At 37.7% G+C, this 134184-nt stretch overlaps 10 protein-coding genes, 2 long non-coding RNA genes and 2 pseudogenes across 16 annotated transcripts; 4 read left to right on the top strand and 10 right to left on the bottom strand.

Annotated features, from left to right (window-relative positions):
- Positions 1-24458: 24458 nt before the first annotated feature.
- LOC110697840 lies at positions 24459-35595 on the top strand. Of its 4 annotated transcripts, XR_002506583.1 has the most exons (6): positions 24459-24903; positions 25016-25185; positions 25434-25522; positions 26530-26700; positions 26787-27439; positions 35159-35595. It is a non-coding gene; the product is annotated as an uncharacterized LOC110697840 (long non-coding RNA). The 4 variants fall into 4 exon arrangements; XR_002506584.1 differs by lacking the exon at positions 35159-35595 and having other exon boundaries at positions 24472-24815; positions 26787-31521; XR_002506582.1 differs by lacking the exon at positions 35159-35595 and having other exon boundaries at positions 24473-24903; positions 27209-31522.
- A 741-nt stretch (positions 35596-36336) lies between these two features.
- LOC110697927 (probable purine permease 5) lies at positions 36337-36888 on the bottom strand. Its single transcript, XM_021875331.1, has one exon. It carries the CDS (start codon positions 36886-36888, stop codon positions 36337-36339), a length of 552 nt encoding a protein of 183 aa, XP_021731023.1.
- Positions 36889-37011: 123 nt separating this feature from the next.
- Positions 37012-39916, top strand: LOC110697839 (annotated as a pseudogene).
- A 1865-nt stretch (positions 39917-41781) lies between these two features.
- On the bottom strand, positions 41782-42919 carry LOC110697879 (monothiol glutaredoxin-S1-like). The gene has a single exon (XM_021875286.1). The coding sequence runs from the start codon at positions 42822-42824 to the stop codon at positions 42501-42503; it is 324 nt and encodes a 107-aa protein (XP_021730978.1). The 5' UTR covers positions 42825-42919; the 3' UTR covers positions 41782-42500.
- A 3524-nt stretch (positions 42920-46443) lies between these two features.
- Positions 46444-47366, bottom strand: LOC110697878 (monothiol glutaredoxin-S1-like). Its single transcript, XM_021875285.1, has one exon. It carries the CDS (start codon positions 46750-46752, stop codon positions 46444-46446), a length of 309 nt encoding a protein of 102 aa, XP_021730977.1. The 5' UTR covers positions 46753-47366.
- A 4360-nt stretch (positions 47367-51726) lies between these two features.
- On the bottom strand, positions 51727-53214 carry LOC110697877 (monothiol glutaredoxin-S1-like). The gene has a single exon (XM_021875284.1). The coding sequence runs from the start codon at positions 52386-52388 to the stop codon at positions 52080-52082; it is 309 nt and encodes a 102-aa protein (XP_021730976.1). The 5' UTR covers positions 52389-53214; the 3' UTR covers positions 51727-52079.
- A 3084-nt stretch (positions 53215-56298) lies between these two features.
- On the bottom strand, positions 56299-57311 carry LOC110697876 (monothiol glutaredoxin-S1-like). Its single transcript, XM_021875282.1, has one exon. The coding sequence runs from the start codon at positions 57011-57013 to the stop codon at positions 56705-56707; it is 309 nt and encodes a 102-aa protein (XP_021730974.1). The 5' UTR covers positions 57014-57311; the 3' UTR covers positions 56299-56704.
- A 3076-nt stretch (positions 57312-60387) lies between these two features.
- LOC110697875 (monothiol glutaredoxin-S1-like) lies at positions 60388-61184 on the bottom strand. The gene has a single exon (XM_021875281.1). It carries the CDS (start codon positions 61047-61049, stop codon positions 60741-60743), a length of 309 nt encoding a protein of 102 aa, XP_021730973.1. The 5' UTR covers positions 61050-61184; the 3' UTR covers positions 60388-60740.
- Positions 61185-81711: 20527 nt separating this feature from the next.
- LOC110697874 lies at positions 81712-83680 on the bottom strand. The gene is made up of 3 exons (XR_002506599.1): positions 83530-83680; positions 83243-83373; positions 81712-82087 (listed from the first exon to the last, which is right to left on the bottom strand). It is a non-coding gene; the product is annotated as an uncharacterized LOC110697874 (long non-coding RNA).
- Positions 83681-86521: 2841 nt separating this feature from the next.
- On the bottom strand, positions 86522-96098 carry LOC110697838 (E3 ubiquitin-protein ligase MIEL1-like). Of its 2 annotated transcripts, XM_021875237.1 has the most exons (12): positions 95826-96098; positions 95649-95736; positions 95499-95555; positions 95380-95412; positions 94823-94900; positions 94658-94701; positions 94500-94540; positions 91759-91841; positions 91581-91672; positions 90420-90489; positions 88208-88246; positions 86522-86966 (listed from the first exon to the last, which is right to left on the bottom strand). In XM_021875237.1, exons 1-12 carry the CDS (start codon positions 95909-95911, stop codon positions 86823-86825), a joined length of 855 nt encoding a protein of 284 aa, XP_021730929.1. In that variant the 5' UTR covers positions 95912-96098; the 3' UTR covers positions 86522-86822. The 2 variants fall into 2 exon arrangements, with proteins under 2 accessions (XP_021730929.1, XP_021730931.1); XM_021875239.1 differs by lacking the exons at positions 94500-94540; positions 94658-94701 and having other exon boundaries at positions 94864-94900.
- A 2331-nt stretch (positions 96099-98429) lies between these two features.
- On the bottom strand, positions 98430-99134 carry LOC110697872 (annotated as a pseudogene).
- Positions 99135-103469: 4335 nt separating this feature from the next.
- On the bottom strand, positions 103470-104390 carry LOC110697871 (glutaredoxin-C11-like). Its single transcript, XM_021875280.1, has one exon. The coding sequence runs from the start codon at positions 104330-104332 to the stop codon at positions 104024-104026; it is 309 nt and encodes a 102-aa protein (XP_021730972.1). The 5' UTR covers positions 104333-104390; the 3' UTR covers positions 103470-104023.
- Positions 104391-119156: 14766 nt separating this feature from the next.
- LOC110697926 lies at positions 119157-120200 on the top strand. Its single transcript, XM_021875330.1, has one exon. The coding sequence runs from the start codon at positions 119157-119159 to the stop codon at positions 120198-120200; it is 1044 nt and encodes a 347-aa protein (XP_021731022.1).
- A 246-nt stretch (positions 120201-120446) lies between these two features.
- LOC110697925 lies at positions 120447-121508 on the top strand. The gene has a single exon (XM_021875329.1). It carries the CDS (start codon positions 120447-120449, stop codon positions 121506-121508), a length of 1062 nt encoding a protein of 353 aa, XP_021731021.1.
- The last annotated feature ends 12676 nt before the right edge of the window (positions 121509-134184 follow it).

The following is a 134184-nucleotide window of genomic DNA, read 5'->3' as shown; positions in this document are numbered from 1 at the left end:
ATGCTTAGAGGGAGTTTTAGACATTTCATAACATGAGCAGACATGCTTATTAGCACCGTGTTGATAAGAATTAATTTTGCTGATTGAGAGATTCTTAAGGAAGCCTAAGAGATGATTTTCTCCGTGACCTTTTCAACCAAAAATTGGAAGTGAGTACTCTTTTTCCCCTGAATGTCAATTGGGGCTCCAAGATGAATCCCCATATTATCAGTTTCCGGCATAGAAAGTATTTGTTTTATAGCAACTTTCATATCATTATCGACATCCGGCGAGAACTTAATAAGAGACTTTTGGAGATTCAACTTTTGGCCAGAAGCTTTACCAAACCTTAAGAGGATGTCAGAAATACACATACATGCCTCCTTGCTTGCCTTGAAGAAGAGCATAGCATCATCTGCAAAGAAGAGATGAGAGATCGAGGGAGACCGACGTGAAACCTTTAAACCTTGGAATTGATTGATATCCTCTACCAGATTTAACATTCTCGACAGAATGTCCATGCAAATAATGAAAAGATACGGAGAGAGAGGGTCTCCCTGCCTCAGACCACACTTGGGGGCGAAATGGTTAGTAGTTTTCCTGTTGATAATTGCCTTAAAACTTACCGTTGAGATACACTGAGATATCATCCTTATCCAGTGACTTGAAAACCCCTGAGCTTGTAAAACTTTCAGAAGAAAAAGCCAATCCACTCTATCATAAGCCTTGGACATATCAATCTTAACAGCTGTGAAACTAGAGCCTTTTCTCGAGTTTATAAGGTGCATAAGTTCATGACTTAGGAGGATGTTGTCCTCCATATACCTTCTTGGGATGAAGGCATGCTGATTTTCCGTAACCAGACTTGGAAGGACCAACTTTAGCCTATTCACCAAACATTTAGAAATGCATTTGTAAATAGTGTTGCACAGACTGATTGGTCTAAAATGATTAGCAAGCTCTGGAATTTTCACCTTTGGTATCAACACTAGCAAAGACTGGTTCCATTCCTTGAGCATATTCCCTGTCCTCAGGAATTGCATAACACTATTAGTCACCAACTGTCCCACCTTATTCCAATAAACTTTGAAGAAATCCACCGTAAATTCGTCTGGATCGGGAGATTTAGAGCAATGCATATCAAACATAGCCTTCTTGATCTCCTCTTCCGAGAAGTCCCTGTCAAGCCAACCCCGCTCCTCTTCTGAAAGACAAGGTATGGCAAGTTGCTGAAGCAAGAGATCTATATATTCCCTGTGATTATCATTCGTAATCGGATTGTAAATGTCCTTGATTGAGGATAAAATCACATCTTTTACCCCTCTTTCCCCTTCCACCCACATATCCTCCTCATTCCTTAATGTAAGAATCGAATTTTGTAACTGCCTTTGCTTCACCTTCCTATACATTGTAGGTGTTGGGCAGTCCCCATACCTAATCCAATTTGCCTTCATTCTTTGCTTCCAAAAACTAAACCCCAATTGACTCTCCGGAATAAAAAGGTTAATATGCTGAATGTATCCCTCCCTTTCATGAAGAGTGCTTACATTCATCCCTGAACTTCGGAGATCCTTTGTAAGTTTCCTCCAGTTGATCCCCCAAACCTTCTTGTTGTCTAAGCACCAATATTGCATTTTTGACCTTAGCTTATCTAGCTTCCTTGACAGCTGGAACATGAAAGACCCCCGAACCTCTTCCTTCCACAGATTCCCCACTATTTCTTTGATTTCTGGGAAGGCCAAGCACCAATTTTCAATTTGGTATGGTCTATTTGAAGTCGAAGCTTTAGGTTGCTCATGATAAGTTATTGTCGCATGGTCAGAGCAAACTATCGGTTCATGATTAATTTTTCCATCCAGAGAGTGATCAAACCATTCCTCTGTTATATAGGCCCGATCTAGTCTTTCTAGAATAAGGTCGTCCCCTTCCCGTTTGTTGCTCCAAGTGAATTTCGGACCCGAGAACGGAACTTCTGTCACATTACTGCTAAACCTCCAATCCAGAAACGCCTCAATTCCTCTAATCCGATTCGAGCCCCATAGTTTGTCACTTCCCCTTTCAACTTGATTAAAATCCCCTATAACAAGTACTTTTTGAATTCTTCTAAAAACCATTGCAATTGTTCCCAAACAATTCTTCTCTTACCTACTTGAGGTTCACCATAAAAAAAACAAAACATACTTCAAACTGCCATTTGATTCATTTATCTTACACAAAATAAAGTTTTTTGAGGAATACAAGCAAACAACTTCAGCATTAGACCATCATAATACAAGAAGACCACCACTACTACCTTCCGAATCCCACCCAAAAGTAATAGTAGGGGCAAGAGAACCTAATCTAGCTGCCGCTAAGGCAAAATCCATTTTGGTTTCTAATACAAATAAAAACATAGGTAATTTATACTGATAGAGGCACACTAGATATGGGATTGCAAGGGTGTGTGGATCATTTAACCCCCTGCAATTCCAAGCCACAATATTCATAATTCCTTCGGGGGCTGAGTTAGAGCAGCCTCCTCACCTCCGCTATTAGCTTGATTGAGTCAAAGATAGATCACTGTAGATCGATGTCCATATCATCTCGTATTTCCCTAAGTGCCGATGTTACCTCCTCACTTTTCTGCCTTTTAGGGGACCCGGAAGAAGAAGATGAACAATTTTAAGGCCTCCTATTTTTTCCCCTCATACGGAGGTCCCCATCGTTATCTACTCCAAATTCCCTAGCCATGTCGGGATCAGAAATCTCCTTTGATGCAAACCTACATGCTCCTTTTCCGTCTTTGAGCCATATTGTAGAACCACCCTTTTCAGACCACCTGTGAAGCCTCTTGAGTCTCTTCCGCTCAACCCACTCATAATCTGATTCACTGTATCGGATCGAATCCCCATCACATGAATGTGGTAAATGACCAACTGCCTCCCGAATTCTCTTCTTGTTATTTGCACTGTCATCATAATTAAACAAATCTGTAAAATTGAAAGAACTAAAATGCGATACCGGAGTGTTAGGAGGATCAAACTCCGAGAGTGGAAGGTTTGGCAGTCCCGCCAAGTCTGTTGCGGACAGCCGTAGAAATGGCGACGTTGATGCTCTTGCACTTATATGAATTTCCTGGATTTCAGTCCTCCTTGCATTTCGTATTCCCAAAGACAAGATGGTGCTTGCCTCAATAATGCTTGCATACTCATCATCAACCCGCTGCTCCTCCACCTCAATTCTTCTAGTTGTCATTCTTGATGGACTTTCTAGCCACCCATAAGCAGGCGAATCAAAAGTAGCAGCCATAGCCGTGCTCCTTGCACCTACATTCCCATATATCACTCCGTTGTTTCGTTCGAATTCGATAGGCGAGGTTGCCCAATCAGTAATCCCCAAAGTGTGAAAGATAGTCCCTGGCCCCCCTCCTTGTTGTTGCCCTTGTCTCATTGAGGATGGTTCACCCACCTCAAACATTGAACCCGCAAATAAAGACCGAGTCGGAATTGGAGGATTTGTGGTTTCGTCCCCCACCGAACCCCGTATTCCTATGGGTCTGCTTAGGCTTAACGCCTCCCTTCTTCTTGGAAAATCTCCTTGAGCAACAACCATTCGATTCCCCTCACTGAAGTTTCTCATGTTTCCTTCCTCATGCCCTACTGTATTTGGAACAGACCATTGGTGATGCACGAATTCAGCATATGGGTCTCCAGATAGACCCAGACGTCTCCCCGGAGATAGGGTGAGATCCGGTTCCATCCTTTCCGCCTCTCGTTCAATCAGTTCCAACTCGTCAATCGACCATTCATCCCTACCCGAGTGAAAATGTTCACTCTCATCACTTTCCTGAGAAGCCAAAGAATCCTCATACGGGAGCCCTTCTTCAAAACCCTTCTCCTCCCTTTGCCCTCCCCCATATAAGGGATTTTCCTCTGGATTTTCCACTGGTCGAAGTTCCAACTCGTTGTTGCGAAACATATACCAGTCCGGAAGCCCTCGAATAAGGTTCGAATAGAATGGGTATTCAGCTGGTCCATATAATACTCTTAACCTATCCTATTCCACTTCGTTCAATCTACGTCTGACCCTTCTTCTTTCGACAGCACAGTGAGGCAACACCGCAACAGAAATACCTTTTATGTAGATGAAGCACTTTCGACTTCCATCTCTTTACCAATAAGGAGAATGTCTTCCTCAACATACCCTTCATAACCAAGTCACCAATTTTGGGTGGTAACCAATGCCTCAACATTCTTTGGCAAAAGCTTACCCCTATACTTGTTCAGAATACGACCGCCCATGCTACAAGAAGATTCGAACGCCACTGATGTAATAGGAATGGCCAAAACATCCCTTGCCATATTAGCTAAAACACGAAACGAAGAAGCTTCATATTCCCAATACTTAAGAACATCAAAATTTTGCCCTTCACTTATTCGCGTACGAGGTCCATTCAAATATGATTTAAGATCAGCCAAAGCGCATCTTGTTAGATCACCATCTTCGTCATCATCACTCTCACATAACTGAAACAGTTTTTTTAAAAAAAAAGTTCAATTATAACATTAAAAATAAAAGAAAAATAATATTGGCATTAATATTATACAACATAATTACCTTGAAAACATTTCCATAATCCAAGAAATGATTAGCATTTTCAGATTGAGCTGTAACGAAAAGGGCAGTAATTCTGCAGCTTGAATTAGAATTAGAAGCAGAATAAAATTTATAAAGCTCACAAAGTTCATCCTTAATCATCTTAACCTTTTCATCACATGCCTCACCAACATACAACAAGTTTACCATTTTTCTCACTTGATAAAGCTTATAACGAGGATCAAGAGCAACAACAATTGAAAGAATCAAAAAATAATCCTCCCAATAGCCCTCAAACATTTCAAGCATAGCTGCTGCCATGGGTGCAAGTTTAAGGTCTTTATGGGCTTGATAAATAACGTACTCAATTCTTAAAACACTAACAAAATACAAATTAGTACTGGCATATTCAACACTAGAAAATAACACAGTAATATCATAAAATGGCTGAAGGAAATAACAAATATTTTGATGGTATCCCATTCATTAGCATCAAGTCTATAATCAATACCCAAATACCTGGCTCCCTTAGCTTCTAAAGCTTTTCAGAGCATTGTATAAGTGGAATTCCAACGAGTCACAATATCAAGGCATAACTTACCATTAAAAGCACATTGTACCTTAGACAAAACATGCTCAAATTGAGTTAATCTAGAATCAGAAGCATCAGTATATTTAACAACTTCACGCAATTTTACAACACTTTCATTAACTTCTTTTAAACCTCTTTGAACAATGATATTCAAAACATGAGCAGAACATCTAACATGAAAGAATTTACCATTACAAAGGAGAGGAGAAATTTGCATTAATTCTTTTTTCAAATATTCAACCATAACATCTGATTAGGGGATTTTGCTCCCACCAATCGGAATGCGCCACGTGGACCAATCAGGTCCTGCCAAGTGTCCCCTAGTTGGAACTGTCAGGGCTTGCCACGTGGCACGCGCTTATTCGTCCACCTTGGACCTGTTATGTCACGACATGTGGCATACTCCATGCCTAATGGAGAAACCGGCCACCCAGGCCCAATTTCCGAGGGAAGCCCAATCGGCCCTAGGTTTACCTAAACCTAGGATGGGCACGTTTCCCAAGGTTATAAATACCTCCCTTAATCCTCATTAAGGGGGATTACGAAAAACATTACGGAACAAACACATTAATTACACACAGTAATAACCGGCTGATCTCGCTAACAAAGCAGATTACCTACATTAAACACTCTCACCTAGAGAGACCCTATTACTTTAATTTCCGCATTAATTACTCCTTAATCAGGTACTAACTTGACCGTTGGAGGCGGAGCTCATAGGAGTCTCCGTTATTTTGCAGGTACAGGCGTCCGGTTCCAGTCTCGGAATTGTAACTCTCCCGCAGGACATCAGAAAACCCCGAAACATTTGGCGCCGTCTGTGGGGAGAGTACTTCAGAGATGGCATCCAAGTCTGTACCGACTCCTGAGGAGAGGCGTCCCCTAGACAACCCTCAAGTTCAGTCGGACCATGATACCGAAAGTGAATTTGAAGTTGAAGCTCATATAGCTTCAGACGGGACCCTAAGGGCCCAACGTACCCGTCATACCGAAAGGAGGGAACGGGAGCATCTTCAAACAGGAAGCGAGCCAGCAGGCGCACCGCCTGTTCGGCAACAGCCGACTGATGGGTCTGCTCCCATCACAAGGAACGAACTCATGACCTTCATGAGGGACTTCAAGGGAGAGATTCAAGAGTTGATCAACAAGAAGTCGACTGCTCCAGTCAAGGAGCAGTCGGCCAAGAAACCCTCCACTTCACTGAAGAGGAAGCCAGTTCAAGGGCGAGAGGCGACTCCTCATCCTAAATCTAGGAAGCGGGAGCCACCTGCCCTTGATTTCACAAAATTCTGTTATCCTACAGGAAATAGGAAACCTGATCGTCATATTCAGGCGGACGGGTCGAAGCAAACATTCACAGATGCTCGGCTACTGCTAGAGCAGAAGAAGAGTGACCGATTGTCAGAGTCGGCCTCTACTTCAAACTTTCAAGACAGTTTGCGAAATGCCTCGATGAGGCATACTCAGTCGTACCATGAGAGTCAGTCAGGCGGCACCTCCCGTCAGTCCGGCTTTCATAGTGCCCAGGCGGTACCAAACTTACCATTTGTGCCGCAACAACAATATTTTTTGCAGCCACCTCCATTTGGTGGACCTGCAGCAAAAAACGTCCAACCTATGGACTGGCAGCTACGGTTGCTTAGACTTGGTGAACAGCCGTCGGCCTTCTCCAAGGAAATTACTGAAGCCGCTCAGCCGGCCAAAGTGAAAAATGTACTAGTAGGCGCCTATGACGGCACTACTAACCCAGAAGACCATCTGATGGCATTCACCAACCTGATGTACCTTCAAGGGTTGGATGATCCCACTTGGTGCAAGTGTTTCCCAGCGACTCTCAAAGGAATCGCACAGCAATGGTTCGGCAACCTGCCGACTGGTTGTGTAAATAGCTTCAGGACGCTTGCTTACTTATTTGCCTCCAACTTCGCCATGAACATCCCTGCGAAGAAAACGACCCTTGATTTGGGAACAATTCAGCAGGGCGAGAAGGAGGGGCTTCGTTCTTACATCAGGCGGTTTAACCTGATGAGAATACAGATTCAAGGGTTACCGGATGAGGTAGCTTATACTGACTTTTTCAGAGGTCTCAAAGACGGGTCTACCTTCAAATTTGATTTGGTTCGAAAAAGGGTGGCGACTCTTCAAGAGGCCTTGATTGAAGCAGAAGCCTATATACAGGCGACTGATCTTTGTACGATAAAACAGTCGGACGGGAAAAGGTTCGACAAAAGAGAAGGACGACAGAAACAGTCGTCAAACAAAGATGAGAAAAGAAAAGAGGTCTGGGCGGCTGATTCCTCTAAACAGCCGGCCCATAAAAAGAAAAAAGAATTCAAACCATACTCCCCAAAGTATGCGTTTAACAAGGATAACCAGTTTATCCTAAAAGAAATCAAGGGACGGATCTCAATTGAGAAGCCGGTCCCCATGAAGGGTTCTGCAAACAACCGGAACCAAGATAAAATCTGTGCTTATCATGATGACGTTGGTCATCACACCAATGACTGCATCAGTCTTATGCGGTACCTAGACCGCCTGGCTGAGCAAAGTGATCTTGACACTTATGTCAAGAAATCTACGGGGAACACTTCCTCAAAAAAGCAGTCGGCCAAAAAGAATCAACAGGCCGACAGCTCCAATACAGATGATGCAGTCGTCTACACCATTGCAGGCGGCTTCTCAGGAGGCGGCCCCACTATTAGGGGCAACAAAGATAATATAAGGCGGTTAGATGTAAATTCCGTTCACTAAGAACGGCCGTCCAAATATACATTTCCTGAGATTGTCATCACTGAAGAAGATCTAGGAGGGGTAAGGGCGCCGCATGACGACCCTCTCGTTATTGAATGTAAAGTGGCCAACCAGAAAGTTGGCCGAATCCTCATAGATACCGGGAGCTCCTCAGATCTCATCAGCAGCAAATGTCTGTCGAAACTGAAATATCAGACTGACTGCATACATCCGGCCTCCCACCCTTTAGTAGGGTTTGGAGGAGGAGTCGTCCACCCACTGGGACGAGTAGATTTACCCATTCGCCTGGGCGAAAAAGGGGAAGGACGACACATGGTAGTCCGGTTCCTAGTAGTAGAGGAACTCTCGGCCTACAACATGATTCTGGGTCGACCAACCCTGAATAATTCCAATGCTGTTATAATCCCGTCTCTTATGTTGCTCAAGTTTGAGAGGGATAATGGAACAGTCGGCTCCCTAAGGGGAGATCAGAGGATGGCCTGAGAGTGCTATCTCTCGGATGTCAAGCCCACTGTTATGGCCACTGGGTTAAGCGGTGAAAAAACAGACCTTGACAATGTCAAGGAGAGTGCGCCTGTTCAAGAAGCAGGCGGAAAAAAGAGAAAGGCATCCCAGACAGGGGCCGCAAGAAAAGCAAGAAAATAGCAATCATTGGCAGAGGAGCGGCCGGATGAGTTCCGCCCTCAGCCGGCTGGTGAGCATGCGGACCTGATCTTAGACGACTCACGTCCTGACCGAACAGTCAAAGTTGGGACGACTGCTCTGAGAAACCTTGGTGACGACTTTCACAACCTATTGAAAGAATACAAGGACATCTTTGCATTCGAAGTCCATGAAATGCCAGGCATTAGTCCTGATCTGGCGGTACATAAACTCGCCGTGGATCCGAAAAAGAAGTCGGTACGGAAAAAGAAGCGGAACCATGGCGAAGAAAGAAGTCAGGCGGCAGCCGCCGAAGTTAAAAAATTACTTGATGCAGGGTTCATTCGGCAATGTTACTTCCCAGACTGGGTTGCAAATGTGGTGCTTGTTAAAAAGCCGAATGGCACCTGGCGAATGTGTGTAGACTACACAGACTTAAACAAGGCGTGCCCCAAAGACAGTTACCCTCTGCCTAAAATTGATAACCTGGTCGACTCAACAGCCGGCCATGCCTTGATGAGTTTTATGGACGCCTATTCTGGTTTCCATCAAATTCCTTTATGGAAGAAAGATCAGGAGAAGACGGCCTTCGTCACTGATCAGGGGTTATACTGTTACACGGTCATGCCGTTTGGTCTTAAGAATGCCCCGGCTACCTTCCAACGAATGATAAACACTGTGTTCTTTGATCAGATTGGGAGAAACGTCGAGGCATATATTGATGATATGATTGTCAAGACTAAACTTCAGAAAGATCATCTGTCGGACCTCCGAGAAACTTTCGCCACACTCAGGCGGCACCATGTCATGCTCAATCCCAAGAAATGTGTATTTGGAGTTGAGTCTGGGAAATTTCTCGGATTCCTTATCAATCAGAGAGGAATAGAGGCGAACCCTAAGAAGGTGCAGGCGGTCATTGACATGCAGTCGCCTCGTACCATCCGAGAGGTTCAGAAGTTAACAGGTTGTCTGGCGGCCTTGGGAAGATTTCTAAGCCGATCAGGCGACAAATGCCTATACTTTTTCCAGGCAATTAAGAAAAAGGCAAGGTTTGAATGGGGGCCGGATGCTGAGGCCGCCTTCCAGAAATTAAAAGTTCACTTGCATTCCTTGCCGAGGCTGGTCAGCCCTTTGCCCAAAGAGGTTCTCTACATGTACCTGGCCGTCTCTGATCATGCGTTAAGCGCTGTTCTCCTTGCTGAAAGGGACGGCTGTCAGCTCCCGGTCTACTTTGTCAGTCACGTACTGAAAAATGCCGAGTTGAGGTATCCCCTAGTGGAGAAATTTGGTCTTGCACTCTTCATGGCTGTTAAAAAATTGAAGCCCTACTTTTTGGCACATGCAGTCGTCGTGTATACAGACCAACCTATCAAGCGGCCACTGACCATCATGGAGTCGTCAGGCCGAATGATCAAATGGGCCATAGAAATACAGAGCCTCGAAGTTACTTTCGAGCCTAGAAAAGCAGTGAAGGGGCAAGCCTTTGCTGATTTTATTGTAGAAATGACTCGTCCTCCTAACTCTCAAGTTCCAAACCAAGTATGGAAGGTATATGTGGACGGAAGCTCTACTTCAAATGGTTGTGGAGCAGGCGTCATATGTCAGTCGCCAGAAGGCGACAGGTACGAGTATGCTCTACGCTTCAGTTTTCAGGCTTCAAACAATGAGGCAGAATATGAAGCTTTACTAGCCGGGATCCGCATGTGCAAGGCGGCAGGGGCACGAAAGATAGACCCCTGTTCCGATTCACAATTGATAGTGAGTCAGTATAATGACGAATACGAAGCAACCCGTCCGGCCATGATCAAGTATTTACAGGCGGTCCGAAAAGCAGTCGGCTCCCTTGAGGATTTCCATCTGATCCAAGTGCCGAGATCAGAAAACAACCAGGCGGATGCACTGTCAAAATTAGCATCATCCGCCTCCTCTGATACTCCTCGAACTGTTTTTTGGGAAGTAATGGAGAAGAGAAGCATCGAGGAAAACCCTATTGGAATCCTAGACAGAAGCTCAACCTGGATGGATTCAATCAGGGCATATCTGACAAACGGTACACTGCCGGATGATCCTCAACAGGCGGCAGCACTGAAAAAATGAGCCACCTGTTTTGAAATGATAAAGGGAGAACTTCACAAGAGAGGGTACCTTCAACCCTTCTTAAAGTGTGTTACTCCAGAAAAGGGACGAGAGATACTAGATGATCTTCACTCTGGTTACTGTGCTTCTCATATAGGTGGTAGGATGCTTGCTCAAAGGGCAAGGCGGCAGGGCTACTTTTGGCCTACTTTGGAAGCAGATGCAATGGAGATAGTGAAAAAATGTGACAAGTGCCAAAGGTTTGGCAAACTAATTCACCGTCCGGCTACTGACCTCACTACCATTCACAGCCCACTACCGTTTGCTAAGTGGGGCATGGACATTCTGGGTCCATCTACGCCTGCTACAGGCGGCAGGAGGTACATACTTGTTGTCGTCGACTACTTCACTAAATGGGTAGAGGCGGAGGCTGTAAAGGGAATCAAGACGAAGGATGTAATTTCATTCATTTGGAAAAATGTCATCACTCGGTTCGGGGTTCCCATGTCTATGGTTTTTGATAATGGTCCCCAATTTGAGACGCATGTTCTCAAAAGCTGGTTGGGTGACCAAGGAATTGCAAACTACTTTGCATCTGTCGGCCGTCCACAAGCAAACGGCCAGGTAGAAGCCTTTAATAAAATCATCTCAGACGGTCTCAAGAAAAAGATTGAACGAGCAGGCGGCCTATGGGCGGATGAACTACCACATGTTCTCTGGGCCATTAGGACGACTGAAAAAGGGGCGACTGGAGAAACTCCATTCCTCCTAACTTACGGTGCGGAAGCTGTTCTTCCAATAGAACACAACGAGCCGACTCTTCGAGTAATGCTATATGACGAAGGGGCAAACTAGGAAGCCATGCGCTTGGCATTAGACTCACTTCCTGAAAAAAGGGGCAATGCTGTCTTGCGCCATGAGATCTATCGCCTGAGAATGACTAGATCATACAACAAAAAAGTACACAGGCGTCCACTCAAAGTAGGGGACTTTGTACTTAGAAAAATGGAAGCAGTTGGTAGGGCTAAGGAGTCTGGCAAACTAACTCCCAACTGGGAAGGACCCTACCGAATCTATGAGGAAGTCAGGGACGGTACCTACCGTCTGGAAACACCAGACGGACAACCGTTGCCTCGAACTTGGAATGTAGATAATCTTAAGAAATATTTCTTTTGAATGATGTAAAGTAAAGGGCTACTTAATAAAAGTCTGCACTTACTATTCAATTTTGTACTACGAGGGGCATGCCGTCTGTACCTTTACAGTCGGCTACTCTCCATTGAGTTTTTCACTCTATCTTCAGAGGGGCATGCCGTCTGTACCTTTACAGTCGGCTACTCTCCATTGAGTATTTTACTCACAATAGGGCCTAATACTTAGCTAAAAAGATTAGGGTCTGGCCGACCCTGTGCCTAACAGGCGGCTACCCTCCTTTTACTTAGCACCTACGTTCACCAAGAACTTACCAAGGCCACAGGCCGAATGATCAGACCAGGCGCCAAGCCAACTGATCAAATCAACAAAACTAATACGACCTGTCCCAACATCATAGCAGGCGTCCGACGGCATCCATCCGGATGAAATTCGTCGCAGAGAGCAGCTCCCTTTTGGGTGGAACATTGTTCTATAAACTAATTACACGGCACCTATACGACTGTCCCCAAGGTCAACCACGTAGCCGTTTTTGAGACAAGGATAACTCTATCACTAAACCAGTGGTAGCAGTTGACATCTGAGTCAGATGACCGCCTGTATTACTTGGGATAAATACAGGGGGTACCTATTGAGTTAATAGCCAACAAACATTGGCGAATCAAGGGGTCTAGCCGGCCTTCGCCGCCTGGTACCTCTACTTCTCAAACAAAAGTGACGGCGACTGAGTAACTCCAACGTTAACTCATAAGTAACTCCCTCAAATTTGGTATGGAACCTAAAAGGTTTGAGTCGTCCGCCTGTTTTTAACAAACAGGGGCACTCAAACCCCTATTCCTACTAGGTAACCTATTGAGTTAATAGCCAACAAACATTGGCAAATCAAGGGGATCAGCCGGCCACCGCCGCCTGGTGCCTCTACTACTCAATCTAGATTGTGACGAAGACTAAGTAACTCCTATGTTAACTTAATAGTCACTCAAACTTAGTATGGAGACTAAAAGGTATGAGTCGTCCGCCTGTTTTTAACAAACAGGGGCCCTCAATTACTACTCTTGCTAGGTTAAAAAAATTATGAGTTAAAAGCCAACAACATTGGCAATAAAGGGAAACAACCGGTACCCGCCGCTTGTTTTCTCTACTACTCAAATCCTTGGCGACTAGGTAATACTCTATTTACTTGGTCAGACCACTTTCCTACTTGGTTAAATTTACAAATTACAGGACCGCCTGCCTAAAAAGGATCCAGACAAAATAGTTCGAATACTGATTGGATAAATGGCCGACTGATCGTCTATCCTGGAAACAAACAACCAGTCGTCCAGGGGCATAGGCGGCGTACTAACTCTCCGTACCTGTCTGCAACGTTCGGCCATGTAAAACAGTCGGTCTAGTGAACAATTGGATATTAGATATGGAATACTTAGACAAATTTGAAGCAAAACAAAAATTCATTAAAAAATAAGCCGGTCATTAAAGACCAGCAAAATATTCAAAGCCCCGGCCCCCTGGCCGGGTAAATACAAAGCAAACGGCACGCAGGCCGTGGAAAGAATACATAAAGCTTAAGAAGGGGGCAGTTCAGTATTAGCAGCTGCCGCCTGGTCAGCACTCTTCTTGCTGGACTCGGCTTCAGCTGCATCCTTTTTTGATGCCTTACCCCCAAGCGGCACAAGCGCCACTACCGGATCCTCCTCCTCCTCCTCCAACTCTTCCCCCAACGCCTCTTCTTCAGCAGCCGCCAGGATCTGTTGATTATATGCATCCGAGCACTGGCGGTACGTTCTTTCCCAAGAGGCAAAGTCGGCACTGGGGAAGAGGCGGCCCCAGGTCATGCGTTGGATTTGAGCGGAGTCTTCCATCATCTCCCGGACCAGCTCTTTCTTCTCTTGCTCGGCCTTTTCCGAGAGCTCTTGGGTAAGACTCTTCTCCTGGGTCACCAGGCGTTTCTTTACGCTGGCCAAGGATTTCTCCATGGCTTCGTAAGAGTACATTTTCAGGCGAAGAGGTTTCAGCTCGGCCTTGAGATTTGTGATGGTCGCCTCCAGCTCGTCATTCTTCTTCTGGGCCGCCTCTAACTGAGCCCGAACAGCGGCGGTAGCCTGCGCCTGATAATAAAGAATATCAATGGTCAGTACTTCATTTTGGGCAATTTGAAACATTTCCTTATCACAGTCAGAGGCGGCCATAGCTTTTGCAGCCTTTACCTCTTTGTTCTTTCGATCAAGCGGCTTGCGAAGGCCGTTAACTCGGAGCAGGGCCTAAGTACAAAAAAAAAAACAGGCGTCAGTTTCCAAACAAAAAAGAAAACAGGCGTCCAGAAATTCAAATACTCAAAAATATGCTAAGTATACCTCAGTAAGGACCCCTGCAATCCCGTCAAGGTCAAGGGTGCCGACACCCCTGACCGCCTCCCTTTCAGCTGGAGGAACTGCCCTGATCATAGACTTGGCCATCTCTACCAAGTCAGGCTCCTAGGGGCCGGCTGCATCAAGCATAAATAAACGGTTTAGACTTAGTAACAAAGGGAGCAAGTCTAAAATTTACAAGAACAACTTCATACCTCTAGGCGTCCCAGTTGGAGCTTTAGAAGAAGTGGTCGGCTGTTTCTCAGCCGCTACCTGTTTCCTGGCAGAACCAGGAGAGCTCCTAACAGTCGTCTTCCAGGCCTTGGGGTCCGGCTGTTGGGAAGATGAAGCTTTTGGAGCACCCGTCTAAAAAAAAAAACAAAAAAAAAAAAAAAAGAAAGAAAAAAGTCAGTATATGCATAAACACTCCAAAAAGAGGGTGAAAGGTTCGGAGCTCACCAAGGGTGCCCCTTCTTGGGGGAGTCGGTTGAAGATTTTTGCATAATAGAGGCCCGCAACATGGCCGCCGCAGTCTTGGAGGCGGTGATTTTGCTCATGGCGTCAGCTGCAAAAACAAACAGCAAAGTTAATAAAAGATAAACAACAAATGTATGAAACAACAAAGTATTCGACAGGCCGACTACCTCTTGAGCACCGACTTCTGAGGCCGCAAGCGGCCAAAAAGTACTCGTCATAGAGCCACTTGAAGCTCGGGACGCAGTGCAGGGGTACTTGCTCTCGTACCCCTGAAGTAGAGTCGACCCTCGACTCTACTTTAAAGAGTCCTTTATCAAGGATCTCTTTCTTAGCCTTGGGGGGAACAGGCGGCATGCTACGGCCGCCTGCAAGAAGGGGCGGATTCCTGTTCCACCTATTGAAGCGCTTGTTCTGCTCAATGTCAGAACTCTCAATGATGAGGAAGGTGCTCCGCCAGTCCTTCCACTTGTTTGCTTTACCTCTCGTCATGAGGTAGCCCCTGTGGCTTGTCAATTGATACCAGCCGGTACCGCCTGTCTTAGGGGTCCGGCTGAGATAGTTCATATGGGCGAAAGCCTCGAAGCTCGGCTCCACCCCGTGCAGTTCGCACCTGGCCACATAGCCGAGTACGTTGACCCAAGAGTTTGGGGCTAACTGCCATAACCCCAACTCATACCCATCCAAAATCCGCTGAACAGCCGGATGTAATGGGAAGCGAAGCCCTGCCTTGATGGCCGCCTCGTAGCAGCCAAAGCAAGAGCTTTCATAACTGGAACCAGCCGGCCAGACGACTGTGTCTTCTGGATCCGGCACAAACACTAGAAAATCGGGGCCCATGGTGTGGTTTGCAATAAAGCTCTCCACTTTCTCTTGCATGGCTGTGATTCGGCCCGAGGTACCGTGCAGTAGTAGGGGGTATTTAGCTCTCGGTAAGAGGCGGATGGCTCCGCCCAATTGTCCCCCTTCTCAACTGCGTGAGAAAGTCTCGCCTCTTGCAGGCGGCTGTTTTTCTCTTCTGTACCCAAAGAAGCCTGGCCAGAAGAGCTTGACTCGGAATCGTCCTCCGACGAGTCCGAAGAGGACGACTCCTCCCCTCTCCCGGAGGGGCCCGCCTCCTCTCTTTGAAAAGGAGTAGATTTGTTAACTGTTAAATTGGAAGGGGTCACTATGACTCCCCCCACAGAATTGCCGGCATCCAGGCCGCCTTGTCTCACTTCCACATCTGGCGCCTGGTCAGATGTTTCACTAATCGGCACCCTGTGGGAGGAGCCGTCTGAATTTGAGATCCTAGCTGTCTTTTTCGTTCTGGCCATCCTGCTCTGCATAGACACAGATACAGTCGGACTTTGTATAAAGGGCAAAGATGGGTCCGGAAATGGGCAGGCGGCACTCCTAGTCCTAGATTCAGCCGTCCCCGGTGACCGGCTGATCACTAACCTAGGTCGTGTCGTGTGCTTCCGTGGTGCCATTTCAGAAAATAAAAAGAAAATTAAGAGTAAGAGAACTGAGTTACCTGAACGAGTGACGGTTGATGAAGTTCTGAAAATCCTGTGCAGTCGGCTTGTCAGAACAGGCGGTAGGCAGAAAAAGTCCAAAATGTCAGAGCAAGTTCAGGGGTCCGAATGTTCTCAAATAGTTCTCAAAGTGTGAAAATGACTCAAGGCAACTCTCCCTTATATAGGCGAAGTGAGAAGGCGAAGGGTCACTTTCAGAATTCAAAATTTGGGCGGGAAAAACTCTCGTCCTTTCTCCGACTGACACCTGTAGCAGGCCGTCGCCCGTTACAGTGCGACACCTGTCACAGGTAACATGTGACCAGTCACGTGCCACCTGTGAGGGGCAAATGATTAGGGGATTTTGCTCCCACCAATCGGAATGCGCCACGTGGACCAATCAGGTCCTGCCAAGTGTCCCCTAGTTGGAACTGTCAGGGCTTGCCACGTGGCACGCGCTTATTCGTCCACCTTGGACCTGTTATGTCACGACATGTGGCATACTCCATGCCTAATGGAGAAACCGGCCACCCAGGCCCAATTTCCGAGGGAAGCCCAATCGGCCCTAGGTTTACCTAAACCTAGGATGGGCACGTTTCCCAAGGTTATAAATACCTCCCTTAATCCTCATTAAGGGGGATTACGAAAAACATTACGGAACAAACACATTAATTACACACAGTAATAACCGGCTGATCTCGCTAACAAAGCAGATTACCTACATTAAACACTCTCACCTAGAGAGACCCTATTACTTTAATTTCCGCATTAATTACTCCTTAATCAGGTACTAACTTGACCGTTGGAGGCGGAGCTCATAGGAGTCTCCGTTATTTTGCAGGTACAGGCGTCCGGTTCCAGTCTCGGAATTGTAACTCTCCCGCAGGACATCAGAAAACCCCGAAACAACATCCATTAACCGAGAATTACCAACGGTCATTGAAAAAGCCTTACCTTGAAGGTTCCACTCTGTGATGAATTTGAACACAAACTTTCCAACATCAACACCAGTATGAGGAGGGCCACAATATCTAAAATTTAAAATTTTAGACCTAAGAAACCAACTGTCATCAACATAATGAGCAGTCAAAGTGAGATAGCCACGGTTATTACATGCAGTCCACAAGTCACATGTAAAGCTAACTCTACTAGAAACATTAGCCAAAGACACATATAACAAGGATTTATACTTTTCATACTCACGTACACAATACTTTAAAATAGTATTTCTACAAACATGCTTCACATTAGGATTCAAATATACAAGAAGTTCCCTAAGATATTTATGCTCTACCATACGTAAAGGATATGCATGGCAGATTATAGCTTTAGCAAACATATGTAAATAAGTTTTTTGATCAAATGGTGATTCTACACCTTGGTGAAGACCATGGTTTAGCAAGCATGCATTAATATGAGTTCTACAAGTTGAAATACTTGATCTACCGGGTGTTTTATATTCTTTGCCACACAAATTACAACGAGCATATTCTACTTTTTCCGTACCTACCGTCTTAAAAAAAAATGTGTAATGCTTCCATATATCTGAGGTTCGTGGACGTTTATTACCAACACTAGTGATAATGCTTGGATTCTGAGCACCTTCATCCGGGGCAGAGTTAGCTTGAGAGTTTACAGTTTCAAAATACGATTGCCTCTCAAAGTCACATTCATCATACTCTTGAGCTGTAATACCCCGTACTTTTATACATATTTTAATTTAAATAAGTATTTCTTAAAGTATTTAAATAATTCGAAATGAATTATTTATGGTTTTTATTAATTTAAAAAGAATTATTTTAATTAAAAAGTTTATTTTTAATTATTTAATAATCTCGAAAAATATTTTATTTTATGATTTGGAAATATTGGGGCATATTATTTTATAAAAAAATAATTTTTAAAGTCAATGGTATTTAAGGAAAGTCAAAATACTAGTTTGATTAGCAAAGGGATCATTAAGGGTAGTAAAGGAATTTTAAGGAGGGATATTGAGAGGGGGTATAAATACCCATCATATGCCTAAGGTGGAGTGCACCCATAGGTAAACTCCCTCTCTCCTCTTTTTTTTATCCCCTTAATTTTTCCCCTTCCCCTTTAATTTATTTGAGCTTCAATCACCACCCACACCACCACACGCTGCTGGCCACCACCACATGCCGCCGGACCACCGTCGCAGCCACCAGTAGGCACCGGCGATAGCAGCGGCACCACCAGCAAGCACGGAAACAGCCGCAGTTGTGCTATCGATGCTGCGGTTTTGCGGAAAAAAAATTAATTATTATTTTTGTTTTAATTTAATATAGCATTAATCTAATTATTGTTTTTGGGTTTTAGGATGATTTTATGATGTTTGATGATAAGTATTTTGTATATAAATTTTCAGATTTGGTTTTGAATTAAAAAGCCCCAAATTGAAAAACCTAGGTTTCTAAATTTATGTTTAAAGATGGAATTTGATTGTGGTTGATTAAAACTATGAAAATTAATGTTTTTGAACTAAGTTACAACAAGTTTATAAGTTTTAATAATGCTGGAATTTTTATATACAAGCTATAATTATGTTTCTGAAAGGATTTTTAATTACCCATTAATTGGGAATAAAAGTAAGGGTTTTAAATTAAATTTCAGTTTGTTTTAGAGGGTTTATGAGTGATTTAAAGAGTGTATATATTGCTGGAAATTTGTGTGGAAGAGGTATTAATACTTCTTTGTAATTTTGGTTTGTAGGAGACTTTCAAGTGAGTGATTTTATTTAGTGGTGGTGATTTTGAGATCATATTCAAGGTACGTTCGCGTACTTAGTAATTATTTGAATATGTAGAAGCATGCTAGGCTTTGCTTAATTAATTCCAAGTAGTATCATGATAGGTGATGGTTGTAATTTGTTGATTGGATTGATGTTGGTGAATGATGTGTGATGTATGAATTATTTATGGTGAATGGGTGATTGGAAATAATTATGCTGGCATGTTGGTTATGAACCACACTTTTATTATTGGTATGTTAGAAAGCATGTTTAATTAAACTAAATGTTTAATTTGAATATGAAAAGGAAATTTTATTATGGTTCATATAATTTTTATTGATGCTTTAAGCATGGGAATTGAGCTATTTAAGTGTCTTAGTACACAAGAATAAATTATATTGCGGTGCTTATATGCATTTAAGGTGTTTCTAACACCGAGGGATAGGATTTGCGACGCATTATGCGTTTAAGGTGTCTTTGACACCGAGTTAGATTAAAAAGGGTTCAATTGTTAAATTTATGTGGACACTAATTACTCAAGAATTAAATTGGTATGTTGGATTGCTTGAATGATTTACAATGTTTGATTGTGCTATGGTTTGAGAGTCATAACCAAGTATAATAATATGTAAACAACGTAAAGTGAAAGAAATTACACACCAAAACTCTTGGAACGTATATACCTTGAGTATGAACATATGGGGGGAGTTATGGGGTTTTATATTTAACCATAACTTCTACTGGGAGTACAGGACGCTGTATTTTCCTTTTTATTTATCTTATGCGCAGGACGTTCAGTCACTTCATGTGACATTTGCCTACCCGGTTAGCCCCCAGTATAGTTTACCTCAATTTATTTGAGGCAGGGATTTGGTTGGAAACCCGTTCGATGTGTAATCAAAATTAAATGAACATTGGTATTTGTCTAGTTAGGTGTTGAATGTTTTGTTTGCGTGTAAATAGGTGCAACACGGTAAGTTGTGTGATGATAGGATGAAAGCATGTTAGTGTGTTTTTATTTCGCTTATGTACTCAGCATTGCTGATTGTGTGTTTGTTTGGCCTTGTCTTTACCTTGGCCCTACGACGACCCATTTTTAATGGCGAGTAGTGGGACAAATAGAGAGAAGCTTTTCAGGTGATGAAGCATTTTCATGAAGGGCATGAGTGAAGAGTGAATCATGCTTAGTTCTCATAGGAATATGATGTGTTTTATTTGCTTTGAACATTATTTATTTTATTTTGCTCATGAGACTAACACAAAGGGTTTTAATATCGTTTGGTTTAAAGGGCCTACAATGGTTTCGAGTTGTAGGTTGACTTTGTTTGACTTTTAAAGTAGACTTGTTTTAAATGGTTTTTTTTTTAAAGATAGTCTTCCGCTGTGTGTGAGTCTTTGATATTTGTCTTAGCCGCTTTCACGGTGGCGATAATGTCTTAGATTTTCCTATTTCGTATTTTAAAAGGGCAAATTTGGTATTTTATAGGAAAGGAATTTCAAGGGTGTTAGCCATGACTTAAACAAAAAAAAAATTAAAAAAAAAACAAACAGATGTATAAGTACCAAAAAAAAAACAACATTTACTAATTTAAATTATACTTCGTTTATACAATACATATAAGGGAAATCAGAACAGCAACATTTACCAAAAAAAAAAAAAAAAAAAAACAACAGCATCTTTTACTTATTATTTTTAACTATTAGAATATTTGTTAGATTTCATTTTAATTTTTCCAATGAGCAACTGCATTATCTCCGAGCCTACAACAGAAGTAACAAGTGACATTTTCTATGACATACAGCTCGAATATAAGAGTAAAGATACTCATAACGTGGGCTCTATAAACCTTACGAATCAATTAATTCTGGGCTCTACAAACCTTTAACCATACGAATCAAGTATCATTAAAGAATTAAATTTTGTTCAACACAGAATTCTTGCTGTAAGTTTCATTGCAAAATAAGCACAACTACGCCATAATAATTTGAGCAGCTTGAAAAAACAATATACAGCAGGATTTAATAAAAGGGTAACACTACTGCCCTTACACATCAACAATAATCAAAACCCAAATCAAATTCATTGTGCATAAATAAAATTCAGAAAAATAAATCACAAATTTCAGACACGTACCTTAAAACTTTCGAGGAAAGCCCACAATATTCGGGATTAGAGTTTGAAGGTTGAAATGGTCGCTGTTGGTTTGAAGCTAGATGAACAAACAATCACAAAATAGATGATAATCACAAAATAGGTGAACAGATTTCACCGAATTAAAGTCACCGAATTTCACCGGATTTTCAATGCAAAACCCAAAAAATTTCACCCAAATTTAATAGAAACTAGGAGATAGATTAATCGCAAAAAAAAAAAAAATATGGATGAAATGAGTATGAGTGTGAGGTGGTATGAATGTTTGAGGGTATGACTTGAGAGATTGAGAGGGAAGAAGAAGAGGCACCGCTAAATGTATTAGGGTTACCAGCTTATACTCTAGGTTTGGTTTTTACTTTTTAATGAAATCCAACGGTTGTTTTACTTGTTTACAATCTAACCGTTCCTTCGTTCATATTATTTTATGTTTAATTTTTTTTAATGTGTGGGTGATAATCATCTGGAAAGTTCCTTTTTTACAATCAACGGTAGTATTTTTTTACAATCCAATGGTAGTATTCTTTTTGTTTTTTCCGCGGTCATTATGATCGTTGATTTTCAAGATATGGATATTCTGAACTTCTGATTTTTTTTTCTGTTTATTTCTTTTCTTATTTTTTTAACTATTTTTTTTTTAAGTTTATCAAACAAAATAATTTTCCAAAAAAAAACCAAGTAAAATATTATAAATATATATGTATATATTTATTACAAAAAAATATTTATATATGTATATATTATTTCCCATAATTCTATTATTAATTTTTTATTATTATTATTATTATTATTGATATTTTCGAGGTAAATGCGATTTCTAGTTTATCTTAATTGCAAAATGTAACTTTAAACGATTCTTATTTCGTTGTACATTTGTACAGTTGTACTATATAATGGTTTCGTCACTTTTGTGACTTTCGTCCATTTAGCCTTTCAGGCTATTTGAGTGTGAGTAATAATCTAAATAAACTAACAAACTAATCCATTTAACATTTTAACCTTATGTAACTTATAAATTGTAAGAACGCAATTGTTTGGAAATTGAAATTGATTCAATATGACATAGTTAATGTATATCAGTATATGTATATCTTTATATGTAATAAATAATAATGTATGGTACCATTGGTATCATACTATCATTGGTATGTACATATAATCGATAAACATATTTGATTATTAAAACTTAAAACACTTCATGATGATCTAATTAAATATTTATACTTCCTCAATTATTGATTTATCGTATTCAAAGTATCAACTCATCAAATCATGGTCATGACGCGATATTTAAAGCAATCAAAACAAGAAGCTGATAGCTTGATAATATTTGATAATGAAATAATATACATTAATATCTTATAAATTTGTAATAAACTAATACTTCGTATCTAATAAACAACAACAAGAGTGTAACCAAACTTAAAACATAACATAATAACATGATATAAAATAAATGAGGATTTGTGTAACTGTATATAATCCGATGTGTGAATCGATTTATCGTATTCAAAGTAGCAACTCATCAATTCATGGTCATGACACGATCTCTAAAACAATCAAACAAGAAGTTGATAGTCTGATAATATTTGATAATGAAACAATAATACATTAATACCTTATAAATTTGTAATAAACTAATATACTAATATGATAATATATTAATATCTAATTTACAACAACAAGAGTATAAGCAAACTTGAAATATAGAATAAATGAGGATTTGTATAATTGTATACAATCCAATGTCTGAATCGATTTATCATATTCAAAGTAGCAACTCATCAAACAATGGTCATGACGTGATCTCTAAAACAATCAAACAAGAAGTTGATAGCCTGATAATATTTAATATGAAACAATAATACATTAATAACTTATAAATTTGTAATAAACTAATATACTAATATGATAATATATTAATATCTAATAAACAGCAACAAGAGTATAACCAAACTTGAAATATAGCATATAACATGATATAAAATATATGAGGATTTGTGTAATTGTATACAATCCGGTGTCTAAATTGATTTATCGTATTCAAAGTAGCAACTCATCAAATAATGGTCATGACGCGATCACTAAAACAATCAAATAGGCAGCTGATAGCCTGATAATAATTGATAATGAAAAAATATTACATTAATAACTTATAAATTTGTAATAGACTAATATACTAATATGATAATATATTAATATCTAATAAACAACAACAATAGTGTAACCAAACTTGAAATATAACATATTAACATGATATAGAATAATTGAATAATTAAGGATTTGTGTAATTGTATATAATCCGATATGAACCGAACCGGCTTTGAACCGGGTAAACCCGCCTCTAAACCGACCCATTTTGAACCGATCCGACAATAACTCGAACCGATGAACCGAACCGACAGAACCGGGTAAACTAGTCCATGAAATGACCCATTTCAAACCATCCGATAATGACCCACACCTATATGAACCAAACCGGCATTGAACCGGGTAAATACGCCCTTGAACTCACCCGTTTCAAACCGATCTGATAATGACCCAAACTGCTTATAACCCGAATCGACATTGACCCAGGTAAACCTGCCCCTGAACCGACCCGTTTCAAATTGATCCGATAATGAACCGAACCGTTTATAAACCGAACCGCCGTTGACTCGGGTAAACCCGCCCCTAAACCTAGGGGTAAGCAATGATCTAGGGTACCCGGTACCGGACCCGGAACCGGTTAGGACCCGTCGGGTCCGGACCCAGAACTGGTCTCACCGGTTCCGGGACCGGGTCCAAAATTTCGGACCCGGTTGTAACCGGTTGCGGTTCCAAATCCTAAAATTTTGGACCCGGTACCCACTGGGTACCCGGTTGTATATGGTATGTGGATTGTTTGTGTTTTTAGAAAACTAAAGAGTTATGTACATCCCATTTTTATTTCTAAGTCCAATTGCTTATAAAACTCTCAACCCACTATCAAACAAAACCCTAAAACTTCTAGATTTTTCTCTTCGCTCTACTATACCGGTTACCCAACATATATTGTACAAAATATATTTAAAAAAACAAAAATATGTTGAACGTAACTAATTAGTAAAATAAAAAATAAAAAAAATATTAATATTTAATATAATTAAAATAGCTTAATGTATATAAAAATATAAGTATTAAATGCTAAAAGTAAAAATACACCAAAAAAATATTATGATTTGTATTATATTTCACCACTTATATATATAAGTGGGTACCCGGAATCGGAACCGATATCTGGTGGAACCAATTCCAATTCCTAAATTTTAGGACCCGGTTGTACCGGTTCCAATTCCGGTTCCAAATTTTAGGACCCGGTCCCAACCAATTCCGGGTCCAGATCCTAAAATTTTGACCGGGTACCCGGTTTGCTCACCCCTACTTGAACCGACCCGTTCCAAACCGATCCGATACTGAATCGAACCGTTTAATAATCGAAACGCCATTGACCTAAACGAATTCAATCTGCACCAAAATAAACCGAAACCGAATCGAACCGATCCGCCGGCTAAATGAAATAATTTCAACCCGAACCGCTTCAAACCGAACCGATTCAAACCATGTCTAACCGAACCGCGAAACCGAATTCATACCCCTGCTCTCTTCTCTCCTCTCTTTTCTACGCTCATCAATTTTTTTTTCTTCCATTTCCATTTTCTCTCTCATCCTCTTCCACCTATTCCTCAATTGAAGCAACTTCAGAGGTAAGATGGTTTCTGTTTGGGGTTTTCGCTCAGACCTAAAATCAAGTTTTTAGTAATCATTCTACGCTCATCGTTATTTCTTGAAACTGGAAGCAACTTTAGAGGTAAGATGGTTTCTGTTTGAGGACTTAGACCGCAAATTGTCATACTTGGCAAATTAGACCGCGCAAAAATGACAATTTGGTAATCTAGGTAATAGGGTTTTTTTTGCCTATTTAGGGTTTCGATTTCTTCAATTTGATATTTTGTTCTTTGTTCTTTGCTTTTGATATTTTTTTTTTATGTAAAAAATGTCCACTTGTAGGATCCTGATGGGTTTGGTGTAACTGGACTTAAAAGAGGAGTTAAAAATGAAGGAATTTCTCCACAGATTGAAGAAAAAGGAAGCCCTTGGGGGTTTCAAATATTGAATCAATGGAAGCTAATGCTGACCAATCAGCTAAATGGCACGATCCCAAATGGACCTGTTTTAAGGTTGATTTTTCTTTTTAATGATTCAAAATTTGTGTTCTTATCTTCTTTATGGCCTCTTGTTATTATGTTATTTACATTTTTTGCTATTTATAGACTAATAGTCTTTAAATTATGTTGTTGCTAACGATGATTTCGCATAGCAAAATACCATTTTCCCTACAACATTTACTATTGGGAGAATTATTTTTATTATGAAGGAAAACTATTTCTTTTCTTATCAATTTTTATGGTTTATTTTTTTGGTGTAGGAATTGAGCTTAAAGTTTGAATCTTGGATGGAGTGGTTCCTATGGGTGTAGATGTTGCCATTGATCTTCCGGGGCTTTTGTACCATCAGGTCAGCTTTTATTGTTAATTTTTGATGGTATGAATCCAAATTGGGCTATTATGGAGCATATACTATTTTCGTCTTTGATACATTTTTGTCACTTAATAGCACTTTCATGTTTTTTCTTGTAAAAGTCTTTTGCCTCCGTTTTGTTGCATTTGTTGAAAATGTTAATGAAAGTGATTTCAGTTTTTGATCTTTTTAAAGCTTCGAGCTGTTATATGATATTCTTGTCCTGATTTATTCAAGTGAATTGTTTGTAATTAATAGACTGAAATTAGATGGTGAGTGGTGCATCCATTGGTGAGTTCTTCTCTATAACTACGGCTTCTTAAAGTTTATGTACCAATTGTAGTATCAATCAATTGTATTGCTAGCAATAGAGTGAAATGATGCTGTAATGTGTTTTTTTAGTGGACTTTTTTGTGTATCGGAAACTGGCAATAGAGTGAAATGAAGCCTATTTCCGTAGCATTTGAGAGTTCATGTTCATAGTTGCAACTTTGACTCTTCGTTGTTGTCTGTTAAACCTTTATTACATGTAGCACAACTATTCCATTTAAAGGTAGCTGTAGGCTAAGTGAATTTTGTGCAAGGAAAAATATTGAAGGTGTAAATTACAAGTTATTTTCTTGTTGAAATTCCCCTTGTTTGATGTAGAGCATAATGGAATGGAAGCAATTGTTTTACCATCCAAAAGTTATTGCTTTAGACCTTTACTTATAGTTGATGTAAACTTGCTTGTTTAGGGTGGAGATTTTGGTAATGATATGGTCAATTCAGATTTTTTATGCAAAGTAGATTGCTGAAATTTAAAGGGTTCTTATAACCTTTTCATATACCGAAGTATGGGTACTTTTGCGAACATTAGTGAGTTAGATACTATAATGGGTCGTTGTCTATACTCTACAGTATATGGTTTCAACTCTATTTGAGTGAACCTACATGTTTTGTATACCTGTCTCCTATTATTTCATTTCCTGAAGCAATTGCATGAATGATTCTATCTACTCAAGGGCTCAGAATGGAAAGAGGAAGCTGAAAATTTGGAGCGTGAACTTCAGCAATGTTACAAAGTTCTATCTCTGAGCAGCTTGTGGTTCAAGTTGCTGAGGGATGATCTGCGAAAGCTTTGATTCAAGAGAAACTGCTATAGCTAACTTGGAAAAGGAGGTTACTCACCTCAGGTGAACCTCTTCTGCTTTCTACCATGATTTTCTGACTTTTCTGTACTTCATTTGGATATTGAATTGATATTTACATAATGCTTTAGCGATGAGAACTCTGAGTTGAAGAGCTATTAGATGAGAAGATTAAGGGTGAAGAATTGCTGACAAGTGAGAACCAAGAGCTAAAAAACAACTTGATGAGATCAGTATGAAAAAAAAGGAGAGAAATTATTAAAATCTGGTATTTGGGATGGAAGTTGCAAGAGATTTTTGGGCAAGTTTTGTATTGTCACTTATTTTCTTCAATTTCTTGCCGTTTTAGTGATGGATTTTTGTGGGTTTGTGGAACTTTGTATTTTAATAGTAATGGGTTTGTCGAAATTGTTGATATGGTGGATGAAAGTTGGGGAATATCTTTTAGTTAGTGTTGAATATCTTATATTTGTGTATATGATTCGCTCTAAAGATGCCATTTTCTGAGTTGGGTATTCGTTGATGTTGAGTTGGATTGGTTCAATCCATGTAGCTATGTTGTACAGTACAACGGTGGAGACGTGGGCTGGAATGGAGGTGACCAGCATCCGCTGGTTTTGGATAGTGTACATCAAAGGGTGATGATTTTGCAGAATGGGGTTTTAAAGGAAGTCCATCAGTGATGTCACCTGCGATATCTTCAAGATTGTTGAGTTTACTGTGCTTCTACTGCTCCATCTACGAGCCCTGGTCAGGTTGTCATTCGATTATTCTTTTTTCGGCGGTGAGTGTTCACAACTAATCTCGAAATTCATTTTGTGCACTTGTCCATTTTGAACATTATTATTAAGTTAGTTACTTCACAGCTACCCCCCCAATTTATCTTCTATGATTCAGCTAAAACCTCAGCTGATGAAAAGTATGCGATGATTTTGATGTTTGAAGTAGTTTAAATTAATGTATATTGTTCACAATAGAAACTATCATTATATTCTTAAATAAGCTGATCAAGACTAAGCTCCCCAAATAAATGATCGACTGTATACATGGGTCCACTGTAAATTGTGGTAAAATGAAGTTTGTGCTTAAGAAGAATTGGTTCTTTATTGAATATCCATTCCCAAAGGTATGCTATATATGAAAATTTGTTACAGAGAATACTCAGATCTAAATGCTTTTTTTTTTGTTTTAAAAAAATTATGGTGGGTGAGTGGTGTTGAGGGAGTTTGGTGGAGTATGCTGGTGGCTATTATTATTTATTGATTTTAATGTGATAATAGTATAGAAGATGAATGAAATTAGTGTCATATTATGCTAATTATTCTAATGATTTGGTACTTTGTATGTTTTAGTTATGAATTTGTATGTTGTTAGTGTGAAAAGTAAATTTGACCGTTAAAAGTTCATGAAAAATTGTCTGTATTGTTTTGGCTTTGATAATTAGTGTTTTGGCTTTAATAATTGACCCCGTCCTCTCCTCTTGTATAGCTATAGTTCACTGTTATTGTCTTCCTCTCCTAGCTACTAATATATCAATTACTATTTCAGATATTGTAGTTGTTTGTTCTGCTGTCCCAAAGATGAACTTAGATGCTAAGAAAACATTTTTTTGTTTTTGTTTTGTTAATTTCACCCTAAGACCTTTTAAATTGTTTTGTTTTCTGTCCATATAACTACACTTCTATAATGAAAATTGCTTAGTTGTGTATTATTTAAGTTGGTTAATAGATCGTAAAATTTTACGATCCGAATCGCAATTTTAATAACATTGGTGTAACCGAATCATATATTTATAGGCTATATTATGCCCTTATCGTTTAGTTTTAAAGTATTGACATTCATTGTCCTTGGATGCTTTAAAGTGTAATATGATTTTAATTTTGCAAAGTCTAATTATATTTTAATTTAAAAGTGTAAGTGTAACCCATTGTGAAAATATTTTTCATTGAAAATGTTTATGGCTTTTTGATGAAAGGATGACCTATTATCCAAAAGGTCTTAGCTTTTTGATGTGAGGATAGTCTATTATCCAATGATTATGAGTTTTGAGTGATGAATAACCTATTAAGCACCAATTATTAGCTTTGTTCATTCAATTTTGCGTCCTATGTATTATTGAGCAAACTATTTTAAGGGTAATGTAATTTGTGTATTATTTTTAAGGGTGCTTAAATTTTGTAGGGGTGAGCAAACTTAGGAGTGAACAATTTTTTTACAGGTAAGGGAATTTAGTGGTGAAAAATTTGTATATGATTTTTAAGGATGAGCACATTCTTTAGAAGTGAGCAAACTATTTTTATATTTTGGGCGAGCTCATTATTTTGAGATGTACAAATTTTTTACCGGTTGTGTTTTGTTTCTTTTTTTCATTAAAATGCGTCTCTTTGAACTTTTACATTTGTCGAGGCACAACTTTGACCACAATGTCTTTAATTAGATATTAGTTAAAAAATATAACAAAACTATACTATGAAAGTAGACATTGTAATAGATCTAACAACATATTACATGACCATGTTTACAAATTATATAGTAAAAAAAATTAAGTTAAATGTAACATATGAATAGTGTAAAATCTCAAGTGATGTAATTTTTTTTACAAAAAAAAATTAAACGGAGAGAGTATTTTTGGGTTATTAATTTTATTTAGAGGTGATGAATTCTACATGATTTTAAAGGGTGAGCAAATTATTTAGGGGGAGAGCGAACTATTAGGAGTGAGCATGCAATTTATTTAGGGGTGAGGTAATTGTATATTTTTTCTAGGGGTGAGCAAATTATCTAAGAATGAGGTACGTAATTGTATGTGATTTTTAAGTGTGAGCAAATTGTTTATGGGAGCGCAAACTATTAAGGGATTTAAGGGTGAACAATTTATTTAGAAGTGAAGTAATTGTATATGTTTTTTAGGGGTGAGCAAATTATTTAGGGGTAGGCGAGCAATTTATTTAAGGGTGAGGCACATAATTGTATGTGATTTTTAGGGGTGAGCAAATTATTTAGGAGTAGGTGAGAAATTTATTTAAGGGTGAGGTACGTAATTGTTTGTAATTTTTAGGGGTGAGTTATTTTTTAAGAGGTGAACAACTTACTTAAGGGCGAGGTAAGTGTATATGGCTTTTAGAGGTGAGCAAATTATGTAAAGGTAAGCAAAATATATATATGAGTGAGCAAATTATTGTGTGGTGAGGTAATTTGTTTATTATTTTTAGAGGTGAGCAAATTTTGTAGTGACGGGGTAAGCAATTTATTTAAGGGTGAGGTAATTGTATACTCCCTCTGTCCCACTTTACTTGCAACATTTTAACTGGACATGTTTATCGATGCATATGTTTGACCGTCAATATTTTTTATTATATACTTATATAAGCTATACAAAAATTATATTAAGAAACTATATATTAAAATAGACCCAACAACATCTTACATGATTGCATTGGCTTTCATATAATAGCTAAAAAAGATGGCCAAAGTGAGATGTGTAAATAGTGCAAAAAGTCAACGTTGCGAGTAATTTGAGACGGAGGGAGTATGATTTTTAGGATTGGGCAAATTATTTAGTAATGAGCAAACTATTTTGGAGTGGACATTTTATTAGGGGTGAATTAATTTGCATTTGATTTTTAAAGGTAAACAAATTAATTAGGAGTAAGGTAATTGTATATGATTTTTAAAGGTGAGCAAATCTGTTAGGGGTGAGCAAAATCTTTAGGGGTGAACAATTTATTCAGGGTGACCAAATTCTTTAGGGGTTGCTATTTTGGGATGAGCAATTGATTTAGGGGTGAGGCAATTGTATATGATTTTTAGAGGTTAGCAAATTATTTAAAGGCAAGCAAATTTTTTGAGATAATTGTACATATTTTAGGGGTTACGGAGTAATACAATGTTATATAAATTACTTTACAAAATATGATTCATGGCCTATTCCAAAATCCTTTATCCAACCCACTAAATAGAATCAATTATGAAAGGGATATTAACATGTGACCCATTTACTTGCACATTATCTTTATTAGCCTACCTCTTTGGGCTCTTACTAGATAAGCAATAATCATAACATGAGTACAACACTATATGTCCAAATGTAGAACAATATACATAGCTAATGAAATCTATAATTCATAAAATTAGAGCTTATCTAAATATATAATAAACTAATTAACTACAATTTTCCTTAATTATCAAGTATGGCTTCCATCACGTTTTGTCAATTGGACCGCGAGTGATGCGCGCAGGAGGTCGGGACTAGTTATAAACAAAAGTGTTTATGCCTATTATTTATACTTCCTCCGTTAACGGTTATTTGCAACAATTGTACCTCTTTCGTGGAGGTCAATGCAAAACTTTTAAAGCATGATTATTGAAATATAAGGGCGTGTAATAAAGTATTAATCCTACATAAAAAATAAAAATAAAAAAAAAATTAAACAAAACCAGCACCACCACCGAAACCCAAAACCAGAACCACCACCAAAACCATCGACAACCACCAGAACCACCAAACCCGTCGACCCTCAGAACCCGAAACTCCACCAAAACCCAACCACGAACCCAGCAAACCACCATCAGAAAACCACCACACACCACGAACCACCCCACAAACCCAAAACCACCACCCAAAACCACCACAGAATCCCAACAAACCACCCCACGAACCCAAAACCACCACCGACGCCATCCTAAACCACCCACCTTTCGAACCCGAAACCGCCTAACCCACCTCCCACAAACCCAAATCTGAAACCCACCATTTCTCCAGATCTGAAATTGAGCGTCTTTCTTCTTCAATTCATTAAAAGTGGTTGAAGGAGAAGAGAGAAAGTTAATGTTGAAGAGGATGAAGATGGAGAAAATAGATTATGAGAGAAGAGGAAGAAGATGATGGAGGAGAGAGAAAGATAATGGGGAAGATGAAGAGATGATGAAGGATTGATGATTATTGAATGATATAAAATAAGTTTAATTAGATTAGATTAGTTTTTAATCAATTATGTTTTAAGTATGTAATTGATGTTATAAAGTTTTAAGTAAGGGTGTTTTTGTAATTTTATTTAAAAAAATTACTAAAAATGGAAAGATTTGGGAATGTTGCAAATAATAGTAGCACCACTTTTAGGTAAATGTTGCAAATAACTGTTAACGGAGGAAGTATTAATTATGTGGGTTGAGATTTGACATTCAAGCCAAAGCATTATTAATCTCAAAAACCAACCAATAACAGGGGGTATTGCCCACGCTAAATATAGTAGAATTCTTTTTAATTAATTAAGATGACTTTAATTTTAATACATGATTTTTATGGGTCAGATTTAGATTGGTTATGTAAGGGTCGAGTCAATTGGTTTCGAGAAATGGTATCGTTCTTTAAGGTCGGATAAGATTGAATAGGGTTATTTCAAATTCGGGTGAAATTATAAACTTCATTATTTTTGTGTAAAAATCGGTTTTGATTTAGTCCTGGTTAGGTTCAATTAGAGTAAATTTCATATTGGTGTAAGATCACCATCGATTTTGACAATTTGGTAGGATTTTTATTGGTTTTATTTCAGCAACCTAAAACGGGATTTAACTCAAAAACAATTGCAATTAACATAACCGACATAACTCGGGATCTGGTTCGACCTGAATTGATATGACATGAATTCTGTTTCCATTTGATCCGATAAGATCCATCTTTTGACTCAACCAATATTGTTAGGGTCATCCATTCTCAGGTTAAAATTCGATGTTTGATTAATGTCAAATTGATTCGCATCAGTTTTAATATCCAAATTCTTCGCGTATCATTGAGTTAGATTTTGGTTGGTTAACTGAACCAAGTCCCTTTATTAACAGCTCTACATCTAATTCATACATTATGTATAAAGAGCTATATATTATGACTTCAACTTAATATTGTATATATTTTTCCTAGTTGTGTGTTTTTATATGTTGTTCTCCACTAGTTTGTCTATTTGATTTGTTTTTATTAATTTTGGACCTTGAAATTATTAGATGCTTAAGTAAATTAAATAATCTCAATTAGAGGGGACTTTTCATGAATAGCAAAGACTTTGATTGCTCCTTCATAAAATTTTATATAATCTCAATAGGTTAGCAGGGATTAAATAAAGTTTATTTTGAATTAAGTTACCTTTCTAAGAATAATTGCTATGGTACAAAATGAGTCCGAATCGTTACTTGCATCAAGAGTCAATCACAATGCGTACATGGAGCACTCGGGAGCTTCCAATGCAAATCTTGCGAGCACAAGACTTAGTACTCGAGCAATGTAGCTAGCGTCATTAGGACATCTATTCTCAAGTGCACAAAATAATAAAAGTGTTAATACTAACAAGCACGTACTTTGATAACTAGTGCAATTAACTTTCAACACATGCTTTTATATACTACACTCGTTTCATAATATGTTTTAATGTGGAGTATTATACATTTTTGTCCGTTTCATAGGAATAATAACGTTCTTAATATTTTTCACTTCATTTTTAACGAAAATAATAGTTTACTAACGGGAAGACTTTTAATACAATCATATAATTTATAGTTGTAGAAGTTGTAACAATCATTTTTCTAGAAGCTTTAGTACAATATAGTTGCTTCCTAAGTAAATTTTCAATTGAAAATTTTCCATAAATCAAATAGTAAACAAAAGTCAGTTGGAGCGGCCAGAAGGAAAGGCATGTGCATGAGCAATATTTTATTTTGTTTTCTCATACCAATTTCTAATTTGATTGGTATCATTGTCTTATAAATATGAACAATAAAATGCTCAAATTAACATCATCATTCTTACAAATATAGAAGAACAAATGGAAAAAGATTCAATGGTGCATTTTAAGCTCTTCCTAATATTAGGAATTCTTCTGCTTCACTCTTCTGGTAATCAACTTATATTTCTCAATATGTTTCTCTAAGTTGTTTTCATTTGGTTTTTTTATTTTATGTTTTTTTTTTTTTAAAAAAATTACCTAATAAAACCCAGATTTTGTGAGAAACTACCTGATAAAAAAAAATGTTATAATACACTGCCTAATAAAAGATAAAATGTTGTAAAATACTAACTCTGGACGAAATTTCACCGTTGACCTAATGTTTTGACGTTGACCCACCTCAAAACATCCCCGAAGTCACCGCTTTCATCCACAAAAACCAACACAACCTGCTTGAAATTGCCTTAACCACGCCAAAACTACCCACTAACCCCAAAACCACCACATCTTACCCCAAAAACCACCATCTCGATCGAAGCACAAAACTAACCTCACCAACTCGAAATATCCCCTAACCAGCTCAAAAATGACCTTAAAACATTGAAAACTAGCTATCGTGATAGTTTCGGGGGTGTTATGAGGTTGATCAACGTCGTAAATTAGTTCAACGGTGAAAATTCAGCCAACATTTTACATAGGTAGTTTCCTAAAACATTTTTTTTAAGAAACTAATTTATGACAAAAAAAATCCTTTTTTTTTTTATTTTTTTTTTAACAAAGTTAGCCTTTTATTTTTGTACAAAGTTTTCAATGCATATTATTTGCAATAGTAATAATATATTTTGATTCGTATTGTAAGAAAATTAAATAAAAGAGTTGAATTTAAACTACAAATAAGACAAATCAAACAAGATTGTACTCCTTTCGTTGCGTAATAATTGCAACAGTTTGACATTTGCACTATTTATATACCTATTTTGAATATACTTTTTATCAATATATAAATAATATATACGCCATGTAAAATACTTTTGAATTAGTTTTTATGTTTATTTTCATCATATTAACCTTTCATATTTCTTTATGATAAATTATTACAAATATTAATGGTTAAAATTGTACATTGACATGTATACTGATCATACGGAGGGAATACATGCATAAATATGGTTTTTTTTTTTTTTTTTTTTTTTTTTTTTTTTTTTTTTTTTTTAATAATGTATCGACATAGTATTAGACTTCATTATCAGTGGATCGAATATATAGTCTTTAAATAGGAAAATTTGCTAATTACAACCGGTAAAAATATTCATTTTGTGGGTTACAACCATAAAAGTTTATTTTTGCAAATTACAACCAAAAAAGTCACCCAACATTTTAAAATATAGTCAAAATTCGATTATCGGACACTTTCACCGGAATATGACGTCATTATATCAATAAATGAATCCAAACTAGTAATCTCGTATTGGCTGAGGCCTTGAGGGTTATTTTTAATACCAATAAATGATAAATGACGTTATATTCCAGGGAAATTGGTTGAAAATCGGAGTTTGGGTTGTAATTTAAAATATTTGGTAACTTTTTTTTATAATTTGCAAAAATAAACCCATATGGTTGTACCCGCAAAATGGGTATTTTTTTTAGTTGTAATTAGCAAATTTTCCCTTTAAATATTACTCCATTTTTTATAGTCTGAATTTTATTCTGTAACATTACTCTTGTAATACATTTTCTAAGTGAACTCTCAATTATAAAATTAACGTCGATTACATTTGGTCATGTTGTAGGTATACTATGTAAAACACCCGGAGGTCTAGAAGTTTCAGGAAGAGGTGGTTTTACACAAACACAAGGATGGCATGGTAGAAAATTGTTGCAATATTGTGCCCTTCGAGGGTATACTTGTGATGTCTATGCATGTTGTGGAGGATCTTTTTGCACTTATTATCCTTATAATGGTCATTATTTTTATTGTGTTTGGTCACCTATATAACTATAAGAACCATGATTATCTTCCAAACAAGGTCGATGAAGACAAAACTTTGGGATCACTTTTTTTAATGATTTATTTCCTGTTATTTATAAATTGATTTGAATATCCTAGAGTGTAATGGGATTGATTAATCTATCCAAAATTTATTTACTAGTTTAGTTGATGTTGTATGTTTGGTTTTGGTAAATGAATTGAATAAGATTGAGCTTTTCATACTTTGAAATGTGTTAAGCCAATTACTTACTTATATTTTCACTACTTTCACTTCCAATAATTTATGCTTTTTAGATGACGGAGAATATCTTTAATTACACAAATTCATAATAAGAATTATAGAAAGTTTATCTTATTAAAACACATTTTGTAATGCATGGAACAATATTGATTTCTTACCTCCACTACATGAATAAGAGGTAATTTAAGATGTAATTGAGACTTAATATGCAACTTAAATGATGGTGTGACTGTTTTACAATGATTAAAATTATATACAAATATCTAGTAATTGAATTAACAAGAATGAACTCAGCCATACAGTAGAAGAGGAAAAAACTTACGAATATTGGTTCAAAGATTATTGCTTCTATTCTTGTTCCTATATAATTTCCATGTATGCGAATACGAATCCCTTTTTGTGGCTTTTCAGAGAACTTTTACTTCTGACAATGTAACCTATGGCTTTTAAGTGAACCTTTACTTCTGGCAATGTAACCTATGGCTTTTCAGTGAACCTTTACTTCTGGCAATGTAATTTTTCTGTGTGGTCTCATCCTAAAAGACTCTATATCAATCGATTATGTCAAACAATCAATGATTAATTGAGGCTAGCTATATGCATGTTTTAGCTCAGGGATCGTCATATTATTCATATTATTCTGTGATTGGATAGACAAGAGCATCACTGCGTCATCAACGTAAAAGCACCAAAAACATGTGTTTATTACTCGCTTCTCATTAACGCCTATGAAGTGATCATAGGCCAGCTGCAGCATCATCAGTTGAAGCTGCAGAATTATCTTGCTTAGAAGGTCTACTCCCATAAAAACCACTCATGGGGTCATTTAGCAGTATGACTGCTGCAATGCTTGTGAGTGGCACTCTGACAGCATTTAGAACCCCTGCAAGCATAGTTGATGCTAAAAACAGCACTGCTGTGGCACCCAACACTCCTAATTGAAATGTTATCGCACCCCAAACAAGAACCATGCAGTATGAACTTTTTCCACCCTTGAAATTTCTGGCCTCTTCTTCCATTCCTTGGAAACTCCTATCCACAACAACACCCATTGTTGTAAATATAAATGCAAATAAAGAAACCATGACCTGCTGCTCCAGCACCACATGGAACGAGATTCTTCCCAATAGCTTCACAAACAATAACTCAGAAAGCGCGAATATGAGTCCATGGAGAGCAGATCCCATAATATCCCATATAAATCCCATAGTGTTCTGGGTTTTATTCACATTACCGTATAAATCTGAGTCTGAATTTAACGCAATAATGGTCAAAGCAGCAGTAATCATGACAACAGAATTTATAATTGAAGCATTTACCCTGTTTCCAACAAGAAGATAACCAAATAATGCAGAAAAGATGAGGGATGAAGATGCCAGAAGAGAAGCAGTTGATGCTGGAAGGTTAGCATATGCATATGCATACAAGAGGTTATCAGATGCGCATAAGAAACCACAACTGCATAACAAAGAGTGAATTTCAAGTTCAAACGCGTAGGAACTCTACTCTTTCTTCTCTTCCAACCCATCAAAACTTTCATCATTGCTGCAAAAACCTTCTGCAACTCTAACTTCCTCTGCTCCATTTCAAAAACCCACTTCAGAAATCCTCTCTAAGCATTCATGGGTCGAAACCCTTCGTTCCCAAGCGCATTCTGGGCTTCTCCTGGAAGCCATTTCCACCTACATTTCCATGTTAATGGCGGGTGTTGTTGCGGACAATTTTGTATATCCGGCCGTTTTGAAGGTTGCAGCGGACCTTTATGATTTGAATTTTGGGAAACAGATTCATACCCAGGTGTTTAAACTTGGGTATGGGTCGAATTCAACTACTGTGGATAATACCCTTGTGAATATGTATGGGAAATGTGGAGATATTAGGGATGCACGTAAGGTGTTTGATAAAATGTCTGAGAGAGATCAGGTTTCGTGGAACTCGATTATTTCGGCTTTGTGCAGGCATGAGGAGTGGGAGGATGCTTTGGAGGCGTTTTGGGTGATGCAAGAGGAGAATGTTGAGCCTAGTTCGTTTACGTTGGTGAGTATCGTGTCGGTTTGTGGGAATTTAGGGGTTGTTGATGGGTTGAGGCTTGGGAAGCAAGTTCATGGTTATAGTTTAAGGAAGGGAGATGTGAGAACTTTTATAGTTAATTCATTGATGGCTATGTATGCGAAATTGGGAAATGTTGATTATGCAAAATCGTTGCTTTACACGTTTGAGGATTGAGATTTGGTCACTTGGAATACTATGATAAGCTCATTCTCACAGAATGATCGTTTCATAGAAGCATTGGAGTTTTTAAAGTTTATGGTTCAGAAAGGGGTTAGGCCGGACGGAGTAACAGTTGCAGTGTTTTGCCTGCTTGCTCTCATTTGGAGTTGTTGGATTTAGGAAAAGAAATTCATGCTTATGTGATTAGAAATGAAGTTTTTAGTGATAATACTTTTGTGACTAGTGCTTTAGTTGACATGTATAGCAATTACAAAGAGACATGTATAGCAATTACAAAGAGGTACTAGTGGTCGCTTAGTTTTCGATAACACCCAAGTGAGAAATATAGCTACTTGGAATGCTATGCTAGCTGGTTATGCTCTAAATGGACGTTTTGAGGATGCGTTGAAGCTTTTCATTGAAATGCTTGAAGTTGCAGGGGTTTCCCCTAATCCCTCAACTATGGTAAGTGCTTTACCATCCTGTGTTCACAGTCAAGAATTCTTAGATAATGAAGGTATTCATGGTTTTGTTATCAAATTGGGCTTCGGGAGGAACAGTTACGTACAAAATGCTCTAATGGGTATGTACTCTAGGATAGGAAAGATTGAAATTTCCAAAAACATATTTGATAGCATGGAACATAAGGATAGTCTCCTGGAACACAATGATAACTGGCTATGTTGTCTGTGGACAGCACAGCGAGGCTCTTCTATTGCTTCATGAGATACAACGACTTAATGATAGTGAGGATGAACATGAGTAGGATATAAGAACTTTTCATAGGGCAAATTCAATTACTCTTATGGCTGTTCTTCCCGGTTGTGCTTCCTATCAGCACTGGCTAAAGGGAAAGAGATACACGCCTATGCCATTAAAAATAATATGGCATCGGATGTCACTGTTGGAAGTGCATTAGTTGACATGTATGCATGCAAAATGTGGATGTTTGAATGTATCGAAAAGAGTATTTGATCTTATGCCGAAGAAGAATGTGATAACGTGGAAAGTGCTTATCATGGCTTATGGTATGCATGGGCTAGGGGAGGAAGCACTTAGTCTATTACGGGAAATGGCTGCTGAGGCTTTGCTGGGTAGTGACACGAAGCCCAATGAAGTTACAATTATCGCTGTGTTTGCAGCTTGTAGCCATTCTGGCTTGGTTAATGAAGGACTAGATCTTTTTTATAGCATGAGCGATAAATATGGGATTAATCCTACAGCTAATCACTTTGCTTGCGTAGTGGACTTGCTTGGTCGAGCAGGGAAACTGGATGCGGCATATGAGCTCATCAGTAGCATGCCTGCTCAATATGATAAAACAGGTGCTTGGAGCAGTTTGTTGGGTGCTTGTCAGGTGCACAAGAATGTATAACTGGGAGAGGTTGCAGCAAAGAATCTTATTCAACTGGAACCACACATAGATAGCTATTATGTTTTACTTTCCAATATCTATTCGTCAGCTGGGCTTTGGGAGAAGGCAACAGAAGTCAGGAAAAATATGAAGCAGATGGGAGTGAAAAAAGAACCCGGATGCAGTTGGATTGAGTTTGGTGATAAGGTTCATAAATTCCTTGCAGGTGATGCATTGCACCCACAAAGTGAGCAGCTGCATGGTTTCATAGAGGACTTGTCAGAAAGGATGAAAAAGGAGGGTTATGTTCCTGACACTTCCTGTGTTCTTCACAATCTTGACGAAGAGGAAAAGGAGAGTCTATAATGTGGGCATAGTGAGAGATTGGCAATAGCATTTGGCATCCTAAATACGCCTCCTGGATTTACAATTCGTGTTTCTAAGAACCTAAGAGTTTGCAATGATTGCCATACAGCTATGAAGTTTATTTCTAAGATTGAAAAGAGTAGATTATTCTTCGTGATGTGAGGAGGTTCCATCATTTTGACTTTTTGAGGATGGAGTCTGTTCTTGTGGGGATTACTGGTGAACAGTACAGCAGTACTTCATCTCTGTCCCTTCCATATCCTCAATATACGAGATCCTCATCCTACACAAAATGTATCCTTCATATTATACTTTGTTGTACAAGCTGTATAAATGTACAATTTTCAGTTGTGAAGACTGGTTTGAAAAACTGGACATACAGAATGCTGTCGAAAATGTTGGTGCAATACAATCTTCTCATTTATGGTATCTTTTGTTTGTCTTCCGATTGTCATGCTTCTAAAATGAAATTGTTTTCTGTTAATGTATTCAGGATCAAAATTTTGTAACCTCTTGTTCGAATAGAACTACAAAATATATGAAAAGAAAGTTTGAAAGATGGACTTTATTCTCAATGCATATGCTGTGAAGTTAATATGATTGCGTTAGCTCACAAGACTTGTATGGTAATCATGTATTTTATCATTTCTTGTAGTCTAGATGTCTTGGACAAAAGATATAAACTAATGCATGTTTAAAGGTCTCCTTTAGAGATACAATGCAACAGTGCTGCTGCCCTGAGGGGAAAAATCTGCTACATTAATACTTTAAAGCATCGAAACTCAGTGTCTTTTATTTATACTTGTATGGTTGTGGCTTTATCTATAGTTCATATGCACTTCGGATTGCAGCTCTCTTCCTCTTTGATTTTTTTAATGGGCCAAATAATTACTTATGGTATGCTTATGGCTGGACAATGAAGCAGTGTATGGCTCTGTTCTCTTCACCTGATTTATGAGTATTGAGCTTACAGAATTTTTACCGATTAATCTGATTTTATTATTGATTGCAACTGATTATTACTGAATACTGATTGCAGCTGGTTTTTAATGATGAAAACTGAATTTTATTGATTAATACTGATTTTTGAATTTTATTGATTAATACTGATTTTTGAATTTTGATGATTCTAGTGTATTTATAAAAGTTATTGAGTTTGAATTGAACTTTATTTAACGAATTTGATTTTCTTACTGATTTATTCAAACTTATTTTTACTGAATACTACTATGTTTCTTTCCCTTTAAAAAAAAAAAAAAAAAAAAAAAAATAATCTACTACTATGTTTCTTAAGGTGAAGAAAACAGGGCCTAAATCTTCACTAAATTTCGTAATGCAAAAAAAAAAAAAAAAATTATGTTTTAGTGCAAACTTTCCTTGACCTAGCAGACGAGATTTACCAATTCTCGGTGGTATAAATATCTGGCTACCTCCGATTAGAGGCAAACTTGTTAATCTTTGTCTGATTTTTATGAAGAGCTATTATCTGTCAGTTTATTTATCTGTCCAATTGGAGGTTAAATAAGTTTGAATTTTTTTGTGATAAACTGTCTTGCCAACTTTATGAAGTAGGGCTGCTCTTTACTTCCTTCTCCCCTTACTGTATACAGAGTGATTTGTAGAATTCTCAAACTTAATTTTAGTGCCCTTTAAATGTCTGCCTAAATGTTGAGTTTCTTAAGATGGAATTGCACCAAATATAATGTAATTATTCTGTAAGAAGTATATCAGTGTTGTGATTTGAAAGAAGCAACAGTATTGTGCTAGCTCGTTTTGAGATCTGTAGTGTTCTAGCATCATATTAAATCTTCACTGAGCTTCAGGTCATTGTAAAAATCATATTATATGTCATGCATGTTATGTCACAAATATTCCAATTATGATACACATTATTAACTATTACTCTCTTCTTCTAAATTAAATGTTTGTGCATGTCTTAATGGCAAAATGTTATGCTTGGTTTGCACCCTAGGCTGTTCATTACTCTACTATCTCCTTTCGTTTCGTGACTTTTTAAGCTCATAAACTGTTGGGACTTGGGATTGCTACAATTTTTTGGCATTTACCTGAGGATCAAGGGAATCAACTCCTTATCAAAATCGTTGACAATTTTGATTGGACATGCCTGTATAAGTTGAATAAAATTAGTGTTACTGCAAGTACAGATGGAACATCAGCTTTGGGTCGTCTATTTTTCATAAACTTCAATAAGAGAAAGAAGATCACTATCTATCTAGTTCTGAGTGGTAGCTTTAAATATTTCAAAGAACCCAAACAAAACTGCACCTGGACAAATTAGAGAACAAAGAAGGGTAGGAAATACAAATACAGAGAATGGAAATTCCAAAGTAACAATAGAATTTTACATGATAGAGACTAATGGAAAATTTTGTTTCTTCCATTGATTGGAGCTCAGAATTCCTCTGCGCCAGTCAGTCTCTTATTCTATATTTTGCCTTTGAACATATTTTGGAAAAACAAGACTAATTTCTTGTACCTTTGATCATTGTTTTATGGGCCTTTCTGTTCTTTTACTGCTCTGGCTGGGGGATTCTCCTCCCGGCCCTGTTTTTGTTGTTCAGATTTGGTTGTTAATATTCTATAGTGTGATAAAAGGGATATCTTTGTTTATTTTTAGGATGTGGCAACCTGGCAGAAGAAAGGGCGGAGAGGGGGGGGGGGGGGGTGGAGCCAATAGTAAAATTAAGCACAGTATTTCAGCAATTCAGCATTTGCCTTTTCAAACTGGACAAAATCATCATTATAATTGTCTATGAATAAGCTGTTGTCTGGTGGTTCAATGGTCACCTTAGCTCATTATGCTAATTCTTACTATTACTCGCTTTCCTTTTCCTTATCCTCTTTTTAAGTCTATATGCTAGGTAAGATTTAAAAAAAGTCAAAAAACAGGTTTAAGAAAGGAAATCAAAAATTACTTATCCTCTCTTAATCCTAAAATTGCTTGAATTATTAATTGGTTCTGTTCCAAATCCATATAGCACCTGCATCCATTAACATGGGTACGAGTTTGCCTTGGACTTGGAGGCTTATGACGTCATTAGCCCCTCCTATGAGCTTTTGGCCTATGAACACAGCTGGTACTCCTGGCTTACACCCTAGCTTTTGTAATGCTCGATCTATTTCCTTTCCATTTGGAAGTTCATCCAGCTCATATACTGTTGGGTTTGCTCCGTAGCTGGTTATCAGTTGTTTCATGGAATGACTCATGCAGCATGAGCTCTTGCTGAAGATGACCACTGGTTTGTCTTCCACTAAACGGTTTACTGTATCCATGATGCAGTTACCACAGCTATGATTTGATGAGAAGGAGAGGTTTTGGCAAGAATAGTGATTCAAAATATTGGTCTTTTGTTTTCTCTGTTTGAAAGACAAATGGTTCTTTGCATGTATACCAAACTATTGAAGTAAAGGCCTCTATTTATAGAGTGCTAGTCTAGCATTCCTAAGAGTTATCTGAGAAAGAATATTGTGCGGAGCAAAGTAGTCCCTTTCTATTCTTGGTTAAATCCATCACTGGTAGATGATGACAATTTTCTTCTTTTTAAGAGTTTTAACCCTACCTTGCATTGTATAGCAACTTGTATAATAGGGCATTTTATTTAAGTAGTATGCCCTGTCGCACAAGGACACATGACGGTCTTGGTTTGTCTAATAAATGCCAGTACCTTAGTATCAGCAGCAACCACTAATTGGAGTGACAGTTTATAGGCAATGACAAACACCTAACCTCTATTAAATTTAACTTCAGAACAACTTTTCGTTTCTTTAATTTATCACTAATTTTCTCCTAGGAAAGCTTATCATTGTTCATTTGTGTGTCATTGTTCTTTTTTCCCTCTGCAGGAGAAGGGAAATTATTAGTCAAGGAATGGGACAAACTAGGAATGTAATGCAGGTCAAGGATAATTTAAATTAGTCTGTCTTAAACTCTTATAGACATTCTTCTGAATAACCTTTTAACCATTTTTATTGTTCAGTTAGTCTGCCTTATGCCTGTTAAGATCTTTATAGACTCCATGCTGCGTCTAAAATTTTACTACTAAGCCAATAATTAAGAGCTTCAAGTAAATCATATAGAAAGCTTTGTTGATGTCGAAAAAAAAATTTGCACACATTGAGGATAGTGGAGTTTTTTTTTGTGTGAATTTATTAGCAGTCAGTTTAAGCAATACATCTGCATAGAAGACAAAATAAATTATACTAAAACTGATCTAGATGTGGTAGATACTTGCATGTAATAATTTACTTAATTGGTTTTTTGGTTTTAGATATTCTTGATCTGTGTTGATAGCTTCACATTAATGCAGATATAACCGAGATTCCATCACTTTTTTTTTTTTTCTTTTTTGTTACAGATGTGCCTCATACTAGAGAGTTCGTGAAAAAAAATCCCTTGCTCAACATTCTTCTGTCTAATACCTGTGTAACCAGCTCAATGTATGCCCAAGGGTCAAAAAAATTTCCCCACTTTCTGTGACAAGCTAGGGGCAACTGACCTCTTCATTTATAAGAGATAGGTATCCTTCTATTTCTGAGATTCCCTGCGCTTCCTTTACATTTTTATTTATTTATGTATTTATTTTCTTTCACTTTTTGGATAAATGAATTAGAAAACAATTTGGCTATAACATTTCTCTGCATTCAATTTTTGCTCAACAAAAAAGTCTCTTGCATTTGGACTGTAAAGTAGAGAAACAAATTTGTCATGTCTTCTTTTTATTAGTCCATATTTTAAAGATTTTTTTGGTTGATTTCTGGAAGGAATAATTAAATTTTCTCAAAATCTGTAGCATGCAGAATTCATCTTGATTTCACTTTTATCTTACTTTCTATTGTTTATATGAAACTTTACAATTCAGAGTTGTAAACAAACTTGAATTTGCATTGTAGGAAAGTAACTTAACTGCCCTTTTGGTAGGCAGCAAAAAATTGTGGAATTGGTAATGGGATCACTTGTAATTTTGCATTGGGTAATCCTAATACATAACAACGCCCTAAGTATGTGTTTTTCCTTGAACTTCATAATTACTCAATAAGTCAATACCACCTCTACATGAAAATGAGTAATGATCAAAATCATGATGAAAAACATTTGGGGGTCGAGTTGCATTACCGTAGACATTAGAACGGATCTTTATTTTCATAAATACACAAACTTCTCGTCATCACCGTAATGTCCTTAAAATGTGGTAGCTGTCGGCTGTATTGTAGATCCAACCTTGTATTCATAACATTTCATTGCCGAACTAGCCTTGTATCAAATGTCATTTACTACACCATATGCTAGTTGCACTTAGAAATTATTAAGTGTGTAACAATGTTGAACTACTTATTATATGTATCGAAGTAATTAATCTTGGTAATAATGTAGGTTAGATTGCGATCATGGCGGTTGTGATTGCACCCATTGCGGTAATGTCTATGCATCACTAAAGCATACTTGATTTTGGTGTAAAGGATTCCTCTTAATGTACACAATTTTCCAACATATTGGCTGTACAGATCTGTTTTTGATTTGTATTAGTCTTATTGATTCGTTACAAGTCAATACTCAATATATAACAGTCCTGACCCTGTACCTTCACTTGAATAGATCACAATTCATCATTCTTTTCCTTCTCCATTCTCTTCTAAGATTTCTACCTTAGATAGAACAAGAGAAAGAATAACTTAGCTAGTAGCCTCCATGTTTGCATCTCTCCCCTAGAACTCTACTCTTTGCAATTTTCAATATTGTTGCTGCCCTATTTACTAATAACAAGTCTATATTTAGTCAAATACTGCAATTATAAGTATATAAGGTGCAATAAAAAGAAAGAGCTGCAAATCCTGTATCTTGCTGTTATTACAATGCATGCCATTTTGGCTTGGATTAACAAATTGGAAATATTTCACTAAATCATAGTTATCTAAATGCTTCTAACATGGTTCAAAACGATCTGACACAAGATATGAACTACTTACTGAACACTTAATTTTTAGCATGCTTCTACTATCCATTATTCTATATATCGGAGTCAAGGCTTTGCTCATTGATATATGATCAAATTGTGAGGCTATGAATCATGAAATAAATATTTTGGATGACCATCACAGTTCACAGCCATGGAGTAGCGATCACTGGATGATAAGGACTTAACTAATTAAACTAGAATATTTGGAACAGACCTGGATACTGGATACTTAATATGGGTTGTGTAAGTATATTCTGTGTGATTTTTTCACCTTTTATTTGAGTGATAATTGTAAGTTCTATATATTATTGCAGCTTCTTTTTTCTGTTTCCTTCGTCTATTGTCTTTGCCATTATGAATTGCTCAAAACAAGTTTCTTTGTTTTGATGCTTAAGGTGCAGTGATATTAGACCTGTTTTGGTGGCCTGGGAAATTCTTTTTCCCCAAACTATGATCCTTTACAAGTAGCTTTCAGCAAAACATGTAATTGTGTAATAAATGGAATTATTTTTTTCTTGTCCAGGTAAAACATCATATGAAGACCCTTTAAGGGATTGAACATCCATCTTTGCGGTACCATATTACATAAGAGGGATGAAGGTAAATTTGTTGGTTAATGGTTTATATTAGACTTCTAGCTGAAAACTAGTTTTAAATGTTATAAAATTTGGCTCATTGAGCATCATGAAAAAGGAGGATTCAAACAAAGGAGTTGTACATGTACAAATGACTTTTTCTAAAGCTTTGGAAGTGTTGATAACATATATTACATTATAAATTATAATCATGATCTACAAAACTAGTTCCAGACCTGATTTGAGAGGGCTGAATTAGATACAGGATTAAGAGAGTCTTTATAATGTAGAGAGCGGGTAAATAAAGGAAGGGGGGGGGGGGGGGGCGGGGGAGAAAGAAAAGGTTTCAAATCTGATGCATCATCAAACCCAAATGGCCTTGGCTTCCATTAGCATTGGCACCAGTCTTCCTTGAACTTGAAGGCTGATGACTTCTTTAGCTCCACCAACATACTTCTGCCCGATAAAGACCGCAGGCACACGAGGTACTTGCCCAAGTTTTTGCAATGCAGTATCAACTTCATGTCCCTGTGGAGTTTCATCGAGCTCATAAACTGTTCCATTTGCTCCATAGTTGCTGATAAGCTGTTTCATTGAGTGGGACATACAACATGAAGTCCTGCTGCATATCACCACTGGCTTTCCTTCTACTAAGTGCTGAATTACTTCCATATATAAAGACTTAAACAATATTGGGTTTCTTCTTTTGTTTTGATTTGGTGGAAGAGTTATGATGAGAAGCCTGAGACGATGTTATATCTTTTGAAACTTGTGAAAAGGCTATTGGTTTTGTGCTGAGATTTCTGAGTTGCTACACCCTTGTCTTTATACTGCTCGGGCGACTAGTAAAATTCCTTACGTAGCTACCTCTGACTAAAAGGATAATAAGGAATTATCCTGAAATAATCTTTCCTATTTCTCAATGTTGACGCCTCAAGATCACAATGGGAGACTATGCTCAACATTTTTTTTTTTTAAATTTTTTTTTGGCGAAGTCATATCTCAGAAATATCTTACTGTAGAAACCCAAAAGTTTTGCTTCGGACCTAAGTACCTTCTCAAATCTCTTCCATATCTCTTTATAACAAGCTACATATAATCTAAGTACAATCCTATGAAAATGAGAGGAAGAAATAAAGAAATGGGTGATTTTATTCATTGAGAAAGTGACTAACTGCAAGACAGCTTATTCAAAATTATTACAGTCATCATTTTTTAATGATCTGGTCAAGTTGATAGAACATATAGAAAAATGAATGAATTTTTTTTTTAGATAGAATTTTAATTTCATTTAAAACTATGTATAACAGTCACATTGTCCTAATTTCTCATATATAAGGTTTCACCTTTCACCGCAAGTACACTAAAATACCTTTTTGAATAGCTGCTTTTTTTCATCACATATCTAGCAATCCATTTAAGTGGGGTTATGTTTGAAAATTTGTGCGTAATCAATTGTTATTTAGCATATGTAACATCTGTTTTTGATTGTCTCAAAATTCATATGTAACTATGAAATCTAGACTTGAGGCAGTTATAGTTTTTACATACAGTTACAGGCTATAAGCAAGAGTGACACATAGGTTTTTAGATTAATTCATTTATTTGAAGTTATGCTATTTTCATTATTTGATTATATCTGGTCTTTTTTAACAGCCACAAGTCTCACATGTATGGTGTTCTTATGCTACCACGCTGTATAATTAAAACGCATTTAATGATACTTAAGTCATATGTTTCCCTACCTTTTAAAAAGCATGAGAAAACACTTATGAATAGTGTGAGAATAATTATATCCTTAAAATGTTTGTTTACCTATGCCCCTATTAATATGATTAATTGTGTTTAACTTCTCCTTGTGTGATTTAATGATTTAATTCTTACATATAGTTTTTGGACCATTATACCCTCTACAATGTTTATATACTTATTTGCCTTCATTAAAGTTAATTGCTTTTTTTTTTTAAAGAAAAAAAAAACCTCTTAAGAATTGGCGAACATTTGTACCCCTAAAAATATTTGTTTACATATTTTCCTTATTACGTTGCCAACAACTGAAAGAACTCTCCGAAATCGGCTAAATATGGTGCGCGTTAGCCACCCTAGTCTTTCAAAAATTATCATTTGCTCAACTTCATATTATTACATATCAATTTTTTTCCTTCTGCCAATAAACCAATGTTTAGTCAAGTAGCTGATTGCTCCTCACATATTATAATGCAATCTGATATATGTATAAATTTACTGTTCCTTTCTGGTTATTCGTTTCTATTCATTCTCAAAATAGTTCAAATTGTTGCAGTATACAGGATTTGCTTCAAAAAGTGACCAAGAATCTAAAGGATTATTTCTATTGCTTCACAAGAGACCAGAAAATCTAAAGGTGGCCGTACTAAAAGTGGAAATTCATGTGGTCCAAAAGGCATTTGGTATGTAATTACTATTAGCATTGTACAAATTCGGGAGTAATTGCCTTATTTGTTATTCTCTCATGTATGGGCAGGATTACAATATGCTTTTTTCTCTTTTTGTCTGCAACTTTTCCACCACCTTTGGCTATGGAGGAGCCAGGTATGTTTATAAACGGTATGAGTATGAGGTTCAACAGGGTGTTCATTTAGGCCATTATAAAAGCCATATATATGTGGATATAAGTGTCGAGTATGACCGTATGAGTATATATACAAGTGTCTATTATGTAATGTATTAAGCATATCCAAGTGTCTATTATGTTATATATTAAGCATATTAACATTGTCATATAATTGGACTAGGGTGCGGGGTATAATATGCTTGAAACATATTCTAATAATAAATACACATTTTAAGTTCACATACTTGCTATATGTTATGTTATTCCCATCTCCACCCTATTCATATGCTACTTTAAATTTCCTTCACATTTTATGTTGTAGATGCTTTGAAATGCATGGTCTGAAAGTGCGTGGAAAACAAGTGAATTTTAAAACGAAATAGAGTAAAGTCCACAAAATTTCAATATGTATTTTCTTTTGTTATTCAGTTTAGCTTCCTTGTTTTTTTTGTTTTGACCTTATGTTTGGTAGGTTTTCTTTAGTGGTGATTTGATTTTTGTTGCTTTTATAGTTTCTTGTTGATTTGACTGTAGACCCCACCTTATAACCTTACTGCAAATCTTGTTAAAAAAAAACCAGAGATTTGTAAAATGTTTTTGGATGGGTCCATCTGCAATGTTGAAGCTTAAGCTTGCGTTTCTTAAGGATAAGGACAAGTAAACTGAATAGTCCTAGGAAGTAAGTTAGATGAGGACAATCCCAACAAGTCGAATGGTTTATTCCCTTATCATGGCACCAAAAGAAATCTTTATCAAAAATGCGTATGGCTTAATAAAACCTGAAATGACTACTGCATTTACCTACCGACCTTAATTTGTATTATTCTTTAAGAGGTTCAGATTCAATAATTGTTGACATTAGGAAAAGGTTGGAATAGGAACATAATCCATAGAATAATCATGCTTAGTCACTTCAGGAATCTGATTTTGGAAGATTTTTCTCAATGTTCCTTGTCATGTACGGATGTACGTTACATGATGTAAAGAATTCAGTTTAATGCTAATTTGTGTTTCTCCATGCTTGACGTAAATTCAGATTGAACTTATTTTGAAGGCTATGGAATTTGGGACTCACAACATTTCGAAGAGTTATAATTTTCAGCACTATACAATTAAAATGGTGGGTAGTATAGTTTCTTCATTATGCAAATATTGACTATGAATATTGACAATAATGCACCTTTTACATGGGTTGTAACTAAAAAAAAAAAAAAGACAAAAGGGAAAAAAGAGCAAGAAAAGGAGGGAAAAAAAAAAGATCCCTGAGTTTATTGCAAATCTAAAAATAAAAATTAGATTTTGAATATCTTGTAGATTCATGATTGTATTAACACAATCAGCTTTCCAGGATGCTAAGGGCCATATTAGTCTAGGGACAACTACCCTCTTAACAAGTAAGTATTTTGCAGGAAGGGAATATGCTTCTTCAGATTGATTTATTTGATGGTACATTTATACGGACGGAAAGCAACAGTCCATCATGCAACAGATTCTAATCTTTTCTCATCCATGAAGCCAGGATGCAAGGTCAGTTCTTGGCATCACATAGATTTTATTTTATGCTCTCTTATAAGATATCTATTAATGTTTGCAACTTGCTATAATTGATGATGTTGGATTATGTGTGCTTTAGCTAACTTTCCTGATGCCCAAAGGAGAAAGTTCCTGTAGATTAAATCAAAACCTGAGAAAATAATATTATCTCAATGTTAACATGATGGTATAATGATATTTTCCTCTTAAATATTCTATGTGCAAGTGTGCAACTGCATGCCACAAAATTGTGACTTACTGCAAATTATATTCTTAAGTCTGATGTGGCAACTTGATGTACTGTGAAGGAAATCATTCCGTTTTGCATCTTTGTTGGTGGTTTCTTTTCCTTTTTTAATCTGAGGTTCGTCATTCATTTGATCCTCACTCTTTACCAAAGCTTATTAGATTTTATCGAACGCTTTGGATTGTAGCTAGCTTGTCTTTTATGATCATAACCTCATTTTGGCTTTTCATACTCATCTACAGATTATTTGCATTCTGCCTACATTAATTTGGATCAGGAATTCAGGATACATGTCAAGACTTAGGTAGGTGACTCTGGAAAATACACATGTTTTTGGTTGCAACTGGAATATCATGCGTCATTAATTGTAATGTCACTGTCTTATACAAAGTATAATGTTTGCTTACATAGTGTAGAAATAGAATTTATAATTAAAGTTTTATTAATAAACAGGAATTTTAGAAATTCAATTACCAAAGAAAAGAAGCTTTTTTCTTTTTTTTAAACATATACGAAAACTTTTAACTGCTCTGGAGTGACTAGCTCTTCAAAAAGATTTATGACTAGAATTTTGATGCTCAGAAAAGTCAGAAGTAACAAGAGAAACAATGTTACATTGAATTGTAGAAAAGTTTTCGTTTTAAATGTTGTAGGTAGGTCCTTTCATCAAAATCACTGAAAGACTAATATGGAAATGCAATAAATAAAACAATATCCATCCCCCCCCCCCCCAGATTAACCCTCTGAAAACCATTTTTGGTTAACATGGAATACTGGTGTCTTAGTCATGTACAAAAAGCCTGGTGTTTGGCTGAACATTAGTCTAATTTTAACTTAAGGCAAGTCCTTCATAATTTCTACACCACTTCACCTGAAAATATTCTGTTCCAAAGATGAGGTTCCTATTAAATTGACTAAATACCTACTAAGTATCTCTGTATGTAGAAGCAGTCGAGTCAGGATAGCATAACATTTGTATTTCTACTGTTAATATATTATCAGATAAAGAAGTAGAACCAAAAGGCTTTAATACGAAGAGTAACAATCCTAATAAAAAAACAGAAATATAACTTAAAAATATTTTTTACAAGCACTTAGGGAATCCAGTTATTTGTGTACATGAATAATCATCATTTACACTTAAAAAATAACTTCAAATATTGATTTTTCTACTCTTGGTGCTCCAAGGTAGTTATTGCTTCATCCATGTTTAGTATATTTGCAAGACTATTCTCTAGTGTCATTTTTATGTATATTTGTCTCCAAACTGGGACTGCTCCACTATAATATTTTGTACAACTCAAAAGTTTGACATATGATGCTGGATATTTATGATCAACTGAGGCAATGTGAAATATTACATTAATGTGGAAGGTTTAAAGAAGTTTTTGTGAAAATAGATACTCATTACTTGAATATTTTGATTACACCACGTAATGTAGCCAGCTGCTTACACTAGGGGCTAATGTATATACCCTTCCATCTAATCATTAAAAAGATAGATAGAAGGGGATCAAAACGAAGAATATACATCCCTAGTTACAATTTAAAATTAAAGCAACAACCAAAAAAAAAAACTGAAAATTATGGATTTATAGTTTTCTTGCTAGATGTAAGTTCTTTTTTCTAAACCCATAAAGCTCCTGCCTCCTTAAGCATTGGCACAAGTCTTCCTTGAACCTGCAGACTAATAATTTCTTTAGCTCCACCAACTAATTTTTGTCCTATAAAAACAGCAGGTACACTTGGCTTAACCCCTAGTCTTTGGAGAGCTTTATCTACCTCTTGTCCATTGGACATGTTATCCAGTTCATAGATTGTTGCATTTGCTCCATAGCTGCTTATGAGTTGCATCACTGAGTGGCTTATGCAACAAGAACTCTTTGTAAAGATTACCAAAGGCTTTTCTTCAACCAATCTGTTCACTACATCCATTGCTTGTAAATTACCAAGAATTTTGTAACCTTAGGTTTTGGGAGGTGAAAATGGCTCTTTTGTTGTTGTTGTTGTTGTTGTTGTTGTGTTTTTTTATTTTTCTTTGTGAAATTGCTGGAATTAAAAAAGAACCTGGTAGATGAAGACTGAATGTAGTATTGTGAGAAGGATTCACAGTTGGATGTCTTGCTTTTGTTGTAAGTAAGAGCTATCATTCCATCTATTTATAGTTCAACTAGGTCACTTCATTATACCTTTTTTTAAACTTATTTGATAAAGTGGTTAAAAGTTGTGGAAGAAATGGTGCTCGATGAGATTCCTTTTATTCCAAAACTCGTTTCTGCTGAGTACCTAGTTATTTCTGGAGTTCTGTAGAAAATGAGATATGCCGACGTTCCTAGATGGAATCTTCAGTTTTGGAGCTGCTGATAGTAGAAACAAATTGATGCTCAAAGGTGTCAAATAGAATATAAGAGGGTTCTATTTTATTTTTTTTTATTTTTTTTCAGTAAAGATTGGAAAAATTCAATATGTTGATTGACCGTACATGATGTAGAACCATGTCTGGGTTCAAAGTATGATGAACTTTTTTACATCGCAAGACAAGATTCTCCATTAGCGAGAGCTGCTATTATTGGATAAGGCATCAAGGACTAGTAATGAGCTTTAACTTTGGATTGTTTTCTTAGATATAAGTGGGCATGTTGAATTGCAAACATTGTTGTCATGGTTTGTTAAATAGCACTTTCTCCTGCTGAAATATAATCCATAGTATCATTCGGATACAGTGTATTATTACTTTGTGTTCATTAGTTAACATAATTCGGGACTAATGTAGTTATAAATTTCAGAGTAGCCACAGGATTTTATTTTCTTTGAACACTCAAGGGCAGCGGTCAATGTCTGTTGAAAAGGAAGAGCAACCGTAGTTTAATAAAAAATGTGAGCTGAAAGAACTTCACTAGTCCTTCAGGAATCTAATTACTGTACAGTCTGTTTTGAACTTGAAGTGTTTGTTTATTTTACTTCCATGACATACTGCATTTAAAATTTATTATTGAAGATAATCACATTTTGCATAAAAAAATCTATTGTCATTATAAAACATAGTCTCTTAATGCTGAAAAACATGTAATGCAAGGCAGAAACTTTTATTAGACAAGGATTTCATGAGTCTATTGTGTAAACTGACTGTCAATTTAGTTTATTCTGGATCATGTAGGACAGGGTGCGAAAGTGTATATGGTGCACTGGGGGAAGTAATAAGGGATGCAAGCTAAAGGTTGATTATTCACAGTACATAAATGTGTTGAATAAGGTTCTCTTGCCTTTATATTTGTCGATTTCTGCCTCTTCTTTGCAATACATAACGTGGAGCTCTATATGCACATACATTGCAGCTGTACAAGTTGAATTGTACTTGGGTACATAGCATAAAGGAGTGATTGTGATAACCTTGTTAACCAAGAACCCTCTGTTTATGTAATTGGGATTAGATACTATCACTTTCTAACACAATAGAAAAAATCTTCGCAGTCACTCATTAATGAGTGAAATTTTCACAGGAAGAAGGGGCTGTAACCTTTTCTGATCAGTCATAATTATCCTGATTTTCCATGATAATATTCTATATACTTAGCAATTAATATTCTTCAATATCATTTTGCATTCATAATGGTGTCACTATATAAAAAAATCTATGTTACTATGCTAAGGGTTAAAGGATAGGATTGTTGGTGGTTAAGAGAAACTAAAAAACAAATGTGAATATTGAAAAGTTTTCTGTTCATTGATTGTCTATTATGCCACGACAGCCAAGAGTATGAAGGATTCAAGCAGCTATTCTTTTGCTTTAGGTGGAAACGGGGTGGAAAATTCATAACCTTGGCATTGAGGTATGAATTCTAGCATCTTAATTGATTCCTGACAGCTTTTCATTAAAAAAAAAAAAAAAAAAAAAAAAAAAGGTTCCATTCATATTCTTTTGATAAGCAGAATTTCAGAAACAATATAACCTCTGGTTTCAAAAGACAGCCCTACGAGAAGCCAATGGCCAATTCAGTTGGCAACCTTTCTATAAGGATCTAGGGCAATCTACCCTTATCAATGAACTGAGGCCTGAAGGGATAAATACATGCTTGTGTCAGAGGAATAAAATCAGCTGTACTTCAAGTACATCTGGAATATCAGCTTTGGGTCACTTCCCTCCCTTATTTGTTATTTGTCGTAAACTACAATGCAGGTAAGAGATTGCTGCTCTGATATCTAAAATCAGTTACGTACCCTGAGATTCCTCCTTTTCCTTTCTTTCACTTTGTTTTCTGAATGAGAAAAATGTTATTATTTTATGTTATCTAGATAGTTTTATACAGTGCATGAGGCAACTTGATATAGCTAGTCGTGTTTCCTTGACATGCCTCAAATTCCAATAGTCGTGTTTCCTTGACATGCCTCAAATTCCAATAGTCAATTTCCTGGTTTTTCACCACTTGATCTTCTGACCTTCCTAGGTGTTGGTTTGGAGGATTATATAGGTCCACTTCTTTAGAATATTGTTTAGATTTGGTTGATTTATAAATTTGGAAGGTGTTGCTACTGGACTGTGCTGATTACGTACCTCTCTTCTATAATTAAATATGCTTGATTATACAAGATAAATTGATTCTTGAGTACATTACAAGTGAACCGTGAATTACACTGACATAATATTGTTTTAACTGACCTCCGCAATTTAGATGGTGGACCAAGATTCACAATGAGCACTATGCACCCAAAGAACACAAAAGATTGTAAAGAACATGACATTATGATAAAAGAGCATGAAATATGATTTCTGTTTGTAGCTAAAATAGTAAATGAGTATATATATGCTGTTCTTCTATCACAATGACACGTTCTTTAACATATGCACATTTGCACTTTGGGCGCAAAATGAGGAATGTGTGCTCTTGCTATAGTAGACATAACTTCCCAAACCTGTTTTCTGGTGGACATAAGTTTTTTGTTTAATATAAAAGACATTAATATTTTCTCTGTATAATTCATACAGTATTGTTCTATATTAGTTTTTTCTCAATATAATGATCACAATGATGAACCTTGGAAATTTCCACTATATCTCTCTCAAGTCCCTCCTTATTTACTTCCATCACTGCATTGTCTCAAGTCCCAAGCATGCGCTGTTTTGAATTTTTACACTATTAATTTATTAACTTAGACTATATATTTCACAAATATATAAAAATTTAATAATTATATGTAAACTATTGTTGGATTGATTTCAATGTATATTTTCAAAAATACGAGTATAATTTTTCTATCATATTATAGTAATGTATATGTACAAAAATAAATAGTCAAAGGTGTGGTTTGACAAAGTTGAAAAGTCAAAACATTGCATCTATTGTAAAATTGAGGTACATCTTAATAATGTCATGTTCTCTTTACCTTATTTTTGCTATAATCATTTATTTTTATTGAAATTAGATTATTTTTGCTAAATGTGAACTATTTTTTACTGAACTTACATTAGTTTTACTTATTAAAACTTATTTTTACTGATCTCTATTATATTTATTCTTAAAAGTTACTAATTTTTACTAATTATAATGAATTTTTTTTTTATTAAACTTAACTCATTTTTATTGAAATGAAATTATTTTTATAGAATTTATATTAGTTTTACCAAATATTATTTAAATAAGATGTAGAGAATAGGGCCTTAATGCAGATTGTGAAAGTTTTGATGCTAAGAAATACTCATCTTTGATCTTAAATTTCCCAATATATTCTTAAAGAAACCTTCTCATATCAGTAGCTTTGATATTTGATTTATGGTTAAAGTAAAGTATTGTTTTAAGATCTATTTTTTTTGCTTTTATTTCAATGTAGGCTATTCGTGCTCTTGGTGCTTTAATTTTATACAGCTATGTCCTTGTATAGACTTTTGCTCCAAACTTGATCAGGTATTACTGCTCTACTGGTCTGTAATTTTGTATGACGACTGAATTTGATCATATTTATGTCTTTATGATGAATTTATAAATAACTAAAATCACACTAGATAATACATAATTCTGGGGGTTATACAAGTGTTTATGGGAATTGATACTTCAATTACTCGAAATTTATTTACACAACAAAATGTAGGCTGCTGCTTACACTAGTAGTTATGTATGAAAAGTAAAACACCCTTCCCTCCTATTCAGAAAAATGTAGATGAAAGGGAATCAAAATGAAGAATCTAGATCCTTTTAAGTTGAACATCTGAAAATTTTGATATTATAGTTTTCTTGCTACACATAAACTAGTTTATTCTAAACCCATAAAGCTCCTGCCTCCTTCAGCATTGGCACAAGTCTTCCTTGAACTTGCAGGCTAATAATCTCATTAGCTCCACCAACTAACTTCTGGCCTATGAAAATAGCTGGAACACTTGGCCTTAGCCCTAGTCTTTGGAGTGCTTTTTCAACTTCTTGCCCATTGGACATGTTGTCTAGCTCATATATTGTTGTGTTTGCTCCATAACCGCTTATGAGTTGCATTACTGAGTGGCTTATGCAGCAAGAACTCTTGGTGAAGATTACCAAAGGCTTCTGTTCCACTAATTTGTTCACAGCATCCATTGCTTGTTAGGTAGAGTATTTGTAATTTTAGCTTTTGGGAAGTGTGAAGGACTTTTTTTCTTTCTTTGTGAAGCTTCTTGATAAAAAAAAACAAGCAGACTCTAGGGATTGAATGTGATGTTGTGATCAAGTTTTAGGATTAGAATTCTTGCTTCTGCGGTGAATAAAAATGAGCTACTAGACCATCTATTTATAGGCTAACTTGGTTATAGTGGATGTTACTTTTTCTCTGATTACATACTCAAAAGTTGTGGATGAAATCGTACTCAGTAGTAATCTTTTTTATTCTTTAATATCTCCTTTCTCAATGTTGACAATGACCGTGGTCTTCTATCTCTTTGAGAAGGAATCTTCTTTTTGTTATCGAACTAACAGTGCTTACTTTTTTCTATTGAAGAACTTGAGCTGATGATGATAGAAACTACTTGATGCTAAACGGGATCACATATAATATAATGAGGGTTTTAATATCCTTTTCATAAATCACTATGGTAATTAACCATACATAGTGCAAAATTTTTATGGACTCTTACTATCTGCACTACACCTACGAGCTTCCACAAAAGCAATAATCAGGGATTGTGAACTCAATGATTTTACTATTTTGCCTATTTCTCTTTATTATTATAGGGCCTATTGAATTGCAATTATAGACCTTCCTAATTTATTAATATGCATTCTCTTCTACAGAAATTCATTACATAAAAATAAAAAAAAATAAAAAAAAAAATGTATCAGCCTTCTAGTGAATCGAACAGTTTTAGTGAAATGGGATGGAAAACCGTTTTTAACTTGCAAAATTAAAGTGCAGAGGGAATGGCTCAACAATTTGTCTGTGTCTTTGGCATGAAGTTTTTTACCAGCAAGCTTCCTGGCTGCAGATCATTGACCTGTTATCACAGTCTGCACAAATTTCAATTGCTTGCCAAAAGTGCAATTAGCATGAAATAGAGTTGCATACTTGCCTGATTGCATCTCTTTTGGATTCATAGGGTGCTTAGTAAAGGAGAAATGATAATTCAAAACAGAAACAACTAAAACTCTTATATTTTAGTGTCAAATTGAGTCTTTAAACTAGTTGTAAATGTTATTCTATTTTCATGTTAAAAAATCTAAAACAGTCTAAGTGCAACAGTCGATGTGTCTTGTCAAGGAATTGTGAACTTGATTCTTTTGAGAATGCAGGATGAAAGTACCGCATAAGCTCTTCCAAAATCTTATTATCATGTATGACGTTCAAAACGATATATTGCATTCTTTATGTGTGGCACATAACATATACTGTTGTTTTTTTTAAAGCTAACTACATTTAATAATGCTAAACAAAATTCTTTGCTAGTTTTTTTTTTCTTGTTTGAATGTTAAAGAAAATGTTATGCTTTTGTCAATGTGCAGGGTAGAAACAATTTATTAAAATAAGGATATAATGAGGATGTAGTGTGAAAGGAATGTCACCCATAGGTTATTCTAGATCATGCTGGACAATTCACAAAAGAGTATGAGGCACGGTGCAGAAAGAAACAAAGGGATGCAAGGTCAGGTTCTCTTGGCATCCTATTATCGTTTGTACAATAAATGATGCGGTGCTGCTTTTGGCAGAAATGATATCAGCAGGACAACTTGAATTGTACTTGGGTACGTACTATTAACGAGTGATTGAGATAGCTTCGTATATCTTGACCTCTCTTTTGATATGAGTGTAATTGGGATTATAAACTATCAATTTCTCACACTATGGAATTTATATATTCTGTCATAGGATTATGGGGCTGCAATCTTTAATTTATCTGAAATCTGATTATATCTTCACTTTTTCTGATCTATCATCATATATATGCCATCCATAATGGTGTCATGATAAAAAAAAATCAATGTAATTTTTTTTAATTTTTTTGAAATATGTCTCCAGGGTTAAAGGGTAGCATGACTGTTTAAATGTTAAATTCAAAAGATCAAATTCAAATTGATTGGTTCATTACATAGTATATTTATGTGCTCTTTTGTCAGCCACGTACATGTGAAATTCATACAGCTATGCTTCTGGTGGTTGAGATGTGGAAAATTCATAGCCTTAGCATTAAGGTCTGCAGACTGGCTTCTTATTTGATTCCCGTCAGCTTTATCTTAATAGAAAGTTTCCATTCTGGTTTTACAATACCATATTCTATTGTTAAGAAGAGTTTTGGAAGAAGATGATCTCTGATTTTAAAAGGTAGCCCTACAAGGCTACGAGAAGCCAATGGACAACTTTCTGGAAGAATCTTGGAAAATCTTCCCTGATCAAGAAACTTGGGGGGGGGGGGGGGAAGGACATGCCTATGTCAGAGGAATAATCAGCGGTACTTCAAGTACATCTGGAATATCTGATTTGAGTCTGATGTCTAAAATCAGTTATGTACATTGAACATCTACCTTTTCTTTTCAGTTTTTCAGAAGTAGTGCTGTTTATGTTATCCTTATCAGATTTATGCATTGACTTAAGGTTACTTGACATAGCTACTCGTGTTTTGTTGACATGCCTTAATAGTTAATATTCCTAGTTTTTCATCATTTAGTTATATGATAGTACTTGTGCCTAGTTTGCAGGATTATAAAGTCCATACTCTAGGAATATAATTTAGTTTATTTAAAATTTGATTAAAGTGTTTCTACTGGACTTGCAAATTACATACCGCCCTCTAAGTAAACTTGCTTGATTGTACAATTTCTGATAAATATTATTGAGTATGATACAGGTGTAGCATGAATTGCATTGTACTATCTGACAGTCTGCTCTCAAACATATAAAAAAAATCATATGAATCCATATATAAAGGGTCACAATATGTTGCTCTTCCTAGATTTCCTATCTTATTTTCTGGTGGAAATTTCCTTGCATGTATTCATCAATGACTTGGTAGTATTGTGTATCACAATTATCAAAATGGGCTATCCTAGATTCACTTATGAATTTGTTGGATTGCTCTCCTTCCTTGTTTGATTCTTCAAGGGCAAGGTCTCAACTATCAAGTCATAAGCATCAAAGTCATTGATTGTAATTTTACGTAATTCTCTTATTCAATGTGGTTTGTGACATTTAAGGTTTATTAGAAAACTTACCATAGGTCATCCGGTTCTAGATTTATCCTTTTAGAGGCCATCTCACTTCACTAGCTTTGATACAAAATGACATGTTTTGGCTTATGTATAGTAGATGTTGGTGCTTTAGAACCTGCGTAATTTTGTTAGGAATATTTCTAATGTTGCAGGCTTGTTTCCTTTTCTTTATCTCTTGTACTCTGGGTGCTTCAAGTTTTAATGTCTGTTTGCAGATTATTATTTTCTAGACCATGTTTTGGTGCCATCTTGTAGTCATTTTTGGCTCCCAACTGTGGTCTACTTTTCACTGCTCTACTACTGTTAATATATCATGGAAACTCAGCTAACTGAAGATGCTGAAGTTTATAAAAAAATAAAAATAAAAGTAAAAAAATATATAAAGGGAACAATAATAATACATCAATGTGAAGGATTTGTAGTAATTTAGTGGAATACATACTTCATTAGTTGATCTTCAAAAACATTATACAATATATGATTCATGTAAACACCTATTCATCCAATTATGTAAAAGATGGATGAAGGAATTAAAAAGAAGCTAGTTCTTTCTTAGTTACAAGTTTTGAAATTATAGTAGTATCTAAAAGACAAATTTAGAATAGTGGAATTTTACGTAATCAATGTTATTCTAAACCCATAAAGCTCCTGCCTCCTTGAGCATTGGCACAAGTCTTCCTTGAACCTGCAGGCTAATAATCTCTTTAGCTCCACCAACTAACTTTTGGCCTATGAAAACAGCAGGAACACTTGGCCGAAGCCCTAGTCTTTGAAGCGCTTTATCTACTTCTTGCCCATTGGACATGTTATCCAGTTCATAGACTTCTGCATTTGCTCCATAACTACTGATGAGCTGCATCACTGAGTGGCTTATGCAACAAGAGCTTTTGGTATAGATTACCAAAGGCTTCTGTTCCACCAATCGGTTTACAACATCCATTGCTTGTAAATTAGCTAGAATATTTGCTGTTCTAGATTTTGAGAGGATGGAAGGGCTGTATTCAGAATACAAAGTACAAAAAAGACTGAGGCAGATGAGGAATGAATGTGGTATTGTGTTCAGGTTCAAAGAATGGATTTCTTGCTTATGGTGTGAGCAAATTAGAACTATCATGCCATCTATTTATAGCCCAACATGGTCAGTGCATGATACCTCTTTTTCTGATTATATTCTCATAAGTCATGCAAGAAATGAGACTATGGGAATCCTTTTATTCTAGAATTCTCTGCTCTCAGTGTTGACAATGACCACGGTTCTACTAAACACCTATTTTTCTAGAGTTCTACAGAAGCAAATAGATACGTTGAAATTTTTAAGAAGGAATCTCTATTCTGTTACCGGACTATCAGTGTTTATATCTTTTCTACTGAAGAACTTGAAGGAGTTGCTGATGGTAGCAACATCTTGATGCTCCTTAGAATTGTTCTGTGTCTAAATCTTTGTTACAATTTCCTGACCAGAAAGCTGGTTGGCTGCAGAATGACCTGATGGAATATAATGTACCAATTTTCACCTATCTGCCAAAAGTACAGGAAACATAGCATGAATGATCTCGGGACACTTGCTTAATTGAACTATGTTGAGTTCATATGGTGCTTGGTAAAGGATAAATGATGAATTCTAGGGAATCAAGTAGCTCCTTAATGTATTTGAAGTTGGAACTAATGATTTTAATCTGTCTTTTTTGAGTTGATTTTTAATCTTCTGTTTGTGTATATTCAGGATAGCAAACTTTTTAACAGTCAATTCATGGAAGTAAATTTTCATGGCAAGGAAGTGTTAACAATGCGCAATGAAAGCACTGCGTAAGTTCTTCATCCAAATATTTTGTCTCGTCTCTTCTGTATTAAAAGCGAAGTGTTTACATTTTGTCACATAAGCTAATAAAATTTCACACAAGAGTTGCTGTCATAACAGTCAGGTAATGACATTTTCTTTTTTAAATGTTGAAAACATGTCAAGATTTCATCATATGCAGATTAAGAACATTAGTCTTATATAATTAAAATCTCCTGATATTACTGTGATTAACAAATGACTGAATTAAACATTGTCAACGGCTGACTGGGCTGCAACTTTTTCTTCGCTTGAAGTCCTAATTACATCTTGATTAATCATTACCATGATTATAATTTTAGACCTTGCAATCAACATGCTTCAGTATCTATCAGCATCTATTTTGGTAAGCCTGTATACTAGGGTTAAGGGTAGCATGACTAGAAACTTTGCTTAATCTGTGAATTCATCAGTAAACGCGTTACATGTCTGGAAGAACTTCCTATGACACAATTTGTTTACTTGTACATTGCATCAGTGCCTTTGAAACTGGGACCAAACTGAAACACAGATTTGTGTGTGTCTCTGAGCCATACAAGAATAAATGGTACTTTTTTTGTAGTAATGGTACATCTGTTGTTTTACCATGTACTTCTGTTTAATGCCTTTCCTTTGGCTCCCATAAATCACTAGCTAGGATATCTTCAAAGAAAAATTTCCACAACTCATATTCACCTTATTTTCACTTATCTCAGGAAAAACAAGTTTAAAGTCAAGATAAATAAGTTCTGCATGTTCAATATACAATTAAAATAAGCTCTGACAAAGTAATAAGTTTTGATAGGTTATACTTTCAGATAAGATCATATAAGGTGAATAGAACCTACCCTAATCCTATCAAAACAAGACTTTGGGAGGGTGGTGGTGGTGAGGTGGTCAACGGGTAAAGGTGGTTGTTGACAATTTTTTTTTGAAAATCAGGATCTTTTAACAAAAAATAAAAATTATAAGGTGGTTTGTGACAAAATTTGTGTTTTATAAGGTGATTTGTGACATATTTTCCTACATAGTATGAATTGTTAAAACTAAAGATGTATTGTTTCATATATGCATGTATCACTATTGATAGATTTGAATCAACATTAGGGTTTTGGATTGAAAAAAAAAAAAGCAAAGAAGTTTAAATTTTAGATATATTTAAAAAATATCTTTAATTGGAGTTTTGATTAACAAAAGTATGGATTGAAGTATTTAAAATGAGTTTTAATGAGGTAAAATGGATGTAATTAGGGTTAAATAGTTTTGTTGGATGTGAACATGCAATGTTGGAATCCGTTAAAAGGTAGTGATATTAAAACAAATCAAAGTATGGCTTTTTTTTTTTTTTTTTTTGAGGGGAATCAAAGTACGATAGTCATTTACAAAGTTTAATGTCAGGTAATTATTTGCAAAAGTTAAAACTATAAAGTTAGTTTAACAAAAATTTCTAAAGGATGAAATGAGATTTAATGAGAAAATTAAGGGTTCTACGACTTCTACCTAATATAGCTGGGATGTTAATAAGAAGTTTTACGGTTCAAGTTAAAAAATTAGCTAATGAAATCTGTTGGCAAGTTAAGCAGTTACCCTGAGTTTTTGGTAGTTAAAGTTAGAAGGTGGACCTAGACTACACAAAGTCAGTAAAGTTTCATATTTCACTCAATCTAGAAAAAAATCTACAAAAGTGGCACTAAATCTAGAAAAAAATCTACAAAAGTGGCCAAGGTTTTGCTACTTGTGCAAAGAATTTTAGCATATATATCTAGTAGCACAGAATTGCACGCTTTTTGTATAATGTTTAGCATAGATCTTTACCTTCATTCGGAAAAAAAGTGTTTAGGTCCAATTTGCTCCAATTGGGCCGATCCACAAATGATTCAATTACAAAGCCCAAAAGAAGGTTCAACTCTCCTAATACATGCTAAGTCAGTCAAAGGCCCGGTCAACATGGCAAGCTCATTTAACCTCAAGGCCCAATTTATCCATTTGAGTAAGGTATAAAAGCCTTGACTTCTCTCTCTCCATTCATTCACTTCAAGCATCAAGCATTAACTCTCTTGCATAGCTTTCTCTCTCTAAACATTGTATTGACTTTGGCATCGGAGGGGCCTTCCTCGGCACAACCTTCGAGGTCAGTTTACGTGTGTTCGCTGTGCAGGAAACCCTCGTCCCAGTCATCACCTGGGTCGAGTCCAGTCTTCATCCCACTGGAAAGGTCCAGACGAAAGACCCATTGTTATCACACGAAACAATTTGGCGCTGTCTGTGGGGAAGACATTCAAAAACAAGCCAAAAATCCACCATCTTAACAACATGGCTAAGTGCGGAAAGAGTGCCAAGAGCACCAAAAGGAATGGTCCTTCTTCCTCGAAGAAAATCCCAATTCCATCTTCACCCTCGAAGAAGGGACCACCTTCTTCATCATCTTCCGAGGTTACCTCATCGCGGAATGTTGCCTCGGACAGGTCACCTCGCAACACGGGTCAGCCGTCCAACTCTTGGCGACCGAGCCAGTCAAACGCTAGGAGTCCAACTCCTAGCCGCCATTCCCAATCTCGTCCAATGGGGACGCCCCAAACGGATTCCACTTCGGAGGAAATGGCAAGAGCCCTCGCCACCTTCTTGGACTTCATGAAGGCTCAAGCGAATCATCATCTCCCACCTCCTGCTCCCTCGGTGCATACTGACACCATCAACCAAGGCACCTGAGAAGGAGAATCGCGCCTTAGGGAACCGCTCCTTACCCTACACCTTCGCTTCACCCACCCTTAGGGAACTGCGCCTTACCCTGCACCATCCCAACCGAGGACGAAAACCACTTCTACCTCTCTAAGAGGGGGAAGCGAGGTCCCATCGGCTGGTACAAGAGGAAAGTCGTGATGGTCCCCACCAGTTCCCTATTCCAGAGCTAGATTTTGGAAGAGCATGTGCCGATGGTCAAAATTCCGGCACACATCACATATGATGGTATTCGGATCCGAAGGACCACATCGCCTCTTACGAGGGGCACATGTACCTGAACCCCAGGTCCGAAGCGACCTGGTGCAAATACTTCCCAACCACTCTGAATGGTGTTGCACAAGCGTGGATCACTAAAGGAGTGAAGGAAGGTTCGATAACTGGTTGGAAGGACCATTCCAACAAGTTCAAAGGCAAGTTTGCCAAAACTGCAGAGACAAAACAACCGCGAAACTGATGAGTCTACAACAAGAGGAGGACGAAAGCCTCCGAGACTATCTGACTCACTTCAGCTACGAGTCGTCCAGAATCACAAGTCTGAACCAAGGGCTAGCCGTTTTCGCGCTACGGAACGAGCTGCAAGCTGGAAAGTTCCTCGACTTCATGGTCATGCACACCCCACAGACCCTGGAGGAACTCTTGATGCTTCAAATAAGTACATCCGAGCTGAAGAGTGGAACAAAACCAAGTCCCAATCTTAAAATGGGACTGGTAAGGCAAAAGGACAACAGTCCGAAGGTCGGGCCAGAGGAAAGGGAAGGCAAAAGCCTCAGAACCGTCCTCGGCAACTAAGCCAAAAATGAAAAAACCCCATTCGTATGGAAATACGAATCTTACACTCCTCTCGCTCTTCCGCGTGCTAAAGTTTACAGCATAACGAAGAACGAGGAGAAGTGGAAGAAGCCGAGGCCACTTCCATTGTGGCATCAAAATAAAAATAAAGACCGATGGTGTGAGTTCCATGAGTCTCCTGGACATCAAACTGAGGACTATATATAGCTGAGAGATTAGATCGAGGATATGGTGCGAAAGGGCTACCTAAAAAAATATCTCGCGGATCGCCGCGAAGACAAAAAAACCGAGGAAAACTCTCGACTGCAACTGGTCTTCAACCGGAAAAAAGACAAGCCGACAGATAAAGCGCATCCTAACATCCATGTCATTTCTCGGGGGACGAGCTCCCGAAATGCTCGAAAGCGCCACTTGAGGGGTCTGACCCATCAAGTCAACCATGCCTCCATCCGAGGTCCACAATCTCCGGTGCCGAATATTACGTTCACAGTTGAAGACTGCCAAGGGGTGGCATACCCCCATGATGATCTGCTAGTAATCATCACGGGGATCGCTAACCGCAACGTCTGGCGAACCCTCATCAACGGTGGCAGCGGAGCAAACATCCTGTTTCGGGATGCTTTCAACCAGCTGGAGCTGCAGTCTAAGGACCTAAGTCCAGTACCCTACCCGGTATTTGGACTTAACGGTTCTGCGACATATTCGGATGGGAAAATCACACTTCCCGTCACCATCGACAGAGATCGAGCAGTCGGAACGTGATGGATGAGTTTTTGGTCATGGATGCTCCATTTGTTTATAATGTGATCATGGGGAGACCCATGATCCATCAGATTCAAGGAGTGGTCTCCACGCACCATCAAATGATGATATATGTTTCTAACGAGGGCCACTCCAAAAGAATTCAGGGAAGCTAAGAGGCTGCCCGAAAATGCAACTCCTCAAGCCATCCAAAGAGCGTCGTGAGGACAAGGATGATGAGGAAAAAGAAAAGGAGAGAAACCAAAGCACCAAGAAGCAGAAAGGCTTAAGTGCTTCGGCCCAAAGGACCCTTGCCCAAGAAAAATCTAAGGGAAGAGGAAAGGTTGGCTCCTCATCCGAACCAAAGGATTCGGAAAGCCAGCCGAAGTTTGGGACGCCTGCCGACATCGACAACAGACCAGATTGTGAAGAGTTCGGTTCCAAAGCAATGGAGCTGGACCAGCAAACTGAGTCAATTGAGTTGACCGAAGGAGACCTAGAAAAATGTGTCAGCATCGGGCTCGGACTCAATTCGAACATCCGAGTTGAACTTATCCAACTTCTTCGGGACAACAGAGAAGTGTTCGCTTTCTCAGCAACAGACATGTCTGGGATTGATCTGAACCTCATCTCCCACAAGCTAAACGTCGACCCCACCTGTCGACCGGTTAAGCAGAAGAAGCGGAATTATTCCGCTAATAAGAACCGAGACATCGCAGCCAAAGTAAAAAAACTTCAGAATGCAGGTTTCGTCGAACCCTGTTAATATTCGGAATTGCTTGCCAACGTAGTGATGGTTCAGAAGGAAAATGACACCAGGAGAATGTGCGTTGACTTCACGAACCTAAATAGGGCCTGTCCAAAGGACTTTTATCCCTTGTCGAGGATCGATCAGCTAGTCGACTCGACAAGTGGCCATGCTCTACTTAGTTTCATGGACGCATTCTCGGGGTATCATCAGATCTTCATGCACCCCAACGACCGAGCAAAAACGGCATTCGTTACTAACGCCGGGGCGTACAACTACAAAATGATGCCCTTCGGATTGAAAAATGTTGGGGCAACATATCAAAGGCTGGTTAATTAGGTCTTCGCCGAGCAAAAGCAAAGAGGACAAGGACCATATCGCGGACTTGGCCGAAACCTTCGCCACCCTTAGAAAACACCAAATGAAGCTAAATCCGAAAAAGTGTGTCTTCGGCGTGAAGTCAGGCAAGTTCCTAAGCTTCATGGTCAGCAAAAAGGGGATTGATGCCAATCCTGCCAAAGTACAGGCAGCGGCCGATCTTCCCGAGCCAAAAACAAAGAGAGATATTCAGCGCTTCACTAGGAGAATGGCAGCCCTGACCAGGTTCACCTCCAGAGCCTTAAACAAGGGGTTACCGTTCTTCAAATCGCTAAAACTCCCAAAAACTAAAGAGCTCATGTGGGAAGATGAGCAAAAAGAAGCCTTCAAGCAGCCCCGTGAGCACCTGGCTCAACTCCCAACGCTGGTTCGCCCAGCCGAAGGAGAAACTTTGTACTTATATGTGGCAGTTAGCCCTGCCACCATAAGCGCGATTCTGCTAAAGTAAGAAGACAAAGTCCGGAAGCCGATCTACTTCGTCAGCCACACTCTGACGGATGCCGAGACCCGCTAACCCCTACTCAAAAAAGTTGCCTATGCAGTAGTGGTAGCCCCTCGGAAACTAAGGCCCTATTTTGATTGTCACCAAATATTGGTCTTAATTGATCAGCCGCTGGAAAAAGTCCTCAGCAAAGTGGAAAAATCTGGTAGGCTGGCAAAGTAGGCCTTCGAACTCACTAAATTCAGCATCAGCTACCAAGCTGAGGACAACTATCAAGACACAAGTTCTAGCGGACTTTCTGGCCGAATGTTCGTACCAGGAAACGCTAGATGAAGAAAAGAATACCTGGACTGTTTTTTCGAATGAATCCTCCACCGTAAATAGTTTGGGGGCGGGGGTATTACTTACCTCGCCTGAAGACAGGTCCTTCACGTATGTACTCAAATTTTCATTCCGAGCTTCGAACAACGAAGCAGAATATGAAGCAGCGATTGCTGGCCTAGAGTTGTGCATATCGTTGGAAGCCGAGCATGTCTGCCTGAAAACAAATTCTCAGCTCGTCACAAATCAGATCTGAGGCGAGTACGAGGCGAAAGAACCCTCGTTGATTGCTTACCTCGCAAAAATCAAAACGATAATTGCGAGGCTGAGAACTTTTGAAGTTGAGCTGATCCCAAGGGGTCAGAACGCACAAGCCAAAGCACTCTCCAAACTAGCCAGTTCAACTTTAACCGAGCTGAAGCGATATGTTTATGTGGAGGTGCAGCGGGAAAGAAGTGTCAACGAAGCCCCTGAAATCTGCTGCGTCGCACATCAACCGAGTTGGATGGATCCTATCCTAGCTTACAAACTTTGGGGATAAATTCTTGAAGGCAGAATCTTAGCCTCCAAACTGAAGCAAATCAGCTCAAGATTCATCGTCTTTAGGGGAGAGCTGCTGAAAAAATCCTTCTCAGCCCTACTGCTGAAATGTATGGGACCAACGGATGCCGACTACATCCTTCGGGAGATCCACCTCGGTATCTGCGGGAACCACATCGGGGGGGGGAGAACTTCGGCCCACAAGGCATTAAGAGCAAGTTATTACTGGCCCACCATAATCTTAGATGTTAAGGAGCTGGTCAGAAAATGCGAAAAATGTCAAAGTTTCGCACTAGTTATCCATCAGCCAGCTCGAGATCTCCAGCCGATTCTGAATCCTCTTCCATTTGCTCAATAGGGTGGATATTTTGGGGTCGTTTCCTAATGCTCCTTACTAAAAAAGATAGCTGATAGTCGGCATTGACTATTTCAGCAAATGGATCGAGGCCGAGGCAGCCTCGAACATCACAGAGCAAACTGTCCGGAAATTTATCTGGAGAATATAATCACTCGCTTCAGAATTCCGAAGGTCTTTGTCTTCGATCATGGGAGACAATTCGACGATCTACCGCTGAGGCAGTACACTAACCAATTCGGCATCAAGTTGGCCTACTCTGCGGTTTTCCATCCGCAAAGTAACGGTCAAGTCGAAGCAGCAAACAAGTAGATTCTCAACGCACTTAAGAAGAGGGTTGAGGATAAAAAATCCAAGTGGATAGAGGAACTCACAGGAACCCTCTGGTCTCTTCGAACAACCGAAAAAGATGCTACGGTGCATTCGCTATTTGAGCTGGTGTATGGATTCAAAGCTGTCCTTCCATTGGAAATCGACACAAAAAGTCTGCGGGTGCACCACTTCTCAGCCGAAGAAAATGAACAACTCATGAAAGAACCACTCGATTTTCTGGATGAGGTCAGAGATTTGGCCCGAGACAGAATGGCTGCATACAAACAAAGAATGAGCAAGTTCTACAACTGAAGGGTCAATGAAAGGCCACTCAAGATTGGGGACTTGGTTCTTCAAAATTCTGCAGCAGTGCAAAAAAGCCGCATTCATGGGAAGCTCTCAGCTAGTTGGGAGGGACTCTATGGAATTTATGATGAACTTCAACCTAAAACCTACCGACTTTGTCAGTTGGATGGAATCGAGCTGAAGAACCACTGGAACGCTGATGTACTGAAAAAATATCATGTGTAAGCCCTTCAGGGAAGAACAATCTATGTAAGTACATCTTTTGAAATTAATGAAAGGTCACTGAGCCACCATTCTTGTTAATTTTGCATGTTTCTATTTTCTGTCTTCTAAGTTTTTTGAAAAAGGTTTTCCTTCGGCATTGTCCGAAGTATAGCCCAACAGTGGCACTGTACTTCAGATTACCGCCAAACCTGCCCAACAGGGAACAATGATTTCACAACTGAAGGCACGGTACTTCGAACAAGTCAGTTCCTTGGGGCAAAGAGATCGTGGACAAATCTGAAGCATAGCCAATCATTGGCATTGTGCTTTAGAGAAGTTATATCTGAAGCATTGCCAAACACTAGCACTGTGCCTTAGATAGTCATTCCCTCGAAAAATTTCAAGGATCGAGAGAATATTTCTCTCGGAGTCTAAGACTACTGAGCAGTGAACTCATAGATTCTTATAAAAAAAAAACAAAAACAAAAAAAAAAAAAAAAAAAAGAAGAAGAGAAAAGAAAAATGACAGAAACTTCAAATATTTTGCTAAATAGTACAGGGCAAAACAAAGCAAGACTTCTTCTGTGCGAGTAAAATCAAGCAAACATCTTAGAAATCAGAATGTTAAAACTTTAGATTTCTAGGGGGCAAGAAGCACTCAACAACCCCATTCTTCCAACAAGTTGAGGACCAGACAAGTCCAAGCCGAAGCTCAACACTTAGACGAATTTTGCAAAAATTTACAAAAAAGCAAGCAAAGAACTAAGTAAAAGGGCAGGACAACCGGAAAGGAAAGCAGTGCATTTAAAGAAAGCAAATCATGCTTGGGATACTAAACTACATCAAATCAAGTTCAGGAAACTCAAGAAACCAAATACTAATCGCCAGCCGTCCATAAGACGGATAAAAGCAGCTGCTGAACTAAGTACAACTACTCAAAAACTAAATAAAGAGTTTGTACATTAAGGCAAGCTGAAGCAAAACGGTCCAAAAGACAAAAACAGATGCGACACATATTCTAAAATTAAGAGCAAGTTGACCCGGAAGACTCTGTAGATGACTGCCCAAGTTCCTATGCTTCTGCAATTCGCAGGACCAGGCTGAGGAGCAATTGCATCTTGGCCACTTGAAGCTTCAGCACCAGCAGAGGATGAGGCAAGAGATTTCTCAGACTCTTTCTTCTGAGTTGCTTCCTTCTCTTTCTTTTCAGCTTCTTCTCCTTCTCGAGCCTCAGCTTCAGCCTGGCGAGTCAAGAAATCAATCTCAGCTTGACTGGCTGTGGTCAGGTGAACATCCTTTTCATCTGAAGCCCAGACCTCCACTTAATCCCAGTCAATGTTAGGATCTGCGTGGAATGCCAGACGCCGAGCCACATTGAATCTATTCTCATAACCCTCGTCATATTCGGTTTGGGTGTAGATTCGGACTGCCAGTAGCTTCTGAGCTTTCTCGAGCTCGGTCTGGGCAGCCTTCTCCTTCAGCAAATCCTAAGCTTCCTTGAGCTCGTCTTGAGACTTGGAGGACTCCACTTGTTTGGTGTTCAGCTCGTTCTGAGGCCGCTGAATCTCATTTTGTCAGCTCAGTCTGCCTTCTCAGCGACTCCTCTCCGGAAGCTATTGATCTTTATTTGAAACTACTCAACCATCATCCGCTGAGTTTCCTTTTACTGCTGCTGGATCTCCTTGATTCGAGATTCGAGGCCAGGGATGTCCTCAGCCCCATACTTCTTCAGCAACTTGAACCCCTCATCCAAAACAAGGAATATGTACTTCTCCAAGTTCTAGACCATGGTCTCCGAGGCTTCCCTCGCTGCAGTAGCTTCTTTCTCAGCAGCTTTGGCCTTGAGTTCAGCAAGACTAGCTCGACCTTCGGCGTCCTCTTGTTTAAACCTTAGCTCCTCGTTCATCTCCACAGCCAGAGTGTGGTTCTGCACAGCCTGCAGAGGTAAACAAATTGGTCAGCCGAAGCATAACAATTACAAAAAATAAAAAAATTAAAAAATTAAAAAAAAAAAGAAGGAGAAAAAGAAGCTGGAGTAAAATGTGTAAGCGCCAAGCGCCTTACCTGCGTAAGCAGCTTCTGAGTTTCAACGAAGGCATCTGGAACCCTCACAGAAGGCTCGACTATCCCAGTTTTAGCTCGGAGGGACCAAATCCTTGCCTTCTCCAGTTCAGACCTGCTCGACAGGTCGCCGAAGAAGGCCACGACCGAGTCTCGGTGCGATTAGAGAATCTCCCTCGTGCTATTAGGAACATGGAGAAGAGGGGCTGAAGTGAAGCCCATGTCAGCAGATTGGAAGGTCTTGAAAGACTAGTTTAGCGAAGCTGAAGGCATTTCCTCGGTTTCTCTCTCGGCCTTAGCATTCTTCTTCAAGCCCTTATCATCAAAATCCTCTGGTTCCTCGCCCAAAACCTTCACATCATCCTCAGGTTAATGCAGCAAAAGAGCATCAGTTTCCCTCTGAATATCGTCAGTGAAAGGTCCTTCCCGAGGCAGGGACAATTTTAAGCGCAAAGGAGGAGTCTTCTCTCTGGCAATCCCCTGAACGCTGACCAATGGTTCAGGAGGAGGAGTTTTTTGTTGAACCTCTTCTTCGGCGGGAGTCTTTGGAGGAGGAGTTTTCTCCTTGGTCTCTTCTATCTTCTCCTTATCTAGCCGAGGCTTCTTCGCCGGAACAAGAGCAGCTTGAAATTGCCCCGACATGATAACAACTCAACTCTTCTAGACATTTATTCAACTGAGGATTACTCTAGGACAGTTTCAGCAGGCTTTCTCTCGTCCCTTTCTTCTTCGTCAGACTGCAGAAGAAGGAACAAGGGGGGCAAGGAGCCATATAAGTACAAAAAAAAAAAACGAACAAACAAGTCGAGTTTGAAAGTTTACCGAATTTTTGAGCAGACGCTCGTCTTCGTCTTCACTTCCTTTAACTCCTGGAGCAGCTGTTTTAGCTCGCTCGGCAATAGGAGCTGAAGTCCCAGCAGCAGAGACACGAGCTGCAGCAGCTTGTTCCTCGGCAGTCAGAACAAAGAATGGGTCACTCTTCTTCCACCAAGGTTTCTGTTGCTGATACTCATCTGTGCTGACTATCTGAAACCACTTCTCGTGCAAGCTAAGAGGTCGATCCTTCGAATCAGTGATCTACATAGTATTGGTGATCGGATTCCTCTACTGAGTGATCTTGAGTACCTCGTAATCGATGCCCGAGTTCTCTTCGTACAACACTGAAAAAACAAAACAACAGTTAGCTTCGGCGAAGAAAACAAACATCGAAGAACAAAAGAAATAAAAGATAGTCCTCGGCTGTAATCCCCCGAAATGTTATTTTATTTATAATATTTATTTGTATTTTTCCAGAATTTAATTTTAAAAGTTTCAAATTACTAATTGGGTCAAAAAAATATTTTAGGCTAAATTATTTAATGAACCTATATCCTACAACCCATTATCATAAAAACAAAGCCTAACCCATTTGTTTATTTAATTGTCTCGTTATTTTCATGAGGCCCAATTCTACCCTACAGTTCTCCTATATACCCCATGAACCCCCAAATTTTCCCCCACACAAAAGGTTAGTCTTTATTTATTTTCCTTTGTTTTCTTTATTTTATTTTCCCTTCATTTTTTCTTTTTTTTTTATTTTTTTTTTCCTTTTCTTCTTCTCTTTTTCTTTCTTCCTTCCTTCTTATTTTTGCCCTAATCCTTCATTATTTTGATGATTATTTTTATGATATTGTTGATTGATTTTAATGGTTTAATCATGTGATAATTTATCTTAAATTATGATTTTTATGAATCTTATTATACACTTTAAAATTTCAGAAATTTTGTTCAAAAAATTAGGGCTTAAAAATGTTAGTTTTCATGTTTTGGGGTTTTAAACTGTGTTCTACCTGTTATTTAATTAAAGCATGATTATATTGTAATTCTACTATGATCATGATGATGTTTAATTCAAAAACAAATTATCAGTTTTCCGTAAACAACTTTGATCTCCGTTCTTAATTATTTTTTTATCACGTTTTAATCACGTTTAAATTCTAACTCGTCCGATTTTTACAAAAAAAAAAATAGTGTTTTTCATGTGTAAACAATGTTTTAAGCAAAACTCACTACCGAGTACCACCCTCTCGTGGCCAAATTCAACCTCTAAGTATGGTTTTTGGGCGGTTGTTGATTTTTAATGAAGGTTTAATGTTTAAAATAAATTTTCAGATTTTTATAAAGCTCTAAACTTGCTATAAATTCATAAATAAGTATGTATTTTAAGGTTTTTATGCAGGAAATTCTAAGAATAATATATAAGCTTTTAATTCTAGCAAAAAGGAAGGTTTTAAAGTGTTGTTTAATTGAATTTTGAAGGTTTGATTGAGCCGTTATGAAACTAATTGAATTCTAATTATATATTTCAAGTTTAGATTGTTGTATTCATACATTCTACTATTAAAATAAATTTTCAGGTTTTTAATCTTGGTTTTAAAGATTTTAAATCATGGTTTTATGATGGAGTTTTAGGTTTTTAACATACTAACATACTATATAATGATTATTTCAAGTAGAGATGTTTATGAGGTTGTTTTATAATCTTAAACTAAATTTCCAGATTATAATCCTTACTTTAAAGTTGCTGGAATTTTTTGTTATAAGCTATATTTTCATGATTTTAACATATAAACTTATAGTTGAATTATTGAATTATTAACTTAGACTATTATGAGTAATTTAAAAGCATCATTTCAATGGTTTAAGGGGTTTTAAAGTAAGTTAGTATTGCTGTAAATTATATTGCTTTGGTATTGATTGAATTATTATTGTTTGGCTTAGGAGAGGACTTTGTAGAAGGCGATTTCTAGTTCCTAAAGTGGCCAACCAACTCGTTTACTCAAGGTACGTACAAGGATACGAAAACCTTGACTTTAGGAGCATGATATGTTTAAGGACTTGGAAAACTTAGAATCATGTTAGGAAACTTGTAGATTGGTTGAAATTGTTTGGTAGTGAGTTTAATTGATTATTAATGTGATGATTGGTTTGATTCATGTATGAGAAATGCGTATTAATTTTTCTTGTAAGTATTATGTATGCAATAACTTGCAAGGTGAGCTTAGAGACAAAGGTACAAGAATATATGAAATGAATTATTATATTACTCTTTCATGATTATTGAAATGGAATGAGTAAAGGGAGATTTAAAGTCTTATGAGACGAGGTTGAGGATTGAGGTGCCTTATGCATGCACTTAAGGTGTTTATACACCGAGGTAGTTAAAGGATTCAATACTAAATATTGTTTGTCACTAATAAATCAAGAATTGAATTGGAAATTTGAATTGTTTGAATGATTGATGTATGATTGGGTGTATTGTTTTGCATTTTAGTCATCATCAAGTTTAAACTGGTAAATCACGTAAAGTGCAAGAAGGATGAGCAATAAAACTCTGGATTTGTGCACATCTAGAGTAATGACAAACAGGGGTTGGGGTACACGGGGTATTAGCCGTGTACTTTCTAGAGGTTGTATGATCTACGAGTCTCTTGTTTATAAATGCTTTTTAAAACTATAAGGAGTTAGATGAGATCTCATACTAGCTATGGTCACGGAGTCGCGCCCGTATGCCATTGGATGTTTATTGATGTTTCCGAAAGGAGGCATGGGGGTTTTTCTTTTATTGATGTTCCGAAATGTAGCATGGGGAGACAACCTTGTCTATTGCTTATTCCAATCAATGAATGTATGAAATGAATTATTGTTAGTAATTAGTGAAGTCTTAGTAATGTTAACAGTTGAAGCGTGTGTTTGAGTCAATAATTAAATTGTGTGTGCTGATTGATTTTAGTAACATTTTAAGGATTCTTTGTTATAATTTGTAGCTTGTATGTACTCAGCGTTACTGATTGCGTGCTTTTGTGTGTCTCTTTCCTGGTCATGGCCTTCGCCTTTTTAATGACCTTGTAATGATCCAATTTTTACACTTGTAATTTTGGGGAGCAGATTAATCACAGATTTATACATAATCAGAACTTGCATCAAGGTGGTGGGATTTTGAGTGGAGTGTTGGATGTTTCTACAGTATATTTCATTTCATAAGTTTGGATTTAATTAAACTTTTGTTTGATTTATTTACTACTTTTATTGGTTTTGAATAAGGGCCTTAATGGTTCCAACTTGTAAGACTATTTTGATCTTTGGTTTTGAAACTTATTGATAACTGAGTTAGTTTTTCCGCTGCTAAATTCTCAATTAGCCTTAACGTTTGAACACGTGATGGTAGCACGCCAGTAATTCTCTTGCAGATTGTTAAAGGTATTTACAGGTTTTTAAAGAGAGAATTATTGGGGTGTTACATCGGCCCCAGCCGAGCTCCTTATTACCGCCTTGGTATCTTCGGCTGAGGCCGACGACAGCAACCATCTTCTCTTGGAAGATGTAATGGCTACATGGTAGCCAAGTAGTAGGGACAGTCTTCATTCGGCCATCAGCCCCGCGTACGGTGGACCAGCCAAAATGTTCCATTTGCTTCAAGTCCGCCTCTGAGAACTCATCAGGACCAACGCTGGCCATTTCGGGATCAGGCTGCCTTAGATACCTCGGCGCACCGAAGTAGTTTGGGTGTTCGTCGTCCTGGGGTGCCCTTACCCAGATCCATTGACCCCTCTAGTCCTTGTCCTAGTTGTCATTCGGCCAAACCGAAAGGTAGCCTTTTTCATCCTCAATCTGCCACCAACCAGGACCATGGTGCTTGTTGGCCTGGACATTCGGGACTAGCTTATGCATGCAACAGAAGCAATGGACGCTTGGCGTAAGCCTGAAAAACAAACACACCCAAAGATACGACATCAGTCTTCGGATGCTCACAGGGGTTACCCATTTAGCACCAAAGTTACAAAAGAGTGAAGTGGGAACCGAAGCCCATACTGCAACTGACGGGAGTAAACCCCAATGTAGCCTGGTGGGGGACGGCGAATCCTTTCATCCGAAGAGGGCATTCGGCACCAATACCCATCTTCCTCCATAATTCCGTAGCAAATCTCAATTTGCTCGACAAAGTAGAACTCAACATCGTTCCCAATCCACTAGCTAATAGGGGGAGACGACATAATGCCCGCGTTCGCCACCCGGTCTAGCCATTCCCTTTCCTTAGGAGGCAGAGGCCTAGATGCTGAAGCCACGCTTTGGCCGAAGGTGCTAGCCGATCCGGAAGCCCGAGGTTGCTAAATACGAAATTAGCGAGAAAAAGGAAATTCGAAATTAGCGAGCTTCGGATTTAGCAGCTTCGGATTGCTAAATACGAGTGAAAAAAAAGGGTTTAGCAGCGATGATTAGCGAGAAGAAATTCGAAATTAGCAAAAGGAAATCAGGAGAGAATGTGGGACGAGTGGCTTAAATACCTTCCAGAAACGGAATATTGGGAGTCTGCATCACTAACTCCACTTCAATGCTCCACCTTTCCCTCTTCTTCTCTGATTAACCGCCCACTAAACCATCCAAATTCCCAATTAACTCCAAACTGCCGTTATTGCCTCAATAACCACAATGAATTAAATATTAATTAATCATTTGCTTCTCTCCATTTTGCAAGTCAAACCCCAACTTGTCAAACTTTAATTGGGCCGATCCACAAATGATTCAATTACAAAGCCCAAAAGAAGGTTCAACTCTCCTAATACACGCTAAGTTAGTCAAAGGTCCGCTCAACATGGCAAGCCCATTTGACCTCAAGGCCCAATTTATCCATTTGAGTAAGGTATAAAAGCCTTGACTTCTCTTTCTCTCAACTCATACACTTCAAGCCTCAAGCATTAACTCTCTTGCATAGTTTTCTCTCTCTAAACACTGTACTGACTTCGGCATCGGAGGGGCCTTCCTCGGCACAACCCCCGAGGCCAGTTTACTTGTGTTCGCTGTGCAGGAAACCCTTGTCCCAATCATCACTTAGGCTGAGTCCAGTCTTCATCCCACTAGAAAGGTCCAAACGAAGGACCTATTGTTTTCACACGAAACAAAAAATAATGCTCATGTATGCAAATGTCAATGCTCACTTTACCATCCTGAAAAAACCGAAACATATGTCATACTTCAGGATGAGAGCTCTAGTAGATCTCTTTATAAAATCAGCTAAAGAAGATGAACATGTTTTGTAGTCTGTTAGAAGCGAACTTTGAAATCAGATTCTGGTTTCTGCCTTTAATGAGTATTATGTATACTAATAAGGCCTTATATGTTTTGTCAGAAATCAGCAGCAGGATTTACTGAGACTGAACATTAGCACGATGCTAAGGTACTTTTAACTTTTCATTATCTACAAATCTAAAAGATTTGGGTTTGGTACAATGCACACTTCTAATGTGATTAAGGTAGACTTAATCTGAAATGAAATCCGACATGGAAAACCCGAGTAATATAAGGTGCATTCATCTAGAAGATGCAGCTGAATACGGTTGAGGTTGACTAGTGATCACATCTAAAAGAGTATAACAGGTGATAAAAGTAAAAGAGGAATCAAGGCCATGCTGCAAGCACATGAAGGAATTTGAGGCAGAATAAAATACAATGCAAGTAGCTCTATGCTTAGTGAAGGGCCACTTAATTCGAAGGGTAACTCGACTGCTGATCAGAGATGGTGATACATGTTATGAACCCTTTTTTCCTACTGCTTTTGTCGAAAATGAGAATTGACAAGAAGATGACATAACATACAGAGGAATAAATGCTGACTTGAGATAGTTGTACATTGTCAGTACGGAATGGAATGTCAACTATACGAAATTCAAGATGAGTCTAGACTCTGAAGGCTTTCAAGCTGGCCTGTTGGAATCATTCAGCCTGTAGCTTTTTTCCACACACTGCGAAAATTCGATATCTTGACTCTTCTATTACAACATAGTCTACGTTCCTGCAATGTCTTATTAAGGCTATGAGACGAGTTTACTATAACTTATTACAAAGTAGGATGATAGACATACACCACAAACAAAATCAACAAAACGGCGACTTGACTCTTGAGATAGGTACATTGTACAAAATGGAATGTCAACTACTTTAGCAATTGGGTCTGGAAAATTGAGCAAGCTTGGCTCCTAAATCATGCAGGATGTTGCTCTTGCTGTAGCTTCACAAAAACTCTATCGAATTCGGAATCTTGGCCATGATTCTATTTCATTCCCGGTGATACAAGTCTCGGAGATTTTTTAACTCTTGTAGGGAAAAACCATTGTAACGCAGGAATATAAAATTAATCATATTATGAGTATACAAAGTTCATGTCATAATTGACTATGTATGCCATTCTAATTTAACAAAAAAACGTGTTACTACATGTGATCTATTTTCACGACTTAAACTTTTCTACACTACTAGAAAGTAGAAACTCTTAAGCACAAGAATAGTGGCGGATGTAGGATTTTTATCATAAGGTATCAATATTTTAACGTAGATATATTAAACATATTTAAAGTAAATAATAAAAGGAGTTTGATGGTTCAACGAGGCGTTGAAAGACAAGTAGATTAATATAATATATCATCTAGTCATTTTTGAGGTTTAGGACAACATATGACATTTATAACTTCTCCGCCATTGGTTAGCTTTAATCTGAAGTCATCATTAATATATGAAAAGAAGCGATTTTCTGGGATAATGTTAAAACAAAATTAAATTTCTCTTGTACACTGGTTTTAAATCAAATCCTCAAAGTACTCTCTAAGTAGGATCGTTCTTAACTGTCTTTTTTAATGTATACTTTGTATATGTTTGGGTGCTAAAATGAACTTCATTTTGGACCTTAAATTCTCAAAGGGTTCTCAAACCAATAAGCCAAATATGTATATTGGCTCCTAATTCAATCAAGCCTCTCTAAGGGCCCATGCGCTCAAAGCCTACTACGCGTCATAGCCCGCATTATTTACTACCCCATGAGTATAATTAGTCTAATTTCCACCTTACTAAAGTATCTATTATTAGTCTCAAGCACAAAATTGCATAGTATTTAATATTCCCTCTTTTTATTAAAATACTGACTTAGACATCAGAGGGGCATTCATCGGCAAACCTTCTAGGCCATTTAATACACTCTGTTGTACGTGAAAGAAATTCTCAGCCTAGAGACTTTTGGACCGAGCTCGCCTTCAGCTCATTTGACTAGGGACATTCTTTAGTCCACATTTGTTTTAGCCGAAACAATATAACTATTTCTACTTTTGTTCAACTTAAAATCATATAGTTTTAAAATCAATAGTGGCTTAAGAAAGTTAACGACAAAGAGACCCGACTTTATTAATAATCGGTAACTTTTCGCAAGTACAAAAAATTTGTTTATGTAAAAAGCAGAGAAGAGATGTCCATCTATATAATAATTTCATAGTTTATTTTGTCAACTTTTAACCACAACTATTCAAATCTTAGTTCCTCAAATTCTAAACAACCTATATATATATATATATATATATATATATATATATATATATAATAAATAAATAAATAAATAAATAAAAATAACAATAAAAAAAACTATTTATCCGACTCTTTGTTTAGGGTTTAATATTTATTGGTTGTTAAGTCAAAAATAGTCTGCTTTCTTTGGGAATTCGACTATTTCTAACCCATTCTCTTTGTATCTCTTTAAATTTTCATTGTTAATCAATAAATCAACATGAGTAGTGTAGATGTACCAGTCTCTCTATGGTGGGGTTGTTGGTTGTTATTGTAGTGTTTTGTTCTTACTTAAGTAATTATTGTGGATTAGAGTCTATAAAAAAAATTTCTATCTTCTTCTGCCCTATAATTGATTTAATTTGTTGGTATGAAATCATGTAGTATTATTAGACTATCTCTCTGAAAATGGTTGTATATTCTAGTGAAGTGTGCAAGAGATGTAATACAATCCAAGATATATTCAACAATCGTGGCTTCAGTGACGAAAACTTTTGTTTGATTTGTTTTTATGTATTATTTGTTGAATAAATTTATATTTCATCTGTATATGCAGGCTTTTTATTAATAAATAGGTCTTTTTTAAGAAAAAAACATACCTAAACGAGTTATCCGTGAACCTTAAAAATTCGAGTATTAAGTTGTTTGAGATGCACCATACATGCTCGTTGATTAAACAAGCTTGAAATTTTTTTTTGACCCCATTTGTTTATGAACGATTTAAACAAGCTTTGAGCAAGTTTGTTCACGAGCTATTGGCACTTCGTACACTAATGCCTTCCATTGTTTTAAACTCACATTCATCCCGCAATATACGCAGGGATCCTCATAGATGCTACAATCACAAAGATAATTACGTTGAGAAATCCGCAAACATATATTTTTAGATCAACAACCTCAATCCAAGCATCTAATTTCCATCTAATTGTTTACATACATTATATATATATATATATATATATATATATATATATATATATATATATATACGGGGAGGTTCCGCTAAAAACAGAGCTTATGGTGAAAACTAAAAACAAGCAATCTTAGCCATTCATTACTAGCACAAAAGATCAGACGGTTCTAAAGCCCTAAGATCATTCCAACCTTACATATAATTAATTCAACTGTTTTAAAGGTTTTTTTTTTTTTTTTTTTTTTTTTTTTTTTTTTTGACAAACGCAACGTTTTAAAGGTCACTACATGCTAAAATAAGGTAACTTTATCTAAATTGACGATATTTACATAAAGTCACTATATATAAAAATAACGTAACTATATACAAAAATAGGATAGCTATATAAATTTTGATCATATTTACATAAAGGTCACTATATACAAAAATAAGATAACTATATCAATTTTTAGAATATTTACTTAGAGGTCACTATATACAAAAATAGGGTAACTATATCAATTTTGAGCATATTTACATAAAGGTCACTATATACAAAAATAAGGTAACTATATCAATTTTGACCACATTTATACAGAGGCCACTATATATAAAAATAACGAAGGTCACTATATATAAAAATAAGGTAATTATATAAATTTTGACAACATTGACCATATTTATATAGATGTCACTATTTACAAAAGTAAGGTAACTATCATCAGATAACTTCTCCTTCTCCGGCCTCCTTGTCATCAGATAACTTCTCCTGCTGCTCCTTATCATAAGATAATTTCTGCTGCTCCTCCTTGTCACCACCAAAGGAGTAGTCCACTGGCTCCAAACCCGACAGTCAAAGCTCATCAAACGGACAAACTTTCCTGCTTCACAGTCAGTCATCACCTGTTAGATAGCAGCCAGATTTTGGTAACATTGTAATAGTACCCTCCCTGCCACAGAACTTGCACTGAAATAATGAAAGGGTGATTGATTAGCAACAAGCCAAAAACACAATGTAACTATCACCATTACCAATGTAAGAAAATCCAAAATTTAGAAGGCAATAACACACAAAAAGCAACAGAATTTTAATAGCTGGAATGGAACAAAGTTAACAGCTCACAGAAATTTTATACATTGTAATATAATTCAGGCATCAAATGTCAATTAAGTGTAAACCAGAAAAATGCAGAAATGCAACACGTGATTCATACATATCAAAGCATCAAACACATTCTATAAGCTGCTGGACATTATTCAAGGCTTAGTCAATACAGATATAGCAACAACGTAAGCCATATATCACTTGAACGGGCACACTATTATTGAAAAAGATGGAATCAGTACAGCAAATGACTGAACAATAGATAAAAAAAAAAGAATTCTAAGAGCCAGAGCAGAAGTACTAGTACAACATCAATACACTATCATAAACCATTCCCCAAGTGCCAATACAAGGCCATCAATTGACATCCGGAAGAAACATATTAAACAAGTCCTAATTCCTAAGCAAATAATCCTAAGATAACAGAATTGCAGAAATTTCATACCAAACTTAAACGCTATATCATGTTGAACAGTTCAATAAATCAGACAGGTATCAAAACAACGAGGAGAAATTTCCAGTTTGCAACCCTGGTGTTCATAATCTTTAAAACATGTTCAATACTCCTGTAATGGATGAAGAAGCTTAAGGGGTATTCAACTCGCTTCTAGCAAATTGGCAAGGCTTCTAATGGAGCTTCTGCCATTAGTTCTAAACATATACTCCTATGACTAAGAAAATAAAAACATGTACTCCTATGATTTTCTAATTTACTCAAACCTAATTTACTCATTAGAAGATTAATTTTAGACCTAAGTAACACCTCAAATGTTGACAGTCAAATTACAAATTCAATAGAAATGAATAATTCAACTCTCGCAAAATTCAAGCAAACATGCTTTTCGGTCAAAATTAATCGACAAAATTAAAATATAAACAAAGACAATACAATATTCTGATGCACCAACATTTTTCATCATATGTACAATGGAAAAATTCAAATAAACATTAAAAAAATTCATCAATTATCAAAATTCAAATCGTTAAGCTAAAAAAATAACGGAAAAACACACTCACTCTTCCATAAGCGTTCTTCTCGAGGTCATTAGCAAGCAGATCAGCAATGTCTTTCCTCAAAAACTTCTCCGTCGCATTTCATTCGTCGGACAACTTTGATTCGAGTTCTCGTCTGCTTAATCAACGATTTACTGCAATTTCAATCCAAAAAAAACAAAACTCAAAATCAATGAAATGAATCAAAATCTAGCAAAAACGAGTTAAATTTGGTTGAAAAAGTGAAACAAAAATTACGAAATTAAGTACTCAAATCAAGCAAAATAACGAAATTAACACAAATAACTTACTTGATAATAGATTGTAGAGCTAAGAAATTGCTGAAAATCAAAGTAATTGAAGCTAGATTTGAATTAGTAGCATGAAATTGGTAGAAGAATTGGAAAAGTAGGAGAGAGAAAGTAGCAGAGAGAAAGTAGGAGAGAGAAAATAGAGGAGGAAAAAGTTACGTGCAAATGAAGGAGGAGAGAGAAATTGCTATCATTTTGCTTTAATTTGGGGGAAAAATCTGAACCGTTAGATGAGGGGTGAGTAATAGATCATAATCTACGGTAGAGATTGCATGTTTTCAGTTTTCAGTTTTAATCTTGTTTTCACGTGATCCACACTCTATATATATATATATATATATATATATATATATATATGTCCTCGTATCATATCCAAATTACGAACACTTTAACATGAAAATTAACCAATTAGATGTTTCATTATAAAAGTCATTTGTCAAAGAAATTATATTCCATGTCGCATAAGTTAACTCGTAAACATAATTACTAAATAGTGCAAATTTAACATTATAAGTTACTAAGCTCGAATATTATGTACATTATACATATGCCTCACCATAATATGCAAATGCATGAAGCATCATATATGATTATTAATTAGTTACTAAAGTATTATAATACCCTAATAGGTACAATATTATTATATGCAATTGGTTAGAAGCTAAACCCGGCTATATGTAAGTACTGCCTTAACTACTATCGGTTTTAAAAACAACCACTAATAATTACCGATCCCCATTCCAAACCCAAATGGCTCGAGCATCAATCAACCTTTGGGCTAGTTCTCCGCGAACTTGTAGGCTAATAACGTCGTTTGCACCACCAATAAAGTTCCCTCCAATGAAGATGGCCGGAACACTTGGTACGTGCCCCATCGTTCCTAGGGCATTTTCAACTTCTTGTCTATTCGATAGCTCGTTTAGCTCGTACACTATGGGATTTGCACCATAGCTTATAAATAGATGCTTCATAGAATGGCTCACTGGATCTGTACTATTCTTGCTAAATATAACCACCGGCTTTTCATCTACTAACGGCCTTAAGGTGTCCATGACTATCACAATGATCGAATTATGTCGATGCCTCACCTCGATCGATCTCTTTCTTTGTTTGAAGTGTTGGTGATATTTATTTGGATTAGGGCACCTTGGATATATATGTGCATAATATATAGGAGTTGAAAAAGGGTTCGTTGTTACAAACTTACAATATCATTGTCAAGGTTAAAATAAAAAAAATATGAGAGGGATGCTATTCTCGAAATTGTGAAGCTAGACAAAAGGAGCTTTTTTTAATGATTCTTATATTATGCCTTTGACAATTAGATTATCAAGTCTTGTCTTAAGATTTATCTCCTTAGGCTCTGTTCTTTTGAACTGTTATGATCTGCTTTGTTGAAATCTGCTCTACTGCGCCATGCTCGCTTAGTATTAGTAGTTTGCTCTGCTCTGCTAAAATATGCTTAGAAATTCAAAAGAACATGACCTTACGCCACTACTATTACCATAGCAAAAAAAAAGGCACGCATTATACTGATTATGGTACTCCCTTCGTTCCACTGAATTGTATTACCTCACAAAAGTTGATCAAGTGGGGGCAATTTAAGTGGGACTGAGGAGTACATGCAACACCATATAGAACATGTTACACGTTAATACTACTAGTAATGTGTAGTATCGATTTGATATTTTGTCTCTAGACTGGTTTAAGGATTTTTATTAACAACCTAACTTTTGATTGATGCCATTTTTGGATGATCATGATTAAGGCCTCACCATTTACGTTTTGAATTACTCCGCTCCCTCCATTTCAAAGACATAGTTAAAGCCTTGAATAATGAGGTCCAGATGCATATAACCTTATATTCAACCACTTTGTAAAAGTATAACAAAATCTATCACAATTATTCATTATTTATAACCATCTTTAGTAACTTTTTTTAAATAAAAATCAAGTGAACTAAACATGACCTATTTAAGAAAACCTCTATTACAATTTATAAATGGCTTTACAAGATGTGAAGGGTCAACACTCGAATCCGTCTCATCACTTTCTTACGAAGAAGACAAGTAACTCCTTTTACTATTGAAGAAAAAAAGCATATATGGATAACAAAAAGGAATATCATGTTGAAAAGGTTTACGTAATACATAGTTTCTGATGCTAATTGAAGAGGTTTGGTTGGATATCATGTTGCAAAGTCTTCTCCGCGTGTCTTATGTTTACCAAAGTTATGTTAAAGTTATAATCCACCACATATCTCCTGGCTCCCTCCCGATTCTAGGATATCTTGGGATCGATTCTCACCCCTGTCCTTGTGACTCTCTAAACACCGGAGAAAAAAAAAAAAAAAAAAAAAAAAAATCTGTACATGACTTCCAATTCGGTTCCTAAACCTCAATGTTCCCCACTGTAGTTTGGAAATGCAGTCACATACTCCATATGTCCTCAACTATTTGTCTTTAGTATTTTGACCATTCCTCAAATAAGTGTCATGTTACCTTAATTTTTCTTTATCTGACTCATCTACCTAGGCGGTGTGGATCTTACCACTATCTTACTGTCATTCTCTTTCTTTCTCATCTCATAAGATGTGAGATCCTTCACTAACTCTATATCCTTCGATCGATTATTATAATATTCAAATGTGATTCTTTCATTTGTAGAAAAATGTTGATGTACTACTTCACCATTTCTACATAATGGCTATAGGTGTATGAAACTAGATTAAATTGGATTCATTCAATTTTGTTAACGTGATTCAGAATGGAAAGGATAAACATAATGGCTAGCATACGTTGGTGCACCATTCTACACCCTCGGTCCATTAAAATTGTCCATTCCTTGATTTACTCTATCAAGTTATTCAAGAAAGATTGTGGGGATGACCTTTAAGAAGGCTCCAGATGTTAACGTGACAATCTTTAAGTGATAGAGGGGATACCTGAGTTACATAGAGATAATAGTGTACCATATAAGCAAACAATGTGAGTGACATTTTTTCATCTTCTGCAAAATGTTAATATTACTTTAATAATAACCAGCCTCTCTGTCCCACAAGAACAAAATGAATTTCATACATAATAAAACCTTGTGCCTATTGGTAAATCGACTTAATTCTAGCTGCTGAATACTTTCCAGCGAACAATGATCAATGTTGCTAACAACAACCACTGCAGAACCTGACCATCCAAGAAACTCAAAGCTAGAATATTACAAACAGAAGCCAATCTGAATGCTTGTATAATAGCAGTGTTTTAATGTCTACTACAAAATTGATGTGGACGAATGAATCAGTTATCTGATGTCGACTCCTCCTGAGGAATTTGCTTTTGTGTTACACGAGTATTATATGAATTGCAATGACTGCACTTGTGCCCAAATATGTGGAATTTCACTATGCTTGTAACACTGCAATCATTGCAGAGGATTGATACCTGCAAAAATTTCTTCCTGTATCAATATCTTGTTCACTCAAATGAGAATAGATATAATAATCACATTTACCAATTTTGGTGTTCAGAAAAATTCCTCAGTTCCAAAACATTTCCATAATATCATATGGTAGATTTATTCAAAATATTCTTTGTGATTGGGAGTTCACGAATGTCATATTAATCCAACAATTTTAGTCTTTTACAAAAAGGGCCGATTATCAATGTGACAGCAAATGGATTACAGTATGATATTACTATGGCTATTGATCCAACATGATTAATAACAATAGCATATGGTAAAATAATATTCAACTACACATGTCAGGAACCTGAGAATATATTCAAGTTCACAGCTTTTGATATGTGCCAAGTTCATAGTCACATTCAAAACATTCAACTACAGAGTATTATTGGTCATTTTATACTACAGCATTTCTGCAGATCCTACTAGGACAATGAGCATGTTTTACAGTTTACAAAAAATGGGTAACAGATGAAGTCCTGCGATGCTATACTTGGTTTTGTCGTTTCACCTCAAATGTACCTATGTCAGGTACATGACACTCTGACATGTTTATGAGCAATTGTTACTTCATTTTGAATTCATAAGTCTATAACAACGAAGCCTTTCATAAAGTCGACAAACCTAACTCTTTAGAACAAATACCCGAATCCAAACTGATTACCCTAGTCTGAGGAGCATAGAAGTCCATATGCAATTAGAAAAACACTCATGTGAATTTTTATGATAATTATTATTTGACCCATCCCTTCTCTCCTAACTGACCCTTTAGTATTTGTTGTTGGGTACATCTCTTATTCTATAATTTCTCATTTCTCAAGAATTCAACCTCAAAGACAACTGTAGGAAGATTGGTAGAATAAATAAGACTAAAATCTCAAGGAAATCTCACAAGTGATCTACCTGCCTAGAATTTTATCCTTAACACTAGTCCTCTATAGGTATAGCAGAAACGTCCCTGTAGTGGAGCTATTCACTAGCACCTTCAAGATACATTACAAATGCAGATTCAGAGTAGTGAGCCATGGAGCATATACCATCAACACTGGCTCCACGCCTCAGCCTCACTAAAGTTGTATATTAAAGAATTATAGTGGACGGCTTAGAATAACCTTCCTCTGGTCGTTACTCTAGTTGCCTTTGAGATAAAGGGCTTGAAGGGTCGAAAAGTTCAAGAGAAACAATCACAACAAAAGTACAAAACCAGAATAAGTGGTACCTCATATCGATACTCATCAGGCATGATAGTAGCTTCAATCTGCAATCCACATAAAATATTTAGTAAACCAAATTACATATCCATCTCAGAAAGAGAAATTGACATTAACGTAACTATATCTCTCAGGACACGTAGCCTCCTAGATAAGAAAGTACATAAAGAACACAAGCATCTAAGAGTCGCCTAGAAAATGCATCATGACTTTCATGGCGACCATATTGGTCAGGTTGAAGCTAAAAATCAATGCTACAACAAGAGAACAGACAAGTACAGCAGCTGCTGCTGCAGGCCTACAGGAACTAACCACCAGCAAAGCACCAGTACAAAATAACAAGATAATGACAACAAAATGCATATAGTAAGAATCCAGCTATGGACAAGAATCCAACAGAGATCCAAATTGGACATATATACCTTTCCTCTAATTTGGATAAATTGGTAGAGAAGTTTATGAAGAGCCAGCCAACAAAAAAAACCAAAAAAAAAAAAAAAAAAAAAAGATTGAGAAGTGCAATTTGATTTGTGAAGAATGATTCAGGGATAGTTGGTAACTTGGTAATTCACCAGTAAAATTAAGTGTCATGCGGCAATCAATTGACCAAAATCTTGAGATAAATCATGATGAACATGTCTTAAATTACTATAGTCTTTTCAAGATACCACTAAATTAATAAAGTGGCGTATTATATTGTTTTACAAGCCATGTTTTCAAGAAATAAAACATTGAAGGGAAATTAACCATCCCTTAAACCACACACCACATCATAATGATAGCTTTTTACAATCAAGCAACCTATAACCTCAAGCCCCACTTCTATGGGCATTATCAGTAAATATGGAACTTTCAGACCCAATCTGCTAAAATTTTAACAGATTCACACATGAGGACATCAACAATCAACAATTAGCAGTGCAGTTAGCATTAGCAATCAGCAGATTGCATTAGCCAGAACCAATAAGGAGTTTAACGGGGAAAAGTTGGCAGGCAAGAAGTTGCCAATTTCAACAAGCAAACCAATAAACAGAGGCCATGTTTTTATTGGGAGAGATTAGAATGAAAAGAGTATGGCCTCTTTAATGTGTTCTAAGAGATTAGAAATTGATATTTACTCACTGGAAAAAGTATGGTGTCTTAGCAAGAATAATGTTCTTCAAAAACACACAATGGAGGTCCACCCGACACAAGTCAATAATTGCACCTCTTCCTTCTGTTCACAGCTTAATAGTGTGGTAAAACAAGTATTGCATACGTAAAAACAGTCAAAAACCTCTCCATAATCAAAATATAAAATAAAGAGAATAAGTTTGTAGGGGGGGAAGGGGAAGGGAGTGGGGAACTACTCACAGCTAAAGACACTCTTTAAACACTATCATTCCTTGATAATATCCTGAATTCTTTCAGTAAAATCAATTTTTCTAGTAGCAATCTTATATCCTTGAACTTGAAAGAGACTTACACTTTGTTTGGATTGAAGGAAATGGAGGGAAAGGAAGGGAAGAGAAATTGAGGGATAGACTCTCACTTGGATAACAAATGAGGAAGGAAGGAAATTGGAGGGGAAAGAAATGGAGGGATCAAATTGCAAGAAATTAATTTGGAAGGAAAACTCTTCATTCTTCCCTCCCCTTCCCTTCCCACCCCTTCTCCTCCCTCCCTTTCTTTTCCTCCCCCCAAATTTATCCAAACACACTGTTAGAGACCTCAAACATCTCTTTCAGGAATTTTATTTTTATTTTTATTTTTATTTTTTTTATTATTAATTTTTTTTTTCCCTATGAGAAGAAAACAGCACCATTCACAACCATGCCATTACAGCAGTACAGCAGAAATAAGCTAACAAAATGACAGATGCAATTTTAGCTACACCATGAAATAAGTATAAAGGTGCCCTAGAAAACACATATAGTAATCTTATGTAACTACCATTATCTATCCGCCAATGTCTCTTTTACATTACTTATCTCTGAAATTGTATACTCACACATCTGATATTTTTACGAACAAGCACAATAATAAAGGATCAATATTCTGTGTTTCTTATACCATATTCTGGCTTCACTTCAGATACCAATACAGTTCATGCATATGCTTTCAGTAGATGGATATGTATGCTCATTAATTTGAACAACAACTAAATCAAGTTAGTAAAATTTCAAATTTCCAAGGAAGAAAATGAAATATGAAATTTAAACAAATAAAATAACTTGTCACCTCCTCATCCAATTTTTCCCAGTTTCTTGCCATGTCCATACTTGACTTGGAGCATAAGGGGCATCGATACCTGATCCATGAAGGAATAGTAGCATCAAAATACAGAAAACGATACATATAATCAAAATCTATTTAAAAAGAAGGAATGCAAAGGACAGAAAACAATTTCAAACCAACCAATGTGTAATGATCTCGTCATTTTTGACAAAAAAATAAAATTAAATAATGGACAGGAAAAAAAGAGGGAAGTGAGGGAAGATCAAGTCTCTGCTCCATCTACATTATAAAAACGATTTCGTCTACCTTTAGGCAGCACTTCATATTAGCTTTCTATGGTTTTAAACGAAAAGTCGTGAACATTTGAATAGAGGTTCAGAAGTGTTAGAATATGCCTTCAATATATTTGCCTCAATACAATCATACGAACAACATTATCCATTATGTTGGGCAACGTTTCACAAATAGATAGTCATAGTTCACAAAAGCCAATACAGAAGTGAATGGAAGACCGTGACATTCATTTGATATTACAAGAAAGCTGCAGTTATTTTCACAATGATGAATAAAGGAATATATGGCATATTTTATGATCTCCGACTAATATTTTTGGACTTCACATAATTGATAATACTCTTCCCTTTAACGCAGGGCATCTCACTTCAACAGTGAAAGACCATGGTCCATCTTTCAAGTAACAAAGAAAAAGTTTGTGTCATGGTATATGAAATTTAATGAGCTTGAATCTTGGGCTTTTGGCAAGAAAATTTTACAATATAGATAAGTTTCTTACTACATAGTACAGAGATATTCATTAGAGCAAGGCGGCGGTGGAGAAGCACTTAGAAGTCTTTCTTGGAAACATGCTAATAGCTTATGATAAACGAGCAAAGTAACAACCCTGCTGAACTAATTGTTATCAGACCAATCTAGTAGCCTTTGCTTATTTTCTTTGTAGTTTGTACTCCTCAATTCTACTCTCCTAGATCTACTTAGAACAAAATTACTGCAGCGATGTCTCAAATCAATATCATGAAAAATTAAATTTACCAAGTTTTGACAAATTCCACTCAGAAGAGGAGGGTGGGATGATATTCTGACATTGGGAAAAGGAAAAAAAATTTAGCAAAAGACATGGGGATAAAGAAGATGCAATGGGCTTACTGCTGCTGATTCAACATCTCTTCATAACAACCCATGTGTATTGTATGTCCACATCTCATAACTAGTGTGCCTTTGGTTGAGTCAAAAAGGTACTGTCAACACGATGCAACATGATCAGGACAACACAACAAATACTTATGTTTCTTAACTGTACATATTTAACAACTGGGAATCAGACCTCGTAGCAGATAGGGCAAGAATTCTTCATAGAGTCTTCCACACACTCGTGGTTGTCACGCAGGCTCACAGTATAGCAAGAACCTGTACTTACAGTAAAAAAAAAATTAAAAAATTAAGGAATAAATCTCTCACCTTGCCAAATCATTTGAAATGGCACCAATGCAAATAACCCAAATTAGTACCAACATTTCACCCATGTCACTCTTCTATAACCTAATGATCAGTCATCTCAACAAGCATTTACATTTAAAAAATTAAAATGCATATGACAAGTGATTGGCTACAAATTTACAATATAGTGATAGCCAAAATGAGAAAAGAAAAGTTAGGGGTAGGGAGTTAATTACAAAGCAAGCCATGGAAGAGAGATGAGGACAAGAAAAAGAATGCCTTGCATGCAAGAAACATGGTTTTAAAATTCTGATTTCTTAAAGATTGAATTATGAATGTTGTGAGAAATAGCAGCTAAAGAAAATATGCAAGTGAAAGAAAAGTAATGGACCGCTATCCAAATCCCAGAAGTATAGCAACTGATGGGAACCTTGAGAATTAGGAAAAGTGAGAAGAGATAACCAATACACTTGTTCAAAAACAAAATTATAACACTGAAATTAAACTCACAGGAACAAAATGAAATCTCATGAACAAAAATAATTACATGCAAGCTTCACTAAAGGCTTTAGAAAGACATTTATTTTGGGGAAGGCAACTTAAGAAATTTACGAACCGCTACAAACACAAAAAAATGGACCTACGTGTCCCCTCACCACCATACCAGGGTAATGGTCACATAATCCATGAGGTTTTGAAGCCTAAAGTGACACTTGATTGTTTTACCACCCTCTCCAAGACACTAAACCCACAAGTACTATTTGGCATTAAGAGGCCAGTGGAGCCCTACTCTGAGTAAGATGGGAAAGAAAAGAAGAACAATAAAGAGAGTATAAATTAATTAGGAAGAAATGCAAGTCATTATGAATCTGAGAATCTCTAATGCAACTAAAGTTTGACTAGAAAGATCATAAATTAAGCTTATGGATCACAAGACCAGCTAGTAAAGGACCCAAAGCACTAGCTTAACACTAGATAAGGAAAATGTCTATAACTAAACCTCACTTGATGATACAAAATTCTCTTTCTTACAGAATTATATGAGTGATCATTAATGAGGGGTGACAAATAACATTTAAGGCATGGACCTAATTTACATATTACAGCTCATAGTCAATCATCAAGGTTAGAATCATTACTTTAAAGTGGCCACAATAATGAAAACATGGTCATGGCCATTTCTCGAAATTACACTACTTATACCTTCAAAAGATTTTGAATGATCAGCCTTTAGTGGTAAGGGAAAAACAAAGAAACAGCATCAACTGATGATCCAAGTGTCATCATCAAGCTTTAAAATTCATCACATCGATTAAATTTTTTTGGAAGTGTGTCCTTAAAACAATGTGCATTACGTACTCTAAATGAATGTTTTATGTTTATAGGATCAAATACAAATGACAAAAAAAGTTATATTAAGTAATCAACACATATAGCTAAGAGCCAATATCGATTAGCCAGTTTAGTGTAAATGGGCTTGCAACTTAATAATTCCTCCTTTATAATTGCACCATTTTCCTCTTTAGAAAGTTGCACTATTTCTATTTTAGGTATGCTCACATACACTTTTTGTTTGTGTTCACATACCAAATACTCATCTTACCCTTACGTTTGATAATTACCCTTGTTACCTCACTTTACTCTCTTTCCTTTGTTTGTAATCACATGGGTATTTTGGTTATTTAATTCCATTCTTAATCTTTGTGTCCTACCCAAATGGTGTAATTAAAGAAAAACGGAGGAAGTATGAAGTAACCTTACAGGGTCGCACACATAAGCATGGGTCGAATCAAACCACAAACATGGGCTGAGCTCAAAGCGAGGTTGACTTAAATCACCTCAAGCATAACCCAAGTTGGGAATGTAGCTTCATGGTAGCGGGCCAAAGGAGGAAGATAAGGAAAGAATGACTTTGTCTAAAATTTCCTTAATTAATGCATTTTAGTGTAGAAATAAAATCAGTAAATATATAATTGTAATTTTATTTTAAATTTAATGAAAAATAGAAAGAGAGAAGAAAAATCTTCCTACTAATTGATCTAAGTTGTCATCTCTTGTCACGGTTTGATCATTTGTGTGCCCACCAATAAAAGAGCTTTAATTGAGACTCATATGTAACCCAATAGAATTGTCTGAGGAAGCATCCTACAAGCAGTATATTGTTGTTTATGATAGATTCATAAATATATGTCTATAGATCCCCTTAACTAATCCAGCCCACGCGACACATTCTTCCTAAACTATATATTTAAAACACTTTGAACATGAACAACCAGTGCACCACCACATTGATTGTCTGGTACATGGACAAACAAAAGGCAAAAACCAAAGCACTCAACCAGTGAAGTGAACAACCAGTGCTTGTTTTCTTTGTGATTATCAATAAAGCTTAATATAATTATAACTTATAAGTTCACGACCAATCAGTAAGCTAAGGGCCCTAAAACCAGCTTAAACCATCAGGAGTGGTATAATTTTGCACTAAAAATAAAGAAGATAACAAATAAGAAAAATAACAGTGTGAACATGAACAAAACAAGGAAAAGTAGAAATGCACTAAGCGCACAAGCAATAATATGGTAAGACACTAAATGTCAGAATTTACCAACAACGGCTATTAAGGCATACCACACTTTGGACAGTGAAAGAAGTTCTCACGCCCACCAACCCTGAAATTTGAATGAGCATTGCAGTTGACAATGACAATCAAAGTTAAAAACAGCACAGAAACAAAACAAAACAAAAAATAAAATAAAAAAAAGTTTGAGCTAGATAACGATGTTGACCTACAAATTCCACACTCAGTGCAATGAAATTGTTTTTTCTCAATCTGTAAAAAAAATCAATTATTGCAAGCCAATGCAAAGGCAATGTAGATCACTATTTCACAGCTTTTGCCATAAATAAAAAGAAGATGATGAGGAAGAGGGTGAAAAGCAATTAGTTCATACCTCATCATCATAGAAGTTGCACACCTCACAAAAATACTCACCCATGTTAACGCCACAACTACAGCAGACCTTTGCTACCTGTACACCGAAATACAGCATAAAACAAATAATAAGTATCTTTTTTCTGTTATTTACCAATACGATAGAAATGAAAAACTAATAATCCAATTCAAAAAATTATCAAATAATAACCATCTTAGTTATTGTCAGTATAATATAATTCTTCTGTTCCCCTAATATAGCAACAATTACTATTTTAGAATGTTTCGCGACTATTCCAACCTTTCCTTTTTTTTTGCACATCCTTTATCTCTATTTCTACTCATCACATTTGGCTATGTCTTTATTTCTCTCTATCACCCTCCTTATCTTATAACACACCAATTAATACAAACCCCGACTCAAAAATCGTTACAAATCATATTGCTTTCTTCCATTAGTATCCAAATCATAATAGCAAATTGGAATAATCTTTGTTTTGCCAACAATAGTTGATCAATTCTTGTTAAACCTTCCTATTAAATAAAAAATTACTGAAAAGAAAATGAAAAACTAACCGGTTGTTCAAATTCACAAACTGCACAAACAACCTGCAATAAATCCCCAAATAATCAAACCCTCAATCCAAAAACAAATACTTAAGAAATTACAAGAAAAAAAAGTTGGGAAATTTTACTTGTTTAATATCACGCCGATTAATCTCATGATGCTCCTTAACATTGCTCAAAGAGTTCTAATTTCAATCAACAAAATCCCAAATCACCAATTTATCCAAAATTGAAAAACAAATACAAATTATTAAGAGCGAGAATTTGTTAAAACTTACTATAGCTTCGTTGTGACAATGGCGGCAGGTAAAAATGCGATAACAACATGGTGCTCGAATTCGGCATCGTCTCTTGTAATGCTCGCAGCTGCAAAACAAATTCGAAAAAATAATTGGGGATATTTGCAGAAGAGTTGAAAATTTTAGGAAAGATGAAGTATATAAAATTGAAATTACCCGAATTGAAGCTTCCCAAAATGTAGGAGATTTTCGGGAACAGGGGTGTTTTGGGGGTTTTCGGGAACAGAGGTTTGTTCCGCCATTGATGAAGGTTAGAGGTTTCGGTTGACTGGTTGAGTTAGCAGTAGTTAAGAAGGTTGGATTTAATTTAATTTTTGAAGGTTGCAGCAACTTAACAAACGGTGTTGAATTAGGATTTGCGGAATGATCCACCAAAATTGATCTGTACTGTCCCAATAGGGGTTTGAGTCGTTTGACTGGTTGAGCATGAGTTGGGTACCTCAAACAGTAATACGAAGTATTTTAATGGGGTACTCCGTATTTGACAATCAACAACCGAGTCATATTGAGGCCCTTATGTGTTTCTAGACCTAGCAATCGAGTCCTTCAGGTCGGTATGGGTCGAGTCATATCAGGCCAGGTGAAGTTCGATTCAACATGTAATCAAATCGGGTTTAGGTCAAGTCACTTGGCGTATCGGGTTAACTTCGGGTAGGGGTACAGTCGGGTCGGGTCACATTGGGGTATCAAGTCAAGATCGAGTCGACTCCACTTTGGGTCAGGTCATGTAGATCTTTGGTTTTGGGTCAATTTCGAGTCATTTTCAAGCTAATTTGGGTCATAGGTTGAATCATTCGAGTCCTTACTTTAGGTGACGGCTGGATTCCTAGAGGGGGATTTAGCGATTGCCCCGACACCATAAGAAAAAAAAAATACAAGTATATATCATTTACATGAGAGTGAAGGATTAGCTCAAGTGGTTAAAACTCCCCTCCTGGTTCAAATGATCCTGGGATTATACCAGGTAATCTTATGTTATAAATGATTTTCCTATATAACCCTATCTTTTACCCTACTTCCTGAAGTAAACCTAAACTTGTAAACATTATTAAATTGGATGGATAAGGTAACTCCGATAATAGTTTTTACGCCAAATTAAAAAATAACACCTGCTAAAGACCCCGATTTTGATAATAACACCTGTTGAAATTTTTTTTTTATTATAACACCTTCAAAAATCCCAAAATTTTGGTTTCACCACCACTTAACTTTTCCATCCAAAAAACCGTTAGTGGGCCCCACAGTGTACACGTGTGATTATTGGATAAAAACCACATGTCACTATACTATTGGTTTTAAAAATTTAATTAAAAAAAAGAAAAAAAAATTTAAAAAAAACCCCAAATAACCCAGCCACCACCTTCACCACCGGCGTTGGTTCCCCCTGCCCACCGTCGTCACCCCAACCCGTGCTGCCGATTCCCCTTAGCCGACCGACGAAACCAGGCCAGCCTAACCGACCACCAGAACAACCCAGCCTCAACCCCAATTCGATTTGGTTTGGGTGCGGGTTTGGGTTCAAGTGAGGGTGAGAGATGTAAAGCGGTATTTGGGTTTGGGTTTTTCGGCGACGGATCTGGGTGTGGGAAGGAAAGAACGGGTTTTTCGGCGACGGATTTGGGTAAGGAAGGCGAGTTCGGTGATGTTGCTGAGGTAGGCGGTGGGGCGTGATGTTGCGGTGGTAGGAGACAAGAATGGGTGGTGGTTTTCGTCGGTTTCCGTTGGTTTTCAGGGTGTGGGAAGGAAAGAACGGGTGGTGGGGCTGGTTTTCGTTGGTTTTGGGTGGGGACAGAGGATGTCGACGGCCTGAGTTAGGGTTGCGGTGCTGGGGCAGGTGGCTCTGGCGGTGGGGTTGGCTGGGGTTGGGGATAGATTTTTTTTTTTAATTTTTTTTCTTTTTTTTTAATTTTCTAAACCAATAGATTATTGACACGTGTCAATTAAGGGTCCCACTTAACGGTTTTTTTGGATGGAAAAGTTAAGTGGTGGTGAAACCAAATTTTTGGGATTTTTGGAGGTGTTATAATAAAACTTTTTTTTCAACAGGTGTTATTATCAAAATCGGGGTCTTTAGCAGGTGTTATTTTCTAATTAGGCCTAGTTTTTATTTATTTTTTTCTCTTCAATCTCACTATTTGAACACATTCTCTCTATTAATGGTGGATTCAAGCAATATACACTCTTACTACCTCCTCCTTCTCCTTTACAATTTAAAAACTCAACTTTAAACCTAACATTTTACCCTAAAGAGTGAATTTTCATCTTTTCTTTTCATTTTGATAAACATTATAATTTGAAGATTATTATTGGTGTTATCTTTTCCATCCAATTTAATGAATTTTTGCAAGTTTAGGGTTATCTCAGACAATAGTGTACAAATTAGGGTTACATAAGAAAAACATGTAAAACAAAAGGTTACATGATATGATATCCCTACTCCATACTATTTCTTTGACTTGTGCATTGGATAGTGTAGAATTAGGTTTTTTAATTTTGTTTTTTTTTAAAGAAATTAGGGTTTTATTTTTTTAATAATAAGGTAGTTGAATATATTGGTGACTCATTGGAAAAATGTTCATGTAGTCGTTTTATTTGTGTAATCCTACATATAGTATCAAGACTTTCATCAATCAATATTTAGAGCATTTCTCAATCTCTAATAATTAGAGTCATAAATATAATTATTAGAGGCAGAGAATTTCTCCAATGTTTTCATACCAATACTTCATTTACTGGTAGTTTAGTAGAGCCTCAGAAAAATAAAGATAATGAAGAGTATGAGCAACTTGCAAAATTGATCATACATACCATAAAATTACTATTGCGGCTAAGCATTACCAAAAGCTCATATACAAAAAACACAAGCTTTTGATCTTTGATGACATGATACACATCATACATCAAAAGTTCGTTATGTCATACATTACCAATTTCACACATTACTACATACTAAACCATATAGCTTTTGCTTCAATAAGCATATCCCTTAGAGAGCCATTAAGGTGAGCACCTAGCACGTCCTTAGCGGACCCAACGTATGTGCCACCAATGAACACGGCTGGACGGTAGGGTTGCACCCTAGCTTCTGTAGCGCCGACTCCATCTCCCTACCTGTTGGATCCCTATCTAGTTCATAGACCGCAGGGCTTGCACCAAGATCATAGAATAGTGTCTTAATACTATGACACATACAACATGAACTTTTGGTGAATATCGCTGCTGCCTTTGATCTTGCCAACTCACTCACTCTATCCATTATGATTATTGATGTATACTCTTAAGTTAATTCTCTTGATCAGTATTTTAGAATGAAGCTAGAATAAAATCAAGTGATTTTTTTTTTTCTCTTCTACTTGTTTTTTTAGGTAGCTTGTTGACTATTTTTGCTTTGTAGTTGACATGAATTTATAAGGGTTGAAAAAGGTCATATGCATATTGATGAAAGCAAAGGATAATTAAAGATAAGGTATAGAATTGCTTCATTTGGTTGATTATGACCCTAGCCATTTGACATACGTACATGAGCATCTTGGATACGATATTTGTTCTGTTTTTCATAATAGGTCACATTTTTGTTTAAAGATTGTAACATAAAAGGTTTATTATTAATTGCTAACAAAAATTATAGGTAGTAATGTAGTATATATATTGAGTATATCTATTATGAAGTTAAATTTATAGTTTATATTCAATTTAGACAACACATGTATTATAGATATTATAATGTTGTGTAACCAGAAGAAAAAAAAAATGTTTAAAGTTAATAAAATACCAAAACCACAAAAATCAAATATAGTATTTATTTATAAAACAATATATAGGGAGTATTACTTTGGTCTTTAAAAATCTACTATTTTGAATTTTTTTCGTAACAATCATCGACTCATCCTCAAAACAAGATAAACTTAAGAACACGATTGTACTGACACAGTGACACTAGCGAAAGATCAAAGGTTTGTATATAACTATATAAGTAATCATATCAAATATCAATACATTTAATCAGAAGTTTCAGAACATTCGTACAATTAATAATTGATCCTTTCGAAGATATTAACTACTCTTAAAGTCTTAATGAAGATAAACAAAATCGAAAAATCGGTTAAGTTAGTTATGATTAGATTAATTAGTGAGCCTTTTACAGGAATATTACGAGTGGATTAGTAGGGATATATTCCTTTCTTTAATGGATTAGTCTTTTCAAAGTGATTAGATATGAAATCTGTATCGTTTACTATAAAATTAGTTAAGAAGGATCTTCTTAATGCAACATTATCTTGCTAAATGACACGAATATTACCATTTACCAATAAATTACCAGTAAAGCAAAAATATCATGCTTAAAGGTTTGCTAATTTAGCATGATATATATTGTTCTGCAATATGTAAGGTGCATAAAATTCTTGGGAAAAGCTAATTAAAATATAATCTTTTACTCTTGCAGTCTTGCTTATTGACCATTTATTATATTAATGTAGTGCTTAGAGTCAAAAATTACACACTAATCCCAATTTGCTTACAACATACATGATTAAGGGTTTCAATTCGGGTAAACAGTTCGGGTTTGGATTGGGTTTATCAGTTTCGGGTTATAACGAGTCAATTTATAACGGGTTGAAAATATTCGCAGGTCGATTTGTGTCGGTTTTGAAAATCATCAGGTCAGTTCGGTTTGGTTTTTTTTTTATTGCGGTTTCTATTCGGGTTGGGTCCTAATCGGGTCGGGTTGTAGTTGGTTCGGGTCATAATTAGTTTGGGTTGAATCTGGTCGGTTTGAAAATGGATTTAGCCAGTTTAAAGTGGGTTTCGATTCAAAACAGTTCGGGTCCTAATCAGATCGGGTTGTAATCAGTTCGGGTCATAATCAGTTTGGATTAAACTGGATTGGTTTGAAAATGGGTTTCGGTTCAAAACAGATCGGGTGACATCGGGTCCGGCCATTATCAGTTCAGGTCATAATTGGTTTGGATTAAACTTGTCGATCGACGGGTTTACTCAATTTAAAGCGGGTTTCAATCCAAAACATATTGGGTTAAAATCGAGTTGGAACATTATCGAATCAAGTTAGTCAGATAATGAGTAGGAATGGGTCATGTTATAATCAAGTTAAGTCATAAATAAGTTAGGTTTATCAAGTAGTGAGTTGAAAAGGATCAGATCATAAACATATTGGGTTACGGGTTGTAAACAATTCAGTCATAATAGGTTAATGGTCGTAAACGATTCGGTCTCAACGGGTTACGGGTTGTAAACAGTTCGGTCTCAACAGGTTACGGGTTGGAAACAGTTCGGTTACAACGAGTTACGAGTTATAAATGGTTCGGTCACAAAAGGTTACGGGTTGGACCGGTTCAGGTTTATCGGATTTTTGCCGGGTTCAAACGGTTTTCGGTTTAAAATGGATCGGGTTACTATTGGGTTCAGACGTAATCGGTTCGGGTTGTTGTCAGTTTCGGGTTGTAACAGTTTGGCTTGATAACGGGTCGGGTCAGTAACGGTTCACACAAATTCGGTTCAGTTCAGTTTTGGGTTAGGAAAAATTGGGTCGAGTCGGTTTTCGGTTTCCAAAAAATGGATTTTTAACGGTTCGGTTCCTTTTCGGATCGGTTCAAAACAGCCGAGTTTAACAGTTCGGGTTAGAAACTGACAGCTCTATACATGATACATGTTTGTTCTTTGAATATTATTATAATGTTTTCTGTTTATGAAATTAATTATATTCATATTTACTAGAACGTTTCTTTTTTCAAATGTTTCCTCTCTTTATCTCAGTTTCTTTAGATCGCTCACTCATGTACTACCTCCGTTTCAAAATTTTTGCAATTTTGGGTATTATTTATGAGATATAAAATATTCTAAAATTACAAAAAAATATAAAACGGAGGTAGTATATCTCTCTTTATTTCTATTTATCCCTCTTCGTTTTCATCGCATGTCATGTGCTGATGTGCGTCTAAAATATCATATATCTCTTGCATGTAACAATAAGTTAAAAAAACGAAAGTATGTATTCACATATACTTCGGGCAAGAGAATCTAATCTTTATTACCATTCGAGAGTAGGACTGATTGACGTGTAGTTGTAATTTCTTACACAAGCATGTTTATCAAAATGGTCAATTGGATAAGGTACAACCTTTAATGTCAACCCAAAACATGGGCACACACGTTAAGAGATTCGATCTTGTCCAATTTTATCCATGTATATTATCTAAATTTCCCTTTTTTTTTTCTTGCCAAATGTTGTAAAAAGATTGAGGAGGTTTTACATTCTAAAAGAAGCTCATATAAAGCATGGAAGACTTTGTGATAATGTTAGCATATAGATGGATTTGTGGCGGGGGGTAAAAGCAAGCTTATTAGACCTTAAGGAAAGGAATGTCAACCATTCTAAGGAAAGGGATTGTGACTAATAAATTCCAAGCTCTAAACTAGAATCCAGAAGCTACATTCACCTCCTTTATTAAGTTGTACCATACATAGGGGTGTAAACTAGCCAAGCTTTACGAAGTATTTGAGATCGGGTAGGAATTTTAGCTCTACTAAGCTCGACTTAAAAAGCTCGCTCGTAAACATGCTAAAATTTTAGTTAGCTATATATTGAGTTATTAGTTGATAATTATAATTAAACACATATATATTTTTAGTTTATTTAAGTTTTAACAGGAAAAAAAAAAAAGATAATAATTATATACAATATGGCCATGGGTTATAATCAACTTATTATTAAGAGAGAGTTTTAGATAAGAGCAAGGTTCCAATTTTAAGTCTAATTAAGTAATTATACTTTGTAAAAGCTAGATATGATAGAGTTACTAGGCCATCTCCTAATAAATCTGATAAGGAGTCTTATTAGACCAGAGTCTCTCTAAGATTAGCTCGGCCGAGGTTACTTTGAAGAGGGATGGGGGTCAAGGGAGGGATGGTAAGGAAATGACCACTCCCAAGTTGCTCTTTTTGTTTTGGGCATTGATCCTACAACCTTACCGCAAAACACATGTCAAATTACAAAGGGTCAAAATCTAAAAGTTCTTACCACTAAACCAAATACTCCTCAATAATTATAATTACATATAGTAAACAGGAGTCTATTTGGAGGGAATTTTATACTTCGTATCTCTTTCTTGTTTTTTTTGCAGAACCAATAATTTGCCTAAAAACTTCTTTATATATTTACTTTGTACTCCATATTTATTATTATGCTTGACTATCTATTATCTAAATACATTTCTCTAAAAACTTTTATATTTCAATTACTATTAATTTCAAAAACTCTGAAAATATCTAGCTAGTAATAACAACATTACAAGTTATACAAACATACAAGTGTACAAGCCATGAATCACACACATAGTCAAAACTTAAAATTCCTTTATTCAAAATAGAGAATCTCTCCTTTGGCCTCCCAATCCATATCACCAAGCGTCATCAAGTGGATTCTTCTAAATTAGAAAAACAACTTTGTTATGGCAGCTATTTTCAATTAGATATATATGTATGTTGGCCCATAATGTTTTCTTCTGGTGAAGTGATTCTGAGTGGCAGAATGTCTACGTTTAACTGGTTGATGTTTACGTCCAAATTCTCCCACATTACAGATTCTTTCATCAATAACGATAAATTTTGCTGACTTCCAATTTACAAGTCACCAACGAAAAAGAAGTTCAATTTTCATAAAACATTAGCTTATAATATTTGTAAGTAGTACTCCGTATCTAATTAACTTAGCAATGGAATTATGAAGTACTCCCTCCGATCCTCGATCTTTAGTTGGAAGAACAAAATCGATTTAAGGGAATACTTTTTAATGTCTATATATATTATCTAATGAGCTCAATTGATAAATGTATTGTTCTCTTCAAGATAAGAAGATTTTTTTTTTCTTTTTTTACCATTGTACAAAGCATAATATACATAAATGTATGAGAATTTACATAGTGTTTATTGGTTTAATTGAATGCTTATATATAGATTTGATAACGCTGACACGATCAAATCACTATCATAAAAAGTTGAGATTAGACATTATATAGAAATCGATTATTAACTCAACTCAAAAGACTCTATCACCCAAATATATCCAGGATTGAACCTAATTTAATGACTATTTTTGCCCCTTCAAAAATAGTCAAATAAATTAAGGATCGAAGATAGTAAATATCTTAAGTGTTATACTTGTATATATAGTAAACGTAACTGATGATATTATTATACCTAGTTACATTTCTAGTTCATCTTAGTATATATGCAGCTATATCAAGAGCTTACAAAAAGAAAAGCCCTATGAACAATGCTGCAATTGAAAAAAAAAAAATAAAAAATGGCGTTCGAGTTTTAGGAACAAGTAAATATAGTTAGAACCAGATAGCCTTAGCAGCAATTAGCATTTCTTTGAGGGAGCCTGTAAGATGGGCAGCAAGAACATCCTTAGTAGAACCGACGAATCGGCCTCCGATGAACACTGCAGGGACAATAGGCTTACACCCTAACTTCTGCAATGCAGACTCGAGCTCTCGACCTCTAGGATCGCGATCAATCTCGTACACTGCGGGACTTGCACCCATGTCATAGAATAGTGACTTGATGCTATGACACATACAATCTGAGGTTTTGACAAGTATAACAACTGCCTTTGATTTTGCTAACTCATTCACTCTTTCCATTGTATTATAGCTTAATAATAAGCTTTTCTCTAAGTAAAGGTTAATACTTAATACTATATTAGTGTAGTATTAGTTGATGAGATTATATAAACAATAAGATTGGCTATTTATAAGGAGGGAAAGATAGAGGATTGACATTGGTTAATAATGCAAAAAAGTGTAAAGGGAAATGATAATTTAATTAAATAAAATGGAGTTTTATTGGATAAGAATATAAGGGAAGAAATGATATTCCAAAGGATAATAATTAATAATACTTGTATTTGTATTTGGTCATGGACAAGGAAGATTTTATAGTACAATGAATCTGCATGCTATGCCTCTCGATCAATAAAATTGCATCTTGTGATGTTGTATATATATGTTTATTTTCTCATAATTGCTATGGGTAAAAAGATCGATGTTTATTGTATAATCGGTTGTATCACGATCATAGTACTACAACTAATTTGTTAGTTGTTTTGTGTGCATAGTATAATCAAAGTTATTTTTAAACTTATTTACTGATATAAAGATCCGTTAAATATGCAAATGAGCATTAAATAATCATAGGTACGATTTGAAGACCACATAAAAAATAAACACTACATTATGATATAGAGACAATAATATTTATTCAACTTATTATTGACTTTCTTCAAAAGTAATTTATTAAAGAAAAAAATAATAATAATAAAAGCAGCTATGTTGCCTATGTAAATTGGAGTACAAGTAACTTATGTAAAATAGAAATTTTTTCTAAAAAAAAAAAAAGAAAAAAGTAAAAGAAACTATTCTTATTAACCAAATCTTATACCCTTTGCATCTTACAATATTTTTTTTCTTATAACAAGGTAAATTATATTTCCCTAAAAGGGGAGGTGTAAAGAATACATTTAAGATAAAGTTTGTGAAGAAAGGAATATATTTAATTTATGTTAAAATAAATAGTTTTGCACTAAGAATCTAAGTGGCCCCGATAAGTTTAGCTCATTGTTTAAATAGAAAAGTAAGCTTTTAGGAGGGTGGTCGACTGGTCGGTTATCCAAATCTATTGCCATCTATGTAGGCCTCAAATCATTTATGTCTTAATTAAGCATGCAAAGCTCTATTTTGTTATTCTTATTTTCACTTATTTCAATATGAAAATAAGATAAGTATAAAAATATAAAATCCTACAGAGGCTGAAAAGGGTAGCCTAACTAGATATAATAAGATCTAACAAGTTAAGCACCAATTTTTATATATGGTTGGCCACACCGTGTGGCCAATTATCATGGGGATTACTTGGTTAGTGTTACAAGGGTTACTTGGTCAGTGTTGTTGGATTTCGTAGTGTCCGACACTACGCGGAATGAAACCCTACCAAAATCCGCACACAAATTAAAGTAACTAAAATGCATATTAATTAACAATCACATAATTAATTAACAAGGAGAGAGAAAGAAGAAAAGACGATCTTACCCTTGATGCGTGCTTCGCTCTTTCTAAGAGCTCGTACTTGAAAGCATAAAGCTCCGCAAATGCGCAAGCCTCCGACGGCTCTCACCCTCGAGAGTCGACCCGAACGGCCCCTACCCCGAAGCTTAGTCGGGGCTAGACCAAAAGAACTTAGTCGGGGCCCCTACCCCGACGATCTTACCCTTGATGTGTGCTTCGCTCTTTCTAAGAGCTCGTACTTGAAAGCATAAAACTACGCAAATGCGCAAGCCTCCGACGGCTCTCACCCTCGAGACTCGACCCGAACGACCCCTACCCCGAAGCTTAGTCGGGGCTAGACCAAAAGAACTTAGAGTATTAGAACTAAGGTATTCTCTTCTTGGAGATCCCTTAAAGTTCACAACTCAAGTGTCCCTTCCCAAAGCCAAACGATTGTTATTTATAAGGAAGGGAGTTCTTGAATTCCAATCTCCCATCAATGTGGGAGAGTTGGTAAAATGCATTTTATTCAATTTATTATAATTCAAAAATCAAATTGAAATTCAAATGAATCAACAAACAACATGTGTCAAGTGGAGAGCAAGGGGTTAGGTGATGACCACAAGGGGGGGGGGACCATCCACCTCTTGCTCCCCAAGCAACCCACACACAACCAATGCACGCGCACCAGCTGGTGCTGCCAGCCTTGGGCACCAAGGCTGCCTCGCTCTGGCCCCTTGGCTAGGCATGCTAGCTGGGCGTTGTGCGTGCACACAACCAAGCACGCAAGCATGCACAGCACGTTGCCCACTCACGCATTGCGTGCTGCTGCTGCTGCGTTGCTTGTGCTAGGCGCAGCCCAGCACGATGTTGCCTCGCACGCTAGGCTTTCGCACTAGCCGGCAATAGCAAGCCTCAGTGATGCGGGCTGCTATGCGTGGCTGTGCGCTGCTATTGCTAGCGAGCTCGCTCACTCACTGCGACCATGTGCGAGGCCCAGCAAGCACTTGCGTGCTGTTGGCCTTGCAATGGTGCAGCTGGTGCTTCTAGCTCGCTTATCATATGCGCCCAGCCTGTGATGTGCTAGCTCGACCTAGGAAGCTATGCTTACTTGCGGGCTGCTGAGCGCGAGGCACTAGCATGCTAGCACGCCTAGCGCGCAAGCGATGCTGGACATGTCGTACCAGCCAGCTAGCGAGCGCTGCTAACTAGCTTGGCATGGTGCGGCTGCCTTGGCTAGTTATATTGCCCTTGGCCCTCAGATTGCTCGTGGCATTCCGAGGCTAGGGGTATACTTGTTGTTCGCTTGATTTCTCGTCTCGTCGATTCCTAAATTTGACTCGACTTACGAAGCTCGGTTTTCGACGCCCTAAGCTCGAAATCCGACGTCTATGTTCGTAATACTCTAGTGACTCATTTAATCCTTCGGATTAATTCGTCCTTTTGGTTCGGTTACTCGATTGGGTGTGACCCGAAGGGTTCAGTCAAGATTAAGCTGTAATATTAATTATACATTAATATTACCTATCGGAAGCGGCCTTCAGCTAGGTATTCCGATCACTTGACCTCACTGAATAATTAGCTTTCTAATAATTCCGAACCCTCTATCGGAATAATACACTTGTTTGAAGGACATCATTCCTTTCAATCTCCCACTTGTCCTTTCGGACAAGTGCGTTGTTAGTGTATAGCCCATTTCCTATGTCACTTAATATCTCTTCATGAACTGTAAGGTAAGATTCTTCGTCATCCTTATTACGTCCAGAAGTGTTTCTCGATTTCCGAGTTCGACTGTCAATAAGCAGATGATTTCTAAAATTCATCTGAGCACAACCATGCATTTTCATAGTCTCGCTCTTCGAGAGGCCTTGTAAACAACATAGACATTTTCCCTATTGTTAATAGGGGGACATTCCCAGCCTTGTATTGTTAGCTTCCCTTAATAAGAGGACCTAGCCGCCCGAGTGTTGCTGCTATAATCCCCATTTACGGCAGACGTTTGACAACATTAAAACGGACTAATACTCAAACAAGAGAACTTACAGTACTCATGGTTGAGGAAAGAGGTTTCGATAGCTATAATGAGAAATATACTTATGACGATTTTAAATCTCTTAAAGTATTCTCATAGGTTGATTCGGTATAGTTTCAAACAAATACCTGTGCAAATTATTTATGACAATCATGTCTTTATAGCACAAGAAACGGTGCTATAAATCATACTACACACTAATCTCAAGTGGTCATTAATCGTCCATCATTTAAATGACCTTGATTAGGGATAATTTTCGATTAAAATATTCAATGTTCACTTAACATGTGTTTCTTTATCCAAGACATTGTCTTGATACCCTGTTTTGAATATTCTCATAAATCGAATGGACTCATTATTTAATTCTAAACCACAATTAAATAGAAATGGAGTGATAATAATTTTGGTGAAAATTAAATTACTCCAAAAATGAATGGTTCAACATAGTGTTTTACATTAAAATCCTCAAATTTAATTAAAACACATGAATAGGGAAATCAAAGCCAATCTCCAACGTGCCTGATTCCCATTGCCTCAACGTGCTTGTTGTGTTTCACTTGAGGCAAAGGTTTAGTGAGTGGATTGGCTGCATTGTCGTCCGTTCCAATCTTACAAATTCTGATTTTACCCTCGAACTTCCATTCCCTTATCATGTGAAATCGCCTCTTGACATGTTTGACCTTCTAATTTTCCCTTGGCTCCCTGGCCTGATCAATAGCTCCATTGTTATCAAAATAGAGGTCTATTGGACCCTTGATTGAGGGTACAACATCAAGTTCGCCAATGAATTTACGAATCCAAACTGCCTCCTTAGCTGCTTCTGAAGCTGCCAAGTATTCGACTTCAGTTGTAGAATCTGCAGTTGTGCTTTGCTTAGCACTCTTCTAACTAAATGCTCCTCCATTTAGACATAATATGTATCCTAACTGTGCCTTGGAGTCTTCTCTGTAAGTCTGGAAGCTTGCGTCGGTATAACCTTTAACAACCAAATCATTATTCCCACCATAGACTAGAAATTTATCCTTGTTCCTTTTCAGGTACTTTAGGATATTCTTGGTCGCAGTCCAATGCGCCTCTCTTGGGTCTGATTGGTATCGGCTCATAGCACTCAAGGCATATGATACATCCAGATTAGTACATATCATGGCATACATGATCGATCCAATAAGCGAAGCATATGGAATCTGATTCATCCTCTCTCACTAAACAGGTGTCTGTGGACACTGCTTCTTGCTGAGAGTTATACCATGTGACATGGGTAGGTGCCCTCTCTTGGCCTCCTCCATGTTGAATTGTGCCAGTACCTTATCAATATAAGTACTTTGGCTCAATCCAATTATCCTTTTAGATCTATCCTGATAGATCTTGATGCCTAATATGTACTGTGCCTCTCCCAAGTCCTTCATTGAAAAGCACTTTCCAAGACAAGCCTTTACGGACTCTAACATTGGAATGTTGTTTCCAATGTGCAATATTTCATCGACATATAAGACGAGGAATTCGATGTCATTCCCACTGACCTTCTTGTAAACACAAGACTCATCTGGATTCTTGATAAAACCAAACTTACTAATGGCTTCATCGAATCGCAAATTCCAACTTCTGCTTGCCTGCTTTAATCCATAAATGGACTTCTTGCCATTTTGTAGAGTCGGGGCTCATCATAGCTTGTTTGTATGTCGCTGATTCATCTCCATCCATAATTAGGATGTCTTGATCTTCAGTTAAGACAACACCGAGGTATCTGTCTGGTTGAGATCTTGGTCGTTGTGACCTACGCAGGGTAATAGGTTGAGCATCTTCATTGTCGGTTTGACTTTACACATTGTCGGTTTGACTCTGATTAATGTCAACAGCTGCTTCTAAAGCACTTTGATTGTCAATTTTGTCGGGTTGACTTTGTTGCTTGTCCTCTCGAACTTCATCGAGTTCGATTTTCCTCCCACTTGTCATTTTGAAAAGGTGCTCCTTCTCCAAAAAGACACCATCACGAGCAACAAACACTTTGTTCTCGGATTTTTTATAGAAGCAATACCCCTTAGTTTCTTTTGGGTATCCCACAAAGAAACACTTGTCTGATTTTGGGTGAAGTTTGTCAGAAATTAATTTCTTGACATATGCTTTGTAACTCCAAATCTTAAGAAAAGACAACCGTGGAGGTTTCTTCGTCCATAATTCATATGGAGTCTTTTCGACAGCTTTTGACGGAGCTCGATTCAAAGTTAGTGTCGCGCTTAGAAGTGCCTGTCCCCAGAAAGAGATAGGAAGATCTCTAAGACCCATCATCGATCGGACCATGTCTAACAAGGTTCGATCCCTCCTTTCGGAAACTCCGTTCCATTGTGGAGTTCTGGGAGGTGTCAAGTCTAAGAGAATGCCATGTTCTTTCAGATGATCTTCGAATTCATGACTCAAATACTCGCCACCTCGATCCGATCGAAGTGCTTGATTTTCTTGCCAAGCTGATTTTCCACTTCACTTTGAAACTCTTTGAATTTCTCAAAAGATTCAGATTTGTGTGACATAAGGTAGACATATCCATATCTACTATTGTCATGCGTGAAAGTGATAAAAATAGCGATGACCATTCCTTGCGAGTGTACTCATTGGTCCACATACATCCTTTTGTATAAGACCTAATAAGTCACTAGCCCTTTCTCCTAACTTGGAGAATGGTTGCTTTATCATCTTGCCTAATAAAACATCCTTCGCAATTTTCAAAAGACTCTAAGTCAAATGAGTCAAGAATACCTTCATGAAGAAGTTTCTTGATGTGTTTGATGTTAATGTGGCCAAGACGGCAATGCCACAAGTAGGTTTGATTTGACTCAATGGTCTTAGCTCTTTTGGTGGTATCATTAACATTATAAACATGTTTGTCTAGAGAAAGCACATAAACACCATTTTCTGAATGTGCTATACCATATAAAACATTATCGAAATAAAATGAACAACTATTGTCTTTTATTCAGAATTCAAATCCCTTGGCATCCAAGGCCGAAATTGAAATAATGTTTTTGGTAACTCTTGGAGCATGATAACAATTTTCAAGTTCTAGAACAAGCCCAGAGGGCAAAGATAAACTGAGAGTTCCAACGGATACGGCTGCCATCTTAGCTCCATTGCCTACCTAGAGTTCGACCTCTCCCTTCTCTAGTCTTCTATTTATCCTTAGTCCCTGATCATTGGAACAAAGGTGTGAGCCACATCCGGTATCTAATACCCATGATGTTTTGCTAGCGAAGTTTAAGTCTATAACAAAAATACCTAATATAGAAGCAACGGTGTCGTTCTTCTTATCTTCCTTGAATGCAAGGCAATCTCGCTTCCAATGTCCTTTATTCTTGCAATAGAAACATTCGGAATCGGATTTAGAAGAGGCTACCTTCTTGACCTTGTTGCCCTTGGTAGCGTTTGACTTAGGCGAAAAAGTCTTCTTACTCTTCCCCTTAAAGCCTCTCTTCTTGCCCGAGCACCTGAATGACTTGCCCTTTTTCTTCATAATCATGTCATGCTTCCCCTCATCCTTGAGCGTTTGCTCGACTTGCTTCAACATCCCATGAAGCTTGGTGAGGGTTTTCTCCATGCTGTGCATATTATAGTTCATCTTGAACTGATCATAGCCTTTGTGTAGCGAATGGAGAATAATGTCAATTTCCATATCGGTCGAATACTCAGCGTCAAGCCTTTCCATGTTCTCAAATAATCCAATCATTTTAAGTACATGTGGGCTAACTGGCTCTCCTTTCTTGAGCTTGCTCTTACGGATCTGCCTGTGGGTTTCGAACCTCTAAGTTCGAGCTTGCTCTTGGAACATGTTCTGAAGTTTAGAAATGATCTCAAAAGCCGTCTCCTTTTCAAAGAAAGTCTTTTGGAGGTTCGGAGACATCGTGGCCAACATGATGCACTTGACATCCCGATTGGCAGTTTGCCATCGGTTTAGGGCTGCCTGAGTGACCTCATCATTGGGAGCGTCGGGCATTTCCTCATCAAGGACATATTCCTTTTGCTCTTGCATGAGAACTATACGCAAATTCCTTTGCCAATAAAGAAAATTTAGCCCACTCAATTTCTACTTGGCGAGAATTGAGCGTAACAAAAATTGGTTGTTTGAGTTATTTGCAGACATGTTTCTGCAATTGAAAGAATTTCAAATGAAAAACCATTCATAAATCCAATAAGTTTGAAATTTAAAGCATACATGCAAATTTCAATCTTATTGAGCATTTTATCCACGTATTAAAATTTGTCCCTTTTAGGCGAGAATAATACGGTTCCAAGATCCCAAAAATCAAAAAGTGATTAAGCATTCTTTGGCTTGTCTTAACACTTCATATTTTAAGGTAAGCAATCCAATTGCTAATAGCTCTAAGCTACTCTTGGTTCGATAAAACGTCGCATCTAATGCTTTCTTGACGTTTTATCTCCATTGCCACAACATCTAAGGACTCGTTACTGATATCGTTGAGCTTAACCAAAATCAACTTGTATACCTAGTATACCTTACGTTCCTAGGGAGATAGTGATGCCTTGCTTTGGCATAGCCCATCACTATGCACATTAGTTCGGTAAGTCTTATCTTGGAATGGCAAATTTGGCTCAATTTTATAGGGACCTAGGGTTTCTTTGTTGGTTGATTTAAGTGAACTTAATTAATCATCGCAACATTTGAAATCCTAAACATGCATCTAACATATCATTCATATATATAAGATAATTATATATAGAAAACATAAGTAAAAGATGCATTTGGCAACTAGCATAACCCCTTGAGTCTTCAAGTCTTCAAGGGTCTTCGTTGCATCCTCTTGGCTTGTCTTCTTAGAAACGTCGTCTTCGATTCATCTCCACTAATTATGCAACTACTAGTAAGACTAGGACTAATCTAAATATTGGGTACAAAAATACACAACGGACGCAGACCATATTTAGATTTACAAAAATACATAACGGATCGCAGTCCGTATTTACTATCCTAATCGGGCCCTACTAGTTTCCATTTTCACAAAACCTGTGATAGAATATTCATTTATTCATCCATTCACTATATGTGAAACAATTCATAACACGCTCAAACTAGTAACTAACATAGGTGGTTAATCCAATTAACGCGCCTAATTAAAACTAGTAAAAGTTGTTAATCGATTATGTGATTAAAACGCAATAAAATTAGCTCAAGTAATTAACGAAGCTCCCACTAAATTCCGCATCCAACTTAATTAAAATTAATCCAATGAATTTAGTTAAGCCGGTTTACCCAAATTTTGCCAAATTATTTTGCAAGTGCCAGCAAAACCGAGGCCTAGCCTCGTTAAAATAATTAAAACGACAAAAATCACAAAATCGTATAGCCCCTCGATGCTCGGGTGCGTAGCACCAAGGCTCGGGGTGCCTTGTGTGGCCGCACCCGCACAACCGCTTGTTGTGCCAAGCACGTGGGACTGGGTTACGATGTCGCTTGCACGTTACACCGACTACACAAGTGCACTTGCACACACACACAAGTCACGGCCTCAAAGGCCCTAAGCTATGCGGGCTTGTGCTGCCTTAGCCGCACATTGCAGCAGCCCTCGCAAGCTTCCCGCAGCATCAAGTCCGCATCAGGCGCGCATCCTCGATGCACCAGCCGCCCACACGCACCAGCTCTCGCACACACACTCGCACGCACACTTTTTTGCACCAGCAGCTCGCATCCCTCGGCAGCCACATGCGGGTTGCGCGAGCAGCACAGCTAGCTGAGGGAATGCTTGGGGCGTTCGTGCCTCGATTTACGCGCTTGAGACTTCGGGATTTTATCCCTTATTTCGTGTGACATAAACATTTAATTCTAAATTAATTTTAGAACAAATATTGAGCAAAAATGAAAATAAAATAAGTCCAACTTAAATAAATTCAATTTTTAGTGCACAAACCAAAATTTATTTAAGGACCATTCTTTAAATCAATTTTTTGGCTCAACTTGATGCTACAAAAATTGAGGGCTATTCTCACAATTAACTTAACCAAACATAAATTAATAATGAGATTTGACAAAATAAAAGGAGTTGGAAAAATAACCATAATCATCCAATGAAAAAATTTCCAACACTAACTTGTGTAAACTTGAAAAATTACATCTTCCAATATGAAAATTAATTAAATTTCAATCACAAGTTTTGAACTTTTAATACTTTGACCAACTCAAAAATGATTAAATCCAAAAACTAGTTCAACATGGAATCTAGAAAGTAAAGTTCCAACCAAATAAACAATTAAAGATTGGATCTTTAACATTTTAAGGACTTCAAAATTACAAATTCACTATAAACATTCACACTTGAAGCAATTAATTTGCAAAAATGTGAATTGCAAGTTTATGTGAAAAATGAACTCACCAAATTAAGCACCAAATATGACTTCATAAACATGCTTAATAAGGGTTATTATTGCAGTAGATTAATGATGGAACCATACACATAATCTAACATTAACATGCCATAATTAATCAAGGTTTAAAGATTTAAAATTTTCCGTCAAAAACGAAAAACTCCTCGAAAAACATGTTTCTGGGTGGATTTTGGCTTCACAGCCTTTTAAAGTGTCAAAACTAATTTAGAACATCGATTCCACCCAAAATTCACTATTTTTGGGTCGAAATCTGGGTTTTTGAGCCAAAATTAGTATAAATACGAGATTAAGACTAATTAAAACGAGCTTCTAATCTAATTAGAAAGCAAAACCAGAAATTTAAATCACCTTAATTAATTATTAGTTATAATAATTAAATGAACCTGACTCTGATACCACTGTTGGGTTTCGTAGTGTCCAACACTACGTGGAATGAAACCCTCCCAAAATCCGCACACAAATTAAAGTAACTAAACATGCATATTAATTAACAATCACATAATTAATTAACAAGGAGAGAGAAAAAAGAAAAGACGATCTTACCCTTGATGCGTGATGTGTCAGGGTTTTTTGATGACCTATGGGAGAGTTACAATTCCAAGACCAACCTCTAGACGCCTGTACCTGCAAAACAACAGAGACTCCTATGGGTGGGAGTTCCGCCTCCGACGATCAAGTTAGAATGTGTATGAGGAGTAAAGTGCGAAAAGTAAAGGGTCTCTCTTAGATTCCAAGAGAGTATTTGCAATGTGTAATTGCTCAGTTCGAGGTGTCAGGTGTTTGACTTTCTCTGATTGTGAGTTAATGTGTATGTGAATTACTTGTGTTCCCGAGGGGGAAACATCTCCCTTTTATAGGGTGTTGGAAAACATGCCTAGTAATAGGTTTCAGTAAACCTAGGACTGCCTGGGATTGCCTAGGAATCTGGCCACGACACATGGCAGGCAGATAGCCAGATTGGTCCACCTTGGACCTCTCACGAGGTGACACGTGGCGGGCTCTGGCTTGTCCGCGTGGATGACACGTGGCAGAGCATGAGTGGTCCACGTGGCAGGGGAAAATCCCCTAATCATTTTCCCCTCACAGGGGTGACGTGGCTTGCCACGTGGCGCTTGTGACAGATGTCACGCTCTGGTTGTCTAACAGTTTTTTTACCTTTTTATTTTTATTTTATTTTAATTTTTTTTACTGTCTCTTGGAATTCACCCCCCTATAAATAGGGGATGTCCAAATCATTTGTTTGGACATTTTCCAAAAATTCTAGACAGTTTTGTCTTTTTCTGAGAGAGAACTTCCGACTGCACCAGACCACCTGCTCTTACAACCGCTGTAGATTTTCAAGCGCCCTCATCTTCACCGACTAAAGGTAACCGCATGTTTCTTTTTATTTTTTCGTACTTTGTTCTTCTTTTGAAAATGGTTTCCGAAAAGCACACGACACGGCCTAAGTTAGTGATGAGCCGGTCACCGGAGACGGCTGAATATAAAACTAGGAGTGCTGACTGCCCCTTGCTGGATCACCCTTAGCGAACTTCCCCAAGTCCGACTTTCTATGTGTCTGTGCAAGACACCATGGCCAGAACTAAGAGAACAGCAAGGGTGACAAATTCAGACGGCTCATCCTTTTATGCCCCTGTCAGCGAATTGTCTGACGTGCCGCCTGGTGCCCCTAGCACCCCTAGTGATTCCATTTTAGACGAATCAGGGAAGAGGTTGAAAATGTTATGCTAGCCTTTGTTGATCTGGCCCGCCAGGCGGACTCTTCATCCGAGAGCTCAGATAGTGATTCTGAGCCAAGCACTTCAAGCAATTTTTTGGATGATTCTGAAGAGAGGCACTCTCGGCTAGAGACTGCGCGAGAGTCCCTCTAAGTGGACTTGGGAGAAAATTGGGCGGAACCGTTTGCCACCAATTGAGAGTAATATGTCTCCTACTATCATCATGTTCCCGTAGGCAGGCGAAAAATGATGGCAGAAAAAATTGGGAGCTTCAGAGCTGACCATGTCATGGAGCATGGGTATGTCCTTTGCACGCCGGATGCCGAGGACACTGTAGTCTGGCCCGAGTAGTCCAGCTACGGGGACGCCTGTTTTGGCTGTTATGAGGCGGTAATTAAGGCTGGTCTGAGATTTCCTCTACATCCGGCTGTAGAGAATATTTTGGACGAATACCAGCTAGGTCTCTAGCAACTAGCCCCAAACTCTTGGTTCAACATCTTGGGCTATGTTGCCGGCTGTGAAATGCATGAGGTAGAGCCAAACTTTGAGCCATTCGCTCATATGCACTACCTCAGCTGGACCTCGAAGACAAGTGGGACCGGCTAGTATCAGCTGACTAGCCACAAGGGCTATATGATGACTGTGGGGAAGGAGAACAAGTGGAAAGATTGGAGGAACACTTTCTACATCGTCTCCAGCCCTGACACAACCAGGAACAAAAAATTTAACATGTGGAACAGGAACCCACCTTTCCTAACAGACGGCTTTGAGCTGCCGCCAATTCCCCATAAAGCCAAAGAGGAGATCCTTGACAGAGGGCTCTTCAAAGTGGACATCCAGGCAAGCCCCGAGACAGGGGCAAGGGAATTCATTCCTCAAAACTATATTCCCAAGTATAACTGGTTATACGATGGGACATATTTGGCCGCCTGTGGCCTTAGTGAAGAGATGTCGAGAGGTAGCTGGCCGCCTGTTCAAGTGTCTTGTGGAAATTGATTTATTTTGTGTCAAACTAACTCCTTGATTCATCTTTTGTAGACAAAGCCATGGAAAAGCTCTCGGCCTCAAAGAAAGCTGTTACTTAGTACCGCTCAGCCATCCTTGGCAAGCGGCCAATTGAAGAATCACCTGTTGTGCAGGCGTCAAAGGTGAACTTTCAATTGAATAGATTTCATTTAGAATTATGCCGCCTGCTTCTTACTTATTGTAGTTATTTTGCAGGGCAACTTAGCAAAGCCTTCCTCCTCCTCCCAGACGGATCCTAAAGTTAGGAAACAGACGGCTGGTGACATAACGACCCCTAGGAGAGCCAGGAAACATGTGGCCTCTAGGCCAGGAAGCATCCCACCTCCAAAATCTCCAACCATCTCTGCTGGCAGTCAGCATGGGAAGGAGAAGGAGAAGGATGCGGTTGTTGAAGGTATCAAAGACTTTTGTCCTTTCCCTTACCCTTTGAGGATCAAATTCAATCAGCAGTAGTCTAGAACCTTTGAGAGCAGTCGATCTATTGGCCAAATTTACACTAAGTACTTACAGGGTATTGATTGTGCAGATGTCCTTCAAAAGCCGAATCTGGTTCAGATGGCTAGGTCCATGCTAAAGTTCTGATAATTCGTGTTTTGTGTATATTATTTGGTTGGTTTTTAGTTAGTTTTGTTAGTTTAGTTGAGTATTTGAGTCTGTTTTGGCGTATTTTGCTCTAGTTTGGATAATCCGATGCTTTTATGGGTAGTTTTGTTGTTTTTGATGATTTTCAGGAATAATGGAGCTAATTTGGATGAATTATAGATCCACGAAGTAAGTCAAAGCCCATGGAGTTTGGAGATTGAAGAAAAGTCAAGAAAATGGCATTTTAGAGGTAGGCACGGCCGTGCCTCTGTGCCAGAAGCTGCGCCAAAGGAAGACCCTAGGCACGTCTGTGCCTAGCAGAAGAGGCACGTCCGTGCCTAGGTAAAGAAGCAGGCACGTTCGTGCCCAGCATCACGCACGTCCGTGCCTGGAAGACAGAAACTGCAGCAATTTTGCTACGTATAGAGGCACGTCCGTGCCTATGGAGAGGCACGTCCGTGCCTCTTGGGATTCTTGTGCGCCAAGGCTTAGCCGTTTTTCTTATCTTTTTAGGCTCATATAAATACTTTTTAGCCTTGTTTTTCTGGATTATTCATTAAGCCTTATATTATTTTTATTCTCTCATTAAGAACTAGTTCTCCATCTATTTTTTTCTAAGTTTTGTAATTCAAGATTCAAGATTCAAGGTTTCTACCTTCAATTTTATTCAAGATTTGGTATTTATTTTTCATCCTTTGTCATTTAATTATGTTTTCATTATTTATTATTGTTTTTGTTTCTTTAATCATGTGTGAGTAGATTCCTTAATTCAAGATCTAGTGTAGCCCCATTATTATTGATGCATGATTTAAATCTTTAAATTCTTTAATAACTTTAACAATTGAATTGCTAAATTGATTGTGATTATGCCAATGCTAGGTTAGACGTAACTATAGTATTGCGATTATTCCATTGTTTTTATCACAGCGAGAGTTGGGTATAAACGGATTTGAGTAAATCAATTTAGAGTTTGATTCATAACACGAGAGTAGTTGGGTTTGATAATTGGGAAGTGAGAGCAATGTGTTTAATGTCTTTAATATGCATGATACCATGAGAATAGGATTGATTGTATGTTAGGGAAGCCATTGATACTCGAGAGAGATCCTTGGTAATTATTAGGGTTTACTTTTCCCCGTTCAATTGAATTCGTATGTTAAGGGTAGAATTACAATTGCATTAATAATAGTTGTGGTGAAACTAGATCTTGGATGTTTTTAATTGCTCGATTTAATCATCTTAATTAGTTTATTTTCGAATTTTTCCTATATTTTAGACCCTTAGTTATCGATTATAATTGATTCTTGCTTAGTAGAAATTCGAGTCTATTTAATTATTTTTGAACCTTAGTCTCTTGGGATCCGACCCTTACTTGCCAGTCTACATTAGTATTGGTCTGTTAGGTTATTTTTGATATGTACGCGACACGCCTACCAAATTTTGGCGCCGTTGCCGGGGACTAACGGTTTCATTAGATTAATTGTGATTCATTTTTGCTAGGCTTATTTCGTTGCTTCGGCTATTTTCTCTTGTGTTTTTGATAATCTTTCTCTAGTTTTCTTGTTGCATGCCCACACGAAGCTTAGGTTCAAAAGATCTAGCACCTTTTGATTCTGAAATCGTAGCCACCGCAAGAAGACGAGCAGGTAGAAGAAGAAGGAGAAATCAAACCAATAGAAACATGGTAAACCAACCAACGAAATCCCTTTTGGAGTACGGTATTCCTGATACGACTACCAGAGTCCTTTCAAGCATCATAAGACCACCAGTCACGGCTCAGCATTTCGAGCTCAAGCCACAATTCATACAGTTCATCTCCAATGATTCATTTGCAGGGCTACCACACGATTTCCCCGTAAGCCATATAGATAGTTTTTTGGAGAAATGTGACACTATGAAGTTGAATGGTGTTACAGATGATGCAATCAGACTACGCCTTTTCCCCTTCTCACTTCGAGACAGGGCAAAGGAGTGGTTAAGAGATGAAGGTACTGGCTCGTTCGATACATGGGACAAGTTAGTGAAAGCCTTCCTAGTGAAGTTTTTAGGGAATGAGAAGACTGCAAGATTGTGGAATGAGCTACAAACTTTTAAGCAGTCAGATGATGAGTCTCTCTATGAGGCTTGGAGGATATTTAAAAGATTGCAGAGACAATGCCCTCACCATGGCATTCCAGATTGGATTTTGATGCAAACCTTTTACAATGGCATGACTCATGAGTTCCGTATTTACATAGATGCTGCGTCAGGAGGTTCTCTCTTGACAAAGAACCCCACCGAAGCTAGGGAGCTCATAGAGAAGATGGCGGCTAATGATAACTATCATCTTGGAGGCCGAAACACTGTGAAAAAGGGAGGTAAACTTGATGTTGATGCTTTAACTATGCTAACTAGTTCTGTTCAAGCACTAACAAGCAGGTTTTATAAGTTCCAAGCAGGAACTTCTAACACCCCACAGGAGTTGTGTCAGTTATGTCATGTGCAGGGTCATGTTGCTCCAGATTGCCCACAGATTTCGCAGAATACAGAAGAGATGTCAATCGAGCAAGCCAATGCTTTCTACTCCTCTAACCCAAAGAGACCTGATGACCCTTATTCCAACACCTATAATGAAGGATGGAAACACCATCCTAACTTCTCATACAAAAATTCCCAAGCACAACAAAACCCTCCACCACCACCTCCATCCAACACCTACAACCAACCACCACCTGGTTTCCAATAGAAAACAACCAATGCCCACCAACCAATGCAACAAAAACCTCGGAAATCAAGCCTAGAGGTGACATTAGAGAGCTTTATAACCGCAACAAACAGTGCCATCCAACATCAAAATAGCTCTATCCAACAGTTGCAGGCTCAGGGTAAACTTATGGAGAATCAGATAAGCCAATTGGCCAACCAATTTAGCCAAGCCCTAAAGACTCCAGGAACCTTCCCAGGCCAGACTGAACAATCTCAAAAAGGCTAAATGAATGTCGTCACCCTGAGGAGTGGAAAGCAGTTGGAAGATCCTCTTACCAAGGAGCCATCAAGGGAGGTCATTGAAGAAGTAGGTGCAAGTGAGAAGGAAGTTGACAACTCTAGGGTCCAGGATGAATCAAAGGGAGCACCACCAAAGCCACTTGCTCCGTATGTGCCTAAGGTTCCTTTTCCTCAAAGGTTAGCCCAAGCTAAACTTGAGAAAAAGTTCAGTAAGTTTCTTGATATTCTTAAAAAGCTTCATATTAATATTCCATTTTTAGATGCCATATTTGAGATGCCTTCTTATGTAAAATTCTTAAAAGATATTCTATCTAACAAGAAAAAGTTAGAAGAGAATACTACAGTTGCTTTGAATGCAGAGTGCAGTGCTATCTTGCAGAACACTCTCCCTAAGAAATTAGGAGATCCAGGTAGCTATTCGATTCCAGTGAAGCTTGGGGATATCGAAATCAACAGAGCATTGTGCGATCTTGGTGCAAGTGTGAGCCTCATGCCACTATCCATATGCAAGAAGCTGCAAATGGGTGAACTCAAACCCACACGCATATCCCTGCAACTTGCAGACAGGTCAGTGAGGTTTCCTTTGGGTGTACTTGAGGATGTACCCCTCCGAGTAGGTAAGTTTTTCATTCCCTGTGATTTTGTTGTGATGGAGATGGATGAAGATGTGAATGTTCCAATTATACTTGGTAGACCTTTCTTAGCTACTGCAGGTGCAATTATTGATATGAAGAAAGGTAAGATTACTTTTGAAGTAGGTGATGAGAAATTGGAATACTCACTTTTGAATGTTATGGGTGCCCCTTCTATGGGAGACACTGTTTTTCAGGTTGATGTGCTCGATGAGCTGCAGAACGAGAAACTTCCCTTGAATCAGAATGATGATGCTCTTGAACAAGTGCTATTAGGGAAGGAAGATGATAATGGAGATTGGCAGTCTAAGGAGTATACCAGGTTACTTAATGAAGCAAAGGCCAATCCAAATCAGAACCCGATTAGAGAGACATTGGAAGCAATGAGTATTGGGGAGAGTTCTAAGCCTCCCTAGGTAGAGTTGAAACCCTTCCCCTCTAACTTAAAATATGCATATCTTAGTCCAAATAATTCTTATCCCGTTATTGTCAATGCTGAACTCAAGGACACAGAATTGGAGCAATTGCTCAACGTTTTGAAAACATATAAAAGTGTCATTGGGTACACCATTGATGATATCAAGGGCATTAATCCTTCTTTTTGTATGCATAAGATCATTCTTGAAAACGATCATGCCTCTTCTGTAGAACCTCAACGAAGACTTAATCCTAATATGATGGAGGTAGTTAAAAAAGAGGTTCTGAAATTGCTTGTTGCAGGTATAATCAACCCTATCTCTGATAGTAAGTGGGTTAGCCCTGTACAAGTAGTACCAAAGAAGGGAGGTATGACCGTTGTTAAGAATGACAAGGGTGAGCCAGTCGCCACTAGAACTGTCACAGGATGGCGACTGTGTATAGATTATAGGAAGTTGAATAAGGCCACCTTGAAGGATCACTTCCCCTTACCCTTTATCGACCAGATGCTTGAAAGGTTGGCAAAGCATTCCTTTTTCTATTACTTGGATGGATATTCAGGTTTCTTTCAAATTTCCATCCGTCCTTGTGACCAGGAAAAGACTACTTTCACATGTCCATATGGCACCTTTGCATATCGCAGGATGCCGTTTGGATTATGTAATGCTCCTGCCACTTTTCAGCGATGTACGATGGCAATTTTCTCAGGACTCATAGAAAACTCTATGGAAGTATTTATGAATGATTTCTCTGTCTATGGAACAACCTTTGATGTATGTCTTGAAAATCTGAAAAAGGTGCTCCAAAGATGTAAAGAAGTTAATCTAATCTTAAACTGGGAGAAATGCCATTTTATGGTTCAACAGGGAGTTGTTTTAGGTCATGTTGTGTCTAATAAAGTTATTGAGGTTGATAAGGCCAAAATAGAGGTTATAGAGCGCTTACCACCCCCTAACTCTATAAAAGGAGTTCGAAGCTTCCTTGGTCACGCAGGTTTTTATCGGCGTTTCATTAAGGATTTTTCGAAAATTGCTAGACCTTTAACTGAGCTATTGGCCAAGGATGTCCCTTTTGTCTTTTCTGATGCTTGTCTTGAAGCTTTTAACATGTTGAAGGAAGCTTTAATCACTGCTCCAGTCATGCAACCCCCAGATTGGAGTCTGCCGTTTGAGATCATGTGCGATGCTAGTGATTAAGCGGTGGGAGCCGTATTGGGGCAAAGGAAGGAGAAGAAGCTTTATGCCATATACTATGCTAGGAAGACTTTAAGCTCTGCTCAAATGAATTATGCCACAACTGAAAAAGAGATGTTAGCAGTTATATATGCTATTGACAAGTTTCATTCTTATTTGGTAGGTTCCAAGGTCATCATTCATACAGATCATGCAGCATTGAGGTACTTGATGACCAAGACACATGCCAAACCAAGGTTGATTCGATGGATTCTCCAGCTACAGAATTACGACATCGAAATCAGGGATACCAAAGGAACAGAGAATGTCGTTGCAGACCATCTTTCCCGTCTTCTCCTTGACCCTGAAGATGGAGATGATATCCCTTTTGATGATTCTTTTCCTGCTGAACATTTATTAGCTTTATTACAGACTGAATCCCCTTGGTTTGCTGACTTAGCTAATTTTCTCTCCACAGGTACAATGCCTCATGGCTATTCTTCTCAACAAAAGAAGAAATTCTTTTCTGAAGCAAGGAGATACCACTGGGACGATCCCTTCCTCTACAAGGAATGCGCAGACACCATGATCCGTAGATGCGTTCCAGAAACCGAGATAAGTAATATTATTTCACATTGCCATGACCTACCTTGTGGTGGACATGTAGGCCCTTCGAAAACAGTTGCAAAGGTTTTGCAATGTGGATTTTACTGGCCTACGATGTTCAAAGATACCTATGCTTATGTCAAGGCATGTGATAGATGTCAACGGATAGGCACGATTTCCAAGAACGAGATGCCACTTAATAACATACTCGAGGTCGAGTTGTTTGATGTGTGGGGGATATATTTCATGGGTCCGTTTCCCTCCTCTCATGGAAACCGTTACATATTGCTAGCTGTTGATTATGTTTCAAAGTGGGTGGAAGCAATAGCTACTCCAACCAATGATGCTCGTGTGGTAAGCAAGTTTTTCAAGAAAGTTATTTTCCCTCGTTTTGGTTTACCACGTGTTTTGATCAGTGACAGGGGAACACACTTTCTGGAGCATCGATTTGAGGCGATGTTGAAAAAATATGGAGTGCACCACAAGCTTGGAATTGGCTATCACCCACAGACAAGTGGCCAGGTAGAAGTGTCCAACCGAGAGATCAAGTCCATCATAGAGAAAACTGTTGCGCGAACAAGAAAGGACTGGTCTGTGAAGCTAGATGATGCACTATGGGCGTACCGAACGGCCTTCAAAACACCAATTGGTACGACCCCATACAGGCTTGTGTATGGTAAAGCTTGTCATCTCCCCGTTGAGCTAGAACACATGGCATTCTGGGCCATAAAAAGCTTGAACTTTGATGCCAAAGCAGCGGGAGAGAATAGGTTGTTGCAACTCAACGAATTGGATGAGCTTCGCCTTGATGCTTATGAGAGTTTGAAGCTGTACAAAGAGAAGACAAAAAGGTGGCATGACAAGAATCTTGTGAGAAGGGAGTTCAAAGAAGGGGATCAAGTCCTTCTTTTCAACTCTAGGTTGAAATTATTCCCTGGAAAGATTCGGTCTAGATGGTCGGGACCATTCAGGATTAGAAAAGTCTTCCCCTATGGCACGATTGAGTTAGAAAACACAAGAGGGGAACCCTTCAAAGTCAATGGACAACGAGTGAAGCACTACCGAGTCGGTGATCCCATCGGTGAGGGGGTGGATATCACACTCTCGTCCCCATCACCAAGCCGATGAGAAGCCATACGGTCGAGCTAAAGACCTCATAAACAAGCGCTAAATGGGAGGCAACCCATTCTCTAGTTTTTACTCTTAGTTTGTTACTTTTCTTTATTATTTTCTTTTTCTTTGTTTTGATTTCTTTGGTTTGGCCCTTGTGCTTTGGTTTTTGAGTTGTTTGTGATTTTTATTTAGGTGAAAAGTGAGCAAAAAGAAGAAGAAACAAGGAGGAAAAGCGCCAAAAGGAAGGAAAAAGGAGAAAAACCAATTTCTGCAGAGGCACGTCCGTGCCTCTGAGGCAGAAAGTTTGGAGGGATGAAAGTTTAGAGAGGCACGTACGTGCCTCAACACTAGGCACGTCCGTGCCTCGGTTTTCCGTATTTAATTTTTTTTTTTACTTTATTTATTTTCAAAAAAAAAAAAAAAACTGTATAAGAGACACGTCCGTGCCTGCTCAGAGGCACGTCCGTGCCCCTGAGGCAGATTGTTTTTGAAACTCGATTTCTGAAGAGGTACGTCGGTGCCTCCCAGAAGGCACGTCCGTGCCCCCCCCCCCCGAAATAGAGTCACGGGCTCCCTACTCTTTCATTCACAATCCCCCCACTTTCAAACTCAAGAGTTTCTCTCTCCTCTCCTTCCACTCAAGATTTTCGGCCTTCCCCTCTTCAATCTATCACCCAAACTCACAATTCTTTACATAATCTTCAACATTCTCATCCTTCTACTTAATTCTCACACTCCATTATCAACAAAAATCATCCCAAACACAATTTTACCCAATTTTTCAAGAACCCTAGATTCAAAAATCAATTTGGGGCCTTTTGATTTAAAGTTCTTTGGAGAAATTGGAAGGAAAGGAAGGGATTCAAGGGTGCTATATACGTCAATTGTGGATCATTTGTGGTATTTAAAATCCACCATACCTTGGGTAACCTCTTCTCTCACTTTCTCTCTCTAGGTTTTCATGAATAATTTGCTATAAATTGTTCAAAAAAATTGTTGGAGATTGTTAATCGTGTTTGGTTTGTTCAATTTGTTTGGATATTTGTGATTATATTTTGGTGTAGTGTGATTGAAAAACCACTATTAATCTTGAAGCATTGTTGGAGTATTGTTGAATTATTGTGGACCTTTGTGAATTTGTGGTTGATTGATTGCTTGTTTGTGTGCTTGAATTGTTATACATTGGTTGTTAATTGAACTCATGGCATCCTAATCTCACCAAAGAAGAAATAGGCCTAGGAACACCTCTTCCAAAGGCCTTAGAACCCCACCCGTTCCACAACCTTCTCCCACACCACTTGCCCATATTCCACCCATCGAGACTTTTGGGATCGATTTTAAGGGTAATGAAGAACACTTAAACAATTTTCTTCGCATTAGATCACGACCCTTAGTGCCTACACGGTTTTTTGACCAAGAGGCTATGGAAAGCTTGGGTATGGGAGGTGAGGTTCAACGCATTCTTAGCCGACTAGGTTGGGATGGTTTCTTAGCAAAACATGCCAACACCTACTCCAATATCACCTACGAGTTCCTTTCTACCTTAGAAGTCCGACGTAGATCGGACGGCCACACTCCTAGGGACGTTTCTTTCAACTTGTTTGGTGAACGTCACACCCTTACGGTGAGGGAGGTTAATGTCCTGTTAGGCTTCCCTACCTTCGGCCAAATAGGTAGACCAAATTACAGTAGGTTGACTGGCTACAGTGACCTTAACATGTGGAGGGATTTGACTGGGCTAGATGACTACGACCCTAGCCATTCTAAGACCTCATGTATAGTTCACCTGGCCATGAGACTTATATGCCGACTCTTTTCCTGGATCCTTTTTGCTAGATGTAACACAGGAGGGGTTTGCTCGGCCAAGGAACTCTATTTTTTATGGCATTTGCTTTGCCACCCCGACCCCACTGAGGCAGACGACATGATTAACTCTGGGGCATGGTTTTTAGACCACCTATACAATGTAACCTTGGGATCTGGGGAGATTTCTATAGGTGGTATGCTTTCTTTGTTGGTTGTTGGCTATGTGAAGGATTGGGCAGGTATCAACCAGTACAGGGTTGGAGGCCCCACCACGATGAGCTTTCAGAGTTTCCAGCAGATGTGTTGGGTGAAGAGGCGCCGCAACGCCCAAGGTTTTGTGTGGTTGGTCGACCGCCCCACTCTACCCCGACCGGTTCCTTATGCTTACCTCCCGAAGTTCGGGATCCCTCAGGTGACCGGGAGGGATACATGGATTATCCCTCCTGATTTCATGTGGCCACCACAGAACAGCGAGGGAGTCCTGATGCCTATGGGGGAGGGAGTCCAGTTTCCTGGTGGTGAGGGGCATGCTTATGGAGGACAGGGGCATGCATATGGTGGTGAGGGACATGCACACATGGAGCAGGATGCTCCACATCAAGAGACCCACGCCCCACCTACTTTGGAGGAGCAAATAGCCTCCATGAGGGCCGATCTCAACCATGTCGTGCTGGGCATGGGTGACTTGAGGAGAGACGTCAATGAGACCCAAAGAGCGGTCACAAATCTGTCGATGTCCCATGATGGCATGGCGACCACCTTCGGCGACCTGCGAGATCAACTTGCCGCCTTCCAGTCTGAGTTCTATGATATAGGGGGCATGATGAAACAGCACTTCCAGGGCGGTCCTAGTACCGACCCGAGGTATGGTTTACCCCCCACCCCTCTTGATCAGTAGTTTGTCTTTCCCTTCCCCTTGTTTATTTGCCTTGATTTATGCATACATTGAGGACAATGTATGGTTTAGCTTGGGGGAGGATTTGCTTTTCACCATGTATATATTAGTTTAATTTCAGTTTTTGGGTAGTTTATTTCTTTCTAGTGTCGAATAATATGCCATTGCATGACTATGCTTCTATGATTATAATCACATATGTGTGCTTTTTGAGAAAAAAAAGAGTTTTCGAAAACCCATTCATTGATGTGCTTGGAATTGAGCTAGGTAGTGGCCAGGATGGTCTCCCCGCTCTACTTATGTGAATAGTTTGTGTACCCGGTGAGAGTCTTGAGCCTTATTTGACTGATTTCACTCTACCTCAGTCATGTTTCTTCTTGTGTGATTAGATTGTCCTTCATATAATCGAATTCTTGGTCTTGCTTTTTGACTATTTGAGACTTTATGATGCATGTCGCGAAAAGATGATTGAAATTTCCTTGTAGAATTTAGAGCCTCCACATTCTAGGCCTTCATGTTTTTTCTTTTTGTTTTTATTTATTTTTATTTTACATTCACCCGTAGGTTGAACCAATTTGAGCCATATTAACCCCTTCTTGATACCCTACATTTAAAGCTTTAGAGCTATTTTTCTAGGTTTATTTTGAAGGTGTTTTACATTTGCTAAGCCCTATGAGTGTGAATGATGTTTAAAAAAAATTGAAAAAAAAGGAAAGAAAACAAGAGAAAGAGGGGATATTAGAAAAGGGAAGAAAGGAAAGAAAAGAAAAGTGGCCTTAAAGGCCTTTGAAAAAAATTGAGAGTTCTTCCATTTGTTTTTATTTATTAATTCCCTCCTCTTTGTGAAAAAAAAAAAGATAAAATGAGGCAAGGAAATAATAAAAGGGCTATGTTCATAATTGTATGGAGATTGGAGGAAATAAGGTTGGATTGAACCCGACATTTGAATGTGTAGTAGAATTAGGATTTGTTTTATTTTGAGCACCACATTCCCAAATTACGTCATCCAACCCTTATTTACCGAGCTTACCTAATATGGATTTCATGATTTTCGTGTTTGCATCAATCACTAAGAGTGGAGAAAGTTGCATTGCAAGCCTAAAGAGGCCGGTTGTGTGAAGTTGATATGCATGCTATGCTTAGGTTGAGTGGCTTCATATTTCACCCCGAAAACACATGAGCGTTATTGTTTTTATTTTTCACAACCAAAGTGAGAACTATTCATGTTTGTGTGAGTAGGTATGGGGAGATGTGTGGTAAGATTGGTTGTCAAGTCCAATTATATGAGATGAATGGTGGTTTTTGTGCATGTTGACTCTTGATTTCGTTTTTTTTATCGTGGTTTTGAACTTGATGGCACATTGTGATTGTTTGAGGAGTTGTCATTCTCCTCCCTTGTGATTCATAGTTAAATGCTTGAGGACAAGCATTAGTTTAGCTTGGGGGAGTTTGATAAGTCGTGTTTTGTGTATATTATTTGGTTGGTTTTTAGTTAGTTTTGTTAGTTTAGTTGAGTATTTGAGTCCGTTTTGGCGTATTTTGCTCTAATTTGGATAATCCGATGCTTTTATGGGTAGTTTTGTTGTTTTTGATGATTTTCAGGAATAATGGAGCTAATTTGGATGAATTATAGATCCACGAAGTAAGTCAAAGCCCATGGAGTTTGGAGATTGAAGAAAAGTCAAGAAAATGGCATTTTAGAGGTAGGCACGGCCGTGCCTCTGTGCCAGAAGTTGCGCCAAAGGAAGACCCTAAGCACGTCTGTGCCTAGCAGAAGAAGCACGTCCGTGCCTAGGTAAAGAAGCAGGCACGTTCGTGCCCAGCATCACGCACGTCCGTGCCTGGAAGACAGAAACTGCAGCAATTATGCTACGTATAGAGGCACGTCCGTGCCTATGGAGAGGCACGTCCGTGCCTCCTGGGATTCTTGTGCGCCAAGGCTTAGCCATTTTTCTTATCTTTTTAGGCTCATATAAATACTTTTTAGCCTTGTTTTTCTGGATTATTCATTAAGCCTTATATTATTTTTATTCTCTCATTAAGAACTAGTTCTCCATCTATTTTTTTCTAAGTTTTGTAATTCAAGATTCAAGATTCAAGGTTTCTACCTTCAATTTTATTCAAGATTTGGTATTTATTTTTCATCCTTTGTCATTTAATTATGTTTTCATTATTTATTATTGTTTTTGTTTCTTTAATCATGTGTGAGTAGATTCCTTAATTCAAGATCTAGTGTAGCCCTATTATTATTGATGCATGATTTAAATCTTTAAATTCTTTAATAACTTTAACAATTGAATTGCTAAATTGATTGTGATTATGCCAATTCTAGGTTAGACGTAACTATAGTATTGCGATTATTCCATTGTTTTTATCACAACGAGAGTTGGGTATAAACGGATTTGAGTAAATCAATTTAGAGTTTGATTCATAACACGAGAGTAGTTGGGTTTGATAATTGGGAAGTGAGAGCAATGTGTTTAATGTCTTTAATATGCATGATACCATGAGAATAGGATTGATTGTATGTTAGGGAAGCCATTGATACTCGAGAGAGATCCTTGGTAATTATTAGGGTTTACTTTTCCCCGTTCAATTGAATTCGTATGTTAAGGGTAGAATTACAATTGCATCAATAATAGTTGTGGTGAAACTAGATCTTGGATGTTTTTAATTTCTCGATTTAATCATCTTAATTAGTTTATTTTTGAATTTTTCCTATATTTTAGACCCTTAGTTATCGATTATAATTGATTCTTGCTTAGTAGAAATTCGAGTCTATTTAATTATTTTTGAACCTTAGTCTCTTGGGATCCGACCCTTACTTGCCAGTCTACATTAGTATTGGTCTGTTAGGTTATTTTTGATATGTACGCGACACGCCTACCAAGTTCGTCCCTGTCGAGGACAAGAAGTCTGTTAAGGGAGTCGGCACCCTTAACCTTAAAGCCATCCTTGCTCTCCTAGCCGAGGTATACTTAGTAAAAAGTTCTTTTTTGTTATTTAAATAATCGCCTGGTCGCCTATAACTGACGACTGTTTTTGGCTGAGTGCAGTCTATGCTGCGAGTGTATGGTCTCCGCAAGCCCCTGAACGAAAAGACCAAAAAGGTAAAGGCTGCGAAGACTCGATCCGCCTCTGATTATGATAAAGCTATGTTCCAGATTGCACAAAACGAAATTCTGACCACTGACATACTGTATTATCAGGCGTCTGCCAATTTGCAAGTCAAGAAGGACTTAGAGGCGGTCCAGAAGAGGGTCTCAAAACTGGAGAAGTTTGTATTGGACCTCAACGCTGAGCTCGCGCCTCTAAAGGAGGCGGACAATGAAGCAGTCGGCCTCCGCACTTGGGTAGACAAACTGAAGCAGCAGTTGGCCAACCAGGAGACCTAGCTTGCCAAGATATACACTTCAAGGGCCGATGAGGAGAAACAGGCGTTGGTCAAGGACATGATGGAGAACACCAACTTCATCATGGAGATGACCTGGGCGGCTCTCTTCCCAGAGACCAGCTGTGACAGTTTGAAGAATCAGTTTGTCACTTGTACCAGACAGTACAATGACAAGATCATGGAGCAAGGCCATGATGAAGAAAAGGCGGGTGGCGAGTCGTCTTATTCCACCTCTAGGGAGTCGGACCATGAGGAGGAGGAGGCGGATGGTGAAAATGAGGAGGAGCTGACTGGGGAACAGAAGGATGCGACTCCTGAATATGAGAAGCCTCCTCCAGAAGCTTAAGTCTTTCTTTGGCTAGCGTGCCACTTGCTTTGTATCATTACCCGACCAAGGGGTCAGGGTTTATTTGACAATTTCAACATTTCTGTCGGTCTTATGGCCGACTGTTTATATGAAACATCCGCTACTTTTGCCGAATTATCCAATTTTTACTTTGCTTTAAATTTTTGCCTTTCATGAATTTCGCTAAGTATAGCTTGCCTTTTTGTATGAATGCAAATTTTTCAAAATGCCGATTGTTTCGGTATACCGACTTTTCTTACCCTTGGCCGACTGTGCACATGGTTTTCTAAGGTTGATGGATTGACTTGGAAATCTTTGATATTTGAAGAGTATGACTGATTTCTAGGTCAATCAATCACTATGGTGATTGCCCCAAACAAGGCGGACAGGTGGCCATTGGACAGACACTCAGCATTATCCGGCTCTCGGCCTCAATATAGTTCTTTATACGAACCACGCTTTTGCCACCGAGTTTTGTACTTAGTTTATTTTATTGATTGTAAATAGTCCGTCTGTTTGCCAAAAAATAGGCGGTTTGGTTCGCACCGTTTAAGTTCCATCCCAAGTTTGCTAGAATGACTATGAGTTAACCCTTGGGGTTAATCAATTTCTGTCTTTTTTATTTGAGTGAGTAGAAGAAACAGACGGCTTTGGCCGCATGGTACCTCTTTATTTTCCAAGTTTTGCTAAGCTATTTACTTAAATTAGGCCGACTATATTGTCCCAAGCAATAGCAGGCGGTTTCTGACTTAGATTTTAACTGTCTACCGCTTGTTTAAAGTAAGCGGTACGTTTATCTTCGTCTCATGTCAAACGACTGCGAGGTTGTCTTAGAGACATTCGGTAGGGCCGTTTGTTTTAGGTTTATAGAGCAATGTGCCACCCAAATGGGAGATGCTCTCTGCGACGAATTCACCCGGATGGATGTCACCGGACGCCTGCTCAAATTTGGGACAGACGTATTAGTTTAATTTTATAAGGATCATCCGGCCTTAGGCCTCAAGGTGATCATCCGTCCATGGGCCTCAAGTTGATCATCCGGCCTGTGGCCTTATTAGGTTGTTCAGAAAAGAATAGTTTGCTAAGTTTAGCATTTTTACTCATGTAAGTAAGTGATTAAAAGAAATATGGCCGACTGTGTATTGTACAGGCGGCTTTGCAAAAAACTGAAAAATAAATTGCAAATTTTATTGATATGCTTTCATATACAAATAATTTACAAATCTCAGAAGTAGTACTTTTTCAAGTTGTCTACGTTCCAAGTTCTGGCTAGCTGCCTGCCGTCTGGTGTTTCTAGGCGGTAGGTGCCGCCTCTCATAGATTTGGTAGGGGCCATCCCAGTTAGGAGTTAGCTTTCCCTGTTCGTGGCCCTACCGACTGCTTCCATTTTTCGTAACACAAAGTCCCCTACTTTCAGTGGGCGCTTGTGCACTCTTTTATTGTAAGCTCTCGTCGTTCTCAGACGGTATATCTCATGACGCAAGGCCGCATTGCCCCTGCGTTCTGGAAGCGAGTCTAATGCTAGCCGCATGGCTTCCCAGTTAGCCTCTTCGTCATAAAGCATGACTCGAAAATTTGGCTCATAGTGCTCAATAGGTAGAACATCCTTTGCCCCATAAACCATGAGAAATGGAGTTTCACCAGTCGCCCCTTTTTCAGTCGTCCTGATGGCCCACTGAACATGCGGTAGCTCGTCAGCCCATAGGCCGCCAGCTCTTTCAATTTTCTTTTTGATGCCATTAGAGATTAACTTATTGAAGTCTTCAACCTGGTCATTTGCTTGGGGCCAGCCGATTGATGCAAAGCAGTGAGAGATACCCTGGTCTCCCAACCAGTTCTTGAGAGCAAGCGTCTCAAATCGAGGACCATTGTCAAAGACCATAGACATGGGTACCCCATACTAGGTGATGACATTTCTCTAAATGAAGGAGATAACATCCTTTGTCTTAATGCCTTTAACCGCCTCTGCCTCTACCCACTTGGTGAAGTAGTCGACAGCAACCAAAATGTATCTCCGTCCGCCTGTAGCAGGCGTATACAGACCCAGAATGTCCATGCCCCACTTGGTGAATGGTACTAGGCTATGGATAGCCGTTAGGTCAGTGGCCGGACAATGGATGAGCTTGCCAAACCTTTGACACTTGTCACAGTTTTTCACCATCTCCATGGCGTCTGCTTCTAGGGTAGGCCAGAAGTAGCCTTGCCGCCTGACTCTCTTTGCTAGGGTCCTGCCGCCTATGTGGGGGGCACAGAACCCGGAATGCAAGTCTTCGAGGACCTCTCGGCCCTTTTCTAGGGTAACACACTTCAAAAGAGGTTGAAGATAGCCTTTCTTGAAAAGTTCCCCTTTATGAATCTCATAGTTGGACGCACGCTTTTTCATTATGATCATCTCTGGGTAAGTATCCGGCAAGGTGTCGTCTGTTAAATATGCCCGGATGCCATCCATCCAGGTTGAGCTTCGATCAAGGACTCGAATGGGTTCCTCCTCAATGCTTCTTTTTTCCATCACTTCCCAGAAAACAGACCTTAGTGTGTCACAAAAGGCGGATGATGCCAATTTAGAGAGGGCATCCGTCTGTTTATTCTCGGACCTGAGCACTTGACTTAGGTGGAATTCTTCAAGTGTCCCAACCTCTTCTTTGACCGCCTGTAGATACTTGATCATAGCCGGATGTGTGGCTTCAAGTCACCATGGTATTGGCTAACAATCAATTGTGAATCTAAACAGGCGTCCACTTTCTTTGCCCCAGCCGCCTTACACATGTGGATTCCGGCTAGTAGGGCTTCGTATTCTGCCTCAGTATTTGAGGCTTGGAACTTGAAACGTAGTGCATACTCATACTTGTCTCCCTCAAGAGACTGACATATGACGCCTGCACCACAGCCGTTCATTGTGGAGCTCCCGTCCACATATACCTTCCAGACTTGGTCAGGATTTTCTGGATCAGTCGGCCTAGTCATTTCAACACTGAAGTCGGCAAGTGCCTGCCCCTTCACCGCTTTCCTTGGCTCAAAAGTAATTTCTAGGCTTTGCATTTCAATTGCCTATTTAATCATTCGGCCGAATGATTCCATGGTTGTTAGTGGCCGCTTGATTGGTTGGTCAGTGTAGACCACGACCGGATGTGCCAAGAAGTAAGGTTTCAGCTTCTTTACTGCCATAAAGAGGGTCAGGCCAAATTTTTCAACCATGGGGTACTGTAAATAAGCATTTTTCAAGACATGGCTGTTGAAATAGACGGGGAGCTGGCAGTCGTCTCTTTCAGCAAGGAGAACGAAACTGAGAGCATGATCAGAGACGGCCAAGTACATATATAACACTTCCTTTGACAGAGGGCTG

Source organism: Chenopodium quinoa, unplaced genomic scaffold, assembly GCF_001683475.1.
Source record: "Chenopodium quinoa cultivar QQ74 unplaced genomic scaffold, ASM168347v1, whole genome shotgun sequence".
NCBI classification, from domain to species: Eukaryota; Viridiplantae; Streptophyta; class Magnoliopsida; order Caryophyllales; family Amaranthaceae; genus Chenopodium; species Chenopodium quinoa.
The sequence above is the reverse complement of the archived record's forward strand: the minus strand, read 5'-3'. Positions and strand labels throughout refer to the sequence as shown.

What these genes read in the sequence shown, in the direction of transcription:
- LOC110697876 (XM_021875282.1), bottom strand. Translation starts at nt 57,013, where the DNA reads ATGGATGCTGTGAACAAATTAGTGGAACAGAAGCCTTTGGTAATCTTC.
- LOC110697838 (XM_021875237.1), bottom strand. Translation starts at nt 95,911, where the DNA reads ATGGCGGAACAAACCTCTGTTCCCGAAAACCCCCAAAACACCCCTGTT. An exon ending in TTTGTGAATTTGAACAACCG is followed by an intron (nt 94,901 to 95,379) that starts GTTAGTTTTTCA and finishes TTCGGTGTACAG; the next exon opens with GTAGCAAAGGTCTGCTGTAG. An exon ending in GGGAAAAATTGGATGAGGAG is followed by an intron (nt 88,247 to 90,419) that starts GTGACAAGTTAT and finishes TGTGGATTGCAG; the next exon opens with ATTGAAGCTACTATCATGCC.
- LOC110697926 (XM_021875330.1), top strand. Translation starts at nt 119,157, where the DNA reads ATGGTAAACCAACCAACGAAATCCCTTTTGGAGTACGGTATTCCTGAT.
- LOC110697871 (XM_021875280.1), bottom strand. Translation starts at nt 104,332, where the DNA reads ATGGAAAGAGTGAATGAGTTAGCAAAATCAAAGGCAGTTGTTATACTT.
- LOC110697927 (XM_021875331.1), bottom strand. Translation starts at nt 36,888, where the DNA reads ATGATTACTGCTGCTTTGACCATTATTGCGTTAAATTCAGACTCAGAT.
- LOC110697878 (XM_021875285.1), bottom strand. Translation starts at nt 46,752, where the DNA reads ATGGAAGTAATTCAGCACTTAGTAGAAGGAAAGCCAGTGGTGATATGC.
- LOC110697879 (XM_021875286.1), bottom strand. Translation starts at nt 42,824, where the DNA reads ATGGATACAGTAAACCGTTTAGTGGAAGACAAACCAGTGGTCATCTTC.
- LOC110697877 (XM_021875284.1), bottom strand. Translation starts at nt 52,388, where the DNA reads ATGGATGTAGTGAACAGATTGGTTGAAGAAAAGCCTTTGGTAATCTTT.
- LOC110697875 (XM_021875281.1), bottom strand. Translation starts at nt 61,049, where the DNA reads ATGGATGTTGTAAACCGATTGGTGGAACAGAAGCCTTTGGTAATCTAT.
- LOC110697925 (XM_021875329.1), top strand. Translation starts at nt 120,447, where the DNA reads ATGAATGTCGTCACCCTGAGGAGTGGAAAGCAGTTGGAAGATCCTCTT.